Source organism: Pyrus communis, chromosome 5 (assembly GCF_041283825.1).
Source record: "Pyrus communis isolate YQ-2024b chromosome 5, ASM4128382v1, whole genome shotgun sequence".
NCBI lineage: Eukaryota > Viridiplantae > Streptophyta > Magnoliopsida > Rosales > Rosaceae > Pyrus > Pyrus communis.
Genome location: NC_142569.1, coordinates 2,212,528 through 2,323,443, shown reverse-complemented (window position 1 = coordinate 2,323,443; position 110,916 = coordinate 2,212,528). Strand labels below are relative to the sequence as shown.

General features: G+C 35.8%; 9 protein-coding genes, 5 long non-coding RNA genes and 1 pseudogene across 17 annotated transcripts; 9 read left to right on the top strand and 6 right to left on the bottom strand.

Moving 5' to 3' along the window:
• The first annotated feature begins 1,698 nt into the window (after nt 1-1,698).
• Nucleotides 1,699-2,385, top strand: LOC148696545 (uncharacterized). The gene is made up of 2 exons (XR_015962244.1): nt 1,699-1,837; nt 2,195-2,385. It is a non-coding gene; the product is annotated as an uncharacterized LOC148696545 (long non-coding RNA).
• Nucleotides 2,386-23,388: 21,003 nt separating this feature from the next.
• LOC137727074 (polyphenol oxidase latent form, chloroplastic) lies at nt 23,389-25,600 on the top strand. Its single transcript, XM_068466012.2, has one exon. It carries the CDS (start codon nt 23,632-23,634, stop codon nt 25,393-25,395), a length of 1,764 nt encoding a protein of 587 aa, XP_068322113.2. The 5' UTR covers nt 23,389-23,631; the 3' UTR covers nt 25,396-25,600.
• Nucleotides 25,601-26,496: 896 nt separating this feature from the next.
• On the top strand, nt 26,497-29,218 carry LOC137726945 (uncharacterized). Of its 3 annotated transcripts, none has more exons than XR_015962240.1 (2): nt 26,497-27,517; nt 27,841-29,218. It is a non-coding gene; the product is annotated as an uncharacterized LOC137726945 (long non-coding RNA). The 3 variants fall into 3 exon arrangements; XR_015962242.1 differs by having other exon boundaries at nt 27,748-29,218; XR_015962241.1 differs by having other exon boundaries at nt 27,740-29,218.
• Nucleotides 29,219-36,013: 6,795 nt separating this feature from the next.
• LOC137722071 (uncharacterized) lies at nt 36,014-41,178 on the bottom strand. The gene is made up of 3 exons (XR_015962239.1): nt 40,817-41,178; nt 38,089-38,183; nt 36,014-37,987 (listed from the first exon to the last, which is right to left on the bottom strand). It is a non-coding gene; the product is annotated as an uncharacterized LOC137722071 (long non-coding RNA).
• A 13,665-nt stretch (nt 41,179-54,843) lies between these two features.
• LOC148696544 (uncharacterized) lies at nt 54,844-55,370 on the bottom strand. The gene is made up of 2 exons (XM_088693220.1): nt 54,968-55,370; nt 54,844-54,881 (listed from the first exon to the last, which is right to left on the bottom strand). The coding sequence occupies exons 1-2, from the start codon at nt 55,368-55,370 to the stop codon at nt 54,844-54,846; spliced, it is 441 nt and encodes a 146-aa protein (XP_088549346.1).
• Nucleotides 55,371-59,366: 3,996 nt separating this feature from the next.
• On the top strand, nt 59,367-61,439 carry LOC137727073 (polyphenol oxidase latent form, chloroplastic). Its single transcript, XM_068466011.2, has one exon. The coding sequence runs from the start codon at nt 59,466-59,468 to the stop codon at nt 61,224-61,226; it is 1,761 nt and encodes a 586-aa protein (XP_068322112.2). The 5' UTR covers nt 59,367-59,465; the 3' UTR covers nt 61,227-61,439.
• A 1,667-nt stretch (nt 61,440-63,106) lies between these two features.
• Nucleotides 63,107-67,088, bottom strand: LOC137726937 (uncharacterized protein At4g04980-like). Its single transcript, XM_068465890.2, has 9 exons — nt 66,913-67,088; nt 66,430-66,624; nt 66,136-66,231; nt 65,874-66,000; nt 64,389-65,748; nt 64,139-64,304; nt 63,872-64,036; nt 63,554-63,706; nt 63,107-63,467 (listed from the first exon to the last, which is right to left on the bottom strand). Exons 1-9 carry the CDS (start codon nt 66,967-66,969, stop codon nt 63,306-63,308), a joined length of 2,481 nt encoding a protein of 826 aa, XP_068321991.2. The 5' UTR covers nt 66,970-67,088; the 3' UTR covers nt 63,107-63,305.
• Nucleotides 67,089-68,356: 1,268 nt separating this feature from the next.
• On the bottom strand, nt 68,357-72,420 carry LOC137726808 (COP1-interacting protein 7). The gene is made up of 8 exons (XM_068465770.2): nt 72,150-72,420; nt 71,752-71,928; nt 71,551-71,648; nt 71,168-71,217; nt 71,022-71,071; nt 70,763-70,915; nt 68,869-70,627; nt 68,357-68,758 (listed from the first exon to the last, which is right to left on the bottom strand). The coding sequence occupies exons 1-8, from the start codon at nt 72,200-72,202 to the stop codon at nt 68,564-68,566; spliced, it is 2,535 nt and encodes an 844-aa protein (XP_068321871.2). The 5' UTR covers nt 72,203-72,420; the 3' UTR covers nt 68,357-68,563.
• Nucleotides 72,421-75,843: 3,423 nt separating this feature from the next.
• Nucleotides 75,844-76,897, top strand: LOC137721990 (putative 2' cyclic ADP-D-ribose synthase BdTIR pseudogene; annotated as a pseudogene).
• A 6,305-nt stretch (nt 76,898-83,202) lies between these two features.
• LOC137726191 (alpha-galactosidase-like) lies at nt 83,203-86,192 on the top strand. The gene is made up of 12 exons (XM_068465074.2): nt 83,203-83,521; nt 83,608-83,666; nt 84,093-84,149; nt 84,248-84,386; nt 84,464-84,539; nt 84,684-84,808; nt 84,953-85,036; nt 85,162-85,226; nt 85,320-85,402; nt 85,491-85,631; nt 85,740-85,880; nt 85,996-86,192. Exons 1-12 carry the CDS (start codon nt 83,364-83,366, stop codon nt 86,080-86,082), a joined length of 1,215 nt encoding a protein of 404 aa, XP_068321175.2. The 5' UTR covers nt 83,203-83,363; the 3' UTR covers nt 86,083-86,192.
• On the bottom strand, nt 85,438-89,571 carry LOC148696543 (uncharacterized). Of its 2 annotated transcripts, none has more exons than XR_015962238.1 (3): nt 88,539-89,571; nt 87,507-88,386; nt 85,438-86,871 (listed from the first exon to the last, which is right to left on the bottom strand). It is a non-coding gene; the product is annotated as an uncharacterized LOC148696543 (long non-coding RNA). The 2 variants fall into 2 exon arrangements; XR_015962237.1 differs by having other exon boundaries at nt 87,635-88,386.
• Nucleotides 89,572-92,644: 3,073 nt separating this feature from the next.
• Nucleotides 92,645-95,529, top strand: LOC137725336 (alpha-galactosidase). The gene is made up of 12 exons (XM_068463983.2): nt 92,645-92,945; nt 93,033-93,091; nt 93,463-93,519; nt 93,606-93,744; nt 93,824-93,899; nt 94,043-94,167; nt 94,298-94,381; nt 94,507-94,571; nt 94,664-94,746; nt 94,834-94,974; nt 95,088-95,228; nt 95,347-95,529. Exons 1-12 carry the CDS (start codon nt 92,788-92,790, stop codon nt 95,431-95,433), a joined length of 1,215 nt encoding a protein of 404 aa, XP_068320084.2. The 5' UTR covers nt 92,645-92,787; the 3' UTR covers nt 95,434-95,529.
• A 2,471-nt stretch (nt 95,530-98,000) lies between these two features.
• Nucleotides 98,001-100,203, top strand: LOC137725649 (NAC transcription factor 25). Its single transcript, XM_068464407.2, has 3 exons — nt 98,001-98,558; nt 98,674-98,996; nt 99,359-100,203. Exons 1-3 carry the CDS (start codon nt 98,375-98,377, stop codon nt 99,974-99,976), a joined length of 1,125 nt encoding a protein of 374 aa, XP_068320508.2. The 5' UTR covers nt 98,001-98,374; the 3' UTR covers nt 99,977-100,203.
• Nucleotides 100,204-104,250: 4,047 nt separating this feature from the next.
• Nucleotides 104,251-108,068, bottom strand: LOC137725648 (serine carboxypeptidase-like 31). The gene is made up of 10 exons (XM_068464406.2): nt 107,694-108,068; nt 106,975-107,082; nt 106,466-106,561; nt 106,157-106,249; nt 105,976-106,058; nt 105,584-105,871; nt 105,274-105,404; nt 105,027-105,122; nt 104,829-104,934; nt 104,251-104,684 (listed from the first exon to the last, which is right to left on the bottom strand). Exons 1-10 carry the CDS (start codon nt 107,980-107,982, stop codon nt 104,535-104,537), a joined length of 1,440 nt encoding a protein of 479 aa, XP_068320507.2. The 5' UTR covers nt 107,983-108,068; the 3' UTR covers nt 104,251-104,534.
• A 788-nt stretch (nt 108,069-108,856) lies between these two features.
• Nucleotides 108,857-110,590, top strand: LOC148696542 (uncharacterized). Its single transcript, XR_015962236.1, has 3 exons — nt 108,857-108,992; nt 110,314-110,386; nt 110,481-110,590. It is a non-coding gene; the product is annotated as an uncharacterized LOC148696542 (long non-coding RNA).
• Nucleotides 110,591-110,916: the final 326 nt, after the last annotated feature.

Sequence of the window (110,916 nt, the reverse complement as noted above, 5' to 3'; positions counted from 1 at the left end):
GCCCAAAATAATATTGTTGGGCCGAGCAACAGGTTGTGCTCGGCCCAAGGCTGTGTCAAATGCTATGGGCCGAGTGATAAATCCCGGACCAGTTGGCAGGGTCGGTCGAGTCCTATCCTAAGAAGTAGTCCAGATAAACAGAAAGGGCCGAGGAAGTCCTGGTGCGACCAGGATTCCCGGCCGGCAAAGAATAAAGTCTCAGAAAAGGGGAAAGTTCAAAGTCCTAGTGGGAGTAGGTTTGTTCGAGGTAGAGTTGAAACGGGACAAGGACTCCCAATCCAGATAAGGATTCAATTCGGTTTCAAGGAATGGGGTGCTATAAATACAAGAAATCATGCAACAGAAAAGCCCCTTCAATTCAGCATACAATTGCCCTGCGCAAAACCTCTCAAATACCTTGAGATTTTTTCCTTTTCTTTTTCTGCCGACACACCTTCAGTTTGGATAAACAGCACTGTGGAGGCACCCGGCGAGCACCTTCAGTTTGGATAAACAGCACTGTTGCCGCAGAATCAGCCGACCGAGAAGCACCTTCAGTTTGGATAAACAGCACTGCGTCGAGGCCGACCGGTTACCTATCTAAGTCTCGGCCGAGAAGGGTTTTCGAACCCTTGTTGGTAGAGGTCACCTTGCTAGCCTTCTCGGCGTAGTCAGGTGTTACGAATTGCGTTACTCGGCGTACTGGACGCCGAGTGATTTTATGATTGGATACTCGCAAGTAAGTTTCGGGGTTCGACATTCCAACGGCCGAACTACATTTACCATCAAGACATACATCACATTTGAGTACCTGTGCCCATATAGTTTGGTCTCGATTCGACGTGCTTATACTCTTACGAATATAATCACAGTGACCGAATCGGGCTCCGACGATTTGTGAACTCCGCAGAATTAGTAGCCTTGTCTTCAGGCTATAGAACCCAGAGACCGAGAGTGTTCCTTCCTCGGTCGCAATCGCAAGATAGAGAAGTCAACGACGCGCTCAACGCGACATCAACGAATTTTACTCCTCGGCCAAGCTCGGCCGACGAGTTGGCACGCCCCGCATTCAACCGAATGACGTAGTTAGCTTATTAGTTACTCGGCCTGCGCGCCACGTAGGTTTTGTAATTTTTAGAGTCAAGAGTACCATAATAAAACTCATCATTTAAGCAAGTGTAAAATTGTAATATCTGATTACTAAAAAAAGGGCATGATGCTAGGCCTTAGTTAATGAGAAATTTGTAAATGAAATTCATGAAGTGAGAGGAGAGATGTAGAAGATCATAGTAATTAAAAAAAGTCATTGAAATAGTGGGAGACACATTCCACATGCCCCTTGAAAGATGCCTCATTTGCATTATCCTTAAAGCCATTTTTTCATAAGCTAATTAAAAAAAAAACAGACAACTAATTGACAGGAAAAAACAACTGTTACTCCAAAATCAAAGAAATGACACTTCTTTTGCTAAAAAATCGTTGGGTTCCCACATTGTAAGGTCCCATGGATTCAAAGGAGGCAAAGGTTCATATGCATTATTGGCTGATTATGTTGGTTCTTGTCGGGATTGATCTTGATTTGAAATGGATAGAACCGTTTCACCACTTTCTGCTTTTGTAGATTAATTTTGTATTTTTGTCATCCATGAGTTACTTTTACATGTTTAAAATATTTGTAGTTCTACATTTACGTGTAGTGTTTGTTGATTAAAGTTGATGAAATAGATCGATCGTTTTAATTTTTGGTACTATTCATGACTTTGGCTGTGAGAGGTTCAAATACCACATATATCATCCGGATTAGTTCGTTTGTGGAGCAAAGATTGGATGAGATGCAGAACTGGGGAATATAAGCAAGGTTAGAATTCAAAATACTTATTTATTAGACTCTGCTTTGCAGATCCTATAAGGTTTTTAGCATTTGCTATCTTTCTTAGAAATTAATGTCATAACATTGAGATTTATCTCACCGCATTTGACCTAAGCTAAATGATTGTCCAAACTTGTATTGTTTTGTACATCTTGTTTGCTAGTAATGATGGTTTAGCTGCTCATTTAAGTTGCATGTTTTGTTCGTTGTTAGTTAGTATAACAAAGTTGCAATGCGTCAGTGCTTGTGAGTTCTCAATGCCGATTGAAAGTTTTGGTCCTTGAACTTCACTGGAAATAGGTCCTTAACAATTTATTTTCATTTTCCCTTTGGTTTGGATTTCAGGAAGATGATTGCATTATCCACCAAGTTCGAAAAATGGGCAAAATCAGTTCTACCTGGCTAGATGTAGAGATGCATGGATTGCTTAAGTTCTGTTGGATAAATCAGTTTTGCCTGGCTAAAGTACACGTTTTTTTTATGAGGAATACTTGTATACTTTCATTAATGATATTCCACTTTTACTGTTTGGTTCATTCTAACAGTTGAAGCCGTTTATTTTCATTTTATGAAATTTTTAAAGGTAAAGTACAAAAAACTACCTCAACTATTGGAGTCACGACAGTTTCATACCTCATCTTTTAAAATTGACAATGTCATACCGCATCTTACGAATTTGTGACAATGTCATACCTCCATCAATTTTTCTGTTAGTTTTTCTGTTAGTTTTTTTCCTCTTCTTCTTCTTCTTCCGCAGGGAAGTTGATGGTTTTTAAAATAAAAAAAAATTTCCTTCCTCCTTTTTTTCCTCTTCTTCTTCTTCCCTCTTCTTCTTCTTCTTCCTCCTTCTCCTTCTCCTTCTCCTTCTTCTTCTTCCGCAGCGGGGTGTTGATGGGTTTTCAAATTTTTTTTTTTATTTTTTCTTCCTCTCCTTTTTTTCTTCCTCTTCTTCTTCTTCCTCCTTCTCCTTCTCCCTTCTTCTTCTTCCGCGCCGACAATGGGGATTTTTTTTTTTTCCTTCCTCCTTTTTTTCCTCTTCTTCTTCTTCCTCCTCCTCCTCCTTCTCTTTCTTGTTCTTCCGCAGGGGGTTGTTGGGTTTTCAAATTTTTTTTTTTTTTTTGGGTTTGCAGGTGGGGGGAAGAAAATGAAGATGGGGAGAAGAGAGAGGAGGGGGAGGGGGAGGGGAGGGACGAACTGACGTTTTTTTTTTTTCTCTGCTTTTTATTTTTATTTTAATATTTAAAAAATATTAAATAATTGTTTTTTAGTTTTTAATAATTTTTTAATAGAAAGTATGTCCCGAATCAAGCCACGTCAGTACTTAACAGAAAAACTAACAGAAAAATTGACAGAGTTATAACATTGTCACAAATTCGTAAGATGCGGTATGACATTGTCAATTTCAAAAGATGAGGTATGAAACTGTCGTGACCCCAATAGTTGAGGTAGTTTTTTGTACTTTACCCAATTTTTAATCTTTTGTTTTGCTTAAATTTCAGTTTGTAGCCTGTTTTGATTTTTCAATTTTTTTTTTTAAATACTGCTTATTAGGCACAATTTCAAAAAAGTGCCCTCAAGGTGGTTGTCAGATTGTCTGACAGACTGTCAGAATGTAGGCACAAAAAACATCTATTTGTGCTGAACTGTTTGAGCACAAAAAGCCATATTGGGCCCTTTCATCAAAGGTGACAACCATAGAGGGCATAGACAATATAATAGTTGCTGCACTGTTGCCATTGGTCTATGGACACATATGTTTGTGCCCTTTGGCCTCAAAGGGCACAAATAATTTGTTCAGTGCCCATTTTTTTTGTAGTGCTCATCCGTGACCAAATGGGCGGCAGACCTCGTCCGCAGTGGGATAGACCGGTCCGGAGTGAAGGTTTTGATCTTTGTGGAGACTGGTGGACAGAACTCCACAGTTTCACCTCCAGCGGTGATTTCGGCCAGCGTACATTTGGTTAGGTTGTGTGGAGCCAGCGGGTTGGCAAAGGCCAACGGCTTTGGGGCGAGGGTGGTGGCCCCGTAGAGGCCGCCCAGGCCAATTAGGACATTGTTGATCTTGCTCATTCTGCCTATTATGATTAGGGTTTGTGGCTTTGCATGAGATTGATGATCTACGTGGAATGTAGTGCTTGCTTTTTCCAGAGAAGGAAAGTTGGGATTTGTTTGGGAGGAAGGCAGAGTAGGAATTGGCGGAGATGATCAGAGAAGAGTAAGTGCCCATGGTGGTGGTGGTGGTGGTAGCAGTAGCGGGAGAGGATGCCGAAGCCATATGGTTTTGCTTGTGTCAAGTGTTTGACGTGTTTGCGCTTGTTTATCTTGGCCGAAATGTTAAGGTTAATAATCCAATGGTTGTATAAGCTGCCACTTATCAATAGATCAGTGAGTTTGTTTTAATAGATAGTTATGAGATTACTTGGTTAATAATTTTCTATATAGTATATAAGGGAGACTGAACCATTGTATTGTGAATCATCATTAATCACTCATCTTTCTCTCAAAGCTAAGCGCTCTCTTTATTTCGTTCTCAATCTCTCTCTATCTCTTCTACGCTATTTTGGTTAGGTTTACATGGTAACTTCGCCGGTATAGCTAATCGCTCGATAAAATTCTTCGATCTTGGTTGCTTCCGCTCTCAGTCTCTGATCTTTGATCTTGAATCTTTTTCTTCTTGATTCTTGGAGTTCTCTCTCTTCTCCAATCTTCATCTTCTTGATATTAGGTGACCACTATACAAAGACTGAAGATGTTAAAATTAATTAATTAATTAACTTTAAAAAAAAAAAAAAAACAACTATTGATTTGATTGGTCGCCTGAGTATGATATACTGCTGGCAATATTCTTGCCTCGGTAAAGGTAGAGCTTTTCCTGTTTATATCTATCCGAATGTTGTTACCCATTATCACCATGCTACCTAGACTAATTGCTCATTTTATTTTATCTTCTGTGGACTGATCAGTAAGAGAACTTTGAATATCATTGGTAAGTTGTGACAGAAAATGGAAACATCATAATTTTTGTGAAGACAAACATATCTCAAGAATCTTAGTGTTCCTTCGAATTGGAATATCTGCAGCATTACTATTGTTATGAAAAAAGTATTTAAGTATGACAAAACTTGATTGTCTGGATTAATTAAGTATCGATACCAAGGTTACGTCGACCCATTACTTTTTTGTGCTATAGTTATTAGGTACCAATCTCACAATTTGCATTCGAATCCACAGAGAGATTTTTAAGTGGTTTTAGTCTAGTGTTTAATCCTGCGTGGAAGTTTAGAAATATGCCCTAGCTATCCCGATTATGCAATTCACATCTGTGAGCAAGGCAGAGGGTATTCATGGCATATTCAAGGTACGTAGAAGTAATGAGCTTTTATTTTGAGAGAATTAGATATGGAAGGAAATGATCGAAATAAGAATTCATTTTTCACTTTCAAGGTGAGCACAATATTTTATATATATTTTTTATTTCTACTTTGGATACATCATATACACTTCACTCCTTTTATGAAGTTTAGAAAAATGTCTTATACAAGATTAAAATTTAATTTTAGTCTCTAGACTCTATTTAATGTCAGCATATCATATGCATTCAAGGTCTTTTTTTTTTTTTTAGTTATAGTTTTATGGTGCCAATGAATTAAACTTTATAAAAATATTGTAAATTTTAATACTCATTTGAATTCAAATGAATTAGCTTTTATTTATTGACATTTTGCATCACCAATTTATGGTAAGTATCTTATATAAGAAAATATTTTGGTAGAGACTTTTCGGTACATTTTATGTTTTTTGCATATTTTCTTATGTGCCACTAATTTATTACAATATATTTGGGTAAAGACATTTCGGTACACTAGTTTAGTATAATTTGTTTAGGTGTGGACATTTTGGTATACTAATTTAGTATAATATATTTAGGTATAGACATTTCAGTACACTAATTTAGTATAATATGTTTAGATACAAACTTTTCGGTACACTTATGTTTTTGCATATTTTCTTTTGTGTCACTAATTCATTATAATATATTACGGTACAGACATTTCAATAAAATATATTACAGTACGGACGTCTAGTTACACTAATTAGAGGAAGCTAAATAAACTAATCAATAAAAATGTGTATAATAATAAATTTAAAATTAATATAAAGACATTAAATAAGATAACCATCAAATATTGAAACATAAATATAATATAAATTTGAATTAAGTACATATTAAGGGACTAAAATCAATATATAATCTAACGTCAGATTTTTATTAAATTTTAATATTCTTCAAGAATTAAAGTTCAAAAACTCCTTTTAAAAATTATTAATACTAAAGGGAGGGGGAGATGGGGGATTCGAAATTGTTTCATTAAGTAAGGGAGGAGATACTAAATCACATGCAATTATAGTCTAAATATATCATTTTCAAACATTTTTCTAAAGTATTTGGTCCACTCTGATATGCAGACCAGCTGGTCGTCACAAGGATGAAGAATGGTAGTAGTTACTATCAGGTGAAGGACCACAAAACAATCCACGACACTTTTGTCAATCGAAATAGTTGAGTTGAGGGTTTGCTGGTACTTAATTTAAACTAAGTTAACAATCTTTGTATTATTGTGGCTAATAACAAATTAATTACAAGTAATTATGTCTTACTGGCTCGGTTAATTAGTAACTTGACAATATTCTCGTGCCGTATCTTATTTCTTTTCCGCGTTCGCGCATTCACCAGTACACCACTCCCACCTTTATCCGTACGTTTTGGACACACCAGATAAACGTTAAAAGAAAAAGGACTTCCCCTTGCTGTCGTTTCATCATGAATGCCTGGCAGGGTTTTACTTTAGTCATGAACCCAATCACTTCGATGTCTACCTCATCTACAGAATCTATCAATTAACATGTGGTTTAATATCGACATTTTGTTCATCATTTTGTGTTTTTCCTTTCTATAAATATGGGAACTTTAAAATTGAGTAACGTACTTTTATTATAGTTTTACACCGAAATTTAGTACGACCTTAAATAGCATATGAGTTGGATTTGCCTTATTAAAATTTTAAATTTTATATATTTTTAATTGAAAATTTAAATCAAAATTAAATTGATTGTCTTTTTTTTGGGTTTCCTTCTCCCACTCTATCTCCATTCATATCTCGAGCTGATCCTCGCGGCCCCAATCCCACCCCTCATGACCCTTTAATTATTCCCTTTCCCATCTCCACTCTCACACAGTCACACTCCATCCAAACTCTAATGACAAAATTTGAAAAAAAAAAAAATACAAAAAGCCTAGAACCATGGATTTTCATCTCTTGTGATTTTTCGTTTTCTTGCCGACAATTTTGTGGTTTAAAAGGAGACGATCAAATGCCCGCATGTAAAATAGAAATTCTAGCATTTGAACAATGTTAACAAAAAAAAGTGATGATGGCCTTGGCAAGAGGCAGGGAGGTACATAAAATAGGGTTTGATTGATTCCTTAATCTTGAGAAGCAAGATGACGATGACAAGAGGGTGGGCGGACGATACAACGAGGACAATTATAAATTAGGGTTTGAATTTCATAATTTTTATATTATTGAAAATCGTGGTTATTTTTTAATGTATGTGATTATTTACCTCATTTGTCATAAGTTTTTTTTTTTATATAAAATATATAAAACTACCTTAATTATGAATCGAACCACGATCTCATACATTATGTTTTAAATATTGCAATACTTCCTCACACATTTTCACGTGAAACAATACTCAAACTAAATACAAGAACTAACTTGATTTCTTTGAAAAGGTTGAAATTTTACGCATTTTAAAATTAATATAAAAAAAAAAAGAGTTTCATTTTTTTATGGAACACGACACTCTAATTTTTTTTCATAAAATACATATTTTTTTTCAAAAAATCATGAGGCAAATTGCAGCCATGAGCCACGTGAACCTAGTAACTTTTGTCAAAAGGACAACTCTGACTCGACCTCATCCTCAATGGTGCTATGAAAAATATGAACTTTAAAATAATAAAGTTTTGTGAAAAAGTCATGGTGACAGCCAAGTCATATAGAATCGATTAGTACAGAAAGTGAAAGATTGTGCACGTGTTTGTCATGGCAGCTTATGCACATGGCGACAGAACCAAATGCGCGTTCTGTGTGAAATACTTTTTCAAATATGAACCATGGCTTTTTTCTTCATCTCTCTTTTTCAAAACACAGTGGGGGATCTTCTTAGGATAATCGTACAATTCGCCCTTGTGAGAGATATTCTCTTTTATAATTTTGGCGTTTACCTTGAGCACTCAATATGTATCACGTGATTAAAAAGTGATTTATATATCTAATACAAACTTATCACATTATGAAATAATTGCAGGAATGAATCTCTCGTTTCATCGAGACCGGAACTATTAAATTTATGGAAAAATTCTACATAGCATGTTTTAAAACACATCAATTAGTCTGTACTATTAACCACATATTTCTTCATCGATAGGGAAATTCTACGTGGCATGCTTTTCACGATAACATTATCTTTCTTTAATATTCGTAAACAAAACAGAGGTTCTAGATTTGCTAACTCGATGCCAACCTATTATGTTTCATCAATTATTGGTCATACTACTAGCTGTCTAGGAAGATCGACTCTCCCTTACTGTTATTAAAATTTCGAAATTTTCTAATTCTCATTTGTTTTTGTTGCATACGTAATTTGGCATGTATTTTTTAACAATGTTGGATGAAAAATCTAATGGTTTAAGAAATATAAATACGAAATTAAAAAACATTTAGTGACATTAAACAAAGTATTTCTTTATAAAACTAGTAAATTCTTATTTTCACATTTTCCTTACTTTTTGTGCGGCTACTGTCTACAACCTATTCGACCTTGAACCTAATTTAATTCCGTATCAAACGGTCCGTTGGTCTGTTTTTGTAAAATCGTGTTTGTCTATTTTCTTTGCTATAAAAAAAATATCTTAATAATTTTAGATATATTTTTTTAAAAAGAAACGACAGTAGATTTATTGATTCAAAACGTCATTACATGGTTTGAAGTGCAAGAAGCCCCATTAAGGCAGCACACATTCTTCTAATAGTGAGTCAGAAATGAACAAAGGAGGGGACTCAGTCCATTCACCCTCCTGGCTCAAAGAGAGACAAAACGTGCTAGCCTATGGACAATAGAGTTAGCTCGGCGGCCAGTATGGTAAGAATAGCCTCAATGATTGATGGGAGTAGCACCTTGATATTTTCCATAATCTGTCCAACTAAGAATAGATTGATAGACGATAGGGAATGGGTTAAGCAAAGAATGTGTCAAAAAATGGATGTCCCCAGATGCTAACCTTATGACACACACTTTGTAGGGCTCATTCCGTAACATTTTCAAGGATTCGAACCGTCTATATTTCAATTCATCATTCATATACATCTTTGCAAAAAATTAAAAAGATCCAAAATCATTAAGACATTAATTTGTAAGGAAGAAAATGGTCAAATACATTCGGCAAAGAAATACAAAATGACAATCATTTAGTCCAACGGTCAAATGAATTCGGATTTGGGTGATTTTTCGTAGACATGATTTGTGAGGAAAGACCTAAAAGATAAACGGCTTGATCGTTGAAATACATTATGAAGTGGACCTCACAATTAAGCGTCAAAAGAGGTATAAAAAGTGTGTGTCCACTATCCTAACTTTATCTCTATGTATATTATTTCTCTGTACAATTAAAGTGATCATATTTAAGCAACTAGTGGATTACTTTTTTCCCAACAAGATGCCCTTATTATTAGGTTCTTTTGCCTTGTCACTTTCTATTTTAGTCATCAAGAATGCCTTCTTTTTAACTTTTACACATTATTGTAAAAATTGGTCTAGACGGTCATCTAGGCGCTACACAATGGTCATTGTTCTGGATTCGGCCCAAGTCGTGAGGCAAATTGGGAAAGAAAATAGATGGGCACCTAAAGGTGCTAGGCGGCGACTAGGGCGCCTAGGCAGGAGCTGGAGGCTCAAGAGGTCCGAGCATGGTTGAGAAAGGAAAGACGCATGGACTCTGTTTTTTATCTGGAGGAGGAACACAATTTTTTCCAAGGAAGAAGACAATGCATAGTGGAACTTTTTCTGCCAATCCCACGTGTTAAAAGGGTTGAAAAACATTACGAAACTAACTTATAAAGCCCTTAAACTTTATACATATATCCATATGTATAATTATTTAATCGAAATATATATTATTATTTACTTTTAAATACATAAGCACTTATATATAAATGTATATAGTAAATTTACTTAAATCCGCCTAAACGCTAGACCCCAACTTGTCGCCTGACTACTCTTTTTAGAACATTGCTTTTACATAGTTCAAGTTAAAAAGAAAAGGTATATTTTCATAGCCAAATAAAAAACTTTTGGCGCGAGAGTAATTTAGCACACAAAGACAAATTGCCATTTTTCAAATGACTTTGCCAGTTTTTTTCCCAATCAAACACTAAACACACCCATATGGCCTCTACCACAATGGTGAAGAGAAGTGTTGCTCTTACAACACGACTTAGGTTTGAATCTCGTCAGCTCTCTAATCTAACAAATCTATCATTTGACAAAAAAAAATAATAATAATAATAATGAGCTGTGCATCATACTATTAGATAATGTTGTATAATTCAATGGAGATTTTTTTTTTTTTTTTTTTGGGAAAAACAATAGAGAATTAGGTAAATAGAATGTAAAACATTTCCACTTGTCTTCTAAGACCATCTCCAATGGTTGAGCTAAAAGCTAAATATTTTAGCCCGGAAAATTTAGCTTTTAGCCCAGAAACAACTTTTCTGCTCCAACCGTTCTAGCCTAAAATTTTAGCCCGGGATTATTAAAAAATGAACTTAGGCTTTTTTTTTTTGTTAAATTAAATTTAAAAAACAAATAAATATGTAGACTATCGTAAATTAATTTTATATACATTTTAATCTAAAAAAATTTAAATTCCGATAAATATTGGGTGGAGTCCACTTTGATTTCTGGGCTAAATTTTGGGGGGAATTTGGCCTTGGTTTAGCATTTAGTATTTAGCCCCAATTTTTCTCTTGGGTTGGAGTGGGTTTGGGGGGAAATTTTGGAGGGTAATTTGGCTTTTAGCCCACCATTGGAGTTGGTCTAAGTGTCATATCATACAATGGCATGTGATGAATGCATGACCCACACACAAGAATAAATAGTCTTCAATCTTCTATATAATCTAGCTAGGTTTACTCCAAAATTCAATCTTCTGATAAATTTAAGCTATTATAAGATTTTTAGTTATGAGGACCAATATTGAAAGATGATCATTTAATACTACAATTTAGTGATATTTCTCTTCATTTGTAAGTGAGAGGTCTTAGGTTTGATTATTGCCAAAGGTGAATTTGAACTACATTATTGCTAGCTCATTGTGAGGGTAAACCCACTCCCCTCTCCCTTAACGTAGATAATATCGCTTGTTAAAAATTAATAAAAAAAATTTTATGCGCTCATGCTCACCATTAAAACAGTAAACCTGCAACTCTAGATTATGAAATCACATTATTAACATATCATTTTTATAAAAGTACAGTTATATTCTTTATAGAATTAAAATTCTGATTTCGTCTAATTAAGTTTTAAAGAGTAAAATATTCTTTAAAGAATAAATAATGTGGTAAAGGAGTTACTCATTACTATTGTCTGGTCGTATTTCTCTTTACTTGAAAGTGAGAGGTCTTAGGTTTGAATCACGTGGATGGTGAATTCGATATCAAATTAGGCTGCCCATTGTGTGATTTTGCCGAACTCCCTTCCCCTAATGTAAAAATATCAATGTATTCAAAAGAAATTAAAAAAAATGTGGTAAAGGACAACCATGCACCATGGCACGTGGACATGAATTAGCTAGTGACCACCAAGATTATGAGAGTGGATCCCAGAAATCTTCTAATCACATCCGTTAATCGTGCGATCAATTTTCGTTAGGTACTGTTTATATTCAATTTTAAATTAAAAAAATTACAATAATTTATGACCACACAATATACGATAAACGAATATAATTTGAAAATTTAAAGAATCTTTACAAAAAGAATCCGACAAAAATCCTCACTCCAAAATTATACTCTTCTGGCAAAATGCGACATGTTTTCATTTTTTCTGGCAAAACAACTTTGATATTGCTGTGCGTTTAGTTTCTATGTTGTTGGCGTCTAGTGTAGAATAATTAAAAAAGTAAATCTAAAAAAAAACTTTTTTTTCCAAGCCTTAACGTCAATCTTCTATTCTTAAAAGTTTAAGACCATTATAATTAATCAAGAAAAATACTAAGGAGATTCTCTTAAAAGTAGAACTCTTTATGAACTTTCTGTCACTGTATGTTTTTTGCACAATGTTTTAAAGTATTCTTACAAGAATTGACGTTAAATAGTAAGTTGACAAAGAATCGCGAAAAATCTCACTTTTAAAAAAGTCACTTAGCATTTCCCTTTATACAAACATGACTACATGAGTTGATTAATAATTAATTTAATTTCATGTTTTTCTTAACTAATAATTATTTAACCCAAACATATGATTCTATCCCTTGAAAAAAAAAAATCATATTTTATTTGATGAATGGGTAAATGTATGGACAATAGTGTGTTCTGATGTGACAAGTACGTTATATTCATACAATATGCAATGAAAGATGATTTTCTCCCCTCTTATTCTTATTCCCTTCTCTTCTCTCTTCTTACATATTATTTTTTCTCTTATTGTCTTTATAAAAAAAATCAATATAAGATGTTGACGTAGCTAAACCGTAACCGTTCAAATAGAAGGAGAAGGAAATTAGGAGGGGAAAGAATCCTCCTTCCTATGCAATATATAGTCAACAGTGAATAGCTATATCGCCTGTCCTTGCTTGATAAATCAAGGATAAATGATCATAGGTTTTTTCAGCTTATACCTGTAAACCGTGTCTGATGATTTCATAAAGCTACGAAGGGTCGTCTGTGGCAATGACAACCATGGGCTATCGCCTTTTACTATAAGAAGTCCTTCGAGGTGTCGGGCTCCGACCCATTAAACAGGGAACACACACTTCCATGATTCCATCTTTTCATGGATATTTGTAAAAGCTTCTGTAAATTGTGACTATGAATATGCATGCAGTCTCTCAAACTATGCGCGTAGAAATGTGATTTCATAACCTACAGTTGCGGGTTTGCTATTCATTATCTATAGTTGTGATTTCATATCCACAACACATATGTTTGATGGATTAGGATTCTCTCTCTTCTTTTTTTTATCTTCTTTCATCCTTTTATTTCACATTCACTTGCTATAAAAAATTAATATAAGATATTGATTTGATTTAACAATGAGAGTTCAAATGAGAGGAGAGAGAAGGGGAGGAGAAAAAAAAAAAAAAAGAGAGAGGAGAATTGGGCAAAAGCTCTATTCATTATCTACGGTTGTGATTTCATATCCACACATACGTTTGATTGGGCAAAAGCTTCCATCTCTTACAAGACTGAGGGCAAGGTCAAAAGTTATTGGTTGAGATGCGAAAAGATACACTTTTTTTTTTTCCTAGAAAATTTAAAGGTATTTTTGATTACTTAATTAAAAGTGAAAAAGGCAAAAGGAGCTAATTGTGCGAGGACATGTCTGGATTGTATATCGGATACAGATGTTATTCGGATTCATTTTATGAGAATCTTATAAATTTCTACTTTTTAATTATTCATCGTATATTATACGGTTAATTTTTATCAAATATTATTTGTATTTAATTTTAAATAAAAATAGTCAAATGATTTCTGACCGCACAATGCATAATGAATGACTGAGGCCATCTCTAACCGAGGGCTGGCCAAAGGCCTCCAAGATATTAATATTTTAATTAACAATACATGGCCATATTTGCCTCCATTTCCAACCAAGGGCCAAATGGCCATAGAAACATAATTTATTCTTTTTAAACTACAACTTAAATTCAAATCCAAATGGTCACATGAGCAAACATAATTTACTATTTAATGTTGTATAATGGCTTATGAAGTTATAGGAAAAAAAATATAATTTAGAAAAAAAATATGAAACAAATTTTGTGAAATAGAAGTTATAGGAAAAAAAATATAATTTAAAAAAAAATATGAAACAAATTTTGTGAAATAAAAGTTATAGGAAAAAAAATAGAATTTAAAATAAAATGAAACAAATTTTGTGAACTAGAAGTTATAGGAAAAAATGGAATTTAAAAAAAATATGAAACAAATTATGTAAAAGCAAAGTTATAGGGAAAAAAATAGAATATAAAAAAAATATGAAAAATAGAAGTTATAGGAAAAATTTTGTAAATAAAAAATAATAATAAAACTGTAAAAAAAAAAAAATTCAAATGCAAGGGCTAGCTGAAGCAACGGCTAGCTGACATCAGCTAGCCGTTGCATTTGAATTTTGGCCAGCCCCGGGCTGGCTGGCTGGTTGCATGCAACCAACCCTCCAGCCCTTTGGCCCTTTCATATTCCATGAGCCATCTGGCCTAGCCCTCGGTTGGAGACGATTTTCGGGCTATTTTCAACCCTCTAGACCCTTCTGTTAGAGATGGCCTAAGATGTGAAGATCATTAAAATCTCCACAATTTGGATCCGGATAGGATCCAAATCCTTGTATATCAATCAACAAACAACATTTCATTATTACTTTTTTAAAATCAAAATTTGTCATCATTCGATGAGATTCTTGCTTCCATGCATGGAAGCAACGAAGAAGAAAGAGGAAAAACTCTCCAATTTGATTATTGAATTATCACATTCGTTTATAGTTTTTAGATAACTAGTAATACCCTATGTGCTTTTGGAATATTGTTATTGGATGTTACTCTTTAGGCAGAAAGAGTTTCTTGCATTTTAGCATTTTTTTCATGTGTCCGTTTTATGTGCAGTAGATATTGATGTTTGCGCTTCTGGATCCGATCAATCATATAAATTTATAATAAAAAATTAAATTGCAATGTTTGGATGGCACTTAAATTAGTCTGGACTTCTTGTGTTAGAACTAATGTTTTTAACATGGTGTATGAAAGTTAAATATCCCATATATTTTTTTTCATCTACTGTATAAAAAATGAAAAATACATATGTTATTCACTTATACAATACAATCAAACGAGAATAAGAAAATTTCATAATTTGAATAAATTATGGGAGAGTCCATATGCACATGATTTCTGCTTTAGTAATGTAGGACAGAGTTGGCCGGCAGCAAAAATTTAATAGCTTAAGCATAAGCGAAAACACAATATATAAATCTCTATTAATTAATGAAACTCTTTGTCAACCAAAAGAGGATGAAAATACTACTTAGTCTTCTATCATCCAACAAATATGATGGGTAATAATGTAATTTCACAGATCCAATTTTTACTGTTTTTTATTGAAGCTTTACCTACAGGTGATGTTAAAATACCTCAAATATTTTTTTAAAAAAAAATCAAAAACAAAAACCTCTCACTCTCCTCACGTTCTCTCTCTCTCTCTCTCTCTCTCTCTCTCTCTCTCTCTCTCCTTCTCATTTTCTAAAAAAATATGTTTATACACACAAAATGTGTAGGCAAATGCTAGTTATTTCTACTAATTAATAAAACACTCATTGCCAACCAAAATCCTATGAAATTACCAGTTTAACTCTCTAATTAAAACATAACATGAATAAGAATATATGAGGCATAAATGTAATTTCACACAACCAAATTTTGCAATTTTTTTTTCAAAGTATCACTTACATGTAATCCTAACATATCTCTAATTAAAAAAATAAAAAATAAAAATCTCTCATCCCACATTCTCTATCACTCTCTTCCTCTCTCCTATTTCAAAAACAAAAATAAAATTTTTTTTTGACACACTTTATGTGTGCCCATATACTAGTAAAAAAGATAACTGGAATCGCTTCAGGGGTCTCTCACCCAGTCACCCGTTCTTGACCTTTCACCAAGAATTTGGCATCTATCCCATCTCAGGGCTAGAATTTTAATCTCTGGAAGGCATAGCTTTTCTATTCAACTCTTCATTGTTTGTTAATCTGAATTACAAGGGATGTTTATAAAGCCTAAAAACCTAATGACCGCATGAAGGTAAACTTATTGTAGTAAAGAAATCATAATCCAAAATAGAATGGGACACTATATCTAATCTTAATCAAATTGGAAAGAATTTTAGAGCTCGTTGGAAGTACTTTTAAAATAGTTGAAACTGTTTTTGATAAAAATGATTTTGAAACCAATACTTAGTAAAAATGCAAATAAATTCTGGAAAAAAAAAAAAAACACTTAAAGTGTTTCCTAAAAGAAACATATAACTGGTGGTTTTTATAGTAAGCACTTTAAGTGCTTTTCAAACTTGAAAATATTTTATCTAAAAACACTTTTAATCATTTTAAAAGTACTTTGAAATCAACATTTAATCCTTATAAACTAGGCAATCATAAAACTAAACCCCTAGATATTAAAATACTAAGGACTAAAGACTAAAAAGGCTAAAATACCCTTTAATTTAGGAAGTTACCACTCGTGTTCCACGTGGCTTAGCTATTACTAATTTACTACCACCAATAATTGATGAAATATAATATCAAAATAGAGAGGCATAGAGTCAGCTAATCTGGAACCTCTCTTTTGCATGTAAATTTCCTTTCATCCACGAAGAAAAATGTGCTATATATTATTTATTCATGTGTTTCAAAAGTGAATAGTCTCTTCAGTAAGGTGTTGACCTTAAATAAATTTGAGGTTCTATTTTAAAATTAATTAGTAAATAAAAAATAGTTTAATTTTTTATAAGTTCTTGTATGATTTGATTTCTTATCGATGTGAGATTTTGTCCGCGTGACGAATTTTAAAATCTAACATGCGGATAATACAAATTGGATGACATGGAACATGTGTGGGCATTGGACTTCACACGTAGACTAATATGGAGAGTAGTCTAACTCTTCGTTAGCCCTTGCATGTTTGGTCAATCACTAATATGGGACTTTATCCTCACATTCTCACATGCCCCCTCATGTGTGGTGAATATTCAAGCCTTATATATGGACAATACAAATTGGATGACATGGAGCATGTGTGACCATCAGACTTTATATAAGGACCAACCTACTTTAATATGACAAAAATAGTTAAGGTTCTACCGGAAAACTAGTCGGCAATATAAAAAGTAATCCAATTTCTCATAAGCTCTTTTATGATTTAATCCCTCACTACGTGGAACTTTGTCATCATATTCTCCCAAGTCGTGCTCATAATTAATTTGATAGTTGAGGTCCTGATGAACAGTGGGTTTTAGTAGGGGTAGGTTCTTCTGTTGCTCCTACACAGGGCGCATCAGGTTCTGTTTCCACGTGGGTTTTAGTAGGGGTAGGTTCTCTTCTGTTGCTCCTTCACAGGGCGCGTCAGGTTCTGTTTCCATGTGCATAATAAGTTGCTGCCATGACAAACACGCAATCTTTTCAACTTCATACTCTCAAGATAAAGTTGGTCATTTGGCAAGGTAGGCAAAAATTTGTGTCATGATATGTACATAGTATATTTTGTAAAAATGTGGAGTGTTGTTTCACGTCGTAAAGTTAAGAAACTTTGTTAATTTATTACAAGGTGGATAAAATCTTAATTTTCTTTAAAGTATCGAAGTCGGTTGAATCGCATGTTTAATTCTTCTATCATAGTATGAGAGTCAATTGAACTACATGTTTGTTTTGAATGTCACTGAACATGAGAGAATCTGTAAGGATGTAAATGGTTGATCCACATCGAAAAGTCGAGAAACCGTTTGCGATTTTAATTTGTCTTGGAAGATGCGTTTCACCATTTGATGTAGCTCGTATGGGAAGCCTAACTTTTTCTTCTTCTTTTTTTCCCGCAGTATAGATTGCTAACTTTTTCTTTTAATTTGAGGGATTCTTCTTCTCTTACTGATGTTGACATCGGAGTGGTATGGTTCATGAATCTTGACCAAGAGAACCCTTGCGTTCATGAGTCATGATTCATGACAAACATGGCCGGGTCCAACTCCTCCAACTGACCAACAAAATAATCGTGATAGTGGGACTTGTGGATGAGAATAGTTTGTCACATATCAATTAATTGAGTGAGTAAGATAGGCTAAATTGAATTGATGGTCCCTGAGGATGATAGGTTAATCGGATGATAATCGTCAAAAAAATTGGATTTAAACTCTTGTGGTGAAGTTCCGTTAGGATCCAAACCCAAAATTAACAATTGATGTCAACTTCTGTTAACATTTCCACCTTGGTTCTTTGGTTCTGCGTCTCCCCGACTGGTTCTTAGCATCCCATCCCTCTCTCTCATTTTCTCTCCAGATTTTCTGCCTGGAGCAAACCAAAGGATATTTATCTGCATCCCAGCACCCCAATCATAGAGTCGTAGCTATAGTTATGGAACATATGAGTTAATTAACAATAATTTTCAGCTCCAAAATAAAAGAAATTAATAGCAAATTTAAATAATTAGTCTGTGAAATAAAGATTTATGAGAGCGTCGAGCCCACATTGTAGCTGTAGTTTTACCGATCGAAATCACAGAAGTACATAACCTCTCTCTTCTGGAGCCGACTAAAAATGTTGTGCTTAATAGAACACTGTTCGTTCTCTTCATACATGCCTCAGAAATCCTGTTCCTTTCTCTCCTCTCCTCTCTCTCTTCAGCTTCCCTTCATTTATTTTTTATTTTTTATTTTCAGAGAAAACAATCAAACCTCAAACAAAGATAATTCTTCAGTGGATGATGATGAGGTATGCTTGCTGCTCCTCTTTTCATGTTTCTTGGGTTTTGTTTTGCTTGATTGGTGTTTGATTCTCAACGAATTAGTCCGACCCATCGATTGATTTTGTTGGTTGGTTCAGATTTCATCATTTCTACAGCCAACAAAACCAATCAAGAAATGTTAATCTAACAAAACCAACCAACAAATTAATGATTAATTTACTGAATTGGATTACTAGTTAATTACATGCTACATTAACTATTAGGAAATGTTCACAGGGTAATCTAGAAAAAAGAGGGAGTGGGTTAACGGAAATGTTAATTTTGGATTTAAATCCTAACGGAACTTCATCACGAGGGTTTAAATCCGAAATTTTTTTATCACAGAGGTTATCTTCCTATTAACCTATCACCACAGAAACCATTAATCCAATTTAGCCTAAGATAAATTACATGTAATTAATTAGTTATTTGCCACAATAACACAAGGGTTGTTGGCTGATTTTTAATTGACAATTACATGTAAATTAGTTGTTTTTTTTTGGAAGGAATTACATGTAAATTAGTTGTTTGCCACCACCCGATAACGCTCAAACTCTCCCATTATTTCAATTGATAAAAAAGAGCTTTAACGAAAAATTCTTGGTACTGTTTATTTTAACGAAAAATCATATTTTTACACTAAAAAATCAATCATGATATTATTTATTTTATCATTATCATTAAAACTTCAAGTTTTTAAATTATTTTTATTAATTTTCCTTTCATAAAAGTAATTCGTGGATTGTTTTGTGGTCCCCGTGACAATACCTAGTAACATGTATAGTGGATTGTTTTGTGGTCCCCGTAATATGTATCGTGGATTGTTTTGTGGTCCCCGTGACAGTACCTAGTAATATATATCCTTCGAATAAGAATCTTCTCTTTCTTTTTTTTTTTTTTTTTTTAAGGGGGGAGATCTTAGAATTCTTACATTATGATTGTTCATTATGCATTATACGATCAGTTTTCGTTAGATATTATTTTTTTAATTTTAAATAAAAAATTATAAATAATTTTTGACCGTAAGATATACGATAAACAGTTAAGATGTGAGGATTCCTAAAATCTCCATAATTTGAAAGCGATGGAATCCAAATTCATATCTTTCATCCATGTGACAACCAGCCGGTCAGCATATGACTTCGACCACATGCTTAATTTACAGTACCTAGCTAGTTATTATTTGGTAAATAATTTTTTGTAAGTGTCAATATGCACTTATTTAAAAGATATACCAGAAATTTACTTAAATTCACCTAGCCGGCTAGGCCCTAGACGCCAGCCCATCGTTCGACTAGCGCCTAGCGTTTTTTAGAACCTTGAGCAATATAAGTATTTTAGTTTACAGAGTTATGTGTGCATACAAACACACACATCACGTGTTTGATTATTTCAGTTTACTATATACTCGTAATTTGGTTTTAATTAATATTGTAAAAATTGAAATTACACAATAAGATTAATTGAGAAAAAATAAGTCTAAAACTTAGACAACGAAGCACGCAACTATTGAGCTTCACACATGCCTAAATATATCTTTGATATCATGAAAAAAAATTGAAGTTCAACTATAAAATTAATTGACAATATAAAGTATAGCTCAACTTCTTATATCACATACAAATTTTTTTTTTCTTCTTTTCCTTCCGTTAAGATGCACTCCTAGCATCATAGTACTGTATGTATTAAGGATAGGTTAAACAAAAGTAAAAGGATGCTTGATGGACAATGACCTTATTATATAAAATGCAGGACATATATTTTATGCGTAGGGTTCGAAAACCGTTGACCTTGTTAACAATGAAAATCTCTTTTTCTGTAATTGATAGATCTCGCAGATTGATACACTTTTGTGTGTGATTATTAATGTATTAGCTGATCAATTCATGCATGTGGTCCTTCGTTACAATCAATGATGCTTGTTTATAATAATATTAGGATGGCACAACTTTGTAATGCTACCTGATTTATTATATTACTATTTTGATTTCACAAGATGATTTGTTATCCAGAGTGTTAGATGTAGGACATAGTACCTTAGAATTTAGGATTGTTTAATTTAATTTCAATATAAGGTGACAATGAATCACTACCCCAGTAATATATGGTTTTAGGATGATCGATCCTAACCGCAGCAAAAGGAATGTAGACCGTCGATTTAATCCATATGTAACCCTCTACTTGCTCTTTTGTTTGTCGTCTATTTCTCTCTCCCTTAGAGAACGTCTATCTGTTTAATATTTGGTTGTATCTAGAACACTGTCACACTGCCCATAGATAAATTGTATAGGTGTAGGGTTGGTAGGTCAAATTTATTAGATGTATGGAATTTGACATCGTTTTGAGCGGCGAGAGGTGAATATAATTTAAGTAGACTTTTGATTCTTGCTCGTGTAATGCTAGGGAAACTAAATTTGTAGACAAAGTTTTGAAAACTAAAGGATATGTAAGTTGATAATTGGTTTATTACTTACACGTTGATAAACGTACTTATTTTTATTAGCGACATGCCCTTTAGTTTGCAAATTTAGTCTCTAAATTTGGTCTCCTTAACATTACCCTTCTTGCTCAGACCAATTTTGTTAGACCAAAACTTGGGGAGGCACGTGCCCACTTTGATCCTTGCCAAGCTTTGCCCCTGATCACTGTGAAAGGGATCCTCTCCGGATCACTCCCACCAAATTCGCCAAGTCCGGAGATCCAAGCCGTTGAAATTTGATCCAACAGCTATAGTTATTATAACTTTTAAAAAGGCTCCCTGTTTGTAGCCGTTGAATCAAATTTCAATGGTGCGGAGTCATGAACTTAATGAATTTGATGAAAAGGATCCGAAAATAATTCATTTCCCTAATCACTGGCCGGGGCTGCTTCAAAACCCGATGGCCAAATAAAAAACAAGTAGATAAGCCATCTGAAAAAATAATTGTACACACACACACACACACACACACACACACACACACAACTAACTCCAAATCCTTGATATCAAAACTCACCAAACATCCCACGAGCATACCTCACCAGTCACCAAACGTCACTCACCCCTAGCATCAATCAAAGCAACGAAGGAAAAAAACCAAGGTTAGGAGAGGAAGGATCACATCACTAATTACGCTCTTGTTAAGATGTAGGGTATACTTCTTAAAAATAATACCGACGTTTGAACCACATACAAGTGCCAGTTTCTTACGTCTTAAAGTGAGGGTGATGCTCAGTCTCCTATTTTAAAGTAGGAGTGAAGCTCAGCCTTATTAATTATTGTTAGATTAGTTTAAATTTTATAATTCTTGTTTTAAATCAATTAAACTAAACTAATTTAACGGTAACTAAGAGTGAACATCACCCCATTTTAGGGATGAACAAAGTTGCACTCATGTTTGGAGGTGGATTGTCTGCCATCTCATTTCCATACTCTCTCCATGCTCTCCTGTTTGTATAGTCACGATTAAGTCACGTCAACATTTTATATTCCTATTACGTTTTGTTTTATTATTTCTATAAAAAAATTAATATAAAATATTGACGTGATTTAACCGTGATCACACATTATAGAAAAGTATGGAGAGAGTATGAAAATGAGAGGGCATACAATCCACCTCTCTCAAGTTTTAATTAGTAGCCAAGCTAGGGTCCACAACTCTTTAAACATATGGTTTGTAAACGTGACATCGTTTCTCCAATACAAAATTGCCACCTCTCAAGAGATACGATCCATGCAATATCCAATTATTAATAAGAAACTAATGAAAAGAGTTTGAAAATTTTGAGTTTTAATAATAAGGATAAAATAAAGGGTAAAGTGAATAGTACCAGAATTGACTTTTTAGTATAAAAATATGATTTTTCGTTAAAGTAAACAATAATGTGGATTTTTCGATAAAACTCCCTTATTAATATGAAGTTCCAATATATTTATTTCGTAAATAATATTTAAGGATCTGTAAATAATAATTGTTTATCGTACATCGTACGGTCATAAAATTATTTTAAATATTTTTATTTAAATTTAAATATAAATAATATTTGATAAAAACTAACCGTACGATGTACGATAAATAAATACGATGTACGATCCATAATTCCCATCAAAAGAATCCGAAAAGATGTAGGTTTTTTTCCTTGGTCCAAAAAAAAATATAACATTATAATATTTAATTGTTAAATTATTCAAGCATCATATTTCTTGGAATTATCTCTCTCTCTCTCTCTCTCTCTCTCTCTCGTTTTTATGCGTACTCAACGAGTGGTCATAGAGTAGGTGCGCAGCATATTCTAGGTTTTAGAGATAAAAGAACAGAAGACATGTCCTCATCAACGGTGAAAGGATTAACGAATCCTACACTCTGCGCTCATGCGTGTTCACTACCTCTTTTTTTTTTTTTTTTGGATAATGGACTAAATTTACAAATAAAATTTTGTAAACTAAATAACATGTAAATTGATGATAGGTTATTACTTAACGACGTGCTTATTTCTATTAGTGACATATCATTTAATACGCAAATTTTGTCTATAAATTTAATCTCCTTAGCATCATCCTTTGAAATTATAGGAAGACTAATTTGTAAATTAATGATTGAATTATTACTTAAATGTTAATAAACATGCTCAATTATTATTGGTAACATATCATTTAATTTACAAATTTAGTCTAATATTACTCCAACATTAATTATGCATATGCATTTTTGGTGTGCGGTCCCGCCAGTTTCCATTAAAAAAACGAGAGATTTTTAGTGTGATAGGTACACGGGGTAGTACACTACATGACATTATATAAATTTTGGGATATATGTACCAAAAATTTAATAACTTAAAAAATAAAATTTCTCATCGCTCCTATTAAAATAAGTTATGTAATACTTGGGTTACCATCACAATTAAAATTTTCCCTATAAAAACATCGCACTCCCCTTTCCTTCTGAATTGCAGAGTGGAAAGGAAAACCAATTCAGCCATGGCTTCATCTCCCTTACCACCAACTTCTACAATGGCCGCCCTGCACTCCACCACCACAACCACCCTCTTCCGCTCTCCTTTATTCCCAAACAAGTCCCAGACTCCACTGCAACGAAAACCCAAACAATGCCTTGCGGGCAGAGTGCGCTGCAAAGCAACAAAAGGTGACAGCGATAACCTAGACCAGGGCCTAGCAAGACTCGACAGGAGGAACATGCTGATAGGTTTAGGCGCCGGGGGTCTCTACGGTGCGGCAGGAAACCCATTTGCTTTTGCCGCACCAATATCCGCCCCAGACCTGACCAAGTGTGGCCCTGCCGACAAGCCAGACGGGTCCACCATCGATTGTTGCCCACCTACCACCACGACCATCATCGACTTCAAACTCCCCGACAAAGGCCCACTCCGCACTAGGCCCGCTGCTCAGAACGTTGCAAAAGACCCTGCATACTTGGCCAAATACAAAAAGGCCGTCGAGCTGATGCGGGCACTTCCAGACGACGACCCGCGCAGTCACGCCCAACAGGCCATGGTACACTGCTCCTACTGCGACGGTGGATACCCACAAGTCGGATATTCGGATTTGGAGATCCAAGTTCACTACTGTTGGCTCTTCTTCCCGTTCCATCGTTGGTACCTCTACTTCTACGAGAAAATCTTGGGCGAGCTTATTGGGGACCCAACCTTCGCCCTCCCCTTCTGGAACTGGGACGCGCCAGCTGGCATGTACATTCCTGAGATTTTCACCGACACGTCGTCATCCCTCTACGACCAGTACAGAAATGCAGCGCATCAGCCCCCGAAGCTCCTGGACTTGAATTACAGCGGGACCGACGATGAAGTCGACGACCCCACACGAATCAAAGAGAACTTAACAACGATGTACCAGCAGATGGTGTCGAAGGCCACCTCTCACAGACTCTTCTACGGAGAGCCCTACAGCGCAGGGGACGACCCAAGCCCTGGCGCCGGAAACATTGAGAGCATTCCCCATAACAATATTCACTTTTGGACTGGCGACCCAACCCAGACAAACGGGGAGGACATGGGGGCCTTTTACTCTTCGGGGAGGGATCCGATGTTTTACTCCCACCATTCCAACGTGGACCGCATGTGGTCTATATATAAAGATAAGTTGGGCGGTACGGACATAGAAAAGACCGACTGGCTGGACACGGAGTTCTTGTTCTACGACGAGAAAAAGAATCTCGTGCGCGTCAAGGTTCGGGACTCGCTCGACACGAAAAAACTGGGGTACGTGTACGACGAGAAAGTCCCGATCCCGTGGCTGAAGTATAAGCCGACGGCTCGTAAGTCGACGAATAAGAGAAAGGCCTCGGTTTCATCTTCTGATCTTACTACGACGTTCCCTGCTGTACTGTCGGATACAATCAGCGTCGAGGTGACGAGGCCGTCTGTGACGAAGCGGACAGCTGCCCAGAAGAAGGCGCAGGACGAGGTGCTGGTGATTACGGGGATTGAGTTTGCCGGGAATGAGACTGTGAAGTTCGACGTGTATGTGAACGATGACGCGGACTCTCTGGCCGGGAAAGACAAGTCGGAGTTTGCTGGGAGTTTTGTTCACGTGCCGCATAAGCATAAGAAAAATATTAAGACGAACCTGCGGCTGAGCATTACGAGCTTGTTGGAGGAGTTGGCTGCCGAGACGGACAGCAGTTTGGTGGTGACTTTGGTGCCGAAAGTTGGGAAGGGGCCAATCACCATCGGAGGGTTTAGCATTGAGCTCATTAATACTACCTAATTATTAATTAATGTTATTGTTGTTGTTCTTCTTCTTGTTGCGTTGGCTTAATCGTGTTTTACTAGCTAAGTAATCTTGAATGTAATGTGCTCATCTACTGCTTACGTGGCAGATGATGGTTGGTGTTCCTCGTGAATAAAAGCACTACTCTGTTTCGGTGTGTTGATTTATTGAATAAAGAATTGATGGTAGAGTTCTTGAAAAATTAATGGATCAAGATTCTTTTCTATCATCTTTCCGTTTCTTTCTCTTACATTCTCTGTTTTATCTTTCACTTTTTATAAAAAAATTAATGTAAGATATTGATGTGATTTAACCGTGACCGTTCAAATAGAAGAGAAGGGAATGGAAGAAAAAAAAAAGAAGGGAGAGAATCATACTATAAAATTAATGGACTCGAATTGTGTGTAAAGTTGTTTATAAAACTAGTACACTACTTTATTATTGTTAGGGAAGTGTTATTGACATTCTAAAATTGTCATTCTGTGCACTACAAGAAAACAGAGAATATGTGACGGAATTACTTTTGGAGCCTAAAAATTCGTCATATTTCACGGAAATAAGTGAGGAGACTTGAAAAAGGGTCACATAAAAACTTTAGCAGGACACGAAATAATTTTTAGATTCTATGCGTCACAAAAACTTTTAGATTCGCCACATATAAATGTGCGGAAATTCAATTAGTGACGACTTTTCAGAATACGTCAAAACCTTAAGTAATGCAATAAAAATATACGTGGGGCTAATTCATGCCTCGCCCATTGTATATAAAAAAGAAAAATGATTTAATAAAAAACAAAAAGTAAAACTTTTAGGAATTAAATGAGAACTCCTCTTTCGTCAAAATCACTTCATTCGCATCGCTCGCGCACTCTGTTTCCAGTTGATCTCCGATGGCCAACGATCTGGTGGTTGCCATCGGCGGCGACCACCACTTCCCTTTCGTCTCCTTCTCTTGCCTACACTCTCACTTTTCCTGCTCGCACTCTCACTTTTTTTCGCTTGCACTCTGATTCTTCTCACTAAACCCTGGCTCACTCTCTCTCCAAACACCCACATTCTTGCATCTTCGCGTGACTTGGTGGCTGCAATCGGGTAAGATCTTGTTTTAGGGTTATGCATAAGCAGTTTAGATTGAAAGAATAATGACAATTTGAATGTACTGATTGTACAAAGTCACGCCTTTATGTTGGGAAGGAAGAATATGATGCATATATCTGTATTCCTAGGGTTTGGCTATTTTCTTGAAATTTAGTTCTGCATAAATACACAAGGTTCTGAATATCACAGGTCTGAAACAGTAATTTCAATTTTAATTTTATACTTTGGGTGTGTTGATCAAATATCATATTCTAGGCTTTGGTTTAAAATGTCAATTCTTGGTAATGGTGAGTATAATTGAAATAGAAGCTATAAACATGATTCCTGAATTGTATGGAAGTGTTCTGAAGTTGTAATTTGGATTAAAAGAGTCTTGAGTTCCTTTTTTGATCCAATATTATGTATTTTAAAACTAGGCATGTCCATGATCAAAACCCATCTGCGTTCACTTAATTCCATTGAGTTTTGATTGATCAAAACCATGTAAAAAGATGAGTCACAAAGCTGCCAGACAGCAGCAAGTTCTGCATTTTCAGTTTTGAGATTCCATTTTATAGTTGGCAAAACTTACAATTTGGAGCTCTGTTTTCTACAAATCTTGTATGGTTTTAAAGTACACAAAACAAGCTTCAAAAACCATTTAAATTTGTACCATTTGGTTCAGTTTTGAACATTCAAAAGTGAGCTTAAACTTGGTTGATCAAAGCAGTTTTTCTGCAGCATTATAGAGAAGATGGGTGTTGTTTCTGCATACTCAATTCTTCTGCCAGTTTGTTTTAAAATTACTTTTGCTTTATATTAGTGTTCCTATTTGAAATATAAGTTGTACTAACATAATATCTATGCTACACATGTTAATAATCTGTAATTATATCACTTCATGGCTTATTAGTATGTGTTACTTGTGTTTGTTACTATTTGTTCTTGCTTTTGTAACTTGGTTTAGGTTTGGGTGTTGTGTTCGAAACTTTGGAGGACTTGTGTTGACAAGGCTAGTCGAATACGAGAAGAGAACGATCAGGTATTTAATCCTCACTCTTGTATTTCATTTCTTCTTTCTTCTTATTACATTACAAGTTTTTTATTTTTTATTTTTTTTATTTCCTATTGGAAACAATTGAAAATACTGTAAGTGAATTCAAGGTTGATTATCTTTACTACAGTTGAGGAAGATTAGACCTATAGTTATTGGTATTGGAAAACAATATTATACCAGTTTTACTTTTGCATACATTCCTTTTAGTTTTGCAGGAGGTGGAATGTAATATGGTGGTATGGGGATTGGAGGGGGTGCAGTAGGTGCTTGAACTTCACCTACCTCTTTAATTATTTTTGGCCTTCCAGGTTGCTTCTTGTACGGAGGGGGCTAATTGCAGGCAAACCATTCTTCTTCCACTGATCCATGGATGGAACTGGATGAACAATGGGATCATATGATTTCAAGTAAGCCTCCTGCTTATAGCAATCATGGCATAGTAATACACATTTTCATCCATGTAAAAAATGCAGGAAATAACGTGGGCGCATGGGATTTGAGTTCCAACTTGATGTTTCCAATGCCTAGCTGCATTCTTCTAATGGTCATCCTTAGCATGACATACACCATTAATCCCAAATAAGCTATGCTTTAAACCATGGAATAAATTATGCTCCAATTTTTTGGAGGCCTTCTCTGAACCCATTTCCAAGCTTTTTTATTTTGTTATTTCATATTTTCCAAAATAAGCTCTGCTTCAAACCGTGGAATACTAGTGGATGTAGCTAAAGGCTCACAGTGTAATCTTTAATGCAAGTCCCGAGTGTGTGATGACTTAAAGTTGTATAGATGTCTCCAACACATTCTATGCTCAGTTGTTGGAAAGACACTCTGAATGGCAGGAATTCGTCCTTTATGTGTGTCACTGAATGGCATGAAGGTTGATTAGTGTAGTAGCCAAAGAGAAATATGATGGATGTGTTTGTTTTCCTACTGAGAAAGTTCAATTTTATTCTTCTTTGTGTTCTACGAAATGCTTATCTATGTTGTGTATGAGTTGGTGAAGAATTGAAATTTTCTACTCTAAAATTATGTACCTTAATGTTGCTTTTTGACTAGGTATTGCTATTGCATTGGTTTGCAATTCCTGAAGACTAGCTCATCTTTTCTGAAACCTGAACTTATGTCCTCCTACCTCTGTCATTCTAGTATATATACTCTCTCCATATGGTTTATTGATTATTCATCCTCAATTGAATATGTTTTCACTATCTTTCTACCTTTGTCATTCTAGTATACATACTCTCTCCATATGGTTTATTGATCATTCATCCTCAATTGAATATGTTTTCACTATCTTTCTTCCACTTATCCATCACTTGATGCATGAGATGTTTCAAAACCAAATTGGACAGCTATTTAACTAACTTTTCTTTTGTATGTCATGTACGACTTGTGCAAGAGAATAATGGAGAGTTGAGGGCTCAATGGGTTTGCAAAGGGAGAATGAAGATGTTATCCACAATTGAAGGTTTTTTAGCTGCAAGTCAGGGGTAGACAAAATGCACAAGGTAGACTTTTTGGTTAGCACCTCAATATATCTAGAGGTGTCCAAATGCTGTTAAGTTGAGATGAGACAACATAAGGGTATTTGACTTGCTAGCGTCTGGGATGTTTATGTTATTTTTGAGACTTCACTTGGTGTATCTATTCAAGTTATAAGATTAAATTCTTGATTAACGAAAATGTGATTAACTGAAGCATTACATTACATTTGTTATGAATTCTATTTCCAAATTATGAATGAGGATTATGTGGCAGTTGGTTCATCACATACTAGAAGCAAATAGGTATTGGATTTTGACATATGTGATGCACGCTACACCACGTATCAAAGGAATAAGTGACGATTTCAGTGTTACTCACATATATGATATATGATGAATTTATGGTCATTGAATTTAGTGTTTTGTGACGCTTACTTTGTCACATATCTCCTTGAACCTAGTATTCTAATCAATTATAGGTGGCGAAGGCAGCGTCACATATACATAAAATATGTGACGAGTGTAAAATTCGTCACATATACTTTCGGTGACGTCTCATAGGTGACGCTGGTAGTGACGTTGGAAATTCGTCACATATTATCAAATGTGATGCATTTTCACTTTATGTGACGAGCTTTTGTCATCACATAAGCCATGTTTTCTTGTAGTGACATTCCTTACAAATGTATTTTTTTTTTTTAAATATAGAAAGTTTAAAGTGTAAAATGAAAAATTTAAAATGTCAATAACAATTCCTTATTATTATTTGTGAAAATGGAGGGCTGACAATTGAGTCATATTCTTGCGCAAAGAGAAAGATAACAAACATGTAAAGCCAAAAAAGTGTAGGCGTGTTTTCAAAAAAAAAAAAAAAAGTGTAGGCGTAAAACAATAATTAAGCTAAATATGTGGTAGCGACTAGCATAAAAAGCTTTTTGTTTTTTGGTTTTTTTGGAAGAAAGGTAAATTTTATAACAAAGAACACTAACTTACATAAAAAAGATCCACATACAAATAGATACAAAGGGAAACTAATGAAAATGACTTAAGAACTTTGAGTTTTAATGATAAGGACAAAATAAAAGGTAAAGTGAATAATAACAGGATTGATTTTTTAGTGTAAAAATATAATTTTTCGTTAAAATGAACAATACCGTGAGCTTTTCGTTAAATTTTTCATATACAAAGCAAAAATAGACCTCCCAAGCTAACCAAAAAGAGCCCAACCAAGAGCCCAAAACCAGAAACAAACCAAAAGAAAATTCGAGAAGTCTGCTACCACTGCTGCAACATTACAATTTACATGACGATCAACCCGATTCGGCTCCCCAAATAGAGACCTAAAACCCAACAATTCAGCACCGCAGAGATGAAGTGAAGGAAGACCCATCATCCAACCTCGAACACCACGTCGATCTTAGCTAGAAATTGAAGGGAGTTAGCCACAATTAAAAGAAGCTCATGGGATTAACACAAGCAACACTGCCAACAAATGCAGACAGAGAGAATATTGTGGTGGTGTTGTGAACACCCGAGCTGGTGTGGACACTGGAACTCTACGCACCATCTCGATTGATCGTGATAAATTGTGTTGAAAACCGACTACAGACTGGATTGGAGGTGGTTGAGGAAGATGGGCGCCCGTGTGGTATGAAAGACAGGGAAAATTGGGAAGGAGATATGGGAAGAAAGTAGCAGAAGGAACGGAAGACGGAAACGGAGTGAAAAGGAAAGATCTGCTACCGACTCCAGCAACAGCAAGGGCTGGAGGCGTCAAAATTGGACGGAAAGGAAGCCACTGAGAAGAACTCTCAGGAAGAGAGTCTCTTAGGGAAAGAGAGAAAAAAAGAAGCGGAGTTATTTTCCTTTTTTTTTTTGGGACAAGGCATAATTAATAAGCGTTGCTATATAAGATGATAGAGAAATTTTTGGTTGGAGAAATTTGGCAACTGAGGAGAATTGTTACAAGAATTGAGACCCCTAGAACAAACGAAGAAATAAACAAGAATTGGTTGGAATTAATTTGGCTAAGATGTTATGTTACAGATGAATATACATGTAAAGTATATGGAGCTGCAGGTCGATTAAGGTTCGAATTGTACATGCAGTACACTTTTAAGAGATGGTACATGCAGTACGAAGCTCAAAAAGCAATGGGAAAGACAAAAGAGAGACTTTCTCCAGTGTAAATCAAAAGTGTAGATATAAGTTATACATTTGAATAAAAACCGTCAGATCAAGTGCTATCGAAGTCGGTTAGTAGGAAAAAGGATTCTCGTTGGATTCTTTTCTCGGGGATTCAGGAGATTCTGTGATCGTGACCGTTCATCGTATATCGTACGGTTAGTTTTCGTTAGGTACTATTTATATTTAATTTTAAATTTAAAATGATTTCTGACCATACGATATACGATGAACGGTCACGATCATAAAATTCCTGGAATCCCCAGGAAAAGAATCTGGTGAGAATCCTTTTCCGGCTTGTAATAATTAGAAACGGATTTAATGATTATAATCTACATATTTTTTTATTTTTTATTACATACGATTTTTTTTTTTAACAAAAAATATTATCTACACCAAGAGCAAAAGATAAGACTTAACTTCACAATAGATTAACAAAAATATGGTTCAAATCCGTCTTTAACGAGAATAAAGATGAATATTACATACAATATTATCAACTAAGATGTGACCTCGTAACGAGCTAAATTTTACATTTTTTATTAATATTTTGAATGGCCACGTGGTCTTCTATCATTAGACTGGTTTACATTTTTATTATTATCTTTTTTGGTCTTTTTTTATTATTATGTTGGTCCAATTTGTTTTTGGTCCTTGACCGTGGTTTTTTATCATTAGATTGGTTTGCTATTACATTTTTATTATTATATTTTTTTGGTCTTCTTTTATTATTATGTTGGTCCAATTTGCTTTTGGTTCTTGTTTTTATTTTTTTATGATTTCCCTAATATTTTTTTAAAATAAGGATTTCTTTCGTACAATCCCTTAATAACATTATAAATTAGAGAAAAACTTCAAACACAAAACACGAAAAAATATAGGTAGCTAAACATAATTTATTTGTGATATAGGTAGATTACAAAAATATATATGACATAGGTATATTAAATAAGTAAGAAGACTGAATGCAACATGGTTGAAGATAATTAATTTTTATAATTTAGGATAATCCGGTGGGATGCTTTTAGTTCTAAGTTTTTTTTTTAATATTCTTGCTAAGGATGTAAATGTTCAAGTTAGAGTTTAATAAAGTTTTACCCTTTCACAAGAAAAAAACAAACATATAATAGTTATTGGACCTATTTTAAAAAAAATGAACTATTCCTAATATTAACTCATAAAATTATATTTATATTGAATTTACCCAAAAAAATACTAACTTTTTAATACATGTTGGGCAATATGCAAAGTTTCACACTTTAAGAACCCATTAATTGAACTCTAAAATTAAAGCATAACAAATTAATAGATAAATATTTTTCTACTCCAATTGAAATCTAAGCATCTCCAATGGAAGTCCCTATTTAGGAACGCCCACCACCATCTTTGAGTACTCATTTAAGTACTCAAAGGAAATCTTTGTCTTCTTAAAGGAATATTGCCTTCAATGAGAGCGTCTTATAGTAGAATTCTTAAATTTGAAGTTTTTATGATTTTATGTGATAATTTGACTATGTGCACTTTTTTTGTTTATGTTAACCTTTTATAATTAATTAAAAGCATTAAAAGCTTCAATTTAAATTGTGGGCCCCGTTTTCAACTCAAGGTACATATTTTTGTTTAAGGTAATACTAGAGAGGCTAAATTCGTAGACGAATGAGTAGACACATCAGTCTCCTACATACCGTTTAGGTGGCACTAGCGAAATCCAGCTAAGGCAAGGAATTTCGTGTCTGGTTGCTCCACTCCGCCGCGACAAAATTTTGTAAACTAAATGACATGGAAGTTGATGATTGATTATTATTTAAGCGTTGATAAAAGTGTTCGTTTCTATTGGCGACACATCATTTAGTTTGCAAATTTTGTCTACAAATTTAGTCTCCTTAACATTTCCTTTTGTGGGTAATGCTAGGGAAATTAAATTTGTAGACAAAATTTGTAAACCAAATGATGTGTCACCAATAAGAATGAGCACGTTTATCAACGCTTAAGTAATAATCTAATCATCAACTTACATATCATTTAGTTTATAAAATTTTGTTTACAGATTTAATTAGTCTCCTTAGCATTACCCAAAAACAAAATATATAATATTTGGCAGCCATATTTCGTTGACTATTCGTTAAATCGAGTGATTCATCCATCAAATAAGCTAAAACTTATAGCTCTATATACGGTTGTTGGTGTCTTTTCTCATTCAGTATTAAATTTACTACAAGCACGTTAGCAGATCGACGTCATGTGGAAATACGGTGACTCGATCAACCATTAGATAAAGAGGACACTTGATCTGGATGCAGCTGGAAAAACATAATTGATAAAGCCATGGCTCTTCCACATGCACCCACCACTGCGCTCAGCAATACTTCATCTTCCCTGACTTGTTTCCCTAAACCTTTATTCCCAAACAAGTCCCAAACACATTGTTCATTAGTTGAAAATGGTAAGCATGGATCTCCATGCAAAGCAAGAAAGAGCGATGATGAACAGGGAATTAACCAAGTCGAGGGAAAACTGGGCAGGAGAAACATGCTGATTGGTCTTGGAGCTGTAGGGCTGTACGGGACGACTGGTCTTGGCCTTGGGACCAACCCATTCAACACCGCTCTTCCGATTCCCGCTCCTGACCTAAAAACTTGCATCCCGACGACCGAAGATGTGATAGGGCGGCTGATGAGTAAGCTTTGTTGCGGTGATCAATTCTGCAGCACAGAAATGAAGTTGAAGCTCGGAAGTTTTGAATTTCAGTATCGTTCAATTAGTAGAAGTGTTTGTAATGAACGGCTGTGATTAAAACATCTATAGGGTGTAAATCCTGCCACATGTCATATGTCTGTTTTGTTCTAAGTGTTGTGTGCGTCGAGCACGTGATCATAGTCACGTTGCTTGTGTGAGCAATCACTATATTCTCGCTCGCACTTTCGGTGTGATGTAATCGAATCCAAGGTGGAATACAATATCAACTTTTAAAACAACCTTTCCTTTTACAGACTTATTCTTTATATAGTCACTACCTAGCTTATCTTGTAAGTTGACTACTAACAACCTTCTCTAACTGGAGAAATTTTGCCAAGTGCCGGGAACACCATGACACATGATGTTCCCTCACACATTAGGATTTAGTTTTATTTATTTATTGAAATATAAAATTGAAGGATATCCAAGATGTCAAATCCTAATGTGCGAGGGAACACCATGTGTCATGGTGTTCCCGGCACTTGGAAAAATTTCTCCTCTAACAGACTTAAGGCTCTTAATAAAATTGATTTTAGATTCCAAAAGTACTTAAATGCTTTTTGAAGAAGCACTAGATATGTGCTTCTTGCAGAAAGCACATAAAGTGTTTTTCCATGGTCCACTTAATTTTTTACTAAGGACTGATTTCATAAACATTTTCACTAAAAGAAATTTCAGTTATTTAAAGAACACTTCCAAACGAACCATAATCCACTTAGCAACTATCTGTTATCCTAGTTAGCCCTTCTACATCACTGATTCAACATGCTGAGTCAGCAATTACATAGAATCCTATACAGGGCCAATATCTGCTGTCTCCTTTTCTTGTGTCTCTCATTGTAATAACTCTTTTGAGAACCAATAAAAAAATGATATGTATTGTAGCACTTAAATGGTAACTGGTTAGTAAGTTAGAATGACATTATATTTAACATGAATTATTTACCGGGGAGGGAAGCTTATCTGTTAGTTTCTTTTTTCTTAAGCCATCTTTAACTGAAGTGGCTAAATATAGCTCAGTTATCTTTAAATTTATTAAACATAACTCTCTCAATAATTTATTAATTTTATGTTTTCTTTAAATTTATTAATTAATTTAATTAAAGTACTACGACTTATACCATATTAAAATAAAAATATCTTTTTCGGATATAATTGAGAGACACATGTCGAGCTCATGGAACAAATGTAACAACTAAAACATATATGTATATATAAGAAAATACAATTTACAAGGACACAACAAAGACAAGATTTGTATTCATTTCTGCCTGAATGTGGTACTAATTAATTCCAAAATCAAAACCATACTGGTACATACAAAGCCTTAGTTTTTACAAGATTTTCTTTGGACCGGATTATATACAAGGGTCACAACAAAAGAAAAAAAATCTTTTTTTTTTTGGTATTTCAAAAACACTGCTATTTACCAGGAAATTAGTCAGTTGTGTTGGGGACCATCGGACTCGATTTCATTCGCCAGTTCTTTTGTGAGCATGTCAGCCAGATCATCATGTCCACCAGCGAATGTGTAAACCTAAAGGCAAACTGGCCTTCCGCAGCATTTTCACACAAATCTTTGTTTGCTTCTTAACAGTTTTTGTTCCAGTCTTACCTGCGGCCTTTGCTTCTCTCCTTTCCTGCATCATTTAACATTTCAAGGTCAAACTCCCTTTTCAAATCGTTGTTATTTGTTTTTTAAAGTAGTTAATTCTGAGTACTAACCTTTAGTGTCATCTCCATGCAGCTTGAGGAGACATCCACCACGGCTTCTTTGATCCGGATGAGGATATTGAAGTCGAAATTGTTGAAATGGTATCAGGCTTTATGTTTTAGGTTGATTAACAAACAAAGATTGAAACCTTAAACCAGAAAATCTATGTAGAGAAGGAAGAACACTGAGAAAATGAGAATGTTCAGTATCTTTTCTATATGAAAAACTCAGAGAATACAAGTCTATATTCTTCTAATCAGTCAAATGCTTAGATTATATTTTTCAAGGATCAAGGACTCATCTCCAGCCATTCAGGTCATCGGAGGCTACGATCCTTCCACTTGGAGGAGGATCGGATAACACAGTACATCCCAAACAAATAAGAATAACAGCTGTGCAGGTTTCTAAAACAGGAAATAAAACTAGCCGTTACAAGTTTAAAGCTAACGACTATTTCTAAAAAAGGCAAGTTCTTCATCTCTTCGAATTCTTCATCCTCTTCACTTTCAATATACAGGATTGTCATATGCAGGTTTGATTTAAGCTTAGTGTGCATCTTAATTCTCAACAGCCTCTCCTAAGCTACTTACCGACTTAACTCCAAGCCTCAAATTGATTAAATCTGTCCTTTGGCAAAGCTTTTTTAAAAATGTCTGCAAGTTGTTCATTTCTGCAGAATTGCAAATCAATCACACCCTTTTGCAGAGTTTCCCTTATGAAATGATACATTCTGTTTATATGTCTAGTTCTCTGATGAAAAGCTAGATTCTTAGCCATAGATATAGCTGACATATTATCACAGAACAAAGGTGTTGCCTCAGTTTGCAACTCCCCAAAATCATCAAGAACAAACCTCAACCAAATGGACTGTGTTGTTGCCTCAGATGCTGTGACACACTCAGCTTCGGCAGTTGATAGTGCAACTGTGTTGTTTCACAGATGCCCAAGAAAATGCTTCACTGCCAAAGCTAAATGCATAACCAAAGGTGCTTTTGCTATCATCTTCACTTCCTGCCCAATCTGCATCACAAAATCCAATGAGAATTGCAGACTTGTCCTTCACATACTCAATGCCATAGTTAAGGGTCCCTTGCACATATATTAGTACCCTTCGTGCAACCCCCATATGCTTCTTGGTAGGACTATTCATGAACCTTGATAGCAAACTTGAAGCATATATTAGATCAGGTCTAGTTGTTGTTAAATACAGTAAACTTCCCACTATTTTTCTGTAAAGTCCTTCATCAGCCAATTCACTCCCATCCACTTTCTTAAGTTTTTCACTAGTAGGCAAGGGAATGGATACTGGTTTGCAGTCTTCAAGTCCAAACATACTTGTGGCCGCATGGCGGGTAGTGATGGTGGTGGTAGCGGTGGTGTTGCAACATTTAGCTTCAAAGTTTGTAGTGGTGGTGGTGGAAGGAATGTTGGTATTCTTGTTGTTGTTTCTGTATTGGGCAGTGAAAGTTGTTGCTGGTGCAGGTGGAGGTGGATGCGGAGGCGGAGGCGCTGATTTTGGTTGTGAAGTGTAGGTGACGGTGAAAGCAATGATGCTTCTGTGGTGTCTGCTTCCAATGTTTCAGAGGCTGTGGTTAGAGTTTCAACATCATCACTTGTGTTGTCGATACCCTTTCCACTAGATTTTCATCCAAACTAAGATTTGGGGCCACTACTTCCTCATCTGTTGCTGCAATTGTCTTTTGAGGGTTGCTCTCTAATTTTGTCCCAATTGGTGGTTCTTCAAACAAATTTTCAATCTTGTCCAGGCCATTGTTGGTGCCATGAGCTTCTTGTTTTGATAAGTGAAGAGACAAGTTCTTAACATCAATCGGATTTAGCTTCCCAACTGTTTGCACTCTCAGAGTCCAAAGCAATCGTGATTTGGATCCAATGTTGGCATTTTTTCGTGCTTTCGGAGAACCATCAATTTCAGGTAGGACAGAAGATGGAATGATCGGAGAAGGATAGGTGGAACCTGAGGCGTAACCCTCCGAATCGCTCAAGAACTTCCCAAATGAGCTATTCCGAGGGCTGTAATCTTCTCTTTTCTGGTCATCCTCATCCATCATATCAAACTTGTCCAGTGCCTTCTTCATCAAACAATCGAGCGTTTCCAGCACCGTCTCAACTACAAAATCAGTTAGGCTGTTGCTTCCATTTCCAAATGGGAAGCCTTAACTAGTCCTAGAGAAAAATTTGTAGCGTACCGAGTTCATCCTCATTGACCTTCTCCTTGAGTGATGGGAAATCATATCTCGGTTTGTCCAACCTGTCATAACTTGTCATCCAAGACTCTCCAATAGATTTCAATGCCTTGCAGAATGAGGCCATGACCTGAATGTAGATGTTTAATTTGAAAAATTAGCTTAATGGTTTCAAGTATAATTACATATGCGTATTAAGCCATTTCTTATGGATCTTAAATCCTTAATTACCTTTTCTGTAGATGCTTCCTTTATCTCCGATAATTGTTTATGCAGCACAATTTCAGGAAAAGCTTCTGTAGAGCTCCCATCAACCTCATTACCATCTGCAAGCAGAAAATAATTGGAAAATTAAACAAATTGTGTTTTAATCCTGAAATTTAAGTACAAGATTTCAACGGGAAAAAAAGGAATGTAATTAGTAATACAAAAAATTCATTTTGCGCTCCATCTTTTAATCTTCATTAGGGAAGAGTGTACTATATATTAAGGGTACAAGTGTAATACAATTAGAAATACAGTTAGTAAGGTTGTTAGTATTTGGTTAAAGTAGTTAGGATTTCTCTTATAAAAACAGAGTGTGTAATCTTCACTTAACCAGTTAATACAAATCATATTTCTCCCTCTAAACTTGTGGTGTTGGCTTTCTGTTGCTTATGACTTTTCACCATTTCCTCCTCATTGTCATCATGGTCCACAACCAATTCAATCAATTCTGCATTTCTTTCGAACCAAATTTTTTTTTTCTTCGATTTCTCTTGGGAATCTTTCCGCATAATCTTGTCTATTTGACATGCAAGAGATAACCGTTTCATGACCTCAGGCATGTATGTGCTGTCCATGAGAAATCGTTGAAAACTTTCCTTATAAAATGATTTGCACAAAGAAGCAAATTTGGAGGTCTCATTTGGTGAAATTAGTGCAATGCTGCACCCATCAACATAAGCTCCATCAGTTCTACCACTTCTGTGAACATAAACTTCTGCCGAATGTGGAAGCTGGTAGTGAACAACAGTTCGAACCAGGAATATCCAGGCCTCTTGCTACAACATCAATTGCATATGTCAATGAAAATAAGATCTTCCAAGAAGCTGCCCATGAGGAAATCTTGATAGAGCACCCAAGATACCATCGCGTCCTCTCTCTTCACATGAAAATTCTGAGCTGGGCATTTCATCAAACACTTGGACTGCACATAGGTCTAAACTTTCTGCCACACTCTGTTCTCAGTCACATTTTGTCTTCCTCTTAAAGCATCAACCTTTCACAAGAATTAGTCCTGCATAAACCTTATTTGCCAGAAATCCAAACAACCCACTTCCATTCTTCAAGATTTCATCTTTGTTGTCTCCAATGACGACTTCTTCGTCTTCTTCCTCCAACTAAGACAACCAACAAATGCGAAATACTCATAAAACAACAAGCTGATTGCATACACCTTTAGACACCAACTTCTTTCTGTGTCAAACACCAACTTTAGTTTTGTATTCCTTATACTTAGACACCGACACCGACTGCCCAGTACCCTTTGGACTCCGTCGTGTACGAACCATGGCCAACGCTGGTCTCGGAACCAATGGATCTTAGTTTTTTATCTGCACCGTCAAGACCGAGCGGCTCGACGGTAAGACCGCTATGCAACTCCCCAAAGAACGATTAGCCCAACAAGAACAATTGCAACAATTGCGATCCCAACAATTGCAGAAAAATCAACCCAAGAACAATCGCGGAAGCACCGAAAATCTAATGGAAATTGAAGAGAAACTAAATTAGGAGAAAAAAAAATATAAACTACTACGAAGAGAAACCACCAGAATCCATGGCGTAAGCCTGGCTCTGATACCATGTTAACTACATTGCAATGTTTGGGAATTGCAGGGAAAATCAAGAAGAAATGATGTATAGAAGGATGAACTTAGAGATAATAGAGAGAGAAAAGGAGTTTAGAGGGAGAAAAATGATTTGTATTAACTGATTAAGTGAAGATTACACACTTTGTTTTTATAAGAGATTACTTTAACCAAATACTAACAACTTTACTAACTGTGTCATCCATAGTTTGGTCAAGATTCATCCAATTTTGGTGCAAGTCTAGCAGAAGATTTATACGTCGGGTCTTTGGTAGGTTGCAGGTCCTTTGGTCCATTGGAATTATTTTGAACTTCCTTCCAGATTTCTCTTTTATGTTTTTTGGCAAGTTGTTACAGGACATGTTCTAGCTTTTCCATATCATTGCAACTATGAAGATCAAGTAGATGTCTCAAATTGCAAGATTCAAAAGTCTATTTTATACTCACATTGCTGCAATTGTGTTCTGTTTTATGGTTTATGGACATACAGAAGGAAAAACAGATGATGCATTGCAGCATTGAATGTATGGTGGAGATTGAAGGACTTACGGTTTATGGAAGAATATAGAATTGAAAGAGGAGAATTGGTGGATATGTTGATTTTTGTTGATAGGTATGATGCCTAACTGAGAAGTGATTCCATCAAAAGCAGCTTTTGAAGTTTCAAGTGATTGCAAGATTGCAGATTGTTCAACTTTGTGTTTTGTTTTCTGGTTTCGTAGCAGTAATTGTAGATATGTTCTTTCAATCTCAAACTAGGTTACCCCCAGTTAAGATTGAGGGAGAGTATTAAGGGTACGAGTGTAATACAGTTATAAATACAATTCGTATTTGGTTAAAGTAGTTAGGATTTATCTTATAAAAACAGAGTGTGTAATCTTCACTTAATCAGTTAATACAAATCATATTTCTCCCTCTAAACTCTCTCTCTCTCTCTCTCTCTCTCTCTCTCTCTCTCTCTCTCTATTATCTCTGTGTTCATCCTTCTATACATCCTTTCTTCTTGATTTTCCCTGCAATTTCCAAACATTGCAATGTAGTTAACACTATAACATGTTTAGAGTTCCTGTACAAGCTCTTTGGAAAAAAATAAAAAAAGGGGCACATACCTCAGTTATTGCAGCAGAAGCATCACATGCTGGTTGGTCGATGATGTCTCTAAAGATGGTGATCTTCTTCCGGAGCTCAGTCATCCGAACCTCGTTGGCTGAATCTCCGCAAGACCTATCTTTTGGCATGCCTCTCCTAGAAGCATTGTTCTGTTTCACAGGCAGACTCTTGGCCCCCTTGGAGTCTTTCGTTGCCTGAAAGAACAACTCTATTCATGTTAACCATTTTCTAGTCTAGACCTTATTGTGAATCGATTCCTTTTCAGTGATTATTTATTTTATGAACTTTAATCAAAGATTTATGGCTGCGTTCAACAAACTTAATCTAGACAAGAAACAATGCTGTCATGTTTCCTTTTATACAGATTATTAGCATACCTAGATGTAGATGGTCAGTTTTAGAAGCTAGATTTAAAGATGATGGGTCACATAAATCAGACATGTTTAAGGAAATTAAACATGGAAACACAAAATTTTACCTTAATTCCAGAAGGCTTGCGACGAAACAATTAACCGTAGCAGCTTTCAATAGTCATGGCTTGAACCTACGCTGTGACTTGTAATAAAGACTTGAACTGGGCAAAAGGTGATGGTGATGATGATGAAAGAATACTCAAACCAAATACACGAATCAACTTAACCATAAAGAAAGTTGAGATTTTAGGCACTCTAAAATTAATATAAAAAAAGAGTTCTATTTTTTATGGAACTCGACACTCTAATTTTTTTTTTTTCTCAAAATTCTTTTTTTTTTTCAAAAAATCATGAGACAAAATTGCAGCCATGAGCCACGTCAACCTAATAACTTTTTGTCAAAGGACAACTCTGACTCGACCTCATCTGCTATGAATAATATGAAGTTTAAAATAATAAAGTTTTCTGAAAAATTCATGGTGACAGCCAAATCGTATAGAATCGATTAGAACAATAGGTGAAAGAATGCGCGCGTGTTTGTCACGGTAGCTTATGCACATGACGACAGAACCAAATGCGCCCCCTGTGTGAAATACATTTTCAAATATGAACCACGGCTGTTTTCTTCTTCTTTCTTTTTCGAAATACAGTAACGGATTTTCTTAGCATACTCCTACAATTCAGTTTTAGAAGAGATATTCTCTTGCAATCAGTTTGTAATTTTAGTGGCGTTTACTCTGAATCAATACTTACCACGTGATTAAAAAGTGATTTATTTATCTAATATAAACTTGTCACATGATAAAATAATTGTACGAAAGAATCTCTCTTTTCATCGAGACCGGAATTATTGAATTTATGATGGGAAAATCCTGCACATGCTTTGAAACACATCAATCAGTCTGTACTATTAACCACGTATTTCTTCATCGATGAGGAAATTCTACGCAGCATGCTTTTCACGATAACATTATCTTTACTATTCGGAAACAAAACAGAGGTCTAGATTCGCAGACTCGATGCCTACCTATTATTTTTCATCGATTATTGGTCATACTACTAGCTGACTAGGAAGATCAACTCTCCCTTACTGTTATTAAAATTTTGAAATTTTCTAATTCTCATTTGTTTTTGTTGCATAAGGTTTTTTTTTTTTGGTTAATTGTTGCATAAGTAATTTGGCATGTATTTTTTAACAATGTTGGATGAGAAATCTAATGGTTTAAGAATTGTAAATAAGAAATTAAAAAACATTTAGTGACATTAACAAAAGTATTTCCTTATAAAACTATTAATTCTTCTTTTCACATTTTCCTTACTTGATGTGTGTCTACTGTCTACAACCCATTCGACCTTGAACCTAATTTAATTGTGTATCAAACGGCCGGTTGGTGTTTTTTGTAAAATTGTGTTTGTCTATTTTTCTTTACTATAAAAAAAATGTCTTAATATTTTAGATTTTTTTTTTAAGGAAACTATAAGAGATTAATTGATTGAAAACGTCATTACATGGTTTGAAGTACAAGAAGCCCCAAAGGCAGCACACATTATTGTAATAGTAAGTCAGAAATGAACAAGGGAGGAGACTCAGCGCATTCACACTCCTGGCTCAAAGAGAGACAAAACGTGCTAGCCTACGGACAATAGAGTTAGCTTGACGGTGAGTATGGTAAGAATAACCTCAGTGCTTGATGGGAGTAACACCTTGATATCTTTCATAATCTGTCCAACTGAGAATAGAACTTGATATCTTTCGTTATCTGTCCAACTGAGAATAGATTGATAGACGATACGGTGTGGGTTCGGCAAAGTGTGTGTCAAAAAATGGATGTCCCAAGATGCTAACCTTATGACACACACTTTGTAGGGCTCATTCCGTAATATTTTCAAGAATTTGAACTGTCTATATTTCAATTCATTGTTCATATATGTCCTTGCAAAAAATTAAAAATATTCAAAATCATAAAACATTAATTTGTAAGGAAGAAAATGGTCAAATATGTTCAGCAAAGAAATACGAAATGACAATCATTTAGTTCAACGGTCAAATGAATTTGGATTTGGATGATTTTTCGTAGATATAATTTGTGAGAAAAGACTTAACGGATAAACGGTTGGATCCTTAAAATATACTATAAAGTGGATGTCACAATTAAGTGTCAAAAGATGTATAAAAAGTGTGTGTCCACGATCCTAATTCTCTCTCTCTCTATGTGTACTATTTCTCTGTACAATTAAAGCAATCATATTTATGCAACTAGTGGATTACCTTTTTCCCAACAAGATGCCCTTATTATTAGGTCCTTTTGCCTTGTCACTTTCTATTTTAGTCATCAAGAATGCCTTCATTTTAACTTTTATATTGTTTTTATTTTATTTTATTTAAATCAACCTATGCAATCGTCTAGGCGCTACACATTGGTCATCCGTCTGGATTCAGCCCAAGTCGTGACGCAAATTGAGAAAGAGAATAGGTAGACGTTGAAGGGCCTGCGCGGGCACCTAAGAGTGCTAGGCAGCGACTAGGGCACCTAGGCAGGCGCTGGAGGCCCAGTAGGTCCGAGCATGGTTGAGAAAGAAAAGACGCACGGACTCTGTTTTTAATCTGGAGGACGAACATAGCTTTTTTTTTTCCAAGGAAGAAGACAATGCAGAGGGGAACTTTGTCTGCCAATCCCAGTGACAAACCTTTCCTATTTTTAATTGTTGCCAAGGCGCCACCTAACATCCTAAAGGCCTAATAAATATAGTTTCATAGTTTTCGGCAGTACTATTTGTGTTTAATTTTAAATAATAAAAAAATTAAATGATTTTAGACCGCACGATGCACAATGAATGATTAAAACATAAAGATTTCTAAGATTCCCATTTGAATTTGGATGAGATCTAAATCCATAAAAAACAAAGCTCTACATTATTTTATTCAACGGACAATTGTTTTTTTTTTTTTTTTTTATGTTTTGTTTTGTTTTGAAAAAGCAATAGAGAATTAGGAAAATACGATGTAAAACAGTTCTACCCATCTTCGAAGCGTCATGTCATATAATGGCATGTGATAAATGCATGACCCACCACAAGAATAAATAGTCCTCAAAACACGGCACGTGGAAATGATTTAGCTGGTGATCACCAAGATTATATTCTTCTGCAAAATGCGACATGTTTATATTTTTATGGCAAGACAAAATGATATTGCTTCTGTTGTTGGCGTCTAGTGTAAAATGATTAAAAAAGTAAATCCAAAGAATACTTTTTTATAAAATATTTTATTATATTCTTACAATAATTGAGATGACAAAAAATTAATGATCAGCCCTACTTTTGAAATAATCACTTGACATTTCCTTTTATACAAACATGACTACATGAGTTAATTAATAACTAATTTAATTTCATGTTTTCATAACTAATATTTTTGTATATACCCATATATATAAAGTATTTGTTTACTAACTAACCCAAAAATATGATTGTCCCTTGAAAAAAAAAAAAATTCATATTTTATTTGATGAATGATGAATGTATTCGAACTCGTAATATTTTTCCAAATCTCTTCTAACATTTATCAACTCACTTAAAACTCCATCTCTACCATAATAATATTAAATTTTGGAGCATCACCTTAAGAAGTATATTTACTTCTTCAGCAATAAATAGTGTGTTCTCATGTGACCAGTACGTTATATTCATACAATGTGCAATATAGTCAGTAGTGAATAGCTATATCCCCCGTCCCAGCTTGATAAATCAAGGATAAATGATCATAGGTTTTTCAGCCTTCACCAGTAAACCGTGTTTAATGATTACGTAAAGCCACGAAGGGTCATCCGTGGCAATGAAAACCATGGGCTATTGCCTTTTCATTTTATTTCACAGTGGAAGCTGCTATAAGAAGCCCTTCGAATTGTCGGGCTCCAACCCATTAAACAGTGGACGCACACTTCAATCTTTTCACAAGTATTCAATCTTTTCATGGATACTTGTGAAAGCTTTTGTGAATTGTGACCATGAATATGCATGCGGTTGCTCGAACTATCCACGTAGAGATGCGATTTCATATTTGTTAGATTGGGCAAACTTCCACAGTTTTTGAGTCTTTCAGTTGGATGATCTTTCGGGTCCTAGAGTCAAAAGTTATTGATTGAGCTGCGAAAAGATACCTTTGTTTCTGAAAATTTTAAAACTCTAAAGGCAATTTTGATTAATTAAGTGAAAAGGCAAAAGGACCTGCTTGTACGAGGACACGTCTGGATTTTTTATCAATCAACAAACAACATTTTATTATTACATTTTTACAATCAAAAGTTGTCATCATTCGATGAGGTTCCTGTTTTGATTATTGAATTATCACATTCGTTTATAGTTTCTAGATAACTAGTAATACCTTATGTGCTTTTGGAATATTATTATTGGACATTACTCTTTGAGCAGCAAGAGTTTCTTGCATTTTAGGTTTTTTTTTTCATGTGTCCATTTTATGTGCGGTAGTTGTTGATTTTTGCGCTACGGGTTCGAATCATACAAATGTATAAATAAAGATTAAATTGCAGTGTTTGTATGACATTTAAATTAGTCTGGAATTGTAGTTTAGAACTAATGTTTCTAATGGTGTATGAAACTTAAATATCGCATATATTTTTTTCATCCACTGTATAAAAAATGAAAAATACATGTGTTAATCACTTATACAATAAATCCAAACGAGAACAAGAAAATTTCATAATTTGAATAAAAAATTATGGGAGAGTAAAAAAATTTAAGGGAGTTTTAACAAAAAGTTTCCGGTAGTATTCACTTTTAACAAAAAATACATTTTTACCCTAAAAAATCACTCATGCTATTATTCACTTATAACATTTTTTTGTCAATTTGATTAAAACTTAAAGTTTTCAAGCCTTTTTCATTAGTTTTCTTAAAATTAAAATGTCATTTTTAACGGAAAAAACATTTTTACTCTAAAAAGTCACTACTGGTACTATTCACTTACAACACCTTTTTGTCCTTTTGATTAAAACTTAAAGTTTTCAAACCATTTTCATTAGTTTTTCTAAAATTTAATAGCTTAGCATAAGCAAAAACTGACACACCCCTACCTGGAATGTCCACGTGTCCATCCGAATCGTGGTGTGCTGGCCGACACCCAGAGGTGACGAAGCCATAAAATAAGGTTAATGTGTAAAATTGAGGATAAATTTAAACTTTAAATAAATAAGTCAGAGTGCACAACATGTTTGGGTGATAACCCCTATTACAAAACGTGAAGTTTAGAGCATAGTGCAGAAAGATAAAAGTTGTCTCATCATCAAAACTCAAATAGTTGTCATAAAATCACAGTTATGAAAATCATCAAATTTCACTTCTATGAAAATCACTGCTCATGATCTATGTAGGCACACAATTCATACAAAAAGTAGTTGCATGAACAGGCTAGGTGTAAGATCCCACATCGTCCAGGGGTGGGGATCCTGTAAGCCTTATATGTATATGCCCACCTTTTCCTAGTATGAGACCTTTTTGGAGTTCACTAGCTTCGGGTTCCGTAGGAACTCCAAAGTTAAGCGAGTTCACATGAGAGCAATTGCAGGATGGGTGATCCACTGAGAAGTTCTCATGTGAGTTCCCAGAAACAAAACCGTGAGGGCGTGGTCAGGGCCTAAAGTGGACAATATCGTGCTACGGTGTAGTCGAGCCCGGGTCGGGATGTGACAATTTGGTATCAGAGCCACTATGTCGTGTGGTGCAAGTGTGCCAATGAGGACGTCGGGCCCTTAAGGGGGGTGGATTGTAAAATCTCACATAGCCCAGAGGTGGGGATCATGTAAGCCTTATATGTATATGACCACCTATTCCTAGCACGAGGCTTTTTGGGAGCTCACTGGCTTCGGGTTCTGTAAGAACTTCGAAGTTAAGTGAGTTCGTATGTGAGCAATCCCATGATGGGTGACCCACTGGAAAGTTCTCGTGTGAGTTCCTAGAAACAAAACCGTGAGGGCGTGGTCGGGGCCCAAAGCGAACAATATTGTGCTACGGTGAAGTCGAGCCTGGGATGTGGTGGGGGCTCGGGTCAGGATGTGACACTAAGTGTAGGTTTTACGTTCTAGTACTAAATCACGTAAAGTTGGCATTGCGCGCATCACATACGAGTCCAAACAACAAACCTAGGGACAAGCTGACACCTAACTCTGGATCCAAAGTGAATGTAAATGGTGCATGTGAACATACATGTGAAGCTAGTCCTTGGCCCAAGACAGTACAACTAACTAATAAACATCATGCAAACATGTAACAAAAACACAAAATATAAATTATAAATATAATATAGGGAACTTTAACGAAAAGTTCCCGGTACTGTTCACTTTAACGAAAAACTAAATTTTTACACTAAAAAAGGAAAACTAATGAAAATGACTTGAAAACTTTGAGTTTTAACGAAAATGACAAAATAAAGGGTAAAATGAATAGACCATGATTGACCCTTTAGTGTAAAAATGTGATTTTTCGTTAAAGTGAACAATACCGGGATCTTTTCGTTAAAGTTCCCTGTAATAAAAGGATAACTGGAATTGCTCCAGGGGTCTCTCACCCGTCCTTGACCTCTTACTACGAATTTTGGCATCTATCCCATCTTAGGGCTAGAATTTTAATCTTTGGAAGGCAAAGCTTTTCTATTCAACTCTTCATTGTTTGTTAATCTTCACCCGAAGATAGATTTTCTACCCTTGTTTGTTGAATGGTTGGAGATTCATCTTCATCCATATATGTAGCTGAGGATGCAGTTCCGAACACCGGTGTAAGAGCTCTATGTGGTGGATCTTCAAATAACACCCACCCTTTACAAATTTCCCAACAACTGTGAAACTGAAAGGGTTTCGAGCTACTCTCCATATACAATTCCTCTGCTTGGCGTACCTAGAAAACAATTAAAGGAAATTAATTTATGAAATTAAATGTAATATAATTAAATATTTAATATAAATTGTGAAAACACTTACTTCGTCGTAGTAATTAGTGCCGCTTTCATGTCTACTTGCAGCTGCTAACATTGCTTAATGCCATTTGTTCAAACTTGGCTGAAGATGTTTCTTCCATCTTGAAGAACAACTCTCGTGGTTTCGAATATTCACTGGAGTGGTGCCTTCATAGAACTTTAAGTATTTTTTGGACACACGAGTCCAAACACCATCATTTGTTTTACAATTCCCCCTCACACTATCTTCCGACACCCATCTATAAACCTTGCAAAGAGCTTCATCTTCTTTTCGGGTCCAAGCCCTACCTTTCATTGCAGATGAGGCCATTTGAAAATTATTGAAACAATTGAAGGATAGATTTTTGAAAGAGGAAAGAAAATATGAGAATTGAAATGGTGTAGGAATGGTGAAAATTTTGTGAGCAATGGTGAATGAATGGTTTAGGTATTTATAAGAAAAAAATTAGAATTTTGAGAATTAAAAAAAAAAAAAAAAGGGCCACCAGCTAGCAACGGCTAGCTGACGTCAACTAGCTGTTGGATTCAAATTTTTTTTCAAGCATTCTTGTCGGTTATAACCGACATAATTAATGTTTTTTCTGGCAGCCAGCCCTCCAGCCTTTTGGTCCTTTTAGATTATGTGGGGCCCTCTCAGATTCCACGAGCCCTTTGGCCTAGCCCTCGGTTAGAGACGATTTTCGGGCTATTTTCGGCCCCTTGGCCCTCTTGACCCTTCGGTTAGAGATGGCCAAGCCTAAAACCTAATGACTGCATGAAGGTAAACTTATTATAGTAAAGAAATCCTAATCCAAAATAGAATGGGACACTATCTAATTCTAATCAAACTGGAAAGAATTATAGAGCTTGTTGGAAGTGCTTTTAAAATGGCTAAAAATGTTTTTGGTGAAAATGATTTTGGAACTAATGCTTAGTAAAAATGCAAGTAAATTCTAAAAAAAACACTTTAAAATGATTTTGAAATCCAAAAATATTTTATCTAAAAACACTTTTAATGATTTTAAAAGTACTTTGAAATTAACCTTTAATCCTTATAAAGTAGGCAATCATAAAACTAACCCCCTAGATATTAAAATACTAAGGACTAAAGACTAAAAAGGCTAAAATACAATTGAATTTAGGAAGTCACCGCTTTTGTTCCACGTGACTTAAGCTATTACTAATTTACTATCACCAATAATTGATGAAGGATAATATCAAAATAGAAAGGCATAGAGTCAGCTAATCTGGAACCTCTCTTTTTCATGTAAATTTCCTCATAGACGAAGAAAAACGTGCCATATATTTTTTATTCATGTGTTTCAAAAGTGGATGGCCTCTTTAGTAAGGTGGTGAACTTAAAGAAATTTGAGGTTGTATTGTAAAATTAATTAGTAAATAGAGAGAAGTTCAATTCTTTATAAGTTCTTGTATGATTTGATTTCTCATCGATGTGAGATTTTGTCCTTATATTCTTACACTATTCTCGCGCGTGGTAAATTTTAAAACCTAATACACAGACAATACAAATTGGATGACGTGGAACATGTGTGTTCATTGGATTTCACGCGTGGGGTAATATAGAGAGTAGTCTAACTCTTCATAAGCCCTTGCATGATTTAGTCGATTATTGATGTGGTACTTTGTCCTCACATTCTTACACGCTTCCTCATGTGTGACGAATATTCAGGTCTAATATATGAACAATACAAATTGGATGACATAGAGCATGTGTGGCCATCAGACTTCATACATGGACTAACTTGCTCTAATACGATGAAAACAATTGATGTTTCATTATAAAATTAATTGACAATATAAAAAATAGTCTAAATTTTTATAAACTCTTGCATAATTTAGTCTCTCTCTACGTGAAACTTTTTCATCGCATCCTCACAAATCTTGCTCATAATTAATTTGATAGTTACGGTCCTGACGAACGGTGGCTTTTGGTAGGGGTGGGTTCTTCGTTGTTCCTTCACAGGGTGCATCAGGTTCTGTTTCCATGCGCATAATAAGTTACTGCCATGACAAACATGCAATTTTTCAACTTCCACTATAAGAAAAAGGGATGTGTGATCCTATTTTACTTCTTACATACTTCTTGATAATTTTTATCCGTTGATCTTAATCAATTCATTCGATCCGAAAACTGAAAATTAAAAAGATGTGTGAGAAGTAAAATAGGGTGTGGATATCACACCACCAAAAAAAATGGGCTAAGAACACAATTGATATGTGCCCCTTGCATTTTCATTGAGCATAGAGACATATTTGTGCTTTTTAAGTTCCATTGAGCACCAAAATATCTCAAATGTGCCCTTTAACAAATAAACATATTAATTTGTGTCATGTAATTGTGCCTACAAAAATTCGAAATGTCCTTTTAAATGTTAGAGAGAGAATCTTTTTTTTATTAATTTACACACACACAATAAAAGTATTTGTGCGCTCTAATTGAATATATTTACTTTCTCCCTGTTCCTAACTCCTTCGCACTCTTAATTATTTAAAACTAAGCCAAGAAAATAAAAATAATAAAAAAATCAACAATCATCATTGCACCAGAGTTTTATGTGGGTATTTTACTAATATTTTGATGGGTTTTTGGTGTCCCGTGGGACCCCCCACGTGGGTCTCCACGCTTCCCGTGCGACCCCGCGTCACTCTATTCAGCAGGACTGGAAAACAAGGCCCACATTAACGGCTATGAGGGAAGGGTAAGGGTGCGGGTGACGGGGTGGCAGATTGTCTGCCCCTGTTTGGATGCGTTTCTCATCTTCTTTTATTTGTACAATTATGGTTAAATTATGTTAATATTATTAATATTTTTTATTTATATTTTTTTTATCTTATTATTTTTATTAAAAATTAATATAAAATATTAACATGATTTAACTGTAACTGCATAAAATAAAAAAGAATAAGAAGAGCATCCAAACAGGATGGTAGAGAATCTACCTCCGGATGACGTGCTTGTCAACAATAGCTATGGAATCTGAAAGATCAGGAAAGATTAGAGAGAGAAAGAGAGAAAGCTCAGAAAGAGAGGGAGTGCTGTAATTGATCTTTATTCCTTCAGTTATTGTTTCATTACAAGAGATATTTTTCATTATAAATACATGTCAACCTATCTATCTCAACTCATATAATCCAGTGACACATGTCATAATCTTGACCACTAACCCTTGACCACTAATATACTTTAACATTCCCCCTCAATCTTATGGCTTAGGTAAACCAAGCATAAGATTGGAACAATGAGTGGTAAACAATGGGGAACATAAGCCTTTGGTGAAAATATCAGCAAATTGAGCTTGGGAAGCAACAAATTGCAGAGATATAACACCTTGTTGAACCCTTTCCCGCACAAAATGACAATCCACCTCGATGTGTTTGGCTTTAGAATGCAAAACCGGATTTGTAGCCAAAGCCATAGCAGAGACATTGTCACAATGTAAACTGGGAAGAGAGGAAATGTCACAATGTAAACTGGGAGGAGAGGAAATGTCAAGATGAAGATCCTTCAAAAGTTGTTGAAGCCAAACAACTTCGGCAGTGGTAATGGCCATAGCCCTGTATTCAGCCTCTGTCGATGACCGGCTAACAGTATGTTGTTTCTTAGAGCTCCAAGAAATGGGATTGGAGCCTAAAAAAACAACAAAACCTGTAGTAAACCGCCTATCGTTGGGATCACCAGCCCAATCAGCATCTGTGTAAGCTCGTAAGCACAGAGAACCAGGTTGAAAAAAGACGCCCCAGCCGATAGTACTACGGAGATATTGAAGAATCCGCTTGACAGCAACATAATGAGAGTCCAGAGGAGAATGCATAAATTGGCACACTTGATTCACAGAATAGACAATATCAGGCCGTGTAAATGTTAAGTATTGAAGAACGCCGACAATGCTCCTGTAATGTGTGGGATCGGAATAACTAGGACTGCCATGAGTGAGAAGTTTCTGATTAGGATGACAGGGTGTGAGACATGGTTTACACTCAAGCATATTCGTCCGTTGCAACAGATCATGAACATATTTAGATTGATGCACAAATAAGCCCGAAGGGTGATAGTCAATTTGCAAGCCAAGAAAATAGTGAAGAATCCCCAAATCCTTCATGTCAAACTCTGTGGTTAACTGAGAGATAACAGACTGAACACAAGCATCACTATCACCAGTAAGTATGATGTCGTCCACATATAACAATAACACAACCATGTTGGTACCATTATGGTGAACAAACATGGAAGGATCGGCATAAGAAGACTTAAACCCCAATGAAAGTAAGAAGGTGGTGAACCTGTCATTCCAAGCTCGGGGAGCTTGTTTGAGTCCATAAAGTGACCTTTGTAATTTGCAAACATAGTCAGGATGATCCTAGTTAACAAAACCCTGTGGCTGGGACATATACACCTCCTCCTCAAGAAAGCCATGTAAAAAGACATTCTTGACATCAAGTTGTTTCAGTTTCCATCCCTGAGTGGCGGCGAGAGAGAGAATAAGGCGCACAGTAGTAGGCTTCACCACCGGACTGAATGTTTCGTAATAATCCAACCCAGCTTCTTGAGAAAAACCCTTGGCCACCAAACGAGCCTTATATCGAGCAACTGACCCATCAGGATGTCGTTTGACTTTGTATATCCATTTACAACCCACCAAATTTTTATTGGATGGCAATGGAACAAGGTGCCAGGTATGTTGCTGTAGTAATGCATCCATTTCCTCCTGCATAGCAAGCTGCCACTGTGGAGACTTAGAAGTTGCAGAGTAAGACGTCGGTTCTTTAACAGAATCAAGATGAATTGTAGTATGATACACCTTCTTCTTCTTAGAAATCCCCGATTTAGACCGTGTCTGCATATGATGGAAATTCTGAGAATTCAAGGGAACAAGTTGTAATTCCGGAGCTTGAGAAGTAGTAGTAAAAAGAAGCACCAATATATTCCCCACCCCTATCACTCTGAAGAATTTTAATATGAGCATCAAAAGAATTCAATACAAAGGAATGAAATTGCACAAAAAGACCAAAGACAGCAGCTTTATTGATGATTGGAAAAATCCATGTATACCTAGTACATTCGTCTATGAAAGAGACATAGTATCTATACCCCTCAATGGACATACAAGGTGCAGGTCCCCATACATCGGAATGTATAACTGCAAAAGGAACTACAGATTTGGAAGCATGAGAAGGAAAAGGAAGTTTTGTAAACTTTCCTTCCAAACAGGGAGTACAAGACTGAGGTGGTGTAGTACAATGGAAAGGAATGGCAGACTTACTAAGAGCTAGCTTAACTATGTGATTAGTAGGATGACCCATGCGACAGTGCCACAATGAAGAAGACACCTTTTGACCAAGAAATGCTGCTGGTAAGACCTTTGATTTTGGAAGCACAGGAAGAGGATAAACGGCATGATTACTCAGTCCTTGGAACAATATTCTCTCAGTGATCTTATCCTGTATACAGAGAGAAAACTCATCAATGATACATCGACAATTATTATCTTTGCATAATTGATGCATAGACAATAAATGTTGAGACAAACGAGGAACATGCAATACAGATTGAAGTTTAAAAATATGAGACTTGGTTGGAAAGTTAGAATTGCCAATATGAGCAATAAGCAAACCTTCACCACTAGCACCAGTGACAGTATCCGTATGAGGATAAGGAGAGGCCATCTGAAGATTAGAAATATCAGAGGTCAAGTGATGAGTAGCACCGGAGTCAAGAAGCCAAAACTCTTGTTGAGGTGCAGATGGAGTGGGAGTGGCTTGAGCTGTCATAGCCACAGGAGAAGAAGAAGAATCACTCATGCCAGAGGACTGACCACTGAAATGCATGCCAGATGACTGACCAGGGAAATTCATAGACTGGTGTGAGGCCGAAGGCTGTTGAGAATGGAACTGTGGAAATGGTGATTGATAATACTGCTGAGATGACTGATATCCTGGAGCTGAAGAATTATTTCTGTCAAAGCAGGTTGCAGCCGTATGCCCCACTCTATGGCAAATCTGACAACCATGTTGAAAACAATTGATAGCAGAGTGACCCTTTTTATCACATATTTGGCATTTCTGCAATGGTTGATAACTCTGTGGAGAGAGCATTTGTTGTTGTGGTCCTGATACTGAATGGAAAGGAGGCTGAGGTGAATACTGATTTCCACCAAATGACAACTGTTGTGGAAACTGGCCTTGATTACCCTGATAAAACTTCTTGCCTTTGCCTTTGTGTTTGAAATTATTCCCTCTGAAATTATTGTATGTACCGGAACCACTTTGGGAGACAAAAGCCAAGGGTCCAGGAAAAGAAAGTTGTTGAAACTGAGGATAGGGTAATTGTTGCTGTGAAAAAGGTTGTGAGAAAGGAATAGGGAAAAACTGAGGAGGTTGTTGAAGAGGCACATAGGAATATGGTGACTGAGAGCCAACATAGCTGCTAGATGAACCATCCTTAGTACCAGAGATACCTCCAGTGTCATACGCAGATGAAGACTTATGAGCCAACATAGCAGACATAAGAGGAACTTGCTTAGTGACTTCATTCAACGTATCTTCTTCAGCTTTCAATTGAGACCGCAGTTCTTTTAGAGAGACCAATGTTTCTCGTCCACGAATGACAGACTTAATAGTGTTATACTCAGGAGGTAACCCCCGCAATGCAACAATAGCAATGTCCTCATCAGAAATAACAACCCCAACAACAACTAAATGATCCCTAGCATCTTTAATCCTCTGAAGATATGCATCAATGGATTCAGGACCTTTCCTAATATTCTGAAGATCAATCTTCATTTGAACAATACTCGTCCGAGTCATATTTGCAAATCTTTCTCGAAGACTAGTCCACATTTCCTTAGAACTCTTACACCCAATAACACATGATAAAGCAGCAGTTGACAGGGTAGCAGTAATAAGCGTCATTAAAGCCTTATCATGTATCTTCCAAACATCATAAGCATCAGAATTCAACTCAGTCTTATCAGGACATACAACAGATCCATCAAGAAAACCAAAAATGCCATTTCCATCCAGCAATAACTCCATTTGAAAATTCCAAGTCACATAGTTAGAATCATCAAGTTTGACAGTGACAGTATTACCCACAGTGGGAATGAGAGACGAAATTGGGGATTGAGTAAGAGCCAATTGAGCAGTTGTAACCATTGTTTAACCAGAAAACACCACAAAGCAAGTAACGCAAATATACAAAATGCACACTCAGAAGCAATCCACAAATGACGCTACAATCGCAGAAACCAAAATTCCACAATCTAGGGTTTCAGACAATACGGGATCAAGATTATCAAGATCGCAAAAACACTTCAGTAGATAAGAGAAGAAACAAGATCACCTTCCTGAAGCTCAAAGATGAAAGAATGCAGCCGCCGAAACACCAGCGATGAATCGAAGAACTCCAAAAGATAGAGTTCGCGACGCAACCGACAATCAATCGCACCAGGAACCTTCAACAACCGACACCAACGACGAGCAGTAACGCCAATCAACGACAAACGACGAACGACGAGAACAACAAAACAATGCGGAAGCAGAGGATCGTCAATCAATGGTGTTACCCTTGATCGGCGATGATACCATGTCAACAATAGCTATGGAATCTGAAAGATCAGGAAAGATTAGAGAGAGAAAGAGAGAAAGCTCAGAAAGAGAGGGAGTGCTGTAACTGATCTTTATTCCTTCAGTTATTGTTTCATTACAAGTGATATTTTTCATTATAAATACATGTCAACCTATCTATCTCAACTCATATAATCCAGTGACACATGTCATAATCTTGACCACTAACCCTTGACCACTAATATACTCTAACAGTGCTCAGCTTCGAGGTAACGACGAGCATCTTGGGGTCGTCTTGTGCTCTCTCCACGTGTTTCCTTGCTGGACACCCTCTCAGTGTACTGGACCCGTAATACCCTCTGCAAACAAATAAATACAATTAAAATTAATTTATGAGCTTCATGGAAAAAGGAGATTCAGATCTGCGTTTGATCCTGAAAAAAATCAAGCCGATGTGCGGTTGAGATTTTTAACGGAGAAGAATAATACCTCGGGTAAGGTGAGCCCTTCATCGGCTTTTGACCATTCTTTCTCCTTGCATCGTATTAGTGTATGTACAGGAGGTAGATTGTCTGTCCTCTTCTTTGATATTTTTTTCTTTCCCTTATATTTTATGAGATCACGATTACGTTAATATTTTTTATTAAATTTTTTTTTATATATAATAAGAATATAAAATATATTATATGATTTAAACGTAATCGGACAAATACATTCAAACAGTAGAACAGACAATCTGTCTTCTTAGGATAGGTTAAACAAAAGTAAAAGGATGCTTGATGGACAATGACATTATTATATAAAATCCGGGATATATATTTTATAAATAGGGTACGAAAACTGTTGACTTTATTAACAATGAAAATCTCTTTTCTTTAATTGAGAGATCTCGCATATTGATACACTTTTGTTGTGTGATTATTAATGTATTAGCTGATCAATTGATGCATGTGGTCCTTCGTTACAATCAATGATGCTTGCTTATATTAATATTAGGATAATACTACTTGATTTATTATATTACTATTTTGATTTCACAAGGTGATTTATTATCCAAGCGTTAGAGGCAGGACATAGTACCTTAGAGTTTAGAGTTGTTTAATTTAATTTGAATATGAGGTGACAATAATTCACTCATGCACTAACATATGATTTTATGATGATAAATCCTAATTAGCAAAAGGAATCAAGACCGTCGATTTAATCCATATGTACCCCTTCTACTTGCTCTTTTGTTTGTTGTCTATTTCTCTCTCCCTTTATTTGAACGGAATTTTCCAGTTCCCGCAAAATGATATTATCATTTTACTCCAATTATAGAATGTGTATCTGTTTAATATTTGGTTGTATCCAGAACCCTGTCACGTTGTCCATCCATAGTAATGGCGGACGCAGACCCTCTTGGAATTCCAAAAAGAGCACACGCAATGGAGAAATTTTTAGTTATGACGGGAACACGGATGATACACCACATATTTTTATGCAAGTGATGGAAAATTTTAATTTTTAAGTTATTAACATTTTAACACACATAACCCACCATTTATATAAGAACACGTGATATACCATCTCACGTAACGGTGACACTAAAAAATCTCTTCATGCAATGCCATTTTTTTTCAATTTAAGTGAGACATTTTGTTGAGCACTTGGCCAGTTACCCATACATTTATTGTGTACTTGGGCTTCATCCCCAACCTTTCTGTTATTTTAATTGTATTTTTAAGATCAATATTTTTACGGTGAACAAATAAATAAATTGTATAGGTATAGGGTTGGCAGGTCAAATTTATTAGATGTATAGAAGGAAGAAATTTTTCTTTGTGATCTGCCATAATTAACTCTACAACTAAATATTTTTATGCTATGCATATCCGCCTCCTAAAGGTTTTGAAAGAGAAACGAGGGATAAAATTAATCGTGGTAGTGGTGTGTTGATTATTATTCGTTGTAGTATAATTTAACGTTCTTTTGAGCGACATGAGGTGAATATAATTTAAGTAGACTTTTGATTCTTGTTCAGACTAATTGTTTTAGACCAAAACTTGAGGAGGCACGTGCCCACTTTGATCCTTGCCAAGATTTGCCCCTGATCACTGGCCGGGCTGCTTCAGAATCCGATCGATGGCCAAATAAAAAAACAAGTAGATAAGCCATCTGAAAAAATAATTGTAAGTACATAAATAAATAAACACACACACACACACACAAGTAACTCCAAATCCTTCATATATTTCGGATCAAAGCTCACCAAACCTCCCACAAGCATACCTCACCAAACGTCACTCACCCCTGGCATTAACCAAAGCAACGAAGATAAAACAACAAGGTTAGGAGAGAAAGGATCACATCACTAATCACGCTCTTGTTAAGATGTAGGGTATACTTCTTAAAATAATAATACTGACGTTTGAACCACCGACACTACAAGTGCAACTTTTTTTACCTTTTAAAGTGAGGGTGATGCTCTCTTATTTTCTAAAGTAGAAGTGAAGCTCGATCTTATTGATTACTTAAATTAATTTAAATTTCAAAATTTGTATCTTAAATTAATTTAATTAAACTAATTTAACGGTAACAAAGAGCGAACATCACCCCATTTTAGGAGTCGAACAAAGACGCACTCTTGTTCAAACTAGCAGCCAAGCTGGGATCCATAACTCTTTAAACATATGGTTTGTAAACGTGACAGTGACAGATAAACATTGTTTCTCCAGTACAAAATTGCCACCTCCCGCAAAAGATATGATCGAATCAATATCCAATTATTGATGTGAAGTTCCAATATTTGTTTATTTTTTATTTTTTAAAAAAGTAAAAACTCGTGCTAAATTATGGTTATTCATTCTTTTTGGTAGCCAGAAAGACTTACAGAAGCATTTTAACTTTCTTATGTTTACAAGTCTGGCTTCCACACTAGCAGCGGATTTCGAACTAGAGATCTCCAGTTTTTAATTTTAAAAAAAATCTCATAATTCGCTATTTACAACTAAATTACCAACTCGTGATTAAGTTCTAATATATTTAATTCAAAAATGTGATAAAAAAAAAAAGAGGTAATATTTTTTTCTTGGTCGAAAGAAAATATAACATTATAATATTTAATTGTTAAACGTGTTTTTCCATGAGTGGTGATGGAGTAGGTGCGCTGCATATTCTAGGTTTTGGAGATAAAAGAACAGTGCACTCATGCATGTTCACTACCTTTTTTCTTACTTTTGTGACAGAAGTCTTTTTCTTTTTTAACTTTTGAAATTAAATAATGAATTAAATTTACACGTAAAATTTTGTAAATTAAATAACATATAAGTTGATAATGAGTTATTACTTAAGCTACGTGTTCATTTCTATTAGTAACAAATCATTTAGTTTACAAATTTTATCTATAAATTTAATCTCTTTAGTGTTAGCCTTTGAAATTCTTGAAAGACTAAATTTGTAAACACTTTTTATAAATTAATAATTAAATTATTATTTAAATATTGATAAACATGTCTATTTATTATTGATAACATATCATTTAATTTATAAATTTAATCAACAAATTTAATATCTCTACATTAATCCAACATTAATTTTGCATACACACATTTTTAGTGTGCGGTCGCGCCTGTTTCCACTATAAAAACATCGCAATCCCCTTTCCTTCTTAATTGCAGAGTGGAAAGGAAAACCAATTCAGCCATGGCTTCATCTCCCTTACCACCAACTTCTACAATGGCCGCCCTGCACTCTACCACAACTACCCTCTTCCGCTCTCCTTTATTCCCAAACAAATCCCAGACTCCACTGCAAGGAAAACCCAAACAATGCCTTGCGGGCAGAGTGCGCTGCAAAGCAACAAAAGGTGACAATGATAACCCAGACCAGGGCCTAGCAAGACTCGACAGGAGGAACATGCTGATAGGTTTAGGCGCCGGGGGTCTCTACGGTGCGGCAGGAAACCCATTTGCTTTTGCCGCACCAGTATCCGCTCCAGACCTGACCACTTGTGGCCCTGCCGACAAGCCAGACGGGTCCACCATCGATTGTTGCCCACCTAGCACCACGACCATCATCGACTTCGAACTCCCCGACTCAGGCCCACTCCGCACTAGGCCCGCTGCCCAGGACGTTGCAAACGACCCTGCATACTTGGCCAAATACAAAAAGGCTGTCGAGCTGATGCGGGCACTTCCAGACGATGACCCGCGCAGTCACGCCCAACAGGCCATGGTACACTGCTCCTACTGCGACGGTGCATACCCACAAGTCGGATATTCGGATTTGGAAATCCAAGTTCACTACTGTTGGCTCTTCTTCCCGTTCCATCGTTGGTACCTCTACTTCTACGAGAAAATCTTGGGCGAGCTCATTGGGGACCCAACCTTCGCCCTCCCCTTCTGGAACTGGGACGCGCCAGCTGGCATGTACATTCCTGAGATTTTCACCGATACGTCGTCATCCCTCTACGACCAGTACAGAAATGCAGCGCATCAGCCCCCGAAGCTCCTGGACTTGAATTACAGCGGGACCGACGATGACGTCGACGACGCGACACGAATCACAGAGAACTTAACAACGATGTATCAGCAGATGGTGTCGAAGGCCACTTCTCACAGACTCTTCTACGGAGAGCCCTACAGCGCAGGGGACGACCCAAGCCCTGGCGCCGGAAACATTGAGAGCATTCCCCATAACAATATTCACTTTTGGACTGGCGACCCAACCCAGACAAACGGGGAGGACATGGGGGCCTTTTACTCTTCGGGGAGGGATCCGATGTTTTACTCCCACCATTCCAACGTGGACCGCATGTGGTCTATATATAAAGATAAGTTGGGCGGTACGTACATAGAAAAGACCGACTGGCTGGACACGGAGTTCTTGTTCTACGACGAGAAAAAGAATCTCGTGCGCGTCAAGGTTCGGGACTCGCTCGACACGAAAAAACTCGGGTACGTGTACGACGAGAATGTCTCGATCCCGTGGTTGGAGTATAAGCCGACGGCTCGTAAGTCGACGAATAAGAGAAAGGCCACGGTTTCATCTTCTGATCTTACTGCAACGTTCCCTGCTACACTGTCGGATACAATCAGCGTCGAGGTGACGAGGCCGTCTGCAACGAAGCGGACAGCTGCCCAAAAGAAGGCGCAGGACGAGGTGCTGGTGATTACGGGGATTGAGTTTGCCGGGAATGAGACTGTGAAGTTCGACGTGTATGTGAACGATGACGCGGACTCGCTGGCCGGGAAAGACAAGTCGGAGTTTGCTGGGAGTTTTGTTCACGTGCCGCATAAGCATAAGAAAAATATTAAGACGAACCTGCGGCTGAGCATTACGAGCTTGTTGGAGGAGTTGGATGCGGAGACAGACAGCACTTTGGTGGTGACTTTGGTGCCGAAAGTTGGGAAGGGGCCCATCACCATCGGAGGGTTTAGCATTGAGCTCATTAATACTACCTGAGTGTTAATTAATGTTATTGTTGGTTCTTGTTGTTGTTGTTGTTGGGTTGGTTTAATCATGTTTTTTTAGCTAATTAATCCTGAACGTACGTAATGTGCTCATCTACTGCTTACGTGGCAGATGATGGTTGGTGTTCCTCGTGAATAAAAGCACTATTGTGTTTCGGTGTGTTTATTTATTGAATAAAGAATTGATGGTGGAGTTTAATCATAATTTTCCAGAATTAATGATGGTATACTACTTTACTATTATTGTTGTTTGTGATAATGAGGACTGACAATGGAGTCATAATCTTGCGCAAAGAGAAAGATAACAATCATGTAAGCCAAAAAGTGTAGGGGTAAAACAACAATAAAGCTAAATATGTGGTGGCGACTAGCATAAAAAGCTTTATTATTATTATTTTTTTTTTTTTGGAAGAAAGGTAAATTTTAAAGAAAACTAATGAAAAGAACTTGAAAACTTTGAGTCTTAATGATAAGGACAAAATAAATAGTAAAGTGAATAGTATCAGAATTGATTTTTTAATGTAAAAATATGATTTTCGATATGAAGAATATTGTGGACTTTTTGTTAAAATTCTAAATTTTATAACAAAAAACACAAACTTACGTAGAAAAGACCCACATACAAATAGACACAAAGCAAAAATGGACCTCCCAAGCTAACCAAAAAGAGCCCAACCAAGAGCCCAAAACCAGAAACCGAACCGAAAGAAAATTCGAGAAGTCTGCTGCCACTGCTGCAACAGTGCATCACGATCAACCCGATTCGGCTCCACCAATGGACACCTAAATCCCAACCATGCAGCAACGCACTCACTTTCGGTGTGACGTAATCGAATCCAAGGTGGAATACCAAGGTGATACAACCCTTACTCGGCTGCTTACTCAATGTAACAGTAACTGGGTATATTTCATTACAATATCAACTTTTACAACAACCTTTCCTCTTACAGACTTAATCTTTATGTAGTCACTGCCTAGCTTATCCTGCAAATTAACTACTAACAACCTTCTCTAACAGACTTAAGGCTCGTTTGGAAGTACTTTTAAAATGACCGAAAACGTTTTTGGTAAAATTGATTTTGGGTTCTAAAAGCACTTTAAGTGCTTTATGAAGAAGCATCAGATATGTGCTTCTTGCATGAAGCATATAAAGTGCTTTTCCATGATCTAATTAGATTTTTACTAAGGATTGATTTCATAAACATTTTTATTAAAAGCACTTTCAATCATTTAAAAAACATTTCTAAACGAGCCCTTATTCACTTAGCAACCATCTGTTATCCTAGTTAGCCCATCCACATCACTGATTCTATATGCTGAGTCAGCAATTACATAGAATCCTATCATAGGGCCAAGATCTGCTGTCTCCTTTTTTGTGTCTCTCATTGTAGTAACTGTTTGAGAATCAATAAAAAAATGATATATATTGTAGCACTTAAATGGTAACTGGTTAGTAAGTTAGAATGACATTATATTTAACATGAATTATTTTCCAGGGAGGGAAGCTTCTCTGTTAGTTTCTTTTTTCTTAGGCCTCTCTAACTAAAGTGACTAAGTATAGCTCAATTCAAAATTATAACCCTGCAAGAAATTATTTTTATGAACTGTGTCAGATCATATTCATTATTTATATATCATTTCCAATTGAAACGGTTAAATCGGCTAAACATAGCTCATTCAATAATTTATTAGTTTTATATTTTTTTTAAATTTATTAAAAAATATCTTTTTCGGATATAATCGCGAGACACAGGTCGAGCTCATGGAACTAATGTAACAACTAAAACATATATGTATATATAAGAAAATACAATTTACAAGGACACAACAAAGACAAGATCTGTATTCATTTCTGCCTGGGTGTGGTACTAATTAATTCCAAAATCAAAACCATACTCATACATACAAAGCCTTAATTTTTACAAGATTTTCTTTGGACCGGATTATTTACAAGGGTCACAACAAAAGAAAAAAAAATCTTTTTTTTTGGTACTGCAAAAACAGTGCTATTTACAAGGAAATTAGGGTTTCAGTTGTGTTGGGGACCATCAGACTCGATTTCATTAGCCAGTTATTTTGTGAGCATGTCAGCCCGATCGTCATGTCCACCAGCGAATGTGTAAACCCTAAAAGCAAACTGAAAAGCCTTCCACAGCATTTTCACACAAATCTTTGTTTGCTTCTGATCAGTTTTTGTTCCAGTCTTACCAGCGGCCTTTGCTTCTCTCCTTTCCTGCACCATTTAACATTTCAAAGTCAAACTCTCTTTATCAAATCGTTGTTATTTGTTTTTTAGAGTAGTTAATTCTGAGTACTAACCTTTAGTGCCATCTCCATGCAGCTGGAGGAGACATCCACCATGGCTTCTTTGATCCGGATGAGGATATTGAAGTCGAAGTGGATATTCTGGCTCTGAAACTTCTTGGCTTCATCGTCTTTAGTTCGTTCCATCGTGTCTATTTCTCCTTTTATCTGCGTATAAACTTTTTTTTATTAATTATGGAAAATGGAAAGAGACAATTAAGCAAGTTTTTATATATAAGAAACAATAGTGAAAACGTAGTAAGTTTTTTATATAAGAAACGATAATGAAGACAATTAAGCAAGTAAGATTGTATTAAATGAACATTTGTGCACCTTATCGAAGTAGCGTTCGGCCTTGTCAAGGAGCTGACCCAATGGAACCACTAGTTTCCAGTTTTGTAGTTCATTGAGCATTGTATTTAAATTTGTGTGTAGCGCTGCTGCCATCCTTATTGCTTCCAACTTCTTTGTTGGGAACCCTTCAAAGCTTGAGAGCACCTGCAATTCAGAAAATGGCATGTCACAAAACACGATTATGAAGTGATCATAGAATTAGAATGGATATGAGCAAAAATAAAGCGGACAATTAATGGTATTGACCTGTGACTCATCAGTCAAGTGTTCAAGGACGGATTCGACTTTCTTGTGAAACTGCATCAACTCATTCATGTCTTTTGGTTTGAAAGAATCAAGGGTGGTTCTCATTTCCGTGATAGGCTTTGCATACTTCTGAATATCTTCTTCAATTTGTTGAAAGTATGCTGATCTGAGACACAAAAATTAGAAACATTATATGCATGGTTTTCGCATTATTTTGAGTACTTAGATTACTTATCCATACAGTAAATACCTCTTTGTAATCTCTGCTAGAGCATCAGCCATTCCTTGTTTTCCACCAGAGCTGCTACCAATTCCACCCTTTCTCCTGTTGGATGCCTTGCCATCCAAGCTAGATCCTTCCACCTTTCTCTTGAGAAGGCGGTAGAGACTGCCCATCTGAGGTGATCTCTTCAGTTTAATGTCTTTCTTCGGGCACAAGGATCTTCCTGTGCCGAGTGCAGGAGGTGGGGGTGGAGCAGCTCCATTTGATGGGCCTTTTAACATGGGTGATGGCGGTGGAGGACCTCCATTTGATGATCCTGGTGGAGGTGGTGGGAGTGGAGGACTGCCAATTGACCGTCCTGGTGGAGGTGGTGGTGCTGGATCTCCATTTGATGATCCTGACGGAGGTGGGGGTAGGGGTGGAACCACTTTTGTTGACCTTGGTAGCACTGGTGTTGGTGGAGGGGTTAGATTTGCTGACACTGGTCCTGGTTCCATTGGTTGAGGCTGTGGGGGTGGTGGCCCCCCAACTGCTGCTACATTATGTGGGGTTAATGTTGGTGGTGGTGGAGGAGTTGCTGCAACTTGTGGCTGCATGGCGGGTAGTGATGGTGGTGGTGGAGGTGGTGTTGCAACATTTAGCTTCAAAGTGTGCAGTGGTGGTGGTGGAGGGGATGTTGGTATTCTTGTTGCTGCTTCTGTATTGGGCAGTGAAAATTGTTGCGTTGGTGGAGGTGAAGGTGAAGGTGGAGGTGGAGGTCGAGGCGCTGATTTTGGTTGTGGAAGTGTGGGTGAGGGTGAAAGCAATGATACTCCTGTGGTGTCTGCTTCCAATGTTTCAAAGGCTGTGGTTGGAGTTTCAACATCATCACTTGTGTTGTCGATACCCTTTCCACTAGACTTCTCATTCAAACTAAGATTTGGGGCTACTACTTCCTCATCTGTTGCTGCAACTGTCTGTTGAGGGTTTCTCTCTAATTCTATCCCAATTGATGGTTCTTCAAACAAATTTTCAATCTTGTCCAGACCATTGTTGGTGCCATGAGCTCCTTGTTTTGATAAGTGAAGAGACAAGTTCTTAACATCAATCGGATTTAGCTTCCCAACTGCTTGCACTCTCAGTGTCCAAAGCAATGGTGATTTGGAACCAATGTTGGCCTTCTTTTGTGCTCTCGGAGAACCATCAATCTCGGGTAGGACAGAAGATGGAGTGATCGGAGAAGGACAGGTGGAACCTGAGGCGTAGCTCTCCATATCGCTCAAGAACTTCCCAAATGAGCTATTCCGAGGGCTGTAATCTTCTCTTTTCTGGTCATCCTCATCTATCATATCAAACTTGTTCCGTGCCATCTTCATCAAGCAATCCAGCGTTTCCAGCACCGTCTCAACTACAAAATCGTAGAGAGAATCAGCCTTAACTTAAAATTTCACAAAGGGAAATAACAGTTAGGTTGTTGCTTCCATTTCCAAATGGAAGGCCTCAACTAGTCCTAGAGAAAAATTTGTAGCATACCGAGTGCATCCTGATTGACATTCTCCTTGAGTGATGGGAAATCATATCTCGGTTTGTCCAACCTGTCATAACTTGTCATCCAAGACTCTCCAATAGATTTCAATGCCTTGCAGAATGAGGCCAGGACCTGAATGCACATGTTTAATTTGAAAAATTAGCTTAATGGTCTCGAGTATAATTACATATGCGTACTAAGCCATTTCTTATGGATCTTAAATCCTTAATTACCTTTTTTGTTCCAAAAAAAAAAAATCTTAATTACCTTTTCTATAGATGCTTCCTCTATTTCCGACAATTGTTTATGCAGCACAATTTCAGGGAAAAGCTTCTGTAGATCTCCCATCAACCTCATTACCATCTGCAAGCAGAAAAAATTTGGAAAATTTGGAAAATTATGTTTTAATCCCAAAATTTAAGCACAAGATTCAACAGAAAAAAGAAAATTGTTATTAGCAATCCAAAAAATTCATTTTGCGCTCTATCTTTTAAGCTACATTCTTCATTAGGGAAGAGTACTATAACATTTTTAAAAAAATTTTAAAAAAAGGACACATACCTCAGTTATTGCTGCAGAAGCATCACATGCTGGTAGGTCGATGATGTCTCTGAAAATGGTGATCTTCTTCCGGAGCTCAGTCATCCGAACCTGGTTGGCTGAATCTCCACAAGACCTATCTTTTGGCATGCCTCTCCTAGAAGCGTTCTTCTGTTTCACAGGCAGACTCTTGGCCCCCTTGGAGTCTTTCATTGCCTGAAAGAACAACTCTATTCATGTTAACCATTTTCTAGTCTAGACCTTATTGTGAATTGATTCCTTTTCAGTGATTATTTATTTTATGAACCTTAATCAAAGATTTATGGCTGCATGCAACAAACTTAATCTAGACAAGAAACAATGCTGCCATGTTTCCTTTCATATAGATTATTAGCATGCCTAGATGTAGATGGTCAGTTTTTATTAGAAGCTAGATTTAAAGATGATGGGTCAAGTAAATCAGACATGTTTAAGGAAATTAAACATGGAAACACAAAATTGTACCTTAATTCCAGAAGGCTTGCCACGAAACAATGGACCGAAACAGCTTCCGATAGTCATGGCTTGAACCTACGCTGAGACTTGTAATAAAGACTTGAACTGGGCAAAAGGTGATGGTAGTATTGTTAAATGATCATACAATTGGGTGTCAACCATTACTGACCAGCACACCCTTAAAGCTTAATGTGGTTCTGAAAAAAAACAACTCCAGAATGTAAAATTGTAATGTGTTCAACAACAAGAAGAGAACTGTTCAAAAAATTCAAATTCTTTGAGAAAGAAAATGAGATGAAAACACAATTACGTGGGAGGCACTTAATTTTTGTGTTAATTAGTCTGTACAAGATACTGGAAAATCCATTTTTTTTCTTTCAGCCTTTGAACTTTCTCCGAAAAGAGAAGCCAAGGAAAGACAGAAAGGCAAAGTCCCTTTTATTAAGGAAGATCATCTAGCAGGCTGAAGCTGTATCAGACCTAAAGTTTCCTCTTTTTTTTTTTTTTCCATTTTTCTATTTTATTTTTAATAAGGCGTTTTACTTAATTAATTAATAATTACCTGTTTAGTTATCTAGATCATGCATGATTTGATTGCAGGAACTGGTCCTAGATTTTTTATTGCTTGCAGCTATTTATAGAATTATACAGCTTCTCACTTGTGTAAGATGAGGTGATGTTTTAAATTTCCAAATTTTATCTTCTATGTCGATTATCCATATTATAATAGTAACCCCACATGATCAATGTTAATGAGTCATACCTAAAGCTTTTTCTAATTTTACAAGTTGTAAAAATATATATTTTTCGTTTAACTTTTTTGAGAAAGGTTTTTAATTAAAATATTATTTGAAATATTCAACACATCCTACTAGGTCAAAATAAAAATAGATAAAAGTCAAATAAATAGTAGCTAGGAATGTAAAACCAAGTCTTGCTTTCATATACAAAGGTTACCCCATGACAGCGAATACTGCAAAAAAAATACCCAAAAAACATGGTGTTATTAGTCAACGTTCGTACCTGATACCCCATTTGACGATTAGAAAGTTGGAACCTGGAAAATTTCTATCCCCTTCTTTTCACCAAATTTGGGCAATGAAGCCTTCATATATTAGGTCGTTTGCCTTGGTCAAACAGAGAGTCCCTGGTAGCCTCTGCAAAGGAAGATGAGATTGTAATTTCACCATAAAGAGGGCCGAGTTTGTTCGTGTAGTTTGTATGAAGTGTAGCTATAAACACTTCAACCTATTTGGTGAAAAATCCAAGTGCGACCTTGGGCGGCTTGGACAAGGGAAATTCCAAAGTCTAATCAGGTGTATATTTTCTTTGAGTTACATAATAAGGAAAACGCTCATGTAGAAATACTTGAATTTAGATGGCAACACCATTCAATAAGTGGAGAAGAATGTATAGACATTGTGCATCAGTCTATCGTGTGCCAATTGACACATTTTTAATAGTTCAAAACAACTCATATATTCCAAATTGCCAAACTCAGCATCCAATAAATAGAGAACCAAAAGGTAGAGGGGCGTCATGCCTAAGGTGTATCTGTATGAAAATATATAGCTGGGGCTATTATACAAACAGATTATAACTATGAACAAATATGTATTGCAGTTTGAAGAACTCATGGGCTCAACTGCTTTGTATCCATTTACAGATTCAGAGTTCTTTTGGTAGGTTGTAGTTTACTCTTGTCACTCTTAATGGGGGAGCCCTTTGCTGTTTTGCCTTCTAATGAAGCTCTTTTGGGTGCTACCGGAGAAAAGCCAGCCGCTGCAGTTTTCTCAGCAATTCGCTTTTGGCGTTCTATCTGCATTTCCTCCATCTTTTGCCGAATTTCTTCTTCCTGTTTACAAGCACATTCCCATCAGATTTCATAAAAAACAAATCAAAATATGAAGAAAATAGATAATGAGAGGTAGCCAAATAAACACTACATAAATACTCATTATTTACCTTCTCGAATTTGCTCTTTTGTATTATAGGCCCTCTTGCAGGAAATACTTTTTTGCTTTTGATATCAGGTCTGTTGTTAACTAGGGATCTCCTTACGATGCTAGACTTTGCTTCTTTACCGCGTTCTTTTGCTCCAGGAACTTTATTGCTCTTCACACTGGTGTCCATACTGTTCGAAGCAGGCTTCTTATCCATGCCATCAGTTGTCTCAACACCAGAAGATCTTCTATTTGCCACGGTAAATGAAATGTCTGCTCCATAGTCTATAGTCCAAGAAATTTCAGCAGACACCAAGTTGGAATCCCTTTCAAGAATCATGCAAGGGTCATCTGGCTCAGATGTTCGAGTCTGTGGAATATCTGTAACTCCATTTTCCTTCTGGGCAGCTAAACTCAGATCGTTAACCATGCTTATTTCTGTTTTCCATGGAGATTCATACATATCATCAACTGCTGATCGAGACTGTATAAAGAAAGAATCATCTACGCACATATTGCTTTTTCTCTCCAATGCAAAGATGCAATCACCATTAAAAACTGTTTGCTTCATTGGTGCTTTCTGGTCTTCTGTACTTTCTGAATGATTGATGACAAACCAATCTTCTCCCCTCGAACCCCTGGTTACAGTAGACTCAGCAGCAGAAGCAGAAAACGCAGACCTATTTTCAGTTTCTGATGTTGCCGATCTCTGTAAAAGTAATATGTCCTCAGCTGCACAATCTTTTCTCTCCATAACTGAACTGAAATTTTCTTCATTCCGAAAATCTTCCAACTCAACTCCATGGTCATGTGTTCCATTCCTCTCCATCATAACCAAAGGATCAGCTGCAGCTGAAACTGTTAGTTTATTTGGAGTTCTCTCGAAATTGAGCCCCAAAGTAGGCCTCTCTGCTAATGAATTACCACCTTCAGACCTCGCTATAAAATGTCCATCTTGAACATCAATGGCGACTACAGCCCGAACAGTCAAATCCTCACTACTTGATCCATTAAACATAGAGCGACTCTTCTCTACGTCTCCTTCTTGTGAGTGTGACTCATGGGATATCTCCAATACTTCTGCTTTCTCAGTCTTCTCATCTGAAAAAGATTCATCAGAAACTCCGTCTTTATTCCCATCCCTCCTCTTGGGTGTGATGTAGTTGATGTTTTGAATGACCACTTTCCGCGAGGATTTCTTCTTAAACTTTTTTTTGGATGAATTCTCCATGTCAGAATGCTTTCTCTCTTGAAATGTCTCTGAATCAGAATCAGTCGCAGAAGTGGAGTCACTGGACTCAGTTTGGTTGCCTTCCCCTGAGTATTTAGTTCGTGTTTTATTCTTCTTCTTTCTTCTTGAAGATGACTTCTGAGTCCTATGATAATTCAATTCCCGACCATAGCTTGCTTCATCCATGCTGGGAGGCCATTGCATGTTCCTTGGATAATGAGGAGGAAAAGACTGCATAGTAGGGAAAGGATATCCATGATATGGAGGCAATTGGTTTGAATGGCCTAGTGAACCATAAAAGTACTGAGGATTCTGATTCGGCAATGGCATTGGCGCTTGAATTTTTTCAGTGGTAGGGACACCGCCATTGGGAGGATTTAACATAACATTTTGATTAGCGACCTCTGACTCATTTGTAAGTGTAATTTCAGAAGCTCCTGTGAATTGCAGATCTGATGAAGAACAGGCCACAGCTGCTGCTACTTCTTGTATCCATAAACCATCTTTGTGCTTTTGCTTGTATAATTCCTTGAAGTTAATGCATGCTTCCCTACAAATAACCAGTACTTGATCTTAAGAGACTCCAGCAAGCTCGTCATTACAGAAAAATAAAATGAACTATATCTATTTCTCCAAAATGACGTGAAAAGTAATGAAATCAACATTACTGGTTACGAGTTCATACCTTAAGCGTGAAGCTCCAAATGCATCTGAAAAAGAAATGAGATCATCCATATTGTAGATCTCAAAACCAGCAACAAGGCCACGCGCATAAGCCATTGCTTGCTGTTTCCGAAGCAATGCCACTCGAGTTTCCAGAAGGCGTCGAAGGCAAACCCTGTCATATTACAATAAACTGAAAGAATTAATGATAAAGATACTGACTGACACTGAAAGTGAGACTATTTCATTCACAATTGTAGCCATCCAAAAGAAATAGTTACTTGGAGTTTTCGTTTTCTACATCCCCTGCTTCTTCAAGTTCACCTCTTTTCTGAAAAGAAAAATAAATATTAGCTTAAGTAATGATATATAATTCTTCAAAAATGCCTCACTTATGTTACAACTTGTGAATGTATATGTAAAATACCTTCAAAGAACCAGTTGACTTCCTTGTACTCTGATTAGCAGAGACAACTCCTGATAAACCGAACTTCATTAGGAATCAAATTACAAAACAAGTCCTCATTCGATCTAAATCGAAGAACAATCTTTCCATTATGTAAGGACATTATAGAGAAAAACAACGGTTTTTAATGCAGGAAAACAAGCAAGATGATTAATCCCGAGAGTCGAATTTTCTCTCATATTACTCACTTTGTCTCGGCAACCACACAAAGTAGACTAGAACAGAAACAATACATTCAACACAAAACTACAGAACTTAACCAATACAGCACCAGAAAGATTGATTTTAAATCGTAAAACTAACAATTGAAAAATGAAAAAATTCAAAAGATTTTGATGGGATACCTTCCTCCAGTTGAACTGAACTCTCAATCTGCAAAATCTCCTTTTCAATACTGACAAACCTCTCCAGAACTGCTGGGGTGCTCACAAACCGCACAAATCTGCCCCAAAATACAAAATTAAAGAGAAACAATTCAAAAAATTTATCCAAATTAACAAATTATCAATTGCATCATTGGAAAATGTCACAGATTTGAGAAGTACCTTTGAAATGTGGATTTGGTGAACCAGGGTGCCATTTGGGTGGGTGGGCGAAGAGTAATGGAATACCCAGCTCTGGAAATCTCATCTTTTACGTATTTGAGGTGCGAAACAAAAGGTTGGAACAACCCAGATGCTAGTTTTTCAGATTTGCCTCCACAGAAGATCACCAAGTCACATCTTCACTCATTTAATTTAGAAACAAAATTAGAAAGAAATTCGAGATTAAGCACTAAGCACAGTTGAACTACAAGTCAGGCATAGTGGACAGGGAGAATGATTTCCGCACGACCTTGTTGGATTGAATAAATCAAAGAAGAATCTAGGAACATAAAAAAAAGGGAAATAAACAGGGTGTGCCGAAGGAGAAAAGGGTTGTGCGGAGATCATTTTCCAAGTACCTGGTTCGAGTTGGAGTCAGCTGAAACAAAGCGCAGTCGAGGCGAGCTTCCATGGCGGAAAATGGAAGAAGAGAGAGACCCCAGCTGCAAGTGCAAGAGCATAGCTTCAGTGTGTATATTGCAAACGGTAGAATGTCATATTGTTTGAATGTGATGTTGAACGTGCATGTCACATTCCCACAGTTGTTCCAAGTTGAAATGGAAGAGACAGAGAAAGAGCAAACAGTTCAGAGACAGCTAGAAGTGATGAAGCTTTACACGTGCCAATCATAAAGGCGGGCGGGATTATAGAATCATAAAAACTATTTTGAGATATTTGTCATGCTACTAAAAAATGACCTAAATAAAATGAGTTTACTGCTACGTAATATCCCGATCTAATAATTTTATATAAAAAACTTACACATGATTATGAATGTAGCCATAATAAAGTTACATATATTTGCCGTAACACCTTCAAAATGTTCAGCATGAATTATAAAAAGTTTACGGTAAAACGAAAAACCTCACGAAAATAGATTTTATAATATTTTTGTAGAACTTTTTAATAACGATTAAAAATCGTGAGTAACTGTCTCACAATTAAAAAGAAAAAAATACAATTCTTGAATTTTCACAAGATCTTTTCCGTGACTAATAAAGAAATGTCATAAACTGTTTGCATGCATTGCTAAACTAATGTCTGTTAGGCTTCCAGGAATTGATCGTGTGACAGTGAGAGAGATTCAAGATAATTAATATATCTGTGGTAGGAAAATAAGTAGTATATACTTAATTTGAAATGTATTTCTTTTCCTTGCCCATTATATTTTAAAAAGGAAAGTTATTGGTAAACAGGAAATTAGACCACTCCACCAATTGCCGTATTTGCTTTAAGCACAGGACTGAATTCCAAAGACCTCTGAATTTGGTCTCGACTCGACCACCTCTCTTAAACTGGCTTTGAATGAAGAAAATGAGCATAAAGTAAAAGGGTTCAGGATGTGCGTATTTGTATTTAGTTAGTTGGCTAGAACAATGTGCTCTTTTTTTTGTACTTAAATTCGAATTAATCCGATCCCCGTAAGTTCCACGAACTTAGTGTAAATCTTATCCTTCGTTATAAGGATTTAGAAGTAACCTGCTGGGAGACACCAACCCAACAGTATAAAATGCATATGTAATTTCTCAAGGCCGGTGCTGCATTCAAAGCTCATATTGGTGAACTTTTAATTTGAAGTTTCATCGGAAGCCAATTTCAAATAACACATCCATTATTGAGTAATTGACATAGAGCACGAGGAGTTTACTACGTAATTATATGCTAATTGATCTAACCTTAATTAGTTTCCAAAAGATTCCAGAATAATATCCAGCTGTTCCCAGCCGTCACATGCATAAATAATTTCCTTCCTACCTGTACTGACAGTCAATGTCCCTAGGGGGTGGTTCGGTATGGGATACCATACCGAAACTAGTATCCCGAATCCCAAACAGAAATTTTTCGGAACGGGAATTTGAAGACCAATCCCAAACCAAATTTTCGGGAATCCCGAAATATTTTCGGGATTTTGGGACAAATCGGGAATCCCAAATTGAAATACGAAATTATGAATTGTTCTTCAAATATATAATTCAAGAACACATTTATGAACTAGGAATTTCATTTCATTCACACTACCATTTAATTGAACACTAGCATGCTTGACTCTTTTTATCATAGTCAAAATTCAAATTAATTAAACTCTTTTTGCAATCTGTTGAGAGACAAAAGAATCAAGCCTTCTGAAATCATCAGCCATAGCAGCAGCAATAATAAAATCCACATGAATATCAAACAGAACATGAAAAATATGCAAGGTGTAGGGCATTCTAGGTTGCTGAGCATGAATTAGAAACTACTAGCATCAATTATAAAAGAATAATATATATATGTATAAATATATATATAATAATTAATATTATATATTTTCGGTTTGGTATGGGATTCCCGAAATATCGAGAAGCCAATCCCGAATCCCATACCGAAATTTTGGGATTGGTTCGGGATAGCATCCCGAAAATTTCGGGAATTTCGGTTTGGGAAATTTTTGGTTTAGGATCGGGATTTTTTCGGTTCGGTTCGGGATTTTCGGGAATTTTTTCCACCCCTAAATGTCCCAGGAGCTTCATTTGCTTTAAATTCATGTTAATTTATTGCATGTGTGGAACCCTTGGAATTACTTTTAAGGCTTTTTAGTTAAAATCTTTGAAATTGCTATTCTTTACTTTAACCAGTGATAATGAAAATCGATATAAATGGTTATGGAGTTTGTTTACAGTAAATCATTTTGGTCATTCTATGAAAAATTATTAATATACTCGTTAAGTGAAGGAGTTTGTTTAACAAAAATACACTTAAAAATATGATCACGTGATCGTTCACGTGAAAATTTAACTAGAATATTGACAGATTTTCACGAAATAACTAAAATAATTTACGGTAAACAAAATCAAAGACTATTTTAGCCGAAAAAAAAAAAGCCGACTTTTAAAGACATAAACATCTTAAAATTTCGTTTTTATGGAGGAGCAAGTTATATATTCACATTGGCTGTGTTTTGTGGACGAACTTTTAATTTTCATAAAGTGCCAACAAGCTGCTTTACAAGAAATAAGAATTTGTCGTCTAAAAAGTATGAGATATAATAATGTGGTGCGTGCTATATATGCATGAATTTAAGGCCATTTTATTCCTTTTTTTTTTTTTTTAACAATGAGTACAAGACACATAGGTTCCTCATTCTTTGAATTTCAAACACGTTCCATTTTATTATTATTATATTTTACCAAATTAATAATATTTTATTGTAATAGAGACAACTCTGCAACAAACTCACTGTTTCATATGTTTTATAGTTTAGAAAAGTGGGTATCGCTTATGAGCTATACCAGCACACTAATAAAAGATTATAACAAATTATAACGGAAGAACGAGATTGATTTACGGCATCGATATTCAAGGATAATATTTATCGATTTTATATTTCAGAAACCATTTTGATGGAGTGAGTCAATTTTAGAGACCACTTTTGATAAAAACTCTATGTACTATTAGATAACAAGCTATTGTTACTTTATCTCTAATCTTATTTCCATTAAATCTTGAGTATCTTAAACTCCTAAGAGTTTCAAAAGTTTGTAAGGGGTCCGTTTGTGAGAGTGAAAGATTTTCCTAAAAACAAAAATTGTCCATGCGGTTTTATATGTATTGGCAAAATTTTAATGTTTATACAAAAACCATGCAAATATATCATCGAGTGACCCAGTAAACAGAACACAAAATATTTAATGACGTGTTTGAAGGTGTATACTGTTCTAGTAAGCCTAGATAGTCAAGATTTTCAAGGGTTTCAAGGTTCGCGTTCGTGCTTACTCCTATTTTCTGTGTCTTGTCAAAATAACTACCAGGTATTTTCTCGGGTCCAATCCTAAAACTTGGAATTTTTGCCTTGAATCTGCGACCGCAAAAATCAAAATCAAACCCTCTCCGAACCTATATAAATAAGCTACGCCCTGTCGGTCCATATAGCTCTCTCACATACCCACAAACAAAATCATAACCCTTAGGAATTCACAACAAAAACCACAACCCTTAGCCGAAACGAAAAGTACATAAGAACCATATCTCATATCTCATATCTCATCATTTTTTGGTTAGCTTCTTCAAGGAGCCATGCAGCGTTCGCCAGCTTTGGTTCGCAATTTCCTCCGCCAGGGAAGCAACCAATTTCTAACCGTTAAATCACGCCCGCCATGTGACGTGTTCATTAATCACCGTGGGATCGACACCAAGAGAACCGTGGCTGGGTTGCTCTTTTACCATTTCTCAAGGCTCAACTTGCATCCTTTCTTGGACAGCAAGAACATGAAACCTGGGGATAAGTTGTTCGACAAAATTGACGCGGCGATCCACAAATGTAAGGTGGGGGTTGCCGTGTTTTCACCTCATTATTGCGAATCTTACTTTTGTCTCCATGAGTTGGCTCTGCTCATGGAATCTAAGAAGAGGGTGATACCAGTTTTCTGCAATGTAAAGCCGTCTCATCTTAAGGTCAGGGACAATGGAACTTGCTCCGCAGTTGAGCTACAAAGGTTCAGTTGGGCACTTGAAGAAGCTAAGTACACGGTTGGACTCACTTTCGACTCCTCTAAAGGGTAAGTATATCTTATATATCATAATTAAGGAATAGTTAGATTACCATTTTTCTTAAATAAGATCATATAATTAAGTTATAAATAATATATAGTACTAACTAAATGCTTGGAAAGTGCCTGTAAGTGCGTGCTTGCATGGGTTTCATATAAACTTTCTTTGTCTATAGACTCTATACCTAGTTTTTTTAAGAGAAATCTTAAAAAATCTCAGCCGTATGAGAAAACTTTATTGATACGAAAAAAAAGTTACACTTAGTTAGGGGATACCCTTCAGAATGCAAGAAAAAAAATTATATAAAAAAGTGGAGGACATAAACTTGATCCTTCTTGGAGCCACCAAAAAAATTAGAAGAAAGAAGTCGGCATAACACCTAAACCCTTTAAAGCAAAACCTAATCGCATATAATTGTTATCGAAAGATGTACTAGGTTTATTTGATCAAACACTAAGATCGATTTTTGCTAACTTCGTGATGTTTTGGGTGTTTTAGGGATTGGTCGGAGTTCCTAAGAGAAGCTTCTGATGCAGTGCTGCAGAACTTGGTGGAGGTGGAAGAAGAAGGAGCGTACTGACCGTAAATACCATGTGCAGGATCAATGTTAATATGACACACACAATCACTTGATTGCTTGACAATTTCACAAGAAAAATATAACACTTAAAAATTATAAAATACACACATTTATTTATTTGTTTTTTTTATTACAAATTCATTGATTCTTTTGTATAGGAGATCATTAATAAAGAATATCTTCTGAGTTTCTAACACTGTAGATTTGTCCTTTGTTGGTTATGATACAATAAATGGTAAACATCTTTATCCATATATTGTAATTAAAGATGTACTATAATTGTAACAAATCCGTGCTTCCTTAAAAAGAATGTGAAGTTCAATTCCTTATATCCTAATTGTTAATTTCCTTTTCATCTTGCTACATTGATCCAATCCTCTCTTTTCTACATGCTTGAGAGAGGAAAAGAAGATAAAGAAACAAAATATAGTAACATTGTAAATCAATTGATAGAAATGGGAGTTTTTTAGACAATATAACATCGTAAATGGATTGATAGAAACAGGGGTTTTGTAGACAATGTGCGCAAACAAATTGGACTCAAATATATAGTAAAATTGGTTATGATCAGCATAGCAAACGGTTTCATCCAAAGAAATCTTGATGGAAGATGACATAAAAAGGACCAAGATCAGACTGCATATTAAACGTTAGAAGTACTGCATCCGAGACTGAGATGCATTGTCGTGAAATGACATTTTACATGAGATTTTGGTTATGGGACTGTTTATTTAAAAATAAGCCATCATGCACTCATGTTTTCTTGAGCACATGCATGAAAGAAAAATTCAGTCATTACGAGTTCGTCCTTTATAGAAAAAGTATAAGAGATATGGTAGAGTGCATGATGAACATTCTAAAGTGTGTCAATAACAGCTCTCGTGGTTTGTTTGATATTAATTTTTCATTCTTGCATTTATTTATTTTTAGAAAACCTCGACGATACGAGGGGTACATTTTTGGATAACGAAAAAAGAAGTTACACATAGTCAAGGGAAAAATAAACTTTACTCCTCATAATACCAAGAAAAGGAGAAAAATCATTCTTGCAAATTGACTATGTTGTTGTTGGCTTGCAAATAATATAAATTACTTGATCATGCTAGAGAGACCATTTACTTAAACCATATTTTGTATGCCACATGATGTGGCATTTTGATGATTGGATTTGTTGTCTAAATCACTAAACAAGGTATACCAACCATGGAGAAAATTTTCAATGTGCTAGAACCACGATCAAGTACACTAAGTGTCAGAATACAATTTGTTGGAATCTTTTTTCAAGTTTCCCACAAATTATATTATGACACTTGGTGTTCGGGCAATATGGCACACTAAAAAATCTCTCCTAACTATCAATCGCCACATTATGTGATTTACAAATTATGGCCTAAAAACATTATGTAATTTCCAACTACCCTTTTTTGTTCCCAACTAGCTAGTTAAGAAATGCGTGATGAGAAATGTTAAAAGGAGATTATTAAAGTGAGATTTTTTATGGACTCTTTATTACCTTATGTTTTTTACAACATATTTTATAATGTTAGCACATAAATTAATGTGAAGTTGTGAGATGACAGTGTCCATGAATGGTCTCACTTTAAAAGAGCCTCCTTAGCATTTTTCATGTGCTATTACAAGTCATGCAGATCCAGACTTTAATGAGTTACACTTACCATCTATTTGTACCATCTCTCTAATAGAGATAGAACCTGCCTACACATGTGGGTTCCATTTCTGTTAGAAAAATGGCACAACTAGGTGATAAGAATAACTTTTTTGGACTTCGACATGCGTATAAAAATGTGGGATGGTAGTCTTTTCAATAACAATTTATTTCAATTTACTCAACCAAAACATGTGAAAATTCTCTGAAAACGGCAAGAAAACACAAAGAAAGTCAAGTAACTCAAATCTTCAAGACCATGTGGGTAATGAATTTTAATTGGGAAATTTTATTTAAACTCATCTAACCTCTTTTTATATCCAACTTAAATTTTAAATGTTAATTGTCTAATTTACCCTATTGCATAATTACTATTAAGTACAAATGAAATTACTAATAAAAATCAAATTTATCAATAGACCTATATACTATAATTAAACCATAGCATCATCTTTTGTTTATCCGACTAAGACCCTAATAGCTCTGATAGAGAAAAACAAGCTTTTGTATTGATGGATGGTGATTTTGAAGTTTTTAATCCTCCAGCTAAGGTATGACTCGATTTATGAATATTTTGTTTGTTTGCTTCTTCCTTGGATTAAATTTCATACTTTTTATATTATAGGGACTTGTTATTGGCACTCCAAAAATCTCATTCCACACTCCAAACTTTCTATATTTGGAAAGAAAAATACACTTGTGAGGAGTGTAGAATGAGATTTTTTGAGTGCCAATAACACTTCCCATATTATATTGTATTTGTTTTTCTCTACTATCTGTATGCGCCCCAAAACATCAGTGCAAAGACTTTTGATTAGTACTACAAAGACATAAAACTGGATTCTTGGTGCAAATAAATGTTGCTCAACCTTAACCATGAACTAGCGGGTGGCATGTCTTGCACCTTTGTTATTCGAAATAGCTCCAATTTGTTTATTTGTTTATTAACATAGGCAGCAAAACACCCAGCTCCATGTCACTTCAAAGTTTCTTAAAAAGTACATGAAAATGCTCAATTTAAAAAGGATTGAACTAGAGTTTGCATAACATTCTCTTGGAAAATTCAATTCTATGGAATGATATATTGGATCCCAAGTCCATTGATGGGTTGTGGTAGAAAAAAAGCAGCCATGGAAATGCTAGATAGTCCTATACGGTTGTTGACTCTAAAAATTACAAAACCTACGTGGCGCGCAGGCCGAGTAACTAATAAGCTAACTACGTCCTTCGGTTGAATGCGGGGCGTGCCAACTCGTCGCCCGAGCTTGGCCGAAGAGTAAAATTCGCGTTGAGCGCGTCGTTGACTTCTCTATCTTGCGATTGCGATCGAGGAAGGAACACTCTCGGTCTCTGGGTTCTACAACCTGAAGACAAGGCTACTAGTTCTGCGGAGTTCACAAATCGTCGGAGCCCGATTCGGTCACTGTGATTATATTCGTAAGAGTATAAGCACGTCGAATCGAGACCAAACTATATGGGCACAGGTACTCAAACGTGATGTATGTCTTGATGGTAAACGTAGCTCGGCCGTCGGAATGCCGAACCCTGAAACTTACTTGCGAGTATCCAATCATAAAACCACTCGGCGTCCAGTACGCCGAGCAATGCAATTCGTAACACCTGACTATGCCGAGAAGGCTAGTAAGGTGACCTCTGCCAACAAAGGTTCGAAAACCCTTCTCGGCCGAGACTTAGATAGATAACCGGTCGACCTCGACGCAGTGCTGTTTATCCAAACTGAAGGTGCTTCTTGGTCGGCTGATTCTACGGCAACAGTGCTGTTTATCCAAACTGAAGATGCTCGCCGGGTGCTTCCACAGTGCTGTTTATCCAAACTGAAGGTGTGTCGGCAGGAAAAGAAAAGGAAAAATCTCAAGGTGTTTGAGAGGTTTTGCGCAGGGCAATTGTATGCTGATTTGAAAGGGTTTTTCTGTTGCATGATTTCTTGTATTTATAGCACCCCATTCCTTGAGACCAATTCTGATTTGGATTGGGAGTCCTTGTCCCATTTCGACTCTAACTCGAACAAACCTACTCCCACTGGGATTCTGAATTTTCCTTCTTTTCGAGGCTTTATTCCTTGCCGGTCGAGAATCCTGGTCACACCAGGACTTCCTCGACCTTTTCTATTTATCCGGACTACTTAGGATAGGATTTGGCCGACCCTGCCAACTGGCCCGGGATTTATTATTCGGCCCATAGTATTTGTCATTACCTTGGGCCGAGCACATCCTGCTGCTCGGCCCAACAATAATATTTTGGGCCCAAACAACGGCATATGCAATTATAGAGGGGCAAATGACGCCTGTTTGAAAAAAAAAATTCAATTAAAGATGTTATTTTATAAAGGGAATGAGTGTAAGGATAATTTTACATTTTGAACTGGGTTTGAGAGGGTAGTTTATGTAATAAATTTGGGTTTAAAGAGATATAAATTCTTTAATAAAAAAACAATATGGGTGAAGATAATAAATTGGGTGTAGAAAGATGTTAGATGGTTCAAATAAAATTTCCCATTTTAATTTTATATACAGTTTGATTTTTGAAATATTTCTCGCTAAATTAAGGACTATTAACGAAAGCAAGACTAATCAAACAATTAAATACATACATATTAATATTACGATTGCTTTTAGTCAGTTAATCTTATTGGACAAAGTCACAATGGATATATTTTAGGGGCAGCAACAACATTTTAGCATTATTACAGTGAGAGACAAAAGTTGGGCAGATGTCATCCAAACTAAGATACGGAAGAAATAGCACAGAATTTATACTGTGATTACCAAGTAGCTATCAGTGGCCAGCGGAGCAGTATACCTAACAAGCAAAAGAACCCCAGTAGCGCCGCCCGCCGCCCAACGGAGCAGTAACTACTGGAGAAATTAAGATAAATATATAAGTGTGTTGTTTGGAAAAATTCACCTATTTGAATTGACTGCACCGGAATTTCATCCTCTTCAACTCTAACCACGATACATTTCCAACCAAAAGAAACTTCTCAACAATTTTTTTTTGTCCTGCCAAATTAGGATTTTTAAATGTACAAGACATCTACAAATTATTTTTCTAAAGCACGGAGTATTCTATTTCTGTGGAAATTTCATTTGCTTTAAACAAAGAGAAAGTAATATGTTAAGTACGTACTGTGATATGGGCCTCCAGCATAAACAAAGGAAAAATGTCTGCACAGGGGCAGGGTCTCCTCTTTTCACATTTATGTTTTTTCTGGGAACTGTTATTCCAAAAAAGAAATGAAATCAACTCAGGATCTCTCTTTCCAGACGGACTCAAAAATCCAAACTATTTAATTTATATTTTGTAGTTTTCATTAGTCCATTTTACTAGTCCAGCACACACACAAACCCACATCCTAATCTCTCTCTCTCTCACGGCTTGGACTTCGTCCATCCATTTTAATAGTCCAGCACACACACAAACCTAGACCCTAATCTCTCTCTCTCTCTCTCTCTCTCTCTCTCATGGCTTGGACTTCCGGGTCCATCTGTCCGGAGATGATGTCATGATTCTCATCACTAAAAATCATGGCTCGGACTTTCGGCCCGTCTATCCGAAGATGATCTCATCATTAAAAAAAAAAATTGTTATTAGCATTTTAAAAATCTTATTTGTCATTCTAAACTTTCTATAATTAGAAAGAAAAATACATTTATAAGAAAGTGTAGAATATGATTTTTAGAATGCTAATAACATTTTTCAAAAAAATAATGCTATTTTGACTCAATTTATTAACGACCTAACGAATCATCTCTCTAAATACAGGTTGAATAGTAGCATTCTGTTTCAAAATAATAATTTTGTACTAATTGAAGGATGAGTGCGATGTGCAATATAACGATTTTATAGTCCAATAAGAATTCCCATTTTTCCCCTATTCATTTGGAGAGTTGTTGAAACAAATCCAAACAATTTAAAGGAAGAAACAAAGTAATTGTTAGGACCATCTGATCAGTTTTTTTATTTTTTATTTTATTTCAAGCCACTAGTTTCTTTATGCCTTTATAGATTCTTCTCCTCGCGCTTTAGTTTTTTGTACACTAGTGTTTATTTTTAACAAAGCGTAATTTATTTTTTATAGAAAAAGATTATATGAATTTATGTTTAATGAGATTGACACATTGTCTTGGTCTACAAGTATGACTCATATGTGCACTCAAAACAAAATTATATGAGTAGGCAAACATAAAATATACATCTAACCCCATTTCAATTGGTAATGATCTAGTTTGATTTGAGGACCCTTCTAATATAATATTATATACAACGTTGTCATCCAATACTCCCTCATGTGATTGAGTTTTATTAAAATAAAGCTGTCGTTTCCTTTTAAAAAAAAAAAAAATATGACAGCTAAAGCATTTGTAAAATAGGACAATCATATAATTATTTTTGTATTCGGTGAGAAAGTATGGCCGTGTCTGTCACTTTAACAATTAACAAATAAATTAATAGATAAAGAGACAGAAGTTTGATACTGCAACGAAGTCGTAAGTTGATGTATAGCATTACAATGTCTAAAAGATAAGACATGAATATGTTATGTAACCCAACATTTACCTGTTGATTAAATTTTGTATGAAACCTAAAGAATATTTGTGGAGCATGCTTATTATAATGTTGTTTCTCACTGAGAATCTAGTAGGTTGTGTCGGTACTGGCACCCCCCCAAACCCCATTTTCTCATTAAAACTTCCGCCACACTCAAAATTCCCTCATCACTCCTACTCTTCCCAAACTCATTTCTTGATCCTCTTCAGAGCTCTTGGATCAGACACCACAATGGATTGGAAACGCAGGAGCGCACTCTTTGTTCAGCTCATTGTTGTCACATGTATTTTCAATGTGATTGATGCTCTGAACTTCAAGAACAATACCCATCAAGCAGAATACGGTCAGTTCCTCATTGCCAATGGCGTTGCTCGTACACCTCCAATGGGGTAAGATATCAAATTTTCAAAGTTCAGGTGAAAAGGAGATGCCTTTTTTTCAATTTGGTAAGCTAACTTTTGGAAATTGGATTCAGTTGGAACAGTTGGAATCACTTCCACTGCAATATAAGTGAAGCCACAGTGAAGACCATTGGTAACGTACTTTCAGACTACTGTTTATTTGTATTCCGATCATTTTTCTCTCTTCAACATACACAATATCACAATAGTATATATATTGTACAGTTCCATTACTTGCTTTTGTAATATGTTTTATCAGTTGACTCATTTTAATACGAGTATCCAACCATAGCCAATTGACAATAGCCGAAGAGGCTCAAAAAAGTTGAACTACTTTAGCTAGACTTCCATATTTCCTTCTTGCTAATTCAGTCATGATGCACCATTTTGTGTTGTGTTACATTGATATAAGACCTGCATGGTCTGGTGTTTGCTAGCTATCTTATAATATTATGTTTATAGTAGTTACCAGTAGCCAAATTGTGAATCCAAGCTTCTTATAAAGAGTATTTCGGTATTAACCTTTGCGGTTTTGTATGAATTTTGGACTATATATCAGCGGATGCTCTTGTTTCGACTGGCTTGGCAGCACTTGGATACAACTATGTCAATCTAGGTCAGCAGCATCCTCACATCATTTCCTTTGTTAATTTGGTTCTGGATGTACTTTTTGCTTGTTATTGTATGATATGTTGACGTGAATTAAAAAAGCAGATGATTGTTGGGCTGAAAGAAACAGAGACAGTAGTGGTAACCTAATAGCAAAATCGTCAACTTTTCCTTCTGGAATCAAGGCCCTTGCTGATTATGTTCACGCAAGGGGTTTACAACTCGGCATATACTCTGATGCTGGGTAAAAATTATCTCCGAAAATTTTCTTTATCTGCAATAGCACTCCATGTCTCATTTCTCATCTTTCTGCATTTTTAGTTATTATACTTGCAGCAAGAAAATGCCAGGCTCACTTGGGCACGAAGAGCAAGACGCTAGAACCTTTGCTGAATGGGTTTGTGTCTGATACTATTCTGCATTAACATATATAGTTTGCTATGATGAGTAGATTGTTTTGTTTTCTAGTTTAGATGAAACATCAACACAACTAATTTGATAAAAACGATGAACTTGAGCTGATTTGGGCATTTGGCTGTAGGGTGTCGATTATTTGAAGTACGATAACTGCAACCATGATGGTTCTAAACCTCAAATCAGATATCCTATAATGAGTTCTGCATTGCTAAAGACTGGAAGGCCAATCCTGTACTCCATATGCGAATGGCAAGTCACTTGTACTTCATCAAATCATTGTATATATTCCGCTTTAAATTTGTTTCCAAAATACATTTATTTGCATCACTAGAATGTTAAAAACTGTTTGGTTTTGACAAACAAAAAATTGATAAGAGAAATATGTTGTTAAAGGGGACAAGAGGATCCTGCGAAATGGGCTGGTCGGTATGGCAATGCTTGGAGAACTACGGGAGACATTCAGGACACTTGGGAAAGGTTCGATCGAAAGTTCCTTTCTTCTTTCAAGATCTCAAGCTGAATACTAATATGACAGAGAATTCTAACCCTGAAACATTTTGTTAGTTTGCTTTGAATTAATCTAATTAATGTTATGATTTCAGTATCACGTCGATTGCGGACCAAAACAACATTTGGGCTACATATGCAGGCCCTGGCAAGTGGAATGGTAAATTTTTATGTTGTTAACTGTCCTGTTTTCTTATCTCTGTTAAAAAAAAATTGTTGGGTAATTATTTTAAATTTAATGTAATCGTAACAGATCCTGACATGCTGGAAGTGGGAAACGGAGGGATGAGTGTAGAGGAGTACCAATCTCATTTTAGCATTTGGGCAGTCATGAAAGTATGTACTCTCCACATTTTCTAAATAAATTTCAGTTGGTTTGACTTGCCTATATATACTGATGATCCCAAATCTATGACTGCAACAGGCTCCTTTACTTATCGGATGTGACATCCCATCTGCGAGCAAGGAAACTCTTCAGATTCTCGGAAACAAAGAGGTTATTGATGTTAATCAGGATTCACTCGGAGTTCAAGCGAGGAAACTGCGATCCAAAGATGACCTAGAAGTATGTTGCAATGGCAAATGCTGCCCTTTTCCTTCACTTCAGCAATTTAGATTACTGATTAATCATGCTTGTGCTGCAAGGCATGTGATGACTTTCAATTTGATGTAGGTGTGGGCAGGACCGTTATCAAGGAAAAGAGTCGTGGTAGTGTTGTGGAATAGAGGCGGGTCATTAGCTCCTATAACTGTGACATGGAGGGAAATTGGACTCTCGCCAGATACACCTGTTATTGTTAGAGACTTATGGGCGGTAGGACTGCCACATTAAAAAATTTCTTTCTAGTATCATACTTTAATGTCTTATAAATAGATGAATTATATCTTAGTTCTCACTGACAGAAAACCTTGATGTTTTTTGTTTGCAGCACTCATTTGTTTCGAGGAACATGCATACTAGTCTGACTGCAAATGTTGCTTCTCATGGTTGTAATATGTATGTCCTGACTCCTTAATTAGTCCGGAATACAAAGTATAAGATGACTCAATCAATTGCCCATACCATATAAGACTAATATCTTCAAATACTTAATCAATTAAATAAATAAATATATGTTGAATTTTATGGTTTGACTTGAGATATATTTTGTAAATTGAATGAGAAATCATGGGATTGCTTGAATGAATTTCTCCGTAGCTCTTTTTAGAAACCTTACCCCATTTTAGGGAAAAATAATATAATCTCAAGGAACATAAACACAAATTTGTATAATTTGATTTTTGAAATATAGGTAATGAATTTTAATTTTATATACAGTTTGATTTTTGAAATATTTCTCACTAAATTGACTATTAACGGAAGCAAGACTAATCAAACAATTATATACATACATATTAATCTTACGATTGCTTTTAGTAAGTTAAACTTATTGGACAAAGTCACTATGGATATATTTTAGTGGTAGCAATAAAATTTTGGCATATTAAATTGAAAGAAAAAAGTTGGGCTAATGACATCCAAACTAAGATACGAAGAGAAATAGGACAGAACTTATACTGTGATTACCAAGAAGCTATCAATGGCCAGCGGAACAGTATACCCAGCAATCAAAAGAAACCCAGCACCGCCACCCCCGGCCCAGCAGAGCAGTACTACTACAGAAATTAAGATAAATATATAAATGAGTTGTTTGGAAAAATTGACCTTCAATTGAATTGGCTGCACGGGAACTTCATCCTCTTCAACTTGCACCACCGGTCAGCCACCATCCATTTCCAAGCAAAAGAAACTTCAAGTCTGATTCCTTAATAAATAAATAAGTAAATATTTATTGGATTGAATGGTTTGACTTAAGATATTTAATTTAATAAATTGAATGTGAAATCATGGGATTGCTTGTATGAATTTCTCCATTGCTCTTTTTAGAAACCTTACCCCATTTTAAGGAAAAATAATACAATCTCTTGGAAAATAAGCACGAATTTGTATAATCTGATTTTTGAAATATAGGTAATCAATTTTAATTTTATATACAGTTTGAGTTTTGAAATATTTCTCACTAACATGGACTACTAACGGAAGCAAGACTAATCAAATAATTATATACATATATATTAATATTAAGATTGCTTTTAGTCAGTTAAACTTATTGGACAAAGTCACAATGGATATATTTTAGGAAACTTTAACGAAAAACTTCCGGTACTGTTCATTTTAATGAAAAACTACATTTTTACACTAAAGTCAATTCTAGTATTATTCACTTTACCTTTTATTTTGTCTTTATCGTTTAAAATCAAAGTTTTCAAGTTCTTTTCATTAGTTTTCCTTATATTTTAATGGTAGCAATAACATTTTAGCATTATTGAATTGAAGAAAGACAAAAGTTGGGCAAATGACATCCAAACTAAGATGCGGAAGAAATAGCACAGAATTTACCAAGAAACTATCAGTGGCCAGCGGAGCAGTATACCTAGCAAGCAAAAGAAACTCAGCACCGCCGCCCGCCACATAGCGGAGCAGCATTACTACAGAAATATATAAATGTGTTGTTTGGAAAAATTGACCTTGAATTGAATTGACTGCACCGAAATTTCATCCTCTTCAACTCTCACCACCAGTCAGGCCATCTCCAACCGAGAGCTAGCCAAATGACTCGTTTTAGCCCTCTTGCCCTCCAAGATTCTTTAAGATATTAATATTTTAATGAACAGTACAGGGCCATATTTGCCTCTGTCTCCAACTGAGGACCAAAAGGCCATAGGGCCAAACATAATTTATTATTTAAATTTAAAAACTACAACAACTTAAATTCAAATCCAACAACTTAAATTTAAAAACTACAACGATAACTGGCCCAAAAAACCAAAAAAATTAGAATTTAAATTTAATGAATGGTTTAGGTATTTATAAGAAAAAAAAATAGAATTTTTAAGAATTAAAAAAAAAAAATTGGCCCAAAAAACCAAAAAAAATAAAAAATTTGAATACAACGACTAGTTGACTAGCCGTTGTATTCAAATTTTTTTTTTAAGCAATCCTGTCGGTTATAACCGATAGGATTTCCAGTTTTTCTGGCCAGCCCTGGGCTGGCTGGCTGCTTGCCCTCCAGCCCTCTAGCCTTCTCCAATTTTGTGGGGCCCTCTCAGATTCCACAGCCCTCTGACCTAGCCCTTGGTTGAAGACGGTTTTTGGGCTATTTTCGGCCCTCTGGCCCTCTAGACCCTTCGGTTGGAGATGGTCTCAGTCGCCATCCATTTCCAAGCAAAATAAACTTCTCAACAATTTTTTTTTCTTTGTTTTTCAGTCAAGGGTTACTCTATTAACAAAAAAAAAAAAAAAAAACAACTATATTACATAATTAGAGGCCTAACAACAACATTCACACAAACAAAAGAATAGACCTCAATAGTAACCCAAAAGCCCAAAACATAGTTTTGGGCCTAAAAATGAAAAACCACAAAAGCTAACCTAACTGCTTCCTTCCAACTCCACTACCGAAAGCGTCGGAATAGCTCTCCATAACGATTACGAACATCCACCACCAACTATTGCTAGAAACCAGCACCTTAGTCTTCCATTTGAAAACATCTTACCGATTGTAGTTGAAGACAGCAACAGTTCACGATTAAAATTGATTGTAGGTTGGGATGGAGATGGAAATTATGGAAGCCAAATGAAGGACATGAATATGGATGGATGGATGAATTGATCTCAGATGTTTAAAAATCATATATACTTTGACCGGACAAAGAAAATTATTGATATTATCTCAGATGCTTCTCAACAATTTTCATTGTCTGGCCAAACCATATATGATTTTTAAATGTACAGGACATGTACAATCTTTTATAAAGCACATGTAGTATTCTATTTATGTGGAAATTTTCTTTTGTTTTAAAGAAAGAGTAATTGTTGACCATAAAAACTACCAAGCCTACGTGGTGCGCAGACTGAGTAACTAATGAGCTAACTACATTCTTTGGTTATATGCGGGGTGTGCCAACTCGTCGTCAGAGTTCGGCCAACAAGTAAAATATGCTGATGTCGCGTTGAGCGTGCTGCTGACATCTTGATCTTGCGACTGTAGCCAAGGAAGGAACACGTCTCGACCTTCGAGTACTAGAGCCTGAAGACAAGGCTGCTAGTTCTGCGAAATTCAATTTCAAATTCGGCTTTCAATGTGCCGAATGTGGTAACCTGGTAACACCTCACTTCGCCTAGAAGGCTGATGGGATAACCTCTACCAACAAAGACTCGGAAATCCTTATTGACCGAGACTTGGATAAATAACCAGTCAGTCTCGAATGAGTGCTATTTATCCAAATTGAAGTTGCTTCTCGGTCAATTGATTTTACTGCTCCAGTGCTGTTTATCCAAACTGAAGATGTCGCCAGTTGCCTTCACAGTGTTGTTTATCCAAACTGAAGATGTGTTGGCGAGAATAAAGGGGAGAAAGATAAAATCTCAGGTTGTTGAGAAGCTTTGCGTAGGATAATTTATGTGTTGATTTAGAGGGGGGTTGGAATGATACACTGAATCTTGTATTTATAGGGCTGGATATCTGCTTAGCACGACCTGATGGTGCTTGTAGAGTCCAATCAACAATCCAACAATAGGGAACATCATCCTGTATTCAAACTCCATCTCAAGTAGTGCCGTCCACTTTCTTCAAGATAATTCAATGCATATGCCTCCCAAATTCTTAAAGATAATGTCGAAAACGTCAAAACTATAAAGCCTTCCACGTGATTAAAGCTTCAAAGCTTTCCTGGAGCCCCATTCACCAATGAAATCGCATCATCTCAAACCTAGACCCACACGTCTGCATGTAATGCAAATTGTTGTTTTGATCAGATAGGAAAACAAAAGGAATATTCATTCTTTACCAATTCTTATCTCTTCAAAACCCATATGATCACACCACATCGTCATTTCAATTATCTTTTGGTAATATCTAGAAAAATATGAAATTCAACGGTCTAGAACCTCCTTATTTAACGATTTCGATTGTTCGAACCGATATTGTAAAATCGGATCCAAATAGTAATTAATATCTAAAGTACATACTGTGCTACGGGCCTCCAGCCTAAAATAGGAAAAACAGTTCGCACAAAGACAAGGTCTCCTCTCTTTCACATTTATGTTTTTTCTAGGAACTGTTATTCCAAAAAAGGAAATGAGATCATCTCTGGATCTCTACCTCTATAGCAGATGGATTTGAAAATTCAGACCATTCAATTTAAATTATGCGGCATCCATTGGCTCATTTATTGACCCACCACACACACAAACCCACGCTTTGATCTCTCTCTCAGTTGGCCCAGATTTCTGGATCCGTATGCTCTAAGGCAAAAGAATAATGCTATTTTTTTTTTTTGTTAAACAAAGGGTAATAGCCCTACAAAAGAGAAATTGCAAAATAATATCGCGAGGTTTAATGTTAGACAATAATAGCTGCTTACAAGAAGATGTAACTTGTTCAAAATAGACCGAACTCAAAGGATAAGAGAGGCTTAGGTTGGCCAACTCATCAGCCACAAAATTCATCTTGCGATAGGTTTGTCATATATTTCATTTCCAATTAGACAGTAACATCGTACGACAAGCTTGAATCAATGCACCAAGTAGTACTATGTAATATCAGTTAGACAGTAATTGCAAAATCAGCCTCCACTGAAGGCATCAAAATTTTGACTCAATTTACTAACGACCTTACAAATCACCTCTCTAAATTGAGGTTAAATAGCAGCATTCTGTTTCAAAATAATATTTGTACTAATTGAAGGATAAGCGCAATGTGCAAATATACGATTTTAAAATCCAATAATAATTTCCATTTTTTTCCCTCTTCATTTGAAGAATTGTTAAAACAACTCCAAACAATTTAAACGAAAAAACAAAGTAACTGAAATTTTTTTTTAATTCATGATTAATTCTCTGTTATGCACATCCACTTTACGTCGTGTGGAGGCAAGATCTTTTAGGACCATTTGATCATTTTTTTTGATTTTGTATTGTATTTCAAGTCACTAGTTTCTTCATGCCTTTATAGATTCTCCTCACGCTTACTTGTTTGCTTGCATGCCTTTGCGTAGCCTCAAAGCCTCAATACGTGTCTAGTTATTTTGCTTGCGCTATATGAATTGATGAGGACGTGTGTGATGCTAACATGCTATGTTCGCTTAAGTTTTAGAAAAATACCAAGGGAATATTTTAAAATGAGCTTTTTTTTATAGATTTTCTGCAACTTTCATTTTAACATCAATTTTCGTACTCACATTATAAAATATTGTGTTAAAAATATGAGGTAAAAAAGTCCATTGAGAGTCTCACTTTTAAGAAAGTCTTCATAACATTTCTTTAAGTTATATCACTTTTTCTCACTTGTGTCATGCTATGATCAATAGGTTTAACCTTATGTGCAATACTTAGCTTTTTGTTCACTCGTGTTTAATTTTAACAAAGCGCAATTTATTTATTAAGTTATAAAGAAGATTATGTGAATTTAGGTTTAATGAGATTTACACATTGTCTTGATCGACAAGTCTGACTCAAATGTGCACTCAACAAAATTATATCAGCAGGAAAACATAAAATATGCATCTAACCCCCATTTCAATTGGTAATGATATAGTTAGATTTGAGGACCCGACTAATATAATATTATATGCAACGGTGTCATCCAAGACTCCTGTGTGATTGAGTTTTATTAAAATAAAGCAATCGTTTCCTTGAAAAAAAAAATATATGACAGCTAAAGCATTTGCAAGATTGGGACAATTGCACAATTATTTTTGTACTAGGTTTAGTAAATTACATTTTTGTGTTTGGGGTAAGTGTCCGCTCTGTGCCTACCATTTCAGCAGTTAATAGACAAATTGACGGGCAAGCAGACGGGAGGTCTGACATTGCAACAAATTTTCACTATTCTAAAAACTCTCATCTGCCTAGACGCTATGTGGCTGGCCACCACCCCAATTAATCACAAGCATTTAAAAATTAAGAAAGAACTTCTAAATCTAGCTAGATGATATTTTTTTTTTAATTTTAATCGAATTTATTAATATAATATGTAAGTAAATGTGCATTGATACTTAAAAAATACAATTAGCATCCCTATTATAACGTTATTTCTCACTAAAAGAGTCTAACTTGGTTGTATCGGTACAGCCAACCTCATTTTTTTTTAATTTTAATTAAATTTACTAATATACCATATAAAAATGTCCATTTATACTTAAAAAAATACAATTAACATCCTTATTATAACGTTATTCTTACTAAAAAAATCTAAGTAGGTTGTGTCAGTACAGCCAACCCCATATTTTTTTTAATTTTAATTAAATTTACTAATATACCATATAAATAAATGTCCATTTATACCTTAAAAATTCAATTAGCTTCCTTATTTCTTACTAAAAGAATCTAAATAGGTTGTGTAGGTACAGCCAACCCCATATTTATTTTTTTAATTAAATTTATTAATAACATATAAGGATATGTCCATTTATACTTAAAAAATACAATTGTAGCATCCTTATTATAATTTCTCACTAAAAGAATCTTAGTAGGTTGTGTCGGTACAGCCAACCCCATATTAATTGTATAAATATGGCGTTATCTGTCTGTATTCGCCCATTTTCACATTAAAAACTTCCGCCACACTCAAAATCCCTTCTCACTCTCTTTAGAGCTCTTGGATCAGATACGTACCCCGATGGATTGGAAACGCAGGAGCTCACTCTTTGTTCTGCTCTTTGTTATCTCGTCTATTTTCAATGTGATTGATGCTCTGAACTTGATGAATAATACTCACCAAGCAGAATACGGTCAGTTCCTCCTTGCCAATGGCGTTGCTACTACACCTCCAATGGGGTAAGATATCAAGTTTTCAAAGTTTTAGGTGAAAAGGAATTGCCTTTTTTTCAATTTGGTAAGCTAACTTTTGGAAATTCGACGCAGTTGGAACAGTTGGAATCACTTCCAATGCAATATAAGTGAAGCCACAGTGAAGACCACTGGTAAAGTACTTTCAGATTATGCTTCATTTGTACAGTTGCAGTACTTGCTTTTGTAATATGTTTTATCAGTAGGCTCGTTTTAATATGAACATCTTACCCATACCCAATTGACAATAACTGAAGAAACCCAAATAATTTGAACTACTTTTGCTAGACTTCCATATTTCCTTCAACGCTTCTTGCGACTTCAGACATGATGCACCATTTTGCGTTGTGTTACATTGATATAAGCACATGCATGATCTGGTCTTTGCTAGCCATCTCATAACACTATGTTTCTAGTAGTTACTAGTAGCCAAATTGGGAATCCAAGCTCTCTGTATTTCGGCATAATCGTTGCGATTTTGTTTGATTTTTTTACCATATATCAGCGGATGCTCTTGTTTCAACTGGCTTGGCAGCACTCGGATACAAATATGTCAATATAGGTCAGCATCCTCACATCATTTGCTTGGTTAATTTGGTTCTGAATGAGCTTTTTTCTTGTTATATATTGATGTGAACTAAAAAGCAGATGATTGTTGGGCTGAAAGAAACAGAGACAGTAGTGGTAACCTAATAGCAAAATCGTCAACTTTTCCATCTGGAATCAAGGCCCTTGCTGATTATGTTCACGCAAGGGGTTTACAACTCGGCATATACTCTGATGCTGGGTAAAAAATTATCTCCGAAAATTTTGTTTATCTGAAATAGCACTCGAAGTGTCATTTCTCATCTTTCTGCTTTTTTTAGTTATTATACTTGCAGCAACACAATGCCAGGCTCACTTGGGCACGAAGAGCAAGACGCAAGAACCTTTGCTGAATGGGTTTGTGTCTGATACCTTTCTGCGTTTACATATATAGTTTGCTAAGATGAGTAGTTTGTTTTGTCTTCTAGTTTAGACGAAACATCAACACAACTAATTTTATAGAGACGATGAACTTGGGCTGATACGGCATTTGGCTGTAGGGTGTCGATTATTTGAAGTACGATAACTGCAACCATGATGGTTCTAAACCTCAAATCAGATATCCTATAATGAGTTCTGCATTGCGAAAGGCTGGAAGGCCAATCCTGTACTCCATATGCGAATGGTAAGTCACTTGTAATTCATGAAATCATTATATATACTTCTTCAAATAATACTCTGTTTGCATCACTAGAAAGTTAGAAACTGTTTGGCTTTGACAAACAAAACTTTGATAGAGAAATATGTTCTTAAAGGGGACAAGAGGATCCTGCGAAATGGGCTGGTCAGTATGGAAATGTGTGGAGAACTACGGGAGACATTCAGGACACTTGGGAAAGGTTCGATCAAAAGTTCCTTTCTTTTTTCAAGATCTCAAGCTGAATCCTGACATGACAGAGAATTCTAACCTTGAAACATTATGTTAGTTTGTTTTGAATTAATCTAATTTATGTTACGATTTCAGCATCACGTCGATTGCAGATCAAAACAACATTTGGAAGACATATGCGGGCCCTGGCAAGTGGAACGGTAAACTTTTATGCTGTTTACTGTCTTGTTTTCTTATCTTTGTTAAACAAAATTGTTGGATAGTTATTTGAATTTTAATGTAATCGTAACAGATCCTGACATGTTGGAAGTGGGAAATGGAGGGATGAGTGTAGAGGAGTATCGATCTCATTTTAGCATTTGGGCAGTCATGAAAGTATGTACTCTCCACACTTTCCATACAAATTTCAGTTCGTTGGTTTGACTATATTTATCGCTGATCCCAAATCTATATTTGCAACAGGCTCCTTTACTTATCGGATGTGACATCCCATCTGCGAGCAAGGAAACTCTTCAGATTCTTGGAAATAAAGAGGTTATTGATGTTAATCAGGATCCACTCGGAGTTCAAGCGGGGAAACTGCGATCCAAAGATAACCTAGAAGTACGTTGCAGTGGCAAATGCTGCCCTTCTCCTTCACTTCAGCAATTTATTTTAGATTACTGATTAATCATGCTTGTGCTGCAAGGCATGTGATGCATTTCAATTTGATGCAGGTGTGGGCAGGACCATTATCAAATAAAAGAGTGGTGGTAGTGTTGTGGAATAGAGGCGGGTCATTAGCTCCTATAACTGTGACATGGAAGGAAGTTGGACTCTCGCCAAATACACCTATTACAGTCAGAGACTTATGGGCGGTATGACTAACACATTAAAAAAAATTGACTTTCTAGTATCATGCTTTAATGTCGTATAAATAGATGAACTATATCTTAGTCCTCACTGATAGAAAACCGTAATGTCATTTGTTTGCAGCACTCATTTGTTTCAAGGAGCATGCTTACTGGGCTGACTGCAAATGTTGCTCCTCATGGTTGTAAGATGTATGTCCTGACTCCTTAATTGGTCAAATATGAAGATGACTCAATAGTCCATACCATATGGAACTAATATCTGCAATTCTTATAAGCTAAATACATAAATATCTGTTGAGTTGAATGGTTTGACTTAAGATATTTTATTTAATAGATTGAATGAGAAATCATAGGATTGCTTGTATGAATTTCTCCATTGCTCCTTCCAGAAACCTTACCCAATTTTAAAGAAGAATAATATAATATGTTGGAAAATAAGCGCAATTCGTATAATATGTCTTATTAATTTGAAATGTGAAAGCATTTTGAAAGAGTAAAGATTACATTCTAAAATGAAATTTCTCAATATGTTGTTTATTTGAGCTATTCTGACCCCAATCATAAGGCCTGCTAAAGGTAATGCATGAAAAATAATAAAATAATAGCTTTATGGCTGCCGCATGAGATATCAGTTTAGGAGTTCATTCTATTGATCACCTAGTGACTAAAGATTCGATATCATCCATGATTGGATTTCGTATTAAGGTTGAGATTAAAACATTAAAAATCATCTTCATTCATTCTTCATATCTTTAATATCAAATCCAAATGTGAGTGACTATTTCTAATCGATTTAAAGGACAAGTTGAGCGAAAATGACTTGCTAAAGACAAACTGGAATTGGAGACTTCTTTCCGGAAACATTATTCATTAAGCCTTAAGTTAATCCGAACTTTGAAGTCGGACCAAAAATGATTAATAATTGTTTGAACTTGCAGCCATAATGTTTTAGATACCATCTGACCTTCGAGTATATATGTTCATGTGCATGTTTACACAATTTTGCACCATGATCTAATGAAGTGTGATGGGTCGCAGATTTTAAGCCACAAAACACCATGTTGTAATACACATGATAGTGGCAGGGCAGCTGCCATATGATTATAATTTTAATTAGGAAAAGAAAAACCTCGATGTTCACGGACTTCTGGGCCAACCCACTTGTTGTTAATTACCTAATCAAACAAAGCCGAGAGGTAAAATTTTCGTTGATGATTGTTTATGAAGCACTTATGCTATGAAGCGGTTTAAGTTTTTCACTATTTTTATTAGATATTTAAATAAATATTTTTAGAAAGCGCTTCTTAGCCTATAAACGGTTTAAGTTTCTCATTCAAAAATATAGTGATTTTTTAGCTCTTCCAAAAAGCATTCCAATTAACACACTAGTGTGCATCTAAAAATCGGATTATCTGACTACATCTGAGAAAGTGTATCATCATCATGCATATCAACTCTATGGTTGACCCTGAATAAGCTTTTAATTAAACATCAGATAATGATGAAATTAATTCCACGTGCCCCAATCATAGGCTGATCACCGATCACTAAGATAGAGCTTATATTATGTATGCCACATGGCTATTAACAATTTTAAATACATCTCATCAGCAAAGTTTGGATTTTGTGATGCACAAAGCATCCCAAGTCACAGATCAATGCGATATGGGCAGAAGCAAAACTGCAAAAATATATAAAGCTACAGAAGCAAAGCAAATGACCTCATTTTTTTTGTCTAATTTGTGGATAGTGATGGATGGTTTGGTTATTGAAAGCAAATTGACAGGAAAAAATAACATGGACCGTTCATATAGTCAAAGTCCATGCGTGCATGATTAGGCCTAAATATTGATTCCACGAAGTAGAAATGCACGTCGTCCATGTGCTGATATGTAGAAATTAAAGTAATAATATAACCAAATGAGCCAAGAGATGATTGCTTTTTAATTACCTATATGGAAATTAGAAAATAACATTCAACTGAATCTTCTAGCTATAGCTAGGCCGTGTTATTATGTGTTAAATGGATACATTGCTCTAGTGACCAATAAATTAGATTAGTTAGTTTCTTATAAATAAAAAAAGAAATTAGATTGATCAGTTTTTTTTAGATTGAAAATTTGATCACTCAATACATATTTCTTCTTAAACTTATCATAACTAGCCGTATTTCAAATAAGTGAACATATTATCTGTGTGATTATGAATTCATTGAAGGTTGAATAAAGTTTGTCGCTGTGTTAATTACAAGTCAATCACATAGATACATTTAGTCCAATATTCTAGTGGATAGAGTGTTGAGTTTCTGTTTATGTGTTTCGGTTCAAAACTCTATCTCGCCCTAATTATTATATAGTTTCAAATTCTCCTCCTTCCTCTCGTAATAGTAGAAAAAAAAAATTAAAAAAAAAATCAATCACATAGGGAAGCAATAATCTCAAGAATAATGATATCCACACACTCATTACCTTTCACACTCTCTGTTAATTTACGTCATGCGATACTCTTCAATTTATTCAATTCACCAAAAGTCAAAAATTAAAAAAGTGTATCGAAATTAAAAAGAATTTGTGGATAACACCACCCTAAACTCAATCACCTAGTAAACAAAAGTAAAAAACAAGAGCAAGAGGTAGGTGTAATTTTCTCTTACGTTTTCAGTTTATCAACAAACTAAGAAAATGGAATCTACACCATACACACGTGCAGACTGACTCTATCTCTCTCTCTCTCTCTCTTAACACACATAAAATCTGTTATTTGGAGGGAGTGTTTGGCCGTTCGACAAGAAAAGCATGACATGAAAGGCGTACAGGCAGTTCCAAACCTCCGACCCACAAAACATGCCCCTCCCCCATTTCGTTTCTCCCTCACATCACCTGCCTTTACATATTCGTGGTCCCCACCCCTCATTTCCTTCCACGTGTCTCCAAATCCTTGCGTAACAAATCCACTTGTCGACGGATCACCGGTGCCGCTTGTGTCTTTTATATTAGTACCTAACCGCCACACTCCCTCAACCCCATTCCCATTCTTAGTATCCAGCCCCCACTGCCAACTCTCAAACCCTCTCTAATTCTTCATCAATTCATATTTTTATTCTTCTTTTCTCTCAAAAATTAATTATTTGTAAAGAGGGAGTAGTTTTGATGGAGAGCACAGATTCATCATCGGGTTCACAGCACCCGCAGCTCCCACCGGGGTTCCGCTTCCACCCGACAGACGAAGAACTGGTGGTCCATTACCTCAAGAAAAAGGCCGCCTCCATCCCGCTTCCGGTCACCATCATCGCAGAGGTAGACTTGTACAAGTTTGATCCATGGGAACTACCAAGTACGTTTTTTGCTTTTGTCCACCAGATACACAATTATGTCCAACTGACCTAATTCGCGTTTGAAATTATATTTCAATTTTTGGGAAAATTTTGATTTTGGTTTTGGTGATATAGGTAAGGCAACATTTGGGGAGCAAGAGTGGTATTTTTTCACTCCAAGGGACCGGAAGTACCCGAATGGGGCACGGCCAAACAGGGCAGCAACTTCAGGATATTGGAAGGCAACCGGGACCGATAAGCCTATTCTAACATCAATCGGAAACCACAACGTCGGTGTGAAAAAAGCTCTTGTTTTCTATGGAGGGAAGCCCCCAAAAGGGATTAAAACCAATTGGATTATGCATGAGTATCGCCTTATCAACAACACCACAACCGCCAATATGAGTTTTAGTACCACTAAGCCTTCTGATGCAGCGAACAAGAAAGCCTCCCTAAGGGTATGTGCTTTTTTTGTACAACATATATATTTGACATATATCTGTAGCACAAGACGGATTGACTGAAAGTCTACGGCATATCGTGTTATCAAACACGGTCCATGAATAGCACTTTTTTTTACTTCTACAAAGACATTTCAGCCTTCTTCTACCATCATCATGTGATTCACCACAGCCAATAATGAAAACCAAAACGTATCGTATGAGATTCATCTATGAATAGCACTCACTCGGGCCATCCTGTGCCACATATATCTTGCGCTCAATTTTTTTTTGTAATGATTGTATGATCTATTAATTGGTTTTTTTTTTTTATTTTTTATTTTTTAAATAATGTATTGTTGGTCATGTTATTGTTGTAGCTTGATGATTGGGTTTTGTGCCGGGTTTATAAGAAAAACAATGCGCAAAGGCCTACGATGTCTATGGAGGGTGATCATTTTCTTCACAAGGCCGAGGACTCTAATAGTTCTATGGAAGAGGGTATGTTTCTCCACCCATCAATATTGCCAACTCAAAAACCGCCGCCGTTCCCGCCACCACTGTCATCAAAGCTGCCAACTACAAATTACACGGCGTTGCTTGAAAGCGATTATCACGAGAGCTTTTTCGAGGGCATACTATCGTCAAGCGATCATCAACAAGGCTCTCATTCTCATCATCATGACCATGATCATGATCAGTTTGGAGCCATATCAACTTCAAGCTCAAAAACCAGCATACCCTTGAAACGTCAACTTTCATCACCATTTTGGAACGACGTGGGATCGATAGGGTCTGCTGCTGCCGCTACTACTACTTCATCGAGCAAAAGGTTTCAAGCTGATCTCAACAGTGAAAACAACTCATTTGTTTCCATGCTGAATCAGATGCCACAGGGTACGGCGCCGTTCTACCCTAATCCTGCACTTCTTGGTTCACTAGGAGATGAGGTTTTGCGCCCACAGTTTCAACTCCCAAGCATGAACTGGAATTCATAGTTTGGTTTTGGATGGTGGGTTTAAGATGCAGAATCAGAATTGTTGGATTTTAACTAGCAACGATATACGGGTAACGTTTCATATATTTTTATCTTATTTTGATTTTGTTGAAAAACATGTAATTTAATTTTTAGTTTAGTGTCACTCTCAACTTATATATATACTTGTTACATAGGCAGTGTAAAATCTGTTATACGTAGATATTATTGGAAATTTTTTTATTTTGATGCATGGTTTATCCAACACTAATTTGTATTAGGTGTGAATTACTATGTAGAAACCTTGATGTGCCATATCTGCAATTATCGTAAGAGACTTCTAGCCATCATCGCCATTCCTTAAGCCACATGAGATGTTTCTCAATTATGAATAAACCCATATGAGATGTTGTTTACATTTATGTGCACTTCCATTAATATACCCTGAAAATTTTCAAATTTACAGAACAACCCGTAGTCAGTTCGATTTGTTTTAGGGATCTTGAGCAAAACATATATTTACATCAAGAGGTAAAAGATTTGAGTTGAGTCACATAATGGAAAGATTTTTTAGTGTGACCGGCACACATGGTGGTACATCATATGTCACTATATAAATAGTGGGATGTGTGGTAAAAAGTTAATAACTTAAAAGTAAAATAATAACATAAAAAATAAAATGTCTCACCATTTACATAAAAATATATGATGTACCGCCCATGTTTCCGTCACAATAAAAAATTTCTCCACGTAATGAGACAACTACAATAATTTAGTATCGAAATATCTATTTACGGAAATCAAACTTAAAACATGCCACTAATAAATAAATAAATACTACTAAATTGTAATGATGAGTGGAATCTTAAAAGCCAAAAACCTTCGATTAAAAGCCAGACTTTTTGGCTGTTTTGCATTGTTTTTTTATAATACTTTTTCACTTTAAAAAAAAAAAAATCTTCTGTAGAGTAATGACGTTATCTCTAATTTTGAAAAGGGATCTTTTCTGAATACCTATCCATCAAATTCGGGGATCTAGATTATTGAAATTTGATTCAACGGCTACAAATAGGGGTCCATTTTAAAAGTTGTAATAATTTTGTTGGATTAAATTTCAATGTTCCGGATCCCTGGACTTGGTGGATTAGGAGGAAGGGATCCGGAGAGGATCCCTTTCCTCTAATTACAAAGGTAAAAGTTAAAAATTATAAAGTTATTTTGACTCTAAATGCATATAAAATCCAATTTAACGTTTAATTTTCAATGCATATGGAGTTAATTACTTTTAGAAGTAAAATATAACATTCGTATGTTTTAAAGGTGGGGTTTCACCTTTTAACTCTAGAGTTATATCCAAATCACTATGATTTTACATATAGCACCAAAGTTGAATATGATACCAACTTTCCTATGTATTGCAGACGGTGTTAGTCAAATATAACTTTTGACTCTTAACTTTTGTCGGTGCATTAAAGATCGCCTTAGCTAGCATGCAGCAAACTACACACGAGGCTTCTTTGTTTCTTTAGTATTATAGTCTTCATTACTCTTTCTTTTGACTGGCTAGGGTTAGCTATCGGCTACCACAGCCTTCTTTTAATTTCTTTAGTGGTCTCCAAAATCTCTTTTAACATGAAGGAATAATTCATCTATAACTAAAAGATATGATTTTATATTTTCACCAAAACAAAAGGGATATCATTTCATATATCTTTGGAATATTGATGTAAACTCACATCATTGTATGCTGTTATACTTTTATAAAACTTAAACACTTTATCAATAAGAGTTTTAATTATGTAATGGGGTGCGACTCGACGCTATTCATGATGTTTTCTTCCATGATCGAGTTGTATTTGATTCTAAAGTTTAATGCAATCGCTTATGCTTAAAAAAAACAACAATAATTTATCGATAAATTTTTCAGTGTGTCCGAAACACGAGACGGAACACCACGTGTCATTATATAATTGAAGAGACACTTGAAAACAATACACTTTCCTCCAATTGTATAATGACATAGAATTTTGCTCCGTGTTACGGGAAGACTGAAAAGTCTCTCCAATCTATCAATGAGATTAATTAATTAATTAATTAGTACTGGCACAAAAATTTTGGAGACCTCATAAGACATATTAGAGAAATGCTAAAGAGACTATTTCAAAAGTGGAACTTTTTATGAATTCTCTGACACCTCATAATATAACATTAATTATCGTGCCAACATTATAAAATATTATACAAAAAACATGAGATTACTAAGAGACCGTGGAGAGTCCCTTAGTATTTCTCAACATATTATATGGACACAAATCATAATATGGGAAAAAAACAAAAAACAAAAAAAAGACTCAGTGTGATTATTGATAGCCAAGTGGTCCAAATCTAACTTTTATATAGGAAACAAAGCCTAATTAAATAATATATTAAGATATGGAAAATTAGGAGAGAATCAGTGAGACCAGAAAATTTTAGTTGTGACAGGAACACGAATGATACATCATGTATTTTTATGCAAGTGGTGTAAAATCTTAATTTTTAAGTTATTAATCTTTTAACACACATAACCCACAATTTATATAAAAATACGTATTATACCATCTCGTAGAACAATCACACTGAAAAATCTCTCTACTGAGGCCAATATTTTCCACGAAATGACGCATGATTATTCTTTGTCGCTATCAGCTGTTGATTTCAAGATGAGATTTTGGGTTTGAAATGTCAATATGGCAAACATTGGCATTTAATTACACGATAGAATGTTTCATCCTTTAGCTAATTTTTTCTATACTTGTAGCACATTATGTATCGCCCTGGCATTGGCTTATCTCAAAAGCACTCGCACCTAATTATCGCGTTTTCTTGATTGATTTCAATTCAAAGCGTACGTGTCATTGGCCTATTCACCCTAAATCCTGATTGATGTAGCAGAATGAATATGTCATGTCAGGTCATATGTCCAATAAACGAACAATATAGGGTCTCACGTTCGTCAGATTCTTGTAGGGCATAACACATAAAGGGTGGTGAAATATATGGAGCTGAATAGGATCACATACGGTGGGGTTTTTTTTTTTTTTTTGGTGAGAAGTGTCTCTCAACTTATGCAGGGATGAATTTCTTCAAATTCATTGTACAAAAAGTACGATTTTTTTTATGTAGAATTTTGTAAGGATGAGATATTTGTATTTTGTACATGATCCATGGAATAACTTTCGCTATAAGAAGACATCATATCTCCGTTACTATCTAATTAAACAAGCTTTGTAAGTAATCAATTTCCTTAGTTAAGAAAGATGACAAATTATATTTATAAAGAAAGATCCATATAATTAGTCCTCCTTTTTTTGGAATAGATATCAAAACCGGGCACGAAAGTCGTCTGTGGATAAAGCATTTCTTGTTCGAATTAATCCTTCTATATGTACGTTGAACTTCACCAAAACCCTGTATAGGCGTATCACAATCATCTCAAACATTGAAAAGGCGATATTATCTTTCACCAGGAGATATTTTCGTTTCCCTTAGTGACAATCAATGTTATAAATCGATGCCTCGGCCCATGGCCGCTCTTTCATTTGTGCACCAACTGTGTTGCTTAAAATTGTACAAAAATCATAAAAGACTTGTAGTTCAAGTGATTAAGAGCATTTAATTATTCTTGAACCCAAAGTCTTGCGTTTAACTCCTACCTCCCATATTGCATGTATCACAAGAAACTACGCAAAATGAAATTACCCTTGAGCCATTCATGTAAGCTTAATAAGAGTTGCATACTTGTTAAGCACGTGCATAAGGGATTGAGATCATAAGAGTTTATGTATGACAATACTTGTTGGTTATTAAGGAATGTATAAAGACTAAAATATAACCTAAAGAAGTCCCAGTGCAATTGGTGTCAACCATTCTAATATGGATGATTTGGATATTAGTGACAAGGGTTATCAAAATTGATAACTTTGATAAGGATTTCATGATAGGAAGTATCCTTATCAAAGACCACTATTTACATTGTAAATAAAGAGTTCCTGCTCTCGCAAAAAAAAAAAAAAAGGCAAACAGAAAGATCAAGCCCCATTGAAGAACCTTTATTTTCTGCTGCGACGACTTCACAAGATTAGAGGTTAATTGGATATGTTGAGTTCTTTTGTTTCCGCTATATTTAAACTTACAATTCCATGACGGTTGCATAATTTCCATTGAGCCCAATAAAACAAAACTAGCAATTGCAAGATAAGTTCTTTCAAACTCACCAACAGGTATTGCGGAAAATTAGGTACCAAGGCATGAGAATGATATTTAAAGGGTGTATTTTGCATTCGAGGTTTTGTATTCAATACTCGTAATTTCTTGAGACGTAGGGCCTTATTTTACATAAGAAATATTTGAACGGTTTACCCCTCTTGATGTGTTAACTAATATTTTTTTTATTCTCTATTTCGGCTATGGTCTTCAACTACATGTAGCCCAGCAATATATAGTTGGTATAGTACTAAGAGCAAAAATCTTTTTGAGCCCTACACAGATCCATATAGGATTTTCTTGGTTAATTATCAGCATTACTGACTTTACTATAGTTATACTCGAGCAGTTGGGAGAGGATTGCCTAGGAGAAAAGACGTGAATAAAGCCAGTGAGTTGCTTGGTTTGAAGCAGGGAACTGCATGCCCAGCTCCTCTAAATGTTGCAAATGTAAGACCTTCATATTCTTGAAACCATCCACTAACCTGCAATATATGTCACAATCCCAGTTTAATTTGGTAAAGTTTAATTAATAGCGAAAGAAAAAAGCTAAAATATCGTCATAGTTTTAACTTTTATTATTTATGCCAACTTCAATTATTAAGGCTATCTAATTAATTAACTATTACCTGCTTCTCGTGGTACCAAGGCCTCCATGCCTTAGTAATAGGCAATCCTAGAGCACTTAAGCTGTATCTTGTGGAAAGCACAGGAACTCTTCCATCTGTGTCTCCGCTGAACCATCCAAAAAAGAAAAACATGAGCCAGGTTTTATAGTTTTCATCATATGTTATCTAATGAACGATGTTAAGGCAGGGAACATCTACCTGTACACCCATATTCTAAGTCCTGCTGCAATGAGTTTCTTGTATATAGGAAGAACAGAAGGCTTCGAATATGCCCAGTCCTCAAATATTTTTTTGCTGCAACCAAAATAGTTGAAGAACATGTTCTCAGCAAGTTGGTATTTCTTGAATATACACACCTTAGAGATAAATAACCTTGGAAAACATGCTAAAATGAATTATAACTGCTACTTTCAGAGAACAATGAGAGGGAGGCAACGGTAATTACTTGCAGATGGTCCAGTTCTTGAGCCGGACACCATCACTAACATGGAGGGCCTTTTGCACATCTGGTCTGTTATAAAAGGTTTTTGAATATCCATCGAGACATGGATCGTAGCCACCCATAATCCTCGGCATCTGATAAGAACAAATCATGAACTTTAACTAAATGTGCCTAAAACATATGTTGAACAAAAAATTCGTAAGCATGTTCTAGTGAAACAAGTTGATATGTGTATCGCTGTATAATTAAGGACATAATATATCTGATATCGCTGTCCTGATTTATAAAATAAATTTAATAAATGTTTACTCACCATCGTAGATGTGCGTTTCATCATGACCTGCATCGAACCATCAGTTGAGCTTGCCGTATCACCAATGCAGACCGAGGTGTAAAGGCTGTAAATATCTATCTCCTTGTACTGTTTTAGCACTTCATCCACAGCTAGAGTACAATCCTTGTTACTCCAAGTATCATTTCTGTCGAAATCACAGCTTTCGCGTATTATTTTGTGAGTTTCGTCTGATATCACAGCATGACTCCAAGCATAATCTACCAGACCTCTCCAGTCATCAGCATCAGATGTTTCAGGATTACCCAACTGTACATCAAACACAAGAAATTTAAATAACTTAATTTTTTTTTTTTTTAATTTGATATCTAAACGGAGCTGGATCCTTTTTATTGTTTCCCAAATGACCATACCAGGATACCCTTGAGATCAATATGAAGGGAAGGATCATTGTTCTTGTCATATATGAGCTCGGCGAGCTCTGGAACATACTTTCCTGTTAACCAAAAAAAAAGAGAGAGAAGAATGAGGGTATACAAAGGAAGTTCAGTTGCAGCACATGATCAAAAGGGTGAGGGACTGAGAGTGACATACCTGCATAACTCTCCCCAGAAATGTAGAAGGTCCTTGTTCTGTATGTTGGGAACTTGAGATACCACTTATGCAAGAATTTATACGCATCATTCGCTGAATTAAATAATCCAAGGAACAAAATAAAAACAAATCAGAAAACCAGATTAAAATCTTCTAATAGTCATTAGACTCATATTAGGTCAAAATATATAAATTCGTACGTTTGGAAATTAAATATAAACCGTAATACTTGTTCATTATTGCAAGTATAGTAATACCGTTTGCTAGGGAATTATACATAGCAAACAACTTCTGAAGTAATTAACTGACCTGTAAACTCATCGCCGAGATTATCATAGTCACTAGTTGTATTAGAATATGAAAAGCCAACCCCAACTGGAGATTCCAAGAATAACATATTGGCCTCTGCGTCATACGCATGCAAATTTTAGGGGGCACAGTTATAGAAAAGCAAATGAGATGTTTAAGCGTAAAACATATTAGAGAATCTTAGGTACAATCAATGATATATCCCCTTCTTTCTATTTCTCCCATCACACCTGACTAGGTCGTTTAATGAGAGAGATAGAATGAGAAGATATAAAACCAGTTGGATGGTAAAATTCTCCATAAAGTAAGGCAGAACCTTGGAAGCAACCAATGATTTTTCCTCTAACTGTTTCTAGTCACATGATAAGAGAGACTGAAAAAGAGAGATAAACAACTAATTGCATAGCAGGACGGAGTTTTAGTCGCAACCATGCCTTGATATATAATCTTCTTTTTGTTTCTTGTAACGTGTTGTTTGATAATGAAATTAATTTGAAAGTACCGAATACCTTTATTCCATGAGTAGTTATTAGATTTAATTCCACTTCCATCAGTGTCCACTATGAATGGACCAATCTCTTGGGTTGCTCCATATCCCACAGAAGAGCACCCAGGACCTGAAACATAAAGAATCTTGTCACCTCAGCATATAACATATGAAGCAAAAAGTTGTAGATGGGGATTGTGAATCATTGAACACTCTTTGGATGAGTTGGAAAGGACAAAGGGATGAGCTCCACTAAAGCAAGTACAATAGGAGAATTAACCACCCGATAATCTAATACAAACTTTATGTAATTGTTTATTAACACAAAATTAGAATGTTTAATATATATATAGCATGAGGAACTGTCTAAAGATTAGGAAACAAGAAGATATCAAGGAACCTGTACTTTGCTTCCTCCTCCACACATGCAAAGATTATGTATTTGGAATATAGATAATTGCATATATACTTAGTCAAAAGATGGATATATATATATATATATATATATATATATATATATATATAGCATGGAATATATCCATAACGCTAAAAACATAATTGCAAGTTGATCGATTAATAATTTCCCCTGATATAAGATGATTAGGTTTAAAATCCTGAAACAAGTTGATCATGTATAAAAATTTTCCTCAGGCGTAATCAAATTAATTAAGTGGTTTCAGTCAGATATCACCATGATTAAGGCACTGATCATATATAATAGACAGTTTTGACAGTGCTCACCTCCATTAAGCCACAACACAAGAGGTTTTCCATCTGGGTTGGAGGCAGCCTCATAAAACCAGTAAAAAAGAGCCCTCCCATTTGTTTCGTTCACGGTCATATAGCCAGCGTAGTGCTTGAAGTCTGCAGCAGGCTGGCCGGGCAAGTTGGTCACAAGGTCCTGAGTCCCCAATGAGTTGTTCAGTTTCTCAGTACTAGCCCTTTTCGTTCTACCCGAAACAGGCTCCACAAACAGCAGTGCAACGAGAGCCAAAACAAAGAAAGCCGTCGCTTTTGATACAATATTCATATTGTACTGTTGTATATATGGAAGTACAAAACACAAACTATAGCTTAGCAAGAGAGTCAGAGACAGCTACCATAAAACAAAGATGAAACATAAGCAAATCCAGATGTTTCTATTTATAATAAACCATTCGAGGATGATAACAAAATTGAAAGGAAAAAAAAAGAGAAAATGAAAAAGAAAGTAGATTTGGAAGACTAGTCTTACGTGGCAATGTAATTATTTTTATTTCGTTGACGAATTTGGCGTTGGCATCTGACGTGGGTTAATTAGGTAAGCTCATGGTACTAGGGTATTCATGCAGGAGAAAGTGTGATAAGTGGTACGTCCATTCTCGTGTGTGGGTTGGCGATGACTGATGAACAAACTAAAGGGTGCGTTTGTTTGACATGATTAAAAGTTGGTTTGGTATTACTGTGTTTTGAAAAAAAAAAAAAATTTTGTTGTGTTATGAGAATAAGCTCATTTTTGCTCTTCACGTTTTCAGCTTTTTTTCACTCAAAATTGTGAAAATAAGTTGTTTTTAAGTGTTTACCGAACATTTTTTTGAGCTCAACTTTTTTTTATACCCACTTTTTATAAAAACATCCCAGTACCAAATCAATAATAAGTCTCACTTGGACTGAATTGGATTAAAAGCTAGTGAAGTTCCATGTTTGTTATTGGAAGGGACTAGTTGTAATGGGCTTAGCTACTCCGATTACCGACTTCGCTAAACGGTCTTAGCTAGTCCTCCCGCAAACCATGGGACTGCTAAGACCACATCTCTCGCGTCCTCGTCCTCTTTCTCGCGTCCTTTATCTCCGACTGACAACTCATATCACGTCCTCGTCATCTTCGGCTCATCAATTTGCAGAGATGGCCAACTCGATCATCAGCCACGGCAGCTGCAAAACAAAAACCAAATTGCAGCTGCAGAGAGCTCCGACTGTGGTGAAACCCCCCGAGGAAGATCCTGCTCTGGCCGCATTCGATTTACCTTCAAGCTCGCCCAGGCCGACGCCGGCCAGGAGGTTTTCTTCTCTATCCTCTCTCAATTTCCAGTCCGTGTTTTCTCTGCTGATTTAGGTCAAGATATGATTGTGTTTATTCGATCTTCAGTTTGGTGGTTGGATGCTTTTTGCTCAATGTTTTGGATCGAGTAATTGAACTGAGTACTAATCAAATTCACATCAGCCCACTTTGCATGTTCAATTGGGATACTGATTTCCACCATTGTTTTGTTGAGAGAGAGAGAGAGAGAGAGAGAGCTTTAGAGGGTTTTGAGATTTGGAGGGGTTGTGATTAATTCTTCTGAAACTAGAATGATCCATGAGCTGGGCACTTGGAAAAGACAACGGCCATGGCAGGCAGTCGGTGAGATGAGGAATGTGGTTGGGAATTGTTTTTTATTTTATAAGGTGAATTAGAAAATGACAACAAATTTGGGTAAATTTTATCGACTGATACAATTTTTGACGGTGTGGTATTCAACATTATTTTGGCATTAGATTTCTTTAGTTAAAATAAAATAAAAAATCAAATTTTCACTTATTTATATTATCCTACTTCTTAGTCCGATACTGCGTCAAACATTTCACTAAGTCCTAATTTGGTACTAAGGTGATTCTGAAACAAGTGGCTATCAAGTTTTTTTATGGTTGGTAAACATTGAACTTCAACTTTTTTTCACAGTTTTGGGTGAAAAAAAGCTAAAAACACAAAGCTGCAAAACCTAGCTTTGAAAAACCAGCTTTTTTCACATTTGTTTTGCTCAAAAGTTTATCAAACACTATAATACTGTTATTTTTTTTTTTTAAAGCACTTTTACAAAAAAGTTTACCAAAGCTGCTTTATTTCACAGCCGTTTATTCTCACAGCACAGCAAAAACAATTTTTTTTTTCAAAGCACAGCAATACCAAACCAGCCCTAAGTCAATCCAACTCAGTCTCTAAAGCTAGTCCAGTCCAAAATAGTTCGGTGCAACAAACACACTATAAATGAATGAGTTCAAAACAATACACATATTTGATTCCGAAGCCTAATACGACAATTTCAAACATAGATGCGACGAATTTACCTGAGTGATGTTGTGTGGTCACCTAGTTAATAGATAAATTCAGACATTCAACTCAAAACTAATAACCAATACAGTGAATAACTAAAGAAGGTAAAAATAATAAATATACAAGGCATGTTATTAATTTATATTCTCATGAATCTCAACAATAAATCTTTATCGGTTTTTTATTGGATGACTTGACAAGTAATTAACTTTTGACTAGTCATCTTGGATTTGCATTTATCATGTAATAATTGAAATTTGTTTGGCAAATAACTTTACATTGTGGAAGGATTCAGCTCTTCCACAGCGACTAGCACGAGGAGTCCAAGAACACAAGGAAAGAACTACCCAGTAAATTAAAGGTCAATACATTTTTAGCATTTTCTTATCCGCAAAGAATCAAATTAGGTATTGCAGTTAATGGTATATTTCTAATATAAAATTATCAATCTATAGGATTAGAGCAGATATAGAGGGAGATCAATCAACAGCAGGGCTGGCCCTGAGGGTAGCTCAAGTAGGCGCCCGCCTAGAGCCTCCATTTCGGAAGGGCCTTCAAAAAAAATTTATATCCTGTAATTAACATATAAATACAAAAAAAAAAAATATCATATTTCATTTGTTAGTGCAGTGGAAATGTTGGCTTTATTTTTCTTTGGGGTGTTGAGTTCGAAACATGAAGTTGCTTTTCAGTCACTTGATTTTTCTTGTTTTTCAAATTTATTGCCAATCCATCTGTCCAAATGCATATAAAGTTATAAAACTCAAGTCTCTTTGCAATCTTTTTTCTTTCAACTTCTCATTTTCTCAATTTCTATCAAATGTTCAAACAAACTTCACATTCTCTCCATTTCTATTGAATGTTTAAATCAACTATCATATGGTCTTAAAG

What these genes read in the sequence shown, in the direction of transcription:
- LOC137727074 (XM_068466012.2), top strand. Translation starts at nt 23,632, where the DNA reads ATGGCTTCATCTCCCTTACCACCAACTTCTACAATGGCCGCCCTGCAC.
- LOC148696544 (XM_088693220.1), bottom strand. Translation starts at nt 55,370, where the DNA reads ATGGTTACAACTGCTCAATTGGCTCTTACTCAATCCCCAATTTCGTCT. An exon ending in TCTTCAGAATATTAGGAAAG is followed by an intron (nt 54,882 to 54,967) that starts GTCCTGAATCCA and finishes ATTTCTGATGAG; the next exon opens with GACATTGCTATTGTTGCATT.
- LOC137727073 (XM_068466011.2), top strand. Translation starts at nt 59,466, where the DNA reads ATGGCTTCATCTCCCTTACCACCAACTTCTACAATGGCCGCCCTGCAC.
- LOC137726937 (XM_068465890.2), bottom strand. Translation starts at nt 66,969, where the DNA reads ATGACTATCGGAAGCTGTTTCGGTCCATTGTTTCGTGGCAAGCCTTCT. An exon ending in AGGAAGCATCTATAGAAAAG is followed by an intron (nt 66,001 to 66,135) that starts GTAATTAAGATT and finishes ATGTGCATTCAG; the next exon opens with GTCCTGGCCTCATTCTGCAA. An exon ending in ACTTGACTGATGAGTCACAG is followed by an intron (nt 64,037 to 64,138) that starts GTCAATACCATT and finishes TCTGAATTGCAG; the next exon opens with GTGCTCTCAAGCTTTGAAGG.
- LOC137726808 (XM_068465770.2), bottom strand. Translation starts at nt 72,202, where the DNA reads ATGGAAGCTCGCCTCGACTGCGCTTTGTTTCAGCTGACTCCAACTCGA. An exon ending in GTAGAAAACGAAAACTCCAA is followed by an intron (nt 70,916 to 71,021) that starts GTAACTATTTCT and finishes GTAATATGACAG; the next exon opens with GGTTTGCCTTCGACGCCTTC. An exon ending in AAAAGAGCAAATTCGAGAAG is followed by an intron (nt 68,759 to 68,868) that starts GTAAATAATGAG and finishes GCTTGTAAACAG; the next exon opens with GAAGAAGAAATTCGGCAAAA.
- LOC137726191 (XM_068465074.2), top strand. Translation starts at nt 83,364, where the DNA reads ATGGATTGGAAACGCAGGAGCGCACTCTTTGTTCAGCTCATTGTTGTC. An exon ending in GCTCGTACACCTCCAATGGG is followed by an intron (nt 83,522 to 83,607) that starts GTAAGATATCAA and finishes AATTGGATTCAG; the next exon opens with TTGGAACAGTTGGAATCACT. An exon ending in CTGTACTCCATATGCGAATG is followed by an intron (nt 84,809 to 84,952) that starts GCAAGTCACTTG and finishes ATGTTGTTAAAG; the next exon opens with GGGACAAGAGGATCCTGCGA.
- LOC137725336 (XM_068463983.2), top strand. Translation starts at nt 92,788, where the DNA reads ATGGATTGGAAACGCAGGAGCTCACTCTTTGTTCTGCTCTTTGTTATC. An exon ending in AGCCACAGTGAAGACCACTG is followed by an intron (nt 93,092 to 93,462) that starts GTAAAGTACTTT and finishes ACCATATATCAG; the next exon opens with CGGATGCTCTTGTTTCAACT. An exon ending in GATCCAAAGATAACCTAGAA is followed by an intron (nt 94,975 to 95,087) that starts GTACGTTGCAGT and finishes AATTTGATGCAG; the next exon opens with GTGTGGGCAGGACCATTATC.
- LOC137725649 (XM_068464407.2), top strand. Translation starts at nt 98,375, where the DNA reads ATGGAGAGCACAGATTCATCATCGGGTTCACAGCACCCGCAGCTCCCA. An exon ending in TGATCCATGGGAACTACCAA is followed by an intron (nt 98,559 to 98,673) that starts GTACGTTTTTTG and finishes TTGGTGATATAG; the next exon opens with GTAAGGCAACATTTGGGGAG. An exon ending in ACAAGAAAGCCTCCCTAAGG is followed by an intron (nt 98,997 to 99,358) that starts GTATGTGCTTTT and finishes TTATTGTTGTAG; the next exon opens with CTTGATGATTGGGTTTTGTG.
- LOC137725648 (XM_068464406.2), bottom strand. Translation starts at nt 107,982, where the DNA reads ATGAATATTGTATCAAAAGCGACGGCTTTCTTTGTTTTGGCTCTCGTT. An exon ending in TGAAACGCACATCTACGATG is followed by an intron (nt 105,405 to 105,583) that starts GTGAGTAAACAT and finishes TGTTCTTATCAG; the next exon opens with ATGCCGAGGATTATGGGTGG. An exon ending in AAGAACTGGACCATCTGCAA is followed by an intron (nt 105,123 to 105,273) that starts GTAATTACCGTT and finishes TTTTGGTTGCAG; the next exon opens with CAAAAAAATATTTGAGGACT.